Raw genomic sequence first — 144,179 nt, 5'->3', positions numbered from 1 at the left:
AAGTGAGGAAGACTAAGAATATGGGGAGTAATGGAAGAGCTTAGCTTCTTCAGGAAAATTGTATGGTCAGGGTCCGGGGACACATGACGTACCAGGATAGGAATGCCTGTGGTCAATACTGGTACGCCAGGAGCCACTCAGGGGGAGAAATTTCACTCCTTCAGGAATACATAAAGCTTAAAGGAAATTGCTTCAAGTTTCTACCAGAAGAGGGAAGTAAGGTCAGAAAAAGATGAGAATAAATCAAAATCCTCTATTATAGAAAGAGCTACACCCCCCTGTTTCAGGATTGCAGGAAAATGAGCAATGCTTTTGGGAGGCCAGACTGAAAAATACAAACCTCTTTAGCTATGACTTGATTACAGGCAATTCATGTCTTAAGACTCCCCTCTCACTGTAGTTCAAATTTGCGTCCTTTAAATGGTGGGCTGGAGATGCTGTATTACCATGTATTCAGAATGGAAATTACAAATGAAGTAGGGTTGGGGAATCAATCTTTTTTTTTTTTGAGCATCTACTCTGTGCCAAGCCCTGTGTGGGTGTTTCACATGCGACAACTGCTTTTGCCACTCATATAAGGATCTCCAGCATCCTTATGAGATTGATTATTCTGATCATCCTCATTTTACAAATGGGGAAACTGAGGCACAGAGTGGGAACATGACTTACCTAATGTCAGGGAGCTAATAATAAGTGGAAGAACTGAAATTTAAGCCAATCCACTATAACCATAAAAGCAGCTAACACTTCTCTTCTCGCAGGGATCTTTGTGCCACTTCTGAGCTGTGACCTTCCATTATTAACTCCAGCCTGTCTTCAGAGGGTTGTGAAGAGGAAATGAGATGGCACGTATAAGCGCTTAACACACTGACCTGCCCAATAAATGGTATTAATAGTTGTCATTATTACTAGGAGTAACCAGATCTGGCGTTCAGAAGGCCCTGATGACTCTAAGGGCGAGAGACGGGGGAACAGGGACAGATAACGAGGGACTGAGAAGTGACTAGAGATGAAAAAGAGGAGGCAGCAGGTGTAGATGACTCTACGGAAGGTTTGGTGTTTGAAGTTTGTTTCTGAGAAAGTTGATTTACCACTGCTGCTCTGGACTGGATTGTGTCCCCCTCCAAATTTATTTGTCGAAGCCCTAACCCTCAATGTGAGGATATTTGGAGATGTGGCCTCTGGGAGGTGATTAAGGCACGAGGGTGGAGCCCCCATGATGGGACAAGACCTCGCTCTCTGTTCATGACCAGAGGACACAGCAAGAAGACGGCTGCCTGCAAGGCAGGAATCTGCTGGCACCTTGGCCTTGGACTTCTCAGCTTCCAGATCTGTGACAAATAAACATCTGCTGTTTCACCTACTGAGGCTCTGGTATTTTGTGATAACAGCCCGAGGTGATTCAGACAAGGACTATAAGTAGAAGAGGAGAGGCCGTTGGTAGGAGGGAAAGGGGAGCTGGAGGAACAGCCCCAGGGCCTGGAGGGGAGACCTTCAGGAGCCCAGATGAGGGCAGCCCTGGAAAGGGGCAAGGATGTGTCTTCCCCTGAAATGGGAAAGAAGAGAGTGAGTGGAAGACATTGAAGGAAGAAAATTGAGGTACTAAAGTTTGACCTAATCCAACGACAGTGGAGAAAATGTCATGGCTGACAGTGAGGAGAGAAGGTAATTTCTGGGCATCAAGGAGTTGGGAAAAGGCTGTGTGACTTTGGTGCGGAACTAGAACCATGACAAGCACACAGCCCATGGTTCCCGGCACAGCTCTGATTTCAGAGTCTCCCCCATTCTCGTAGGTAAGTACGTTCATACGGAAATGCATACTTGTCAGAGCTTATGCCCAATTTGGGATTCAAAAAAATAGTTCTACCAACAAATGGTGAATAAAGGAAAGAATGAGCTGAGATTAGATGGAGCAAAGGTGCCCTGGATTCTACCAGTCGGCTGGGGGACTCTAACTCCACAGAACAATCCAGAGAACCAGAAGTAGAGAAGGCTTCCCAAGGGGGCCATGGTGGAAACCCAAATGGGAGAGTTCCAGGGCAAAACTGAGAAGGCAGGCATTGGGATAGAAGCACCTCTTTTCCTGTCCTGACCCAAAGCAAAGAGAGCTTAACTGATACCCAAGATTTCTCAAAACATATTCCCTGTGGTCAAATAAATTTAGGAAACACTGTGTATTATATTCCCCACAGTTATATTACAAGTCACCATATTAAAGGCTCTGAGAAGTCCTGCAGTAAAGAAACTTTGGGTCAAATAATGAAAATATGCATTTTAATGTAACTGCTCTCTGGGAAAACACTACAGGGACGTGGAAGGACTACTTTAATATCCTACTAAGGGGGTAGGTTATAGCTCAGTGGTAGAGTACATGCTTAGAATGCACGAGGTCCTGGGTTCAATTCCCAGTACCTCTGTTAAAAATAAATCATAAGTAAATAAATAAATAGGCCAAATTACTTCCCCCACCCAAAAAAGTCAAATAAAAATAATTTTAAAAAATAATTTACTAAGGATTTGGGGTAGCAATGAGTCAGTAAGTGCCCTGCTTAAGAAAAAACAGAGCTGGGCCAGTTAACTGTAGTTTTCTTTTACTGAATGCAATTTGCAGGTTGGGGGCCAAAACAAAAAAGCTGGATTTGAATGAAGAAAGGATAGAGAAGACTTCCACGTGGGTCAGGAAAAGGAGATCTTGGAAAAGAGGTAACTCTAGTGAGAATATTTAAGACAGCCTTTTATGGATATGGGGGACAAACCTTTATTTTTCCCAAGAAAACTTCAGCAAAGGCTGAAAAAAAAAATCACAAAATGGCTGCATGTAATAGAGATTCCTTGTGGAAAATGGTAAAGGAGCTGAATGCCACTGGGCATGGACTTGAGATGCGTCAGCACACGGAGATGGGGGGTGGATGTCCGTCCAACTGGGTTCTATCTGTTCAACACAGTATTTCTTTTCTTCCAACACCTATTAACATCTCAGAACTGGCACTCCGCAGATTCAAATTTGGGAACACTCTGGTCTTATTCATTCCCCTTTCACATCATCTGACTAAAGAACGGAGCTTGAGAAAGTTCTCAATTTGACTTCTGGCAGAAATAACCAAGGGTAATATTTAAAATGTCTAACGCATGAGTTCCGGTGAATGAGTGGATAACTGTCAACCCAGGGCATTCAAGCTGAATATCAGCCCTACAAAATCCCACTCTCTTCTCAGGCTACCTTTAATTCTTGTGCTGGAATTTAGACTCCTCTCTCTTTTCTTAAATTAATTAATTTTTAAATTGAAGTATATAGTCAATTACAATGTGTCAGTTTCTGGTGTATAGCATGATGTCACAGTCATGCATATATATACAAATATATTCATTTTCATATTCTTTTTCATTAAAAGTTATTACAATATATTGAATATAGTTCCCTGTGCTAGACAGAAATTTGTTTTTTTAATATATTTTTATATACAGTAGTTAATATTTGCAAATCTTGATCTCCCAAGTTTATCCCTTCCCACCCCCTTTCCCCCAGTAACTATAAGATTGTTTACTATGGGAGTCTGTTTCAATTTTGTAGATGAGTTCATTAGTTAGATTCATTGCTTAATAGAACTGGAGAGGCCTTGGACACCTTATTCTTCAACCACCTCCTTGGATGGAAGGGAAGAGAAATGGCTGGTTCGTGGCACAATTGGGGCTAAAACCCCAGCCCACTAATTATGGGGCACACCAGCAGTTACTCCATGAAATGCAGTGAATAACTCGCTGCTAGATAGCCAAGACAAAAATCACCAAATGCTATCATCTTCCTCCTCACACCCTCCCCACATATTATCTGTTTTGGGTCTACAGTTGTGCGGAAACCCTGTACTTATGAATAAGACCACAGCAGCTGGGCTTTGCCTGGATGTGGAAGAAGGAACTTTTTGGACCTGTATTAGGATAGGATAGGCTGCAGTAATAAATAGACCCATACAAGCTGGAGCTAAGCACAACAGAAGCTTATTTCCTGCTCACAAGATAGTCCAGAATGGTTCCCATTCTGGGGGGTTAGGGGATGGAGGTGGGAACTCTTCAGTTACTCAGGAACCCAGGCTGATGGAAGTTCTGCCACCTTCAGCATACAGCATCTGAGGCGGCTCAGGGCTCTCCATCTCAGTCAGCAGGACGGAGAAGGACACTTGGAAGCTTGTGAACTGGATTGGAAGCAGCACATATCACTTCTGTTCCACTCCCATTGGCTAGACTCCAGTTACATGGCCAGAGAAGACAGGAAATGACGTTCAGCTGTGAACCAAGGAAAGAGCAGAAAGACATTTTGGTGCGTAGATACTTTGACTTTCATTTTCCCATGAACTTATGAAGCATGAGCATTTATGACATCAGCCTCCCCATCTCTAACTGTGTGAATAAAATAAAAAGAAATGACAACTGGGTTCAATTGTGACTTTTTCGTGTTTTTCACTTTCTAATGTTTCTGGTAGCCTGGTTTGTGTTTAGGAACAAAATTGACAATTGTTGGTAGTCAATGTAGAGTTCTGCTCCAAATCCTTATGGGTGCTTGTAGCCCCCCTCCTTTCCCTCCTTTCTATGAATGAAAGAGAAGTGCTGGATACATGAAAGCCTATTAATCCAACAGACAGAAGATTTCGGTTCAAACTCTTCCACTCCCTAGCTGTCTGACCTAGGGCAAGTCAATTAACCTTTTAGAGCCCCAGTGTCCTTTGATTAAAAATTAAAAATGCACATAGCAGCTCCGGCAAGACATCGGGGCTCAGAAAGTATAAGAGTTTCCTCCATCATTTCCCATACACTCTCAGATCCTTCTTGGAGGATTCATTTCAGGAGTGCGTTGGCATTGTTCACGTAGGTTCTGTTTTGGGCTGGGGGTGGGGGTGGGGCCAGGAAGGAAGGCTTACCTAAACATGACATCGAAATGTCACACTTAAATAGGGACATTTTAGTGAGCCATCTATTTCTCCTTGAAAGCTAAGAGAAAGACCAATTTTTCCATAAACTTGGTGTTGTTGGTGGGTTTTGGTTTGGGTTTTTTTGCCATTTCCAAGCCAAGAATAAATTTACAGTCATTTCGTGTCTGAGTCAGTCCTTAAATAAAGGTACAATGCAGAATATAGACTTGGTGAACTGCATTATGCACAGAAAAAAATCAGTGAAACTTGTAATGCATCATGAACTTGGAGCATATTTTTATTTCCCAAGATACATCAAACTTCAGGATAAATTTTTCTTTTTTGCACTTACAGTATCAGTGATGATGATGATGATTTTTGCATTAAGGACATAGCATCAATTTAAAAGGAATACAAGTAAATACTTTAAATATTATTTCTACATCCTCAAACATCCTCGTGAGGATTGAGAGGAAAGAGTATGGTGAAGTTACTATACTACTATAGCTCTTTTCTCCCAAGAAATTCTAAGAACTGTACTAATAATTCCATTTTTCCTGGATGAATTGAAGCAATACACAAAATACCTCAGCTTAATAAATGGAAAAACTGAGGCCAGAAAAGGTACATTCACCGCTTGTCAAATATTATGTACAGAAAAGCCACAATGTAGACTCAGGTTTTCTGACTTCCATCCTGTAGTTTCTGATTCATTTATTCATTCACATACTCCTTCATTCACTTACTCTTTCATTCATTCAGCAGATACTAAGGACACAGCAGTAATAAGGGCTGTGAAGGACACCAAAGAGATGGGAGACAATTCTTGGAGTCAAAGATTACAGTCTAGTTGAAGAGACAAAACTAACACGACAAAAGAAAAAAGCAACAAAACAGAGTCCAAATGAGTAAGTGCCTGGTACTCTGGTCAGAGAAGGGCTTAAAGAGCTCAAAGAGCATCCACGAAACTGGCATTGCATGTTGTAAAGATGAACGATAAAACGCCTGCTAGTAAATTTTTAACTTTCTCTTTCTGAGAAAGACATTAAATAGCAAATAAAAAAACACCAGAAGTAGAGAGAGAGACTGCAGAAGAAAGGGAAAAGCTTTTTCTTTTTGTAACTTTAGCAGCATTTTCTCCTTCTTTTTGAACAAAAGGCCCCGCATTTTCATTTTTTGCTGGCCCCCACATATTACAGAGCAGACCCTATCCATCAGTTTGCCTCCCTCTTGTGAGATCTGGAAGCAAAATCACATGGACACCATCTTCTGTCATCCCCATCACTTTCGTCCACATAATTGCCTCTGGCTGAGACCAGCCGTGGCTCGTGGCTTCTGTCACTTTCATCACAAGGTAGAAACAATAGGAATCCTAGAGGAAGGTTTAAATCAGGTAGACTTCCTTACCTATTTCAAAGGTAATTCAGGGTTTTAAGTCTAATATTATTTTTTAATTAATTTTAATTTTTATTGAGGTCATGCTTTTGTATAATTTATTTCAAATAGCATGTGATTTTTAAAATTAATTTGCATATCATAAATTTCACCGTTTCAAAGAGTACCATTCCATAGTTTGTAGTATATTCACAAGGTTGTGCAACCACCACCACTAACTGATTCCAGAATATTTTCATCACCCCAAAAAGAAACCCTGTACCTCTTGGCAGGCACTCATTTCTCCCTTCCTAAAGCCCCTGGCAATCACGAATCTACTTTCTGCCTCTGTGGATTTGCCTGTTCCGGATAGTTCATATAAATGGAATCATACAATATGATCTTTGGGGCTTGACTTCTTTCACTGGGCGGAATGTGTTCAAGGCTTATCTTAGTGTCAGCAGGTATCAGTACCCCATTCCTTTTTGTGGATGAACGATATTCCATTACATGGTATGCCACATTTTGATTACCTATTTGATTATCACTGCGGTATAAAGTTTGAATGAAAAGAATAATCCCAGGCTCTTTTCTATCCTTCTCCACACTCTTACTCCCCAAAGGAACCACTTCGTACTCTTTAGTTATTTCTCCTGGTAGGTACCTCCCTGTTTCCATAAAGCATCTTTATACTGCTATTGATTTATAATTTTGTGATATTGATATAGTCCTACTTTGGAAGATGATCACATGTCACTTTGATACCTCCACACAGACCTAGTCCTTCTTTCTTTCGGGACAATTTTTAGTTAAATCAGTATTTAGTGGTCAGATTACTGTGACCATATAAAATACTGTTTTACCACTGCTGAGGCAAGAATTAGATCGTTATTACTTCCGCTTTTCTGAACCAGGAGAATCAGCTCTCTTCCTGATCTCCCCATGCTGGAGAACCATGGGCCCAGGCCCTGGACCACTTCTTTTCTTTGTTTATGCTCACTCCCTAGCCATCCCCATGGCTTTAAATATTATCCAAATGCTTCTAACTCCCAAATTTATTTTGCCAGTCTCATCTTCATTTGAATTCCAGACTTATGTGGTCCCCTGCTGACTTGACATTTCCACTCGGATGTCCCACAGGCACCATAGACCTAACTGGCTGAAAGCAGATCCCCTCCTCTGGAACCACAACCTTCCTCTCCTCGGGAAATGGCATGTCCGTTCTTCCAGTTGGTTAAGACCCAAAACTTGGAATTGTCCCTGTCTCTTTTTTTCCCCTTGCATACCCTATATCCAATCCACAGAAAATTCAGTCAACTCTACATCAAGATACATCAAAAATCCAACCCCTTCTCACCACTCCCTGCTCCTACCATCTCAAGTCCAGGACACTATCATCTACCACCCACACTATGACAATAACCTCCTGACTGGGCTCCCTACTGCCATCCTGGCCTCTCCATAGCTACTTGTCCACACACACAGCTGGAATCATCCTTTTAAAACATGAATCTTATCACATCATTTCCTTGTTCAAATCTTTCCACTGGTTTTCTTTCTTTCTTTCTTTTTTAATGGAGGTACCAGGGATGAACCCAGGACCCCACGCATGCTAAGTGTGCCCTCTACCACTGAGCTATTTCCCTCCCCCTTTGCCAATGGTTTTCTCTTACACAGATAAAAGGTGCTATAAGATCTGGCTTTGCTGTGTCTTTGACCGCATCTTTTCCCACTCTCCCTAAACTTACTTTGTTCCATCAGCATTGGCTTCCTTGCCACCACACATAGAACCCTTTAAGTTCATTCCAACCTCAGGGCCTTTGCACGTGCTGTTCCCGCTCCCAGAATGCTTTTCTCCCATATAGCAGCATGGTTGGCTCCCTTGCTTCTCTAATGTCTTACCTGCTCAAATGCCACTATATTAGGGTGCTATTCCTGATTAGCCTGTATAAATGAACACCCTACTATGCCTCTCTCTATAAGCCTTACCTTGCTTAATTTTTCTCACAGTATTATCCTCACCTGACACATTATATATTTGTCTGTTTATTGTCTGCTCTCTTCCCCTGGAGGGCAGGCATTGTCTGTTGTATGTCCTACCATATTTCCAGTGTCTCAGATGTGCCTGGAATAGAGTGGGTACTCAATATTTGATGACTGAATTAATTAATTTAAAAATGTCAATAAACACATGTATTCAATCAATCCACGGGTTGCATTCGGAAGCAGAATTTCATATTTTGCATTAAAAAGTCTATGTGGCTTCCCCTCATAAATGCCTCCCTAGTTAGTAGGATTCTCTGTTTAAGACTCATTCTCTTCCACTAGCCTGAAGCTCCTCAGATGAATTCACAGTGCCTGGCAGAGAGGAGACCCTCAAAAGTCTGTGGGACTGTAACATCTCAGGGATTTAAGGAACTAATGGGTATGACTGCTCATCAAGGTCACATGTACTCATCCCTCAGATTCATTTAAGGAGTGAATCCAATACGTCAGATTCTACAACCTCATTCATCCATTCATTCATATAACATTCAAGCATTCAATCTGATCTGTGTTGAACACCTTCTCTGTGAAAGTCTCTAGTTCCTAAATACTTTCTATTGTATCTAAATGACCTGCCCTCCCCTTTACTGGTCTAAAGTGTTATTTCTTGTTCTGACCTCAGTTTAGCTGGGGAACAGCTGGGTACCAGCATCTGTCTAATCACCCTTCATCCCTTGGTAACTATTAAGACATGCCAGGATGCTCTTTGCTGATGCCTCTCAAATTTAAAATGGGGACACTGGGTATTCAAAACAGAGGACCTTGACATTCGAATACCCGCCCCTCACTTTTCCTGCCTGGTTGTTGACTTTCAGGGTTGGGCATAGGCAGCTCATCCTTCCGTAGGGCTGGTATTTGGTTTGATGGATTGACTTCATAGACAATGGGCACATTTTCATAAGTCATCACACCAGGAGGAACCCACGTACTTGGAAGCAATGTGTGACAGCATGATGAAAAGTGAGGTCACATTTTACGTATGGAATTTGAATTCTGTTCAGCTGGTATGGAGCAATTCAAAACTGTGGGGAAAGAGATGAGGCCAAATTGAAAGCCCCCATCCCTCCATCCTCCTACCCGCGCCAAGAATTACAGGAGTGCTGTTTTGTAGTCAGGTCTTTAGAATTTCTCTACAAAGTCACTGGGCTGGCTGTATATCCTTCCAAACTCCTGGCTTTAGTTGGAATGAAAAAGTGTCCTTGGAGTGAGTTTCCTGAAACTCTGCTGTGTTATGTAAATAAACCTGTTTTATAATAAAGTCCACAGGAGACCTTTTACTGTATGTAGGGCCTTGTTTTAAGGTCAGAAGTCAAGAAAGAAGGGTATTGACAAATCAGTGTTATTGTTTTGCAACAATTATTCACTGTTTTTACTATCTTTTAAAAGGAGAACATTTGCAGGGTAAAGGTATGTTTTACTTTTAGAAACAAGAGGCAAAAATTCATTCTTTTTTTAAAAAAAAGGTGAACCTAATTCTTTCATTTCAAGAGGGGATTCCTTGGAGCAGCAAGCTCTCCTATTTTATTTTATTTTATTTGATGGGGGAGGTAATTCGGTTTATTTAGTTAGTTTTGAATGGAGGAACTGGGGATTGAACCTAGGACCTCCTGCAAGCTAAACACACACTCTACCACTGAGCTACACCCTCCCCCATTGTCTCCTATTGTATTTTAAATGGTTCAGTTTGCACATACAGCTATGCATATGCATACAATTTGATTCACAACCAGCTTTTTGTTTTCTGGGTTTTGCTGCCAGGTTCAGAGCTATTGTGTAAAAGACTATCCATTTGCACGTGGGACATTAGTAGGGGAAATGGGCTCATCTGCCCGGAAAGGTGAGCAAGGAGTTCAGGATATAAAACTAACTCCTGATTCCTATCAGGTGCATTTGCCTGTGAAGGGACCTATTGGGCTGTAAGGAGGTGGAGTTACAGCCCCAGGCCAGACTGTTGGGAGGTGTCCTTAGACCCGCAGGTGGGGTGGGGGTGGGGCTGGTTACTGGTGCTGCTCCTGGGTTAGACTCCTTTTGTTTTCCTCTGAAAGGTTGGCTCCAGCCTCCAGAAACCTGCTTGTGGCTGGTTCTCCTGCCAGGTGCTTCTGTCCTTGGGAAGGTATGTGAACACAGGAACAGCTCAGGACACATGGTTTATAATTTGATACAGCAATTCTCCGGATATGCACAGCCATTTTTCAAAATCATTCTTTCCCCTTGATCTCATCCCTAGAAGTTATTTTCTGTTGCTCTCTTTAGGACATTTTCAGAATCCTGTGTTCCTTAGCCTAACTTCCCAGCTTTTACCTGTAAGTCCCAGACAAGAGCTTTTCACCCACCTCCCGCCCTCAGTCTCCACGGGAGCCATGTTTCCTCTTAGCAAGGATGTAAGCAGATTTAGAAGTCTTCTGGATGGAGTTCCTCAAAGCACCTGTGCAGTCAAGTCGCCCATTGATACCCAGCTAACCAAACACTCTGTTTTGATAGGAGATAGATTATCAGAATAGGTAGAAAAGAAGCAAGTTTCAGCGAGTAAGTAATAGGCAGACAAATTGCAGATTTCTTTGTTAATTCTTCCGTCAACTCTCTGTATGACCTTGAGTTTCTAAGACTTACCATAAATACAGAGAACCTCAGATAACTTCCCAGGGCTATTTTGAGCAATGCACATTAATTGGTCAAGTAATGCAGTGATTACAAATGATTTTGTAAATGCAAAGCTTTATAAATACTAAGTAATTCTTCTGCATGACTTACTAATGTCTAGACTAAAAGCTACAGAAGGAAGTCCACATTGCTTGTACAGTAATGTATAAACACATATAATAAGATATATAATAATATTACATATAATAATAAGAGCTAACAAGTATGAAGCCTTTATGTCTCAGGAGCTGAGCTTAGATTACCTTGTTTAATTTCCCCAAAAAAACTTACTGGGCAATACTTTCATTTTCCTCATTTTAGAGATGAGGACACTGAGGCACAAAGAAGTTAAATAATTTCCCAAAGTCTTGAAGCCAAGAAGGGCCAGAACCTCGACAATTCATTTTCATAATGGCTCTTCCCTACCCTGCTGTAACACCCACTTATATCTGGAAGTCTCTGAACCACTGCAGAAAAGTTTAGTAATTCTGTTTCATTAAAACCTTCAGTCCATTAGATGAGATAATGAATCCTTGTTGAACAATCACTGGGGACAATCACACATATTAGATCATTTAATTCTCACATCAACCCTAAGAAGTTGGTACTGATTCCCGGCTTATACATTAAGCACAGAGATGTTAAGAAACTTGTCCATGGTCACAGTTAACAAGTGGCAGAGGCTGGCTTTGAACCTTCGGCGGTCTGGATCCAGAGTCTGTGCACTTTATCAATAAGTAACCCCACCAATGACTGCAAGTGTAGAGCAGCGTGTAGAACCCTGTTATTGACTCAAGGAGTAGACGTGACCACTAAACTAACTGTCTGATCTTGGGCCTCTGTTTCTTCATCTGTAAAATGGGCATCCTCCAAAGTATCTGCCAGCCCAGTAATTCTGTACTTTAACAAGTCTGCATTTTCTTAAATAGGAGTCTGGAGAACAAACACTCACTATAGCTTCAGGACAAGTGGGTCGCAAACATCGCAGTTTCAGAAATTTGAGAACAGGAGATCTACACAAGGCTGGTGCTTCATGCAGGAGCCCGAGGTGCTAGTGAGACTTTCAGGAGGTAAAACCCCTTGTCAGGAGAACAGTGTTGTGATCCAGGGGAAGTGAGAGCTGATGTGGGCTGTAGAGACATGGGACAGAGAGGCCGTGGAGGACTCATCCAGAGTAGAAGGTAGGAAAATGGTTTAAAAAAAACAACAAGTAAAAGTGGCACTGCATTTTGTGGCTATGGATGTGATATTGGGAAAGAAAGAGAAGCTGCAATTGTTTCATTCTTAAAATGCAAATCTTACAGGAAGGGCAGCACATAAAGAAGGAGCGTAAGGGCTTTGGAACAGGACACACGGGGGCTTGATGCCTCTTCTGCCACTTTGTAGCTTGTGATCCTGATTAAGGGCCTTCGTTTTTCTCCTTGATAGGACAGGAATCACACTAACACTGAGCGAAGACTCAATAAAGGCTCTTTTCTGTTCCAACCAGCCAGGACTGCCTCTATCCCCAGCCTACCCCAAACCCCAACCTAAGAAATCAAAACCCAATTAACTCTTAGCAGTTATGAAACGCTTTGATCTTAAAGGAGGAATGAAGATGTCATATTTGCCCCTGTTTTTCCTTTCAAGTTCCTCTAGACTTCTCAAAGAGCTTTGCTCTGATCTCAGAGACAAGGGATGGGAAGACTGGGAGAAGCAGCAATGAAGCAACCCGAAGTTAAAGGAGACCGGCTTGTCCCCAAAGGGTAAACACAGTAGGGTTCCACTAAAAGAAGTCATAATAGGAGTTTCCCCTTCCTCAGTCCTGCGTCCCCACCTCCACCCTGGGGAGGGCTGACGTGCAGACACCACCAGCGTCTGGCCAACAGCGACCAGCCCCACTGAAGAGAAGACTGTCAGAGGAGCGGCCTCCATCATCCCTCTTCTCATGTCCCCACAACGGAAGAAAGAGCAGGCTTAATGTCACTCCAGGGGAAGAGTGGGACGGGACGAGAGCAAAACATACATGCAAAAGGGCAAGTTGGTGACAGGGGGAAAAACCGAAATGTATTAGTTTCCTATCACTGCTGTAACAAGTCACCACAAATGGTGGTTTAAAACAACACAGATCAACCTCACTGTTATAGAGGTCAGAAATCCAAAATGGCTTGGAAGGCCAGCCTTCCTTCTAGAGACTCTAAGGGAGAACTCATTTCTTTGCCTTTTCCAGCTTCTAGAAGCTACCCAGATTTTTTGACTCCTGGTTTTAGATTCTCTGTTTCTATCATTACCTTTCCCTCTTAGACTCTGACCCTCCTGCCTGCCTCTCTTAAGGACCCTTGTGATGACGTTGGGCTCACATGGACAATCCTGGCTCTCACCTCGTCTCAAGAGCCTTAATTGGATCACATCTGCAGAGTCCCTCTTGTTGTGGAAGGTATCATAAGCACAGGATCCAGGGATGGGACAGCTTTGGAGCAGACCATCATTCAGCCTACCGTACTTTCTAAGCTTTGGTAACCAGAAATCTGATTTCTCTCCTCGTTAACTTTGTGATCACAAAACAACTCACTTCACTCTAAGCCTTGCTGTCTACGTCTATAAAAAGGAAGTAGTATTTTACTTGATTCCTTTTGGGCTTGTAGGTCATCTGCATAGGATGTCCACTACGGTGCCTTGCGTGGTGAAAGAACACAGTCAACTTCAGTTGCCCTCCCCCTTCTCTAGCACATGATGGGTAGGCATTATGGGATTTTGGAGTTAGGGGTTGGGAGGGAGCACAGGGACTCTTGGCAGGGAAAATTGACTTTGAGATTTGTAGTCATTATATGTGTGTTGCCCTGGGAAGGGGCATGATGTTGGCCAAGGTGGCTCTCTCCCACCAAGGCTGTCCCTGGAGAGCACTCAGCAGCAGCCAATGCTTCCAGCAGCTGGGGGAGTGCGTGTCCCTGCAGCAGGGACCTGGGAAGTCTACCATGGTTTCCACTACAGCAGCGAACCGTCTTGTCTTCTTGGCTAAAGACCAGAGAGGAAACAGATGGTAAGAGTCCTGACAGGCTGCATAGCTCGCGGGCTCAGAGGCTTACAGCTCATACTCCCAAGCAGGTAAGCCTGACTTCAAATCTCAGTTCTATTTCTTCCTGTTGTGTGATTTGGGGATGTCACCGAACTTCTCTGTGTCTCAGCTCCCTCACCTCTAGATTAGACGCTGATAGTTAATTTATCTCTTAGAATTGTTGTAAGTCTTAAATGTGGATTTCTCAGCACCGTGCCTGACATCTGGTCCCCTACATGTTAGATTTTGTGATCAATACTATTCTCACCACCCCTTTTCTACTTTATCCTTTCTACCTAAACCCAAATGTTTAACAGGTGAGCTGGAAAGGAGAGGGAAGAATCCTACAAGAATACCCATCGGGACTTAAGACACATATCAGTAAAGCAGGGAGCAGGTAGGGGGGTAGAGGGCAGGGATAAGGGCTTAGAGGGTGGGAGGAGGGATGTTAAGAGCCAGGCTGCGTAAGTAAGTGAGGTTCCATGCCACTCACTCACTAGCTGGGTGACCTTGGCGGGTCATTGTGGGAATTAAATGACATAAAACAAGTAAAGCTCTTAGGACACTACCTGACACTTGATAGGCACCATGTATGTTTGCCATAATCATTCTTAGGCTACAACCTGTCCACAAAGGCAACACTTAGGACAAAGCCCTTGATTTAGACCTTGCAAGTTTCCCAAGAATTTTAAAACACTTGGACATCCAGACTGAATTCCTGAGTTGGCCACAAACCCTCTGTTTCATCTGCTACTAGAATAACCCTCCACTAGCACTGATTCCCTGGATTAAGCGTTTAATCATTTACAACTGTAAGCAGGTTGTCAACACGGCTGATGCTAGTGTTTATCTGAGTTAGGATTGGATGGAGAAAAGGGATTTAGGGAAAATGATTCCAGAGATGAGCTAAAGGAATTGTGTTCTTTGAAAATCCTGGGCATCCCTTCAACACAAAATCAGGGGTAGTAAGATAGACTAAACTCTTCATGCATTTTATGACTTTTTCTTAATTCCTTTTTTACTTGGAATGTTAACAGTTGAGGATCTTCAAATACGGCAACCCTGGTATATCTGCCTCTTTCTCTTGCATAGATGTTCTCCAATTTTGCTTCTCCCTAGTCCAAACCCATGCTGGGAAGGGTCACAGAAGACATGAAATGATCAGAATCAAGCTGGAACTGCACTACTTGAATTGGGAGACGGAATAAAGGGGTTTAAGAGAACATCTCCTTCAGAGGGCCCAGACTCTAGGCTGAGAGCTCCTGCCCCATCTTCTACTCTCCTCTCCTTGCTCATCTCTTTGGAGCAAAAACATCAGATATTTACTTTGATTTTCCTCTTCAAACGTGCTTGATTTTCAAGCCACGCTTGTTGCAAACACTGCCGCACTGGGCCCAGGCTAACACTGCCGCACTGGGCCCAGGCTGGCTTCCCTGAGTTCTTACTACACAGGGGCAGAAGTAAACCACAGGAATCTCAAGTCACGGAGCTAGTCAGTGTGTTGGACTCAATCTCTCTCCGCAACTAACTCCTCATTAGTTTTATCTGGTTAAGAGTCACAGTAAAGTTTCTCCTGCAACTATGGTGTCAGATTTTTTTTTCTAAAGCAAGTAAGTAATAAAACAAACATGCAAAGTATTTTGATAAGAGGGGCAATTACGCTGTCTATCTTTCAGAATCCGAAGAAAGAACTCCTAGTGACCCAAGTTTTTGGCATTAAGAGAGATACTTAGCAGACAGGATCATGCCCCTGATTTTTATCTTTGTGGATTTAAACTCAATGAAAGTCAGTTCACAGAGTTATTATTACCAGGCTGGAAAGGACTGTCCATTTCCTGCACTGACTTTTCATCTCAGAAGCCACAGTTGACTTTAAATCTTGTGATTTTTTATTTCCCAAGAAAAGAATGAGAAGACTAGGCAAACAGAGAGAGTCATGGGACCTGGGGGGAAACCCCCTAATCAAAATGTGAAACTTTTGCCCTTCTTTCTGTCTCCAGTGCCACTCTCCTAGGGCAATCAACCACCAGCTCTACCTGATTCGATTGCTTACAGCCGCCTCCTAATTTACCTCCCTGTGTTAATGCTTGCCTGGCTCCTGTGTGTTTTTTCCACACACAATGGCCAGGGTGATTTTCAAAAAGTATAATCAAATTATATCACTCCCCTGACTAAAACTCTGTAGTCATTTCCTTTGCTTTTAGGGCAAACTCAAAGTTCTTACTGCGGATTCATGGCCTTGATTGTCCCTGCAGACTCAGCCCATGATTTTCTAGCCCCATGAGACATCAATTCCTTAAGTAAGATCTTTCAGGCCTCAGGACGTTTGCACATGCTGTTTCCACTGTTTAGAAATCTTTCCTCCATCCTATTCCCTTCTTTCAAGTGACTCCCTCTTCTTATTTGTTAGACCTCACCTTAAATGTCACTTCCTCAGGCAGAACTTTCCGGACCATCCTATTTAAACTAGGATTCTCATTTGGATCATTAGTCTCTATATTAGTCTTTACACAGTATTTATCATGATTTGTCATTATTATTATTTATTTATATTTTTTTCTGATTTATTTTCTGCTTCTTGCTCTTGAATGTAGATGGCTAAAATCATGTTTTTCTTGTTCACCATTGTATTCTGTCTAGCAAGGCACTTGGCACAAAGTAGTAACTCAACAAATATCTGTTATATCAAGAAACAACTTTATTCTGATAGGAGGTTGGAAACGTGGCTGCATTTTCCAAGAAGTAGCCTGCTTCTGAAGTTTTAATTTTATTAAACTCCATATGACATATTGAAATATCTGTTAAAATCATCTAGTTCTAAATTTCATTGAGATTGTTTTCATCCGCCAGTTCCTCATGTTTTCTTGTCTCATCCTTTGTGAATTTTATAGATATGAATACCTGCTAGAATGTAAGCATCACTTTGTTTAGTTCACTGCTGCATCTCCAATATCTAGAACAGTGCTTGGCACATAGTAGGCATTATTTATATACCTCTGTTACATAAAAGCTATTCAGGATGAAAGCTCTAAACTGATTTAGTGTTAAGACTATAAACCCGCAGAGCAATGGTTCTTACAACATAGAGTTTGCACGCTGGCAGTGTATCAGCTAGAAGTGTCCCACAGAAGTGTCTTGTTTAACCTGCATAGTATTTTAAATTGTTTTAAATCAGTTTAAACATTGAGACCTCATATAAAAATTGCAATGCCAACTTCTCTTAAAAAGCTAGATCTAGCCACACGGGGACCACTGTCCCATGATGCAGCAGGCTGAGGCTGGGTGGTACCTGACCCTTTTGGAGGCCCACGTCCTCTCCATTTGCTTTTTCTAACAGTTTGTGTTGACCCAAGGGTCCTGCCCCGTTGCAATTATCCTGAAAATAAGTGTGGGATTTTTAAACTCGGTAAATACAGAATTTCACTATAATAACCAGAAAACTAATCAGGAATGAAGAATCAACTCAGGAAATATCTGTGCAAGATTAAGATAGTGTTAGACCTGATTGGTGCTTCAGAGATTTGTTCAAAGCTCTCTGCTGGGAGGAAGGTATAGCTCAGTGGTAGAGCTAGTGTTTCGCATGCATGAGGTCCTGGGCTCAATCCCCAGTACCTCCATTAAATAAATAAATAAACAAATAAATCTAATTACCCCCACCAAAAAAACTAAAAAAAAAGAAAAAAAAACTATCTGCAAGTAGTGTAGTAGGCAGTGGGTGGAATAGAACAACTATTGCTATTCTTGAGGTTTTCCATTGTATTTATGTTTTTTTAAATTTCTCCTTTTTGTTTTCAATTATTTTTTTAAATGGGAGGTAATTTTAGGTTTATTTGTCAATTTTTTTAAGGAGAGTTATTGGGAATTGAACCCAGGACTTTGTGCATACTAGGTGTGTACTGTACCACTGAGCTATACCCACCCCCATCCCGCCTTGAGATTTTCTATGTTTTTAAATTCTGGGCATGGTATAAGAAGCTAAACTGATTTCTTCCTCTTAGGACCAGGCTAACTCAGCTTATAAAAATTACTCAAGGGCACCATGTTCCCAAAGAAAGGAGGAAACACGTATAGGCATTTTTTAAATCTGTTACTGGGCCATATGCCTTGACAGCTGGCAAACAGCCAGTGCCTGGACAAGACAAGTCAGAGTGCTTACTGTACTGACGGATGATGACTTAGCAGCAGCATCGTCATCATCACCACCACCACCACCACCAATGAAATTTGAGTTTTAATCTGGGCACTTGAAGACAAGTGAAGCCCCCACACCATGTAAGCAAATCATTTGAACTTCATATAAAAAGACTCGATCAGGAAATATTGTGGCCCTGTCTGCAATCAGGGTCAAAATAACAAGTGATTTATGAGACCTAGAAATGAGTTATTGGCCTAAGCAAATCTGGGCTGATTTCAAAATGAGAGTTAGGTTTATGATAAGAATTTTGCTTTTAGAATTTTTTTTTTACCTCTATTCCCTTATTATTTTGGTCACTGTGGGAAAAAATAGGACTGATGAGGGTAAAAACATCCAAGTACTTCAGAGTTTGATTTAGCCTAGCAATTAGGTACATTTTTTACAAGTGCTACTAATTGTCCCCTAAAATGAACTGGAATGCTATGAAAATGGATGTCACAGTCTAAAATTACTCATCTATTTTGAAATCTAATTCATAGCTTCTCCTTAAATGTTTACAGATTATAGTATAAAAAAGGACTATTAAAATTATAAAATGTGTAAGTATAATTTATGAGGAATTTATCATCCATGATTTAATTTAATTAAGTAGTTCATTGCAGCTGTTCAGTTGCATTCCCGAATAAAAATATCCCACACCCAGCAGTACTATTGAAAACCAAAAGTGTTACCACAACAGAGTTAGCTTTTCTTTCTTCTTTTTTTCCCCTAAAAATGTAAAAAAAAAACAAGAATCTAGGAAACTGGAAAAGAACACTTTTCTCAGTGTGGAAAAAACTTAACATGTAGTCTCTCCCTGGAAGAGCTGCTCAGCTCCATGGTCAAGGACCAGAGCCTGGAAATTGGCTTCATCTGGAATTCCTGGTCTGGCCCGTGTTGGCTCCCCAGCCTAGAGCTCTAGAATCACTGAGAATCACTGGTGGGGCTTGTTACAAATATACATGTACCTGGAGCCTCAGATTGCTTAGTTCGAGGTTGGGACCTGGAAATCTGTAATTTGCAAGGCTCCTCAGGTGTATCTGGTGATCTGCCATATTAAGGAAGCACTGGTCCAGGCAGTTTCAGAGACACTAGAGAGATTTGAAATGGATCTTTCCTCCCGTTTCCATCAAACTCAAGCGAGCCTGGAACCCATGTTGTGAAGCAGGCAAGAGCCCTCCAGGCTGGTTCAGTCCTTACATTCCAATGTGTCAGATCCAAGGTGGGTGAGATGGGGATTGGCAGTCAGAGAGCTTTAGTTCTAGTCATCTTTTTGTTTCCAACCAGCTGTGTACAATCAATCTCACCTGCAGCATAACTGTCTGTAAAATGAAGGAGTAGGGCTAAATGGTCTCAAGACAAGATTTGACGAGAATTGTAAACCATTGGCCTCGGGCCACATCCAGACTGCAGATTGATTTTTCTAGGACCTACATGATGTTTGAAAATGAATTTCAATTAGTTTCCCAATAGGGAGATTCCCCCCTCACCCCAGATCTAAATTTTCAACTTCTCTTGGAAAATTGGAAATTTTGGGCAACAACGCACTGTTCATTCTTACCCAACAACTGTCGCCTGGTAGAGTATGTCATTTTAAAAGAACCATGAGCTCTTGTATTCCAATGGTAACCACACTTCCCACCCACCAGCCTGTTCATACATTTATGATTCTGCTTGGTACCTGGGATGGTGGCCCTCCTGACTCTTGTCCCAAGGTCATTGACATGTCTTGTCTCTAGGCTGTTTCTAGAGGGCGGGCCCTGTGATCTTAGCTGTTGCTCATTCCTCCTTAATTTTTGAGTCAGGAAAGCAATTTCTACTATTCCTTTTTCAGGGCCTAGGGAGTCTTTAAGGAAGAAGCAAGAGTAGGAGCCTGAAGGAATGTGGTGTCCGCTTGTTCAGAAAGGATCCAAAGAGCTAAAATTTTTATGTTTACAAATCTCTCAGTACAATATACCCAAGTGGGCTTTGTTGAGGCCAAATGTTTGTATCACTGGTTATGTGCCATTCCACCACGAGTAAAGACATTGCTAAATTGCCAGGTTTTTGCAAATTATAATGAAAATTGTACGGCACTGAATCCAAAATCTGTGTGCCAATATAATAATTACTGCATGACTGGAATTACTGAAAGGAAGTAGCCTTTCTGGGAAAACAAAAGTGGGAAAATTTCTTTTCTGCTTTTTCAGAACCATCTACAGTTTAAAGGTGGGACAGATAGTTGGGGTTGAGGGATGTGGGAAATGCTATTGACCTGATATACACCTGACTGTAAATTAATCAGTCCTCACAGTTATCGGAGGGATTGACCTATTCAGGGTATATTTTTCACACTGCTTCTGCCTAAACACCTTCAAAATACTCCACACGTAAAGAGTGGCCAGTGTAGCTATGATTCTCAGCTTCCCAAGGCAAATTAGTGCCAAAGGCACACTCCCTAGGTTCACATCACTCAAATCAAGCATTTCTTTGTCCCCATTTATGGGCATGAGTCTATAAGACAGATAAAATCTGAGCCCAGAAGCTAGTGTGTGTTACAAGCATCTATGCAAGTGACAAAAATATCCATTGGCTGTTTTAAAGGAGTCTAGTGTTGAGAAACGAACAACATGCTAAGGAAACAGGAGGAAGGTACCATTTAGGATGGGCCTGGTAGAATGGGCTGTGTTGGGTGGTGAAATGATGGGGAGCATTTAGGCAAAGGGCCTGACAATAGCACTCGTGTTTTATGAACCCTGAAAGTTCCTGCTATGCCTGGAATGAAAGCTTCTAGGGTGATGAGAGAAATAAAAAGGAGAATTGGCAAGAAATAAAGCTAGAAAGCTAAATTACAGCCAAATCGAGAAGGTTTGGAATGCCATGTTAAGGCATTGGAGCATTATTTTTAGGTAATAGTGATAGTCACTGAAGGTTTTTGAGATGGACCTTGAAATTAGCATATTTTTATTTTAGCAAAATAACTCTCCCTGTAGTGTTCAGTATGGATCGGAGGGGTGGAGGGGTGGAGTGGCGGTGGGAGGGAGAGACAAAGTTATTTTGAGGTTTTTAACTTAGATTTGTTATCATTTTCTCCCTGAAATCTGAAAGGTCAAATATCTTAATTTTAATATATGAATTTATATCTTGTTTAATGATGTGGTTTAATGTTAATTTTAGGTTTGAGTAAGAGGCCACCCAGTAAATTGAATTATTTTGTTAAAGTAATACACTCTTTTGTATTGAAGCATAGTTGATTTACAATACTATATGAGTTTCAGGGGCACAGCATAGTGAGTCAATATTTTTACAGATTATATTCCATAAAAAGTATTATAAGATAATGGTTATAATTCCCCATGCTATACAATACATCCTTATTACTTATCTATTTTATACATAGTAGTTTGTATCTCTTAATCTCATACCCCTAATTTGGCCCTCCCCTCTTCCCTCTCCTCTTTGGTAACCCCTAGTTTGTTTTCCATGTCTGTGAGTCTGTTTCTGTTTTGCATATATATTCATTTGTATAATTTTTAAAAATTCTACATATAAGTGATACCATACAATACTTGTCTTTCTCTGCCTGACTTATTTCATTAAGCATAATAATCTCCAGATCCATCCACAGTGCTGTAAATGGCAGAATTTCCTTCTTTTTTATGGTTAATATTCTATTTTTTTATGGTATAATATGCACATACTACATCTTGTTTATCCACTCATCTGTTGATGGACACTTAGGTTACTTCCATATCTTGGCTACTATAAATAGTGCTCCAAAGAACACTAGGGTGCATGTATCTTTTGAAATTTGTGTTTTCACTTTTTTCTGGATATATACCCAGGAGTGAGATCGCTGGATCACACGGTAGTCCTATCTTTAGTTTTTTTGAGGAATCTCCATGCTGTTTCCCGTAGCGGCTACATCAATTTACATATTCTAATGTACTCTTCATTAAAAAGTAGTATAGCTAAAAAAACAACCACAGTTCAGTTATTTAAGGATTTCCTTCTCCTCTTTATGAATTTCCTATGGTCTTTTCCTCTTCCTCCTCATTTTCCTTTCACTGAGTCTAAGCAGTTTGCAGTGACTTTGGAGCAGTTGTATAAAGCCTGGGCACTGAAGCAGGGATGGTAATGTTTCAGACACAGTTTGGGGGACTGAATGACCCTCAAGATCCCTGTTCTCTTTTGCTACAGATAGCTGACAGTGTCATAAGACGTATGGGATGGAAACTATCAAGTCAAATGTGATAATAAGCCAATAAACCAAAAATCTGATCATGACAAGAAGCAGGAATGCAAAAGAAGAGTAACCCACTGAGAAGGGGGAAAAACAGAACACACATGCTAATATTTCTGGTATGTTTTACATTGGTCCATTAACTACGGAACCTGTTTCAGCCTCATGGAAAATGGATGATTTTCGGTAGAGTCTACCAATGACAGACTGGGGAATTTTGAAGGGAGCCCTGACATATAAAATACAATTACAACCACGTAAAATGTCTTATTGCTGAGTGTGTTACTATTGCACTGCACCGAGACATACTTAAAAGTTCAATTCTTGTGAAATACGGAAAATGACAGCTGATAAGGACTATAAAGTTGTTTCATGAATTTCACATGACTTGGGATACATTCTGCCCACTGAGATGCAAGGCTGAAGAAAAATCCCACAGAATGAGGGAAGGCTGAACTTAATATTTCATTATTTTGCTAATACTCTTATTATTTTGGAGAACTATTCACAAGCTGCTTTATAAGTATTTTCATTAACTAGAGCTATTGCTAATTATGAGTCAATATTATCTTCATAAAAATTATACAATTTCAGACCGTTTTAGTTGGAAAGATGGCAAAGAGCAGTGAGTATACTCACAGAGTTCACATTATGAGCAAAGAGGAGTCACCTGCCTCCAAGTTCCTAGAGGTACCAGTGATGAACACTAGGGCCCTATGACAGCAATTCTCTGTTATGTAATCAGAAAAATCCACAGCTGATACAAGACTATCTGTTCCTTTCCTACCAATCCACCAAGGTTAGGGCCTCCCGAGTCAGACAGTCTTGGACTGGAAAGCTGCTCTGTTGCTTACTAGCTGTGTGGTTTAGAGCAAGCCTCTAAACTTGCCATGCCTCAGTTTCCAAATCTGTAAAATGGAGACAATAATATCCCAGGGTGGTTTTGAGTGTTAATTGAGACAATTCATCTAAAGCAGGGTTTACCAACCTTGTCTTTTGGGGCTGGATAATTCTTTGTGGTGGGCGAGTAGTCCTGTGCACTGTACCATGTTTAGCCACATCCCTGGCCTCCATCCACTAAATGCCAGTACCCTCCCTGTGATCTCTTCTCCCCTGGACAAAACAATTAAAATATCTCCAGGCATTGCCAAATGTCCCCTGGTGGGCACAACCACTCCCCTCTCCTCAACCAATGACTTTAATAAGGTACTTGGCACATAGTAAATGCTCAAAATACATTAGCTATTATTATCATTTTGTATTGTCATCAAGGAATGGTAACTGTGCACACAAAATCTCTTTGTTTCTCTCCTTGGTCTTGGTGAGGATGCGCAGACAAATGGTCAAATGCACAGAGCAGGAAAGGATGAGCCACAATCTGTATCATCAGCTCCTGACAGTTTTATTCAACATAGTGATTTTCTTTTTTGCCCCTGCCTCTAAGGAAAAGAAGGTGACCCAACCCTTGGATGCCTCCTGAGACTTTTAGATTTTACCAGGCTGTGTAGATGCCCGAGTGAAAGGAACATTGTCACATTACCAAGCCGGCTGGATGAGAAAAGGGAAAAAGAGAACATGGTTAAATCACTCACGTGCTCTTCTACAAGTTGCGTTCTGGTGAGCTAAGCCATCTGGAATGTAATTTCCATGTATTTCTTCACCTCTCACCTTCCACCGTCGCTATTACTTAACCTACTGACCCAGACAGCTGCTGATTAACATTTAATACATGTTGAAATGTTAGTGGGCTTTGAACCAAACATGAAGAAGTTTCTGACTTGCTTTTAGCTCTTTGCCCTTGAACCATTTCATGAGTAATTCTTTACAGCTCTGCTCTTCCATTGCTCTAAACATGGCACATATTTTTTTTTAAGATAAAAATGAACAAATTATGAACAGAGTTGCCCTCCCCACCCCCATGCACGCCAGCTTTCATTCATTTACTGAATGTTGATGGAGAGTCAATGCTAAGGTCTCAATGAGCAGACATGGTGGTGGTTTCCCAGTTGCTGTGGTGGGAGAAGCCAGGGAGGCAGGACCTGGGAGACAGACAGGTAAATGGGTGATTATAATACAGAGTGAGAAGTGCTCTGACATGGACGGGGTGTCAGAAGTCACATCAACTGAAATGCATAGTGGGGCCCCTAACTCAGTCTTCGGGGGTTAGAAATGTGGCCTCCATGTAAAAACAAAAAGAAAATTATCCCCACTGCCCTCATAAATCAATAAAGTAGGAAAGTAAGTACATAGGTAAGTCATATTGATGATAAAAATACAAAACTCAAAACAAAATATCATATGATATCATTTATATGTGGAATCTAAAAGAAATATACAAATTCTATTTACAAACCCAAAACAGACTCATGGACATAGAAAATTAACCATGGTTACCAAGGGGAAGAGGGGGTATGGGAGGGATAAATTAGGAGTTTGGGATTAACAGATACACATTACTGTATATAAAATAGATAAACAACAAGGATCTACTGGATAGCACAGGGAAATATATTCAGTATCTTGTAATAACATATAATGAAAAGAATCTGAATATATATGTAAGTATATGTACAACTGAATTGCTTTACTGGACATCTGAAACTAACTTTCTAAATTAACTACACTTCAATAAAAAATAAAATAAAAAAAAATGCAAAACTCAGTCAAGGAGGAACCTGGAAGTTGGTGACATCTGAAGCGTGTAGCCCTGGGATGTGCAAAATGCAGATGTATTCGAGGATGGGAATGTTTAATTTGACATTAAGTATTTATGAATTCCCAAGTTTTTTCCGGGAAATAGTTGATGCAGCTAAATTTGGCAGAGGGCCACTTATTTTTTTATTTTTTAAATTGTAAAAGTAATACATGAACATACTCGAATAAAAGTCCAAACAGTACAGAAAGAAAAAGTGGAAGAAGTGAACTCTCCTTCTTCCGTCCCCCCCCCTTCCCCAACCCTGCTGTCCCTGCCTAAGATGAACAGTTTACAGTTTGGTATGTATCACTTCAGAAATGTAGTTCTACGTTAGGTGGAACCAGGTAAAATTGCCATTTTCGTTAGTCAGAAATGGTCAAATTATCAGTACCTTTGTATGAGTCCACGTAATATTTCACATGATTTGAGTCTTCTTCACATATTATTCTGGATGTCCCTTTTTCTTTAACAGCGTATCTTTACACTTCTATGTGAATAAGCAGAGCTCAACTTTATTTCTTCGGCATGTAATATCTCTAAAAGGACTGTTAAAAAAAAATAATAATCCTGAGATGATAAATTAAGACTCTAGAGAAGAGGAGAGGCTGATGATGGCAGAGTTGCTGGAAATATTACTCATAATTTGCTACTATTTGAAAAATAAACTGCTTGCCTGAGGTCAGCCTGACTGGAAGGCCCAGTTCTTTCCAAGGGGCCCAGTGTCCATGGTTAAGAAGCTTTTCAGTTTGCAAACAAAAGAACGCCCCATCCCCTCCACTGTGCTGGGCTGGCTCTCGCTGCCTCGTGTAATTTACCTTTCAGCCGCCCTGCGTTCTGTGACTGCACTGTGCCGGGCTCCAGGCTGTCTGGGAGAGAGGCCGGCTGGCTCCAAGGCCCAGAGGCCGGAGTCTACGACTCAGACTAAGTTTTTCTGTTAACAACAAATATTAACTTGGTTTCTGATGACTGCCAGAGTCTGAGGATAGTACCTGATCCTCCTAGATTGGTGTCTAGTATAATTTTTCTTAATTGCTATTTTTCATAATCATGCCCTCAGAGGGCAATCTGAGGGGAAACAGCCTTGGATTTATGGTCAGAAAACTTGCCTTTAAATGTCTGCTCTATGGTTTATTAAAACGGATAGTCTTTGGCTGAATCACTGCTCCTCACTGAACCACAATTGGTTTTAATAGCTATAAAATTAAGACAGTAAAAAATATCTGTCATTTATTGGGTGCTTGCTGTATGACAGGTACAGCTTGTAGCACTTTACATATATCAATGCATGTAAGTGTCACCACAGCCCTATGAGGTGGTTGTGGTATTATTTTTATTCCAATTTACAGATGAGAAAACTGAGCTGCAGAGGTTAAATAACTTGCCCAATGTTACATAGCCAGGGAGTGAGAGGAATGAAAGCCAGCGATGCAATGCTTTGAGGAAGTTTAAAGAATATGTAGATAAACAACAAGGTCCTACTGTGGAGCACAGGGAACTATATTCAATATCTTATAATGACCTATGCAGAAAAAGAATATATATATACATATATATTTACATGTAGAATTGAATCTCTATGCTGTGCACCAGAAATGAACACAACATTGCAAATCAACTATACTTCAATTTTAAAAAGATATAAAAAAATAAATAAAATGAGGGGTTTTAGCATCTCTTCTTGGCCACCAGGACAAAGAGTTGGTGAATTTTTTTTTTACTTCAACTTTTGCCCCCAAATCAGAGAATCATTAGCATTTCGATGCTGAATGGAAACTTGGAGACGGTAAAGGGCAAACCTCTCATGTGAAGGGAGAAAGACACTGGGCCCAGAGCATGGAGCAACTTGGGCAAAGTTCAAGCTTGCTGATGATCCTTGGGGCCATGGATCTTGCTGCTCACTGCCCTCAGCCATGCCCATGGTTTTTCCCATTTGGTTAAATACTGTAAACAAATTAAAAAAACAAAACATACTGTTCATGGTTAAAAGTTAAATATCTACAATAGTATAATGGACCTCAGGAGTCTCACTACCCAGCTTCAACAATCATCAGCCACTTGGCCAATCTGGCTTCATCTGTATTCCCACCCACTGCCGCCACCTCCTCCCCCAGTCCCCACTGGGTGATTCTGAAGGGAATCTCAAGCATCACACATTTCATCATAAATACTGTCCATATCTAAACTATATGGACTCTGTTTTTGATATGACCGCAATGCTATTACCACTCCTTAAAAATAACAGTATTGCTTAATGTCTTCAAACAGCCTGTCAGGGTTCAAGTTGCCCCATTTGCCACAGTTAATTTTATTTTTTCTTGGGGGGGGGCAGTAATTACATTTATGTATTTATTTATTTTTAATGGAGGTACTGGGGATTGAACCCAGCACCTCGAGCATGCTAAGCATGCCCTCTACCTCTGAGCTGTATCTCCCTCTGCCATTTACTGTTTTAAGAGTTAGTTGGCAGCAAGCAAGTTTTGAACTTTTAACCAAATGCAAGACACTGTGGAGGACACAGGGATGGTGGAAAAACAATCCCAACCTTTGGTTCTGAACAGTCAAGTATGAAGTTGAAAACCCTTCTACCAAAGTGGAACAAACATCCACCCTGGCTTACTGGCACCAGCTCGCTGGCTGCCTGGGTTCCAGCCAATCTCCACCACTTACCGCCCAGGTGATCTTAAGGAAGTCACTTGATCTTTCAATGCTCTTCTCTCGTTATCTGTAAAATGAGGCTAATGACAGACCGATTTCTAAGGGTTGTTTGGAATAGAAACGTGTTACTACAGGCAAACACTTAGATCAGCATATGAAACACCATAATTACTTAATAAACATTATTATTATTACATTCTGAAACAGCTATGATCCATTAATAAGTCTTAAAGGCACTTTATAGTAGAAAGGTGGGCGGCTCTGGTTATTACGACATAAATAATAATAATACATAATAATAATTGTTATGTATAGTGATAATGATGATGATGATGATGATGATGATTTTGGCCAGGATTTATTTTTTTTAAGGTACAAGTTAGTTAAAATTAATTGACTTATTGTCAATCACAATTAATGGGCAAGTGATTTTGCACTCGTATTCTTTCTCTCTCTCTCATTTTTACTTATATTCTCTCTCTGGGTTCACACCTCCCCCTAAGCTGAGGTCAGAATTCAATCCCTGCAGACGCATCTCCAAGGCATTTCTGTCTTAAAGGGCCCTGGGGATAGAAGAAATCTGATTCCTAATTGAAAAGAGGTAGCCACAGAGAGGTTGCTATAATCTTATTCTCAAGATAACCATTCATCCTAGATTGTTTGGTTTCTGGCTGTTGTCCCCTTTCACTCCCCAAAGTGTCTCAAGCCCCTTCCTTACCCCAGCCTCTCCCCATTTCCACAATCACGGTAACTACCAGAGGGCTACGGGCAAACCAAGACCAGAGCTACTTCCGACACTGGGAACGGTTTCTGCTACAGCACTGGTGTTACAAAAGCCTTGTTCATATTGCTATCCCTTCAAAAGTAAAAACAGTTTCTATCATTCAGGAATGTGGGATGGGTCCCTAATCTGAGATCATTTTATTGCAAATTTTAAGAACTGCAAGTGGATTAAACAATTCTATCCCCTCCCTCCCCAATCAGAAGACCTGATTTATATGTACTTTTTTCTGTGTGTTAAATACGCTTTTTCTCCTGGTATTTACTCAGTCATTGAATGCTTTTAATCATAAAACAAGTTTTTCTTTCTTCCTTCCTCCTGCAATGTGACTTTTTTATCAGATCCTAAGGAAAACGTCAAAAGGTAAAAAGGTCATGGCGTTCAGTATGAGATTAAGACAGATTTGGATTATACAAATTTATGACAACAATAATAATTTCAGCAAAAGAAGCTGGATTTCTTGGAGCCCCAATAAGCCCTGGCAAAATAAAAATTATGGTAAGAGGATGCATAATTTATCAGAAACTCCATTTTGCAGACACACAGTACCTACTGCGTGCACCGTGGCTTTGTTTTGGGCAAGCCCTTCAGTGAGACCCACAGTTGAATTACAGCACGGCTTCCTCAAAGATTGTGTTATTTAGTGGAAAGGCTATGACAAGGTTACAAATAATTCTAATATAAGGCAATGAAAGATAACATGACTTAAAAGATGTCTGAACCATGGGCTGTGGGGATTTATGGAACACAAATGTGACTCTGAAGTTTAGAAATATTCCTGATTCTGGGAAGTAACATGGATTTAGATAAGAGGCCCTATCAAGCTGTTATTTATTTATTCATATTTGTACAATGCTCCAGGCAGAGCAATGGCTGCTGATAAGTATGATAAAATAATCTTTCAGTGTCATATTTTAAGTACTAAAATGATATATATTTAAGTACTAAATATTAAGTACCAAAAGTATATAAATAAACAAAAAAGATTTTAAAATTCACACTGCCTCCCACAAATTTCCATGTTTTTCTCTGGATTTATCCCTTCCATTTTCTAATGTTCATTCCTCCATCTTGGCTTATTTATTTATTTATTTATTTATTTATTTATTTATTTATTTATTATTTTTAGGGGGAGGTAATTAGGTTTTTGTTTATTTATTTGACGAAGGTACTGGTGATTGAATCCAGGACCTCGTGCATCTAAGCATTCGCTCTACCACTGAGCTATATCCTCCCCACACTGCCTTGGCTTTAGATTCTGTTTTCCTCTCCCCTTTTCAACCATCCTCCCCCACCAGCTGGATTTTCAAAATCTCCCTCTCTGGTGTTTTCACCTCAGCCTATCAGCTGCTCAAGGCTTCCCAGTCTCCCTTTGATCTCTTGTTCCAATGCCCTCCTTCCTTATACCATTCAATCTCTTGAAAATTTATCAAACAATAAATCCCTGGATCTACCTCTGTACCTCTACTGTATTGTTCAACCCACTGCAGCATGAATTCTGGCATCACAAACTGTGTGTCTGTGTCTGTGTGTGTGAATATGTGTTTAGTCACCAATGACCTCTAGGTTAACTAGAGAAGCAAATTATCACGGGAACGAAGCACAGGGGCTATGAAGTCGGCCTGCCAAGGATCCACATCTTGGAGCAAATTTAGTGCAAGTTACTTAAGTCCCCTGAGCCTCAGTTTCCTCATCTGTAAAGCGGGGGAGACCAGGACTACCTACCCGGTAGAGTTATTGTGAGGATGAAATGAGCGAGTTGATATAAAGAATTTGGGGGGTGGGAAGGGATAAACTGGGAGTTTGAGATTTGCAGATACTGACTAATGTATATAAAATAGATAAACAAGTTTATACTGTATTGCACAGGGAAATATATTCAATATCTTGTAGTACTAGTTCATGGTGAAAAAGAATATGAAAATGAATATACGTATATTCATGTATGACTGAAGCATTGTGCTGTAGAACAGAAATTGACACAGCATTGTGAAATGACTATACCTCAATAAAAAAAAAAGAGGAAAAAAAAAAGAATTTGGAATTGGCTAGGCGTTGTCAGTTCTTATTACAGGATTACCAATGCCAACTGATGCTTTTCTGCCCTTATCTTATTTGACCTCCCTAAGAGATAAGTGACACCTGAACACTCCCTGAAATCTCCTTGTGCCACAGCCCTCTCTGTTTTTGCCTTTCTGACCCTTCCTTATCTGAATTCTGGCCTTTGTGGGATCCTCTTTTTCTGCTTGTCCTTTAAATGTGTTTCCCTTAGTGCTGACATCAGCCCCTGTTTTTCCTGTGGGGTACACTCCATCTGGGGTGACCTCACCCAAACCCTTGGCTGCAGCCACCTCTCTATGGCCCGGCCCCATGCTGAGCTTCAGGTCCGCAGATCTGGCTGGCGAGAACCCGCCAGGCTCAACTCCACATCCTTCTCTTTCCATTACAAACCTGCTTCCATGTCTTGCTGCAGGGAAGCAGGTGGCAGCTGACACCAGACATCTGTCCCTCCCTCCACTCACCTACCACAATACTGTCAGTGATCACCATCTACTGGGTCTGCTAAGCGTCTCTCTCCTTCACCCCCCTCGCCATTCTCATCTCTGGGAACCTAATCCAGTTCACCATTCTTTCCGTGGTTCCCCACATTTAGCTCCTTACTATTTACTTCCTGCCTCAAGTTTTGGCTTCTTTCCATTCATCCTTCACTGAGCTTCCCCACTGTCTTTCCAAAATGGAAATCTTATCTCATCTGCCCCCGGAGTAAAGTCCTTTAGTGACTCTTCATAGCTTCATCCCTCCTCGGAGGGTGAAGTTCATGTTTCTTGGCACAAATGGTTCTTGTTTATCTCTGTGGTCTCAACTCTCCCCCTGATCCCCGACCCCCAGCCCAGATCCCACTTCCGTTAGCTGTGCCACGTTACTTATGGTTCATGTGCCTCACGAGGTTTCACGCCTCTAGCCCTTTGCATGTGTGCTTCCTACCCCTCCAACATTCTCCCCTGTTCCACCTTCCTCTCCTCCTGATGCCTCAGAATCTAACTGCCATCTATTTCGGGGTGTCTCATGAGGCCACCATACAATATGATGTATATGTTCAAACATCACCCTGGGCTTAGCTCTGTTACAGCACGTGTAATGATTTAATCTTTAACCCCCTTACGTGCCTCTCTTCTTTCTCTGTACATGTCAGAGGACACTTCGAGGACAGCATCTGGGTCTTGTCTAACTGCATTTCCAGCACCTAACACAGCACATCTGGTACATGGAAGGTGTTCAATAAATACTGAATGAAAGCTTGAACTGAGAGCGTACCATTATCTTTTTTCATCCTCACAAACTGGTAGGGTTATTGTTAGCATGGAGCCTACCAATAAGGATCATATATTCATTTGTCCCACTTGATGGACAGAAGACTTTCGAATGGTTACTAGAAAAACAAGGACCATTAAGTAGACAACTTGACAAGGCTTGTTCCCTTGATGTAGTCATTCCACGTCTAGGAAGCTATTCTAAATAATCAGAGACAGGGAAGTTTTATCCACCAAGATCTTTACCACAAAGTAATTTATGATAGAAAAAAAAAGCTGGAAAAAATAGAGAAATGATTAAACATCCAGAATTATGGTACATACATATGACTGACTGAACATTATATTACCATTATATGTTATGTTTCCAAAGGATTTTTAATGATCTGGGACAATGCTTATGTTATAATTAATGAAAAAGCTAGACAGACAACTAGCAAATATCATAAAAATCTTAAATCATATAATGGAAAAAAATGCTTAGAATAAGCAGAGAAAAAAGATTTGAAAGAAATACACCAAAATGAACCCTTCAGTAATTAGATCTTGGAGATTTTTGTTTTGTTTTGTTCATTACAATTTTGGGTATTTTTCTAAATTTTTTACAATAAACATCTTTACTTTCACAATCAGAAATATAAAAATAATTCAAATTATAGATTTGGGCTGTGTGAGACTATAGTGAACATTTTTAACTCGCTTTGTGCAACATCATTCCTCCTTCTGGTGAGAGGACCTCACTTTTTCTTTGGGGACGCAACCCTCTCCATTTTTAAGCCTCGTGATGTTGATGAAGTGGGCCCTTAACTCTGGCCTCAGGGGTGGGCATGTGACCCAGGCCTGGCCAATCCTCCTGTTCCATCTGTCTGGCTTCAGTGACTGGTTCTGGATGGGCATGTGACTTCAGCCAAGTCTGTACATTTATTGGAGATGTTCCTGAAGGTGGAAAAGCTCTTCTCGCCTCAGTACTAATGAGCTGTAAGCCTAGAGCTGCACATGAGGTCAGAAAAGCAATACAGAAAAGTATTGCTGAAGGATGGAGATGGGTAAGAATGCATGTGTGCACGCGCACACACACACACATGCACACACACATACCTTCAAGTCCTGATGACTCTGAGCTCTTAGATCTAGGAAAGCCTGCAACATTATCATCCCTGGACTTTTCAGTTATATGAGTCAATACATTTTAGGTTTCTTTGTTTGCTTTTCAGTCTGAGCTGGGTTTCTACGAGTTGCAATCAAGAGTTCTCACTAATACAGTTAGGAAAACAATAAAGACATATAAAGTATAATTCACGAATCGGTCCAGGGCTATCACAAAAGAGTGCAGAACTGGTCCCATACATCTCACCTGACATATAAAACGTTTCCATTATGGTAAATGCTTCTATTGGACATGGTCTAAAATCTAGTTCATTTCCAGGGCAGCTCACTCATAGCACCTTTTATATGCCTCCTTTTAGTACATAGCTGGCAGGGGGTATTATTAAAAATAGCTAATAACCCTAAAGGCATAGGGACTGGAGGCTCTCTGCTGTGACCAGCATTAAACTTTTAATTACTAGATCTGGGAAGATTTGGGGTATCTCAAGGGAAAAGCTGGAGAGAGAGGACACTTAGGTGTTCAGGGAAGTAGCTTTTTTCCCAGTCAGTACAGAAAGATTTCAATATTCCACCAACAAATATGGCCAACTTGGTGTTACTGGCTGAACACGAGGCCTGGTAACTATTATAGTATCTTATTTGGGTATCTGTTATCCCTCCTGGACTGACTCCTCTAGGCAAAGGATCTGTCTTTTGATTTCTGTAGCTTATGCCTACTTCAGTGCTGATAGGTGTTTATGAATGGTGGGCATGAATGACAGTCCAGCATTGTATAGTGCCCTATCCTTTTTTTTTTTTTTCCTGGTAGACGTTTCCTGCTTAGAATTAAATTGCAATATGGCCTTTTTTTTTCACCCACTCTTCTGAAGACTTGTTATCCTCTCCAATATCAGCTGATTGAAGAAGAAAATTGTAAATTTTCTCTCTCAGGCATAATGTTGATATTTTAACACATAGTGATTTTTTCCCCCAGTACAGAATAACTTTGGAAATAAATCGAGATCTCAGAAACTTATGATTGCTTTGAGTGATAGCTTTTATCTCTGTCATTCTAAGAAAAAGAGGTGGTCTGATGGCCCAGAGCACAAACAGAGCCCTTTGAATTTCTGGTCTCCCACAGCTGTATGACTTGAACCATTTGCTAGGACATTGGGGTGTGGGTTCCCCCACTTGACCACAAAGATTGTGGCAGGGCCCCCAGCTGTCTATGAACAATAGTCCTCCCAGTGCCTAGCTCCTCCTCTTTGTTCACGGTGAACACTTAAATGCTTATTGAATGAATATAAAGAATACATTTAAAGAGACAATCATATACAGTGGTCGAGTAATGATCATTTTAAAGTGATTAGCTTTAAAAATCACTTTTCTTAAACCAATTTAGGTCCTATCAGCAACAAACAGGAGAGCTTTCAATATTAAATAAAGCAGGGGGAGAACTGGCTAATTATAAATTTTGGATGCTACCTTAGAGAAGAGTCCAGGTGTATCTAAATTATTCTGTAGCTCTTTCTGATGGGCACTTCCAATTTATTTTCCACTCTTCAGCTTTCTAGAGAGGTGTTTTACTGATTTATTAGAATGCAGAGAAAGCTCATTGCATCTTAAAATAATTGGGTCTCCCCTCTCTTAGCTGTGATCTTGGGTCACTTTTAGAAGCAAAATAATAAACATATCTACCTCACAAAGCTGTTATTGTGAACATGAAATAACATTCACCCTAAGGAGGAACTATAAAACCCTATACAGATACTGTTGTTTCCTTGGGTAAAGCACTTCCTATGCAGTGGAACTTGGCTTAAGAGGATCGTTTTACTATTGTTTTGCTCTTGGTGCAGGCTCGGGCAGCTAAGAGGAACACAAAAATCCCCACCCCTGTAACTGTCGTCTGATAGAGAGACAGAGAGGGAAAAAAAAAAAAAAAAGGCGCCAGGAGGGTTTAGCACAACGACGCGGGCACAAGTGGATTTAAAAACTCGGGTTCCCACAGCAAACTTCGCCAGGCACCACTCCCTACCCCAAAGCCGCAGTCTCCAGAAAGGTCTCAGCAGGGGCTTGTTGGGCAGAGGCCACGCCGACCAATAGTAAACAACTGTGTTCTTACAGATTAAGGAGCAGGTGAAGAAACAGCATTAAGAATTACCTACGCCCTGGCCCAGCCTTTTACTGCGGTGCCAGGCGCCACGCTTGGTCCTCCTCGAATAACAGGAATAGAGCAGAATGTTGAGGCCTAGGTTCCCCCAATACCTGTCCCCCGGAGTACCTCCACTATCTTCGGCCCCCAGCCTCCTCCCTCGGGGGCGTGTTCGAGGGGAGGAGGCGGACCTTTATTGTCTAGGGAGCACCTGCCAGGTGGCTGCCCGTGCCCTGATGTGCGCGTGGTGCCCAGCTTCACAAAGCGCGCGGGCAGCACCACCCTCGTCCCGGAACCGCCTCCGGCGGCCGGACCACATCACAGGGGAGGAGAGGTGGAGAGATGAAGGGGCTCTGAAGTCGGGAGCGGGCGGAGAGGGCCGGCGTGCCCTCCCCCCTCCCTGCAGGCTCAGTCCCCCGGGATCAGCACTTCGAAAGAGCAGGGGTCAGACGCCGCCGCCAGGGAGCGAGACCCAGGCGGGAAGGAGGGAGGGGAGGCGAGGAGGGGCGCGGAGAAGGGGCGTGGCCGGCGCGCCGGAGGAGGGCGCTGGGAGGAGGGGCTGCTGCTCCGCGCTCGCGGCTCTGGGGGCTTGGCTTTGCCGCGCTCGGTGCACTTGGGCGAGAGCAGGAACGTGGAACAGAGCTCCGGTCCCAGCGCAGCCACCGCGATGAGAGGCGCTCGCGGCGCCTGGGATTTCCTCTTCGTCCTGCTTCTCCTGCTCCGCGTCCACACAGGTGGGAGGACGCCGCGGGCAGCCGGGCCGCGCCCCCCCCTCGCCCCCCCGCCAGCGCAGCCTGTGCCTCCCGAGGGCTCGAACACGTTGGGATGTGTTGGGAGAGGTGGCTGCCGGTCCTCCGGTGCCCGTGCGTTTCAGCCTCCCGGAAGATTCGCGGCGGCCCTGGGACCCTCCTGCATCCTGCCCTGCTCACCTGCGCCAGGAGCCCCCCGCCGCTTGTGTTGGGGCTCTGAGCTGGGGGTCTTCGTGGAACGGGGGCGGTGAGGGGGCTTAGGCGTGAGCAAGGTGCGGGTTGAGGGCAGCGGGCTGCGTGCGAGTTTGGGGCTGCTTTTGTGCGCAGGGCGAGCCGGGGCAGAGGCAGGCGGCTCGGGGGTTCGCACCCAGCGCGTTATCTCCGCCCGGAGAGGCGCGGCCGCTGCTTCCTTTTGTTAAAAGTTGTGCGTGTGTGAGCGGGGCACGGGAGAACCGGCTAGCAGGTTCTCCTCCGCGCCGAGGGCGAAGTTGGAGGAGAACATTTGCTTTGCTGTGCGGCAGCTACCTTCTAAACCGCTGCGCTCTTTGTGCACCGGAGCCGGAGACCGTACCGGCTGCCTCGTCTGCTCGCGGCGCCACCCTGGACCCGAGTCGAAGGCTGCGGCGTCCCCGGATCGCTTTTTGCACGGGGAGCGCGCCGCGTGCGGCTCTGGGGCCGCCAACCTGGAGGTGCGGTTCCGGGGACAACTTGAGCAGGGCGTGTGGAAAGCAGCCGCTAGGTTGCAGACTTTTTGCTTTTGTAGATCCCGTGCCCGAGGCTCGCCCCTTTCTGCCGCGGTGCCGTTTCTTTTCTGCAGCGCGCCTCAGAGCGGCGGGTGGATACGTTTGCTGCCTGCTCCTGAGGGAGGCAGGGACTGTGCGCCGGGACAGTGGTCCCTGGCCCTGGCCACTGCCTATGTCCTGCTAGAGTGCCCGGCCAGGCTGGCGGGGCTCTGCAAACCCCTCGACTCAGTGTCTAAGACCTGTAATCGCAGGTCCATGTTTTTGAGGGGAGAATTTTAAGATTCGCAAGACCCCTTCCTATGTGATCTTTCTACTTAAGGGCTGCCTGTGGTAGGGGGTAGGAGATGGAGTGGAACTTTCTGCAAATCTTACTTGGATCTTAAAGCTGCTGTGAAAATCGCTTACTTCTGCGCGGGAACTTGGGTCTTCAGGTGGAGAATGAGGAGAATTTGCAGGCTCCTGGAAGCCCTCAGATTCCTGCCCCTTCTCTTTTTTTTCTGGGTGTCGCTGGTGCGCGAGCGAGCGCAGGTCGCCCGGATAACCCCTGAAGCCTTGCTCTTTCCCAGGTCTTTTTTTTTTTTTTTTTTTTTTTTAATTTTTAAGACTGATTTGTTAATGTAAGGATAGAAGGGGAATTAAAGGGCTCCAAAGGAAGCATCGTTGTTACTGGCTATATAGACTGCTGGTCAGTTTTCTTGTAAAGTCTTAAGATGCAGCCGCCCCTTCCCGGTCTTGTAAGGCATTGTAAGGGCTTTCCTGTAGGGGAAGAGAGTAGGAGGGATCATGAACTGAGTGTCCGGATTCCGGTGGCGGATTTGACCTCCTAAGCTTCAGACAAGCCGTTTGGTCATTACATCTTTGTGCCCTGACATTTTAATTTCAGTTAAGGTGTGTGCACCGGACCCGATGAGGGCACTGGAAAGACAGACCACACAGACGATTTCCTCTTTTTAAAATTAAATGAATCAATTGCTTCCTTATTCCTCATAATTAGCCTGCTCCATCCAACAGATTTTTGGCAAAGGGGATGTTAAGGTCTGGCTCCTGGGGGGCAGTATGGTGTAGTGACAAAGGCTTGTACTGCCTTCCTTGTTCTCCTTTTCTCAGCTTTTATTGACTGTGTGCCATTGTGCCAGTCCCTTAAATTTGGGGGAGTCCAGGGCCCTCGGCAGGACAGTGAGGCATCTGCACCATGAAGGATCCTCTGGGTCCCAGATTCTCCTCTTCCAGTGTTCTGAGTGGAGAATCTTCTCTTTTTCTGAACCCTTTCTTTGAATCCTTCCTGCCTCCTTGAAATTCCTCTGCCTCTCTTGCTCACAGGGACCCCTTGGTGGTATCCTGCTCTTCTACCCCTGTTTAAAGCAGGGAGGTGTGGTTTATGTTACCCTCTCCCCAGTCCACACATGGTCACCTGCAGTTTTACTTTGAGGGCTAGAAGGTGCCAACTCTGCAGGACCCTCCGTCCCTGCCCCCCCACCCCACCCGACCACAGTGTTTACAGCTCCTGTGCCCAGCACATCATACCCTCCCCCTGTTCCTGCAGGTGTGAGGCTAGAGTCATCCCCAGCAGCTGGACACAGGACATTCTGGATTATTGTCCTGCTGGAAATAACATGATGGTCTTAGAAAGGGATCCCAGAAAATTCGGTTATCCCCATTCTGGTCTTCCCCACTCACCTACACATTTTTTTCTTAGGACTTTATAAATCATGCACGCTGTGCTCTTGCAAACACATTTTCTGATGTGCCTTAAATTTCACGTTAGTGCCAGACCCTGCGCTGGGGCCTTTACCTGACATTTCCTGTCCTCTCAATCCCTGGTAGGTACCATCCCTATCATATCACTGGAGAAACTGGCTGAGGATAAGCCAGTTCCCAAAATAATCAGTGCTGGAGCCTGAGGTTGGCCCCATATGCCCAGCTATAGATCCATTCACATGATTATCAGAATCAGTTGTACAGTGAGATTTATTTGAAACTGTTAAATATTCTGTGCCAGGCATCGTTGGAAGTTCTGGGAATACAGGATGGTCAAGATCATCACCTTCCCAATTTTGGTGAAAAAGACCTAGAATTGCCTGGCATAGGATGTCTGGGTTAGAGCATTTTCAATTGGAGGGAAGTATTCACTGAAGGGGAAGTCATTAAATTATAGCTGCCTGGGGTGGGCTAGGTAGGATTTGACCCTGGGTGTGAGGGCTTTAGGTGTTAGCTGTCCATTGCAGTTAGAATCCCTCAGAAATGGAGATAAGCTGCCTCTAAAGTGTTGGTGCAAGTCAGTTGAAATTTTCCCATCCCCCACTCCAAAGAAAAGTGATCTGAGCATCCTATACTTGCGGCGTACTCGTGAGAAAGAAAACCCCCAGCGGTGGGGAATACCATTGGACGTTTACCCTGGATGAGCCGGATGAAATATAATGGCAGCTCACCACCCAGAGCCTTTCTTCTTCCAAACAGATTCTCATCAGAAACATGCCAAGTTATTTAGTGGGCTTCCCTTGGCGCATGTTTATGTACAGATGTTGTTGTGGTGATGGATTTTGCTGCTGTTGTTGACGGCCGCCAGAAGTGGCCCTTAGGATTTTGACTCATTTCCTCAAGTCTCCCCCAGCTGATTAAAGAAGGACACCAGGAAATGAGCGGCGATGTCCTGAGCGGAATTCTTGAAGCTGGACTGCAGTGCAGGGACCCCTCCAAGGCAGTGGTCAAGGATGGAGCAGCATTTTCTCCAGAATGAATTTAATTTCACAGCCCTCAGACAAGGGATGTGCTTAGTGTAGCTGCAACACGTGTGGTAGTAACCTTTTTAAAAAAGGGACTGTAAGACATTTGAAAAAATCATAGCATGCAAAATTTCACATGCAGTCTCTTTAACTAGATATTTTCATGGCTGCAAATCCAGGGTGAAGAAGGGCCTACAAGGGAGTTACCAGTGGTAAGAGTTTGAATCTAGGGTGTATCTAGTGTAAATCTTTGTTGAAAGTAGAGGGGACCTATGAGTAAGCATGGCCTAGCAGCTCTGGTTTCTGACATTTTATATGTGACAGCCCACCTTTTGACTTTAGGCACTTTTTTAAAAATTGAAATATAGTTGATTTACAATGCTGTGTTAGTTTCTGGTGTTCAACATATTCAGTTACACACATATATATTCTTTTTCATATTCCTTATCATTATAGGTTATTACAAGATGTTGAATATAATTCCCTATGCTAAATGATTGGACCTTGTTGTCTATCTATTTTGTAGTAGTTAGTATCTGCAAATCCCAATCTCATTTCTCCCTCTCCTTCCCCTCCCCTGTAACCATAAGTTTGTCCTCTGTGTCTGTGAGTTTGTTTCTGTTTTGTAAATAAATTCATTTGTGCCACATTTACATTCCACATATAAGTTATATATTTGTCTTTCTCTGTCTGACTTACTTCACTTAGTATGACAATCTCTAGGTCCTGACTTTGGACTCTTAGTTGCAAGCTGATAGCCCTTGCACTTGTTTTGTTTGGCCCACATTATGCTTTTTTAGAAAACGTTGGGGGCAATATTAAAAATCTGGAGAATTTGTATCAAGATCTAGATTTCTTTATTCTCTAGAAAACTCTGCCTCTTTAGATGGGACCTTTGCTGGTCTGGTTGCTGTAGGCAATACCGCTCTCTACTACACTTCCTTAGGTTTTTAGGCATTTAGCCTTGGGCCCCGGTGAGCACAGGTGGGATCACGCAGGTAACTAGTGGAAGGAGCACAGGCTTAAGGAATGGTGAGAGCCTTTTATCAGTGACAGCTTTGCAGCCTTGAAACAAGTTGCTTACTCTGGCTGAGCTTCACGTTTGCATCGTAGTTTTAGCTGTGTGACTTTGGGGAAATTACCTAACTTCTCTGTACCAGTAAATGTGTGACTACATATGTGTTTAGAATGATGCTACTTGGCACACTCATGGTCCAAACTCAATACATGTCAGCCATAATTATTATCTGTAAAATAGAAATTGTTATCCATAAAACGAGAATAATGCCTACTTTAATGTGATTGCTCTAAAGATTAGAAACCAATTCTTGTAAAGATACTTGGCACTGGGTTGGGGATGGGATAGGCACCTAACGAATGAGGAAACTCCATGGTTATGTGGAATTTGACTACTTTTCTTTATAATCCTTGCATGCAGATACCAATAGGTACTAACTTGAGAGCTTTTAAGAAGAAATAGGCTTTAACTTTTGTCTTGAGATTTATATAGCTTTCGACGTAACAGTTGGGAATCACTAGTCTTAGAGACTGAACAGATCTTGCAAAATTTTTTTTCCCCAGGGGAAAAACCCCCGGACGATTTCTCCAATGAAGACTTTCATACCTGCTTAATTTCCCCATTCATCTTACTTTCTAGCCCTCGTGCTTACATTTTGATTATAACACACTTTTGTTAGATGCCTTCTGCTGCATACCTTTCTGACAGGTTTCCAAGGCTTTTGCAAACTTGAAAGTTTAAGCTAAATTGTTATTCAGGGCATGTGGCACCAGAGTCAAGGGCTTGGGCTCTGAAATTGACAAGCAGGGTTTTAATCCAGTCTCTTGCCAGCTCTGCGATCTGAGATAAGACCCTTCACCTCTACTTAAACTTCATTTCTTCGCCTGTAAAATGGGGTTGAAGGCACGGGGCTACTGGAAGGACGAAGTTAGATTATGGGGGAAACACACTTGGCGCAGTGTCCCTTACGGGGAAAGCTCAGGGACTCCACCATCAGGCTGATTTTATGTTCCCTCTTCAGCATTGTCTCTTAGAAAAGAAATTTGGAAATGGTCTAAAAACAGACTATATAGAGGTTATTTTTTGTTTGTTTGTTTGTTTTGTTTGTTTGTTTTTTAGTATTAAGATGGAGTTTATACATTGAATGTCTAGTTTTTTAAAAGGTTCACAGTTAGTGTTAATGTAGACTTTTCTCCCTGGTTCTTTGTTTAACCTTATAGCCTGCTTTCCACCAAAGGGGATAAAGATTTCTGGATAAACATTTAGATGGGGAACTTTCTGTAAATGGCTAATTTCTCAAGGTGACAGGTGTAGGTCACAGAGGGTCCTTGAACCCTATTGCCTTGTAAAGTGGCATTGAAAGCACCTTGGGAGGGAGGAGCTTTTCTGACCTTCCCCAGGTGGGAGGGATCAAGCTGAGCTTGTCTGTTGCCCAGGGCTGGATACACAGTGGTGCTCAGTCAATACCCGTTTAACCTCTCTCCTATTTTCCAGCACTTGCATGGAGCTTTGAATGTAATAAATGCCCAGTCAACATCACAGATTCAGTTTAACAAAGGCTGATCAATCCCTATGCCTCAATCCTTGCAGGGACTCTAGGTATGGGCTCCGGGGGTTGGGGAGGAACGGAGTAAGACCAGAGCCACTAATTCAGAGTAGAATTTGGTGTCTTAAGAAGTGCCAGGCAAGATTTCAGAGGAGTTTACATCTTGGTGGGCAGGTGATAGAGACTGGGCGGAGATCAGTAAAAGTGTTCACGTGGGAGATAATATTTGACATTAATTTCTGCACCTTAAAAGAGGATCAGTTGCCTGTAGTTGAGGCTTAGATTGCAAAAAGCTCCTGAAACAAGGAGCAAAACATTCAGATCTTATTTGAGGATTGTCAAATCTTTCAATTGGTGTGATGGCTGAGGGCAGGGAATTGGAGGGGAAGAGGCTAGAAAGGCACTCTGGTTAGACTCAAGGAGCATTGGAGGGAGGATGTATTTAGCGTTGAGTTTGGTCCATATTCTGAAAAAGGCTTTGGAATCTAGGCTAAGGTGGCCTTGGCCCAGTAGAGGCCCTCCTGGCTTTGCTTACTAGTCCACGGCTGTTCGCTCCACCATTCTATCCAACCACACTGCCCAGCCCGCTCCAAACAATCGGAGTTTGCTGGGGGCAGCTGAAACTAAGGGAGGGGTGTGTGTTTAAATTTTGGCAAAATACACATAACATAAAATTTACTATCTTAACCATTTTTTTGGTGTACAGTCCAGTGGTATGACAATCACAATGTCGGGAGCCCATCTTCAGGACACTAAACTGAAACTCTGGACCCATGAAACACCCTGTCCCTCAGCCGTTTGCAACCAATATTCTACTTTCTATTTTTAAAAATATTTTATTTATTTATTTATTATTGTATTACCTTTTTTTTTTTTTTTGAGGGGGGAGAGAGGTAACTATGTTAAATTTTTTAGAGGAGATACTGGGGATTGAACCCAGGATCTTGCGCACGCTAAGCATGCGCTCTACCACTTGATCTATACCTTCCCCCCATTCTACTTTCTGTCTGTATAGGGACCTCATATAAGTGGAATCAATATTTGTCCTTGTGACTGGCTTACTTTATTTAGCATACTGTCCTCAAGGTTCATCTATGTTGTAGCATATGTCAGAGTTTCCTTCCTTTTTAATGTATATATTTACGTATGTATGTGTATGCATATGCCACATTTTGTTTTATCATCCATTAGTGTACTCTTGGGTAAATTCCCTCTTTTGGCTACTGTGAAGAATGCTGTTATGAACGTGGGTGTACAAATATCTGAGGGGGAGCCTCTTTTAGGTTGGTTAATCCAGTGGCTGAGAGCTATGTATTAGTGGGGAGCTGGGCAGAGGGACCATCAGTCACTCTTTAGATGATTAGATGGTCTCTGGATGAAGGGGCGAGCACGTGAGTCTTGAGGTGCATGCTCTGGGAAGAAGGGGGAACACTTAAGAGACACAAGGAAGATAAAGGCAGCAACCTTAATTCTCTTGGCAAATTTCCAGGCATCTTGGATGTGTCAGGCACCAATGAGATTGTGGGGAAGGGGAGCAGGAGCTATTGTGGGTGTGCTAACTGGGAGAACTGGTGGTGCTGTGGAATTAACAGAAATAGAGCCAAGAGGAGGAGCAGCCTGTTTGAAAGAGGGCATGTGATACTTGACTCCACTGTATTTGTTCATTGATCATTTACAGGCTGCATTTACTCGAAACTCAGTTTTGCAGACACGGTGGTAGATATAAATGAAATTCTTCTTAGGGTCAGGTCCCTGTAAGAAACAAAACTAAACCCCAAAAGTCACAGAACATGGCTTTATACTATTATGGTAGGATTCGGAGATTAGAAAGAATTGTATATTTTGTACCAGTCATATGATGAAAAGTAAATTTTCATGAAAAGAGAGAGCAGGAAGATAATCCCTGCATTTCTTCTCTGTATTAAACCATTTAAAAAGTATGTTTATTGGTTTTCTCAGAGAACAAAATGGATGTTTTGGGTGGAGAAGACCACGTAGAGTTGATTAAAGCTTTGGGAAATAGGCCTTTTGAAGGCAACTTCAAGAAATTGGATTTATTAAGCCTGGAGAAGATAAGGTGAAGGAAGGTTTAGTGAATGACAGCCTTCAAATATTTGTAGCCTGTGAATGAAGAAAGGGACAAGATGAGAATAGTTTAAACTGCCCCAGAAGGAAATTGGGATTTTTTTTTTTTTTAGGGAAAATTCTTTGATTGGAACTTTTAAAAAAGACTTTGTTGTGTTACCAGAGCTAGTTATAGGGTCTTTGCTGCAGGTATGAGAAGTGAAGCTATTGTTCTTTTGAAATGGTTGGGTCCTGCCCTGCTTGGTTGGTTCAATGACCCTTTTTAAGAGCCAGCCTGAAATCTTTTATAAATAAAATAACCAGCTGTTTTCCTCCCTTCACTGCCTTGGCTCCGGGGTAGAGTGTGTCTTATAAATTCTGGGTAGACTCTCACAGGATTCACTACTCTCTTCACAACTTTTGGCTACATGGAAAATAGCCAGTAAAGAACCCACACCTAGAAATGGGTTATTGATCTATTGGAGGTGGTGGTGGTGGGGGGATCTAACCACAGAATGAATTGTGCAGTGTGAGAGCTTAAACTGAGTGCCAAAATTCTAGGGAAATCCATAATCGACCATAATTACCCCTAACCTAAGAATGTGCTCTGTGATCGCCCGGCCGACTGGTAATTTTGAGATACAGCCAGCTGTGCCGCACGTAGGCTGAGAAATCTGTCAGGATGAAGGAAGTCCTTTTCCCTTGATTACTCAGGGATGGACTGATCACTCTGAGGTTCACCCGGCACCCTGACTTCCTTTCCCACCTGCCCCTTCCCTTTGGTCATTTCATGGTCATGGCTCAGTGGCACATACCAGACTAGCCCGTGGTCCAGCAGGGGAAGGTGGTAGTAATAAAATAGCAATTCAGCAGCTTCTAGTTGATTGCATCATTTCACCTGTCATGTCGACATGCGTGATGATTTCTACAATGTGATCGCTGCCTTTCAGGAGCCCAGGATCTATGGGAACATAAGTGTGGGGTAGATGCTAATATAGTAAATCTGTAACAAGGTTTGAATAACAGTCCTGGTCCAGAAGCTGGGAAACATATTCATTTCCCTACTTTTTGAGTATAATGGCTAATTCAGTCAGATCTGGGACCTGAGTTAAATCTTGATGAGTGGGGACTGGCATTGGTCAAGGTGTGGACAGCAGAAGCAGAGGGTTAGTTAGCTGAAAGACTTTCATAGAAAAAAATCTCTGGAAGCTAGCAGAAGGAAAAGGGTAGTTTTTAGGGTGCCTGGATTTTTATTCTTCAGAAGTAACAGTATTTCCTGCAGTGCCATATGTGATGAGATTTTTCTAAGTGTAATCTGGTCAAGTAGTTGCTTACTCAGAGAAATAATTCTTAAAAATGGAAGTGTATAGATCTCACTTTTGCATGGTATTACGTATATTGCATGCACAATGCAGATCCAGACTAGGTCCACAGGATATGTACTTTGAGTTGCTTTTAGGTCCCTCTCCCACCTTCCTGCCTCTTCACCCTCAGGCAAGATCACAGATTTTTTAGGTTCAACATCTGGTAGTGGCAGGAGATGATCATTGAATCTTTGCTTACTACCAGATTTTAAATATTTAGTAAAATGGTAAGCCAGGTATGTAGCAGTCTGCATAAATTCATTCTTTAAAAAAACAAAACAAAACCCAGCAGCAAGCCAAAACCCCAAGTCTTGATAAGAGTCCTGAGTGGCTTAGGGCATCTTGAGATTTTGCCCTGAGTTCCCCAAACCTGCCTTAGAAGGTAACCAGAAGATCAGTAGGGGCGCTGGTTACTGCCCTCCCCAAAGCAGTGAGCCTGCGGGAGGAGGTGGCTATTTGTGGGATGCAGAAGTGTATCACATGAGGGAAAGGTGTAAGTGATGGTATTTTCCAAGGAATGCCTCGTTCTTGACCTAATGGATAAAAATAATAATGAAAATGAGAAGAGGAGAAACCTTTTTCCCCCTTATATCTCTGAGTTGTTTACCCTGTTTCAGTTAGGTTTACCCCAGGTGACTTAGGTTTATTTCAACAGTATTATTGTTATGAAATTCTTTAAAATGGTCCCGGGCTGCCAGTAATTTAAATATAATGGCCTATGCAGATTTGTTAGCAGAGGAATTGCTTTGCAGGGTTAGAACAAAGGAGGGAACATCACAAAGAACTGTGGAAATTACTTGGTGTCTCTTTTTATTGGAGGGAAGTATTTATAGAAGGGACCTAATGTAGGTTTGACTTCTGGGGAAAACGTTTCCTGGTGATTTCGTGTGGCATTTGGATATCTGTTATTCTACTTGGCCTAGTGCAAGGCTGTGTTTTAAAAAACGGAAACTTACTCTATTTGGAAAGACTGGGTCCTTTCAAAGTGATACAGTTTTTTAGTTTGTAAAGTGTTGGAAATAAGTCTCTATCCTAATTTTCGCAATGTAGATTTCTTTTTTAACAGCTGATGGAAGATTTTCATTTCAAAAAATGGCCCAGTAAAACAGCACGAATTGGCCTTTAGGCTTTTTGTCATTGTTAAATTAACCCAGGATTCTTACTCCGAAAATAATGTCATTAGAACAGCCACTTGAAAACAGTTAATTGGGATATTTAAATGTTTTTCTACTTATTTGGTATAGTCAGTATATTTACTATAGGGAAATAGTAGACAAGTTTCGAGCTCAACCGAAATGCATCACTTTCATGAAAAAGAACCACCCTCCTTTGCCTTTCCTGCTTTTTAAAATAAACTAGCATATGTAGAAGGGTTTATGAATTTTTTAAGAGATCTGAATGTGTAGCCTAATTTCCATTCTAGCATTTTCAAGAGCTATTGTTTAAAAGGAACTATCACCTTAGTTTCAGAATGAGTGCCTTCTAGGGAGAGGCTGGCCAAGGGAGCAGAAGTCCAAAGAGTTCACCAGGTGAAGATGGTCCCAGACAGGTGCAGACGGCCTCTCTTTCCATACGGGAAACTTGGAACAGAAGCTCTGGGCATAAAACTGTAGCACTTAAGATTTACAGCTTCATTCTGTTAATCCCTTCAGTATCTTTTAAACAGACCCTACACGTACCAGGAATTTATAAATTTGTTCACAAATAATTATTGATGCAAGTGGGAGGGCGGTGTTATAGCTGTGAACACACCAAGCCAAAATCCTTGTCCTCTTGGGGCTTCTGTCTAGTGAATTCTTTTTCTTTCATGAGCCTAGGTCCACAAAGAGCCCAGAAGGGGGGAAAAAATCTTAGGTATCTCTTAGAAAGCAGCTTAATTTAGATTTATTTCAGTTGATTATTATGGTCAACTAAGGAAGAAAGCAAAGAAAGGCAAGGTTTCTCAGAGGGCCCGGTGGTGGCTGGTGCTGGGTTGACAAGGAAGGAGGGTGCAGAGGAGGCAAAGCAGAGAGAGATGGGGGGAGGGGGATGGGGACAGGGTAGGGGCTGACGCAGGAGGAGCTTTGAGAGATGTTTGTCACCTGAGTCCTGTCTGTCCCGGTGGTGCCCTTCGAAGGGCTGAGCACTGGGCAGTCTTCCAGCTTGTCACGGCTCCAGTCTTAACTTCAGCCTCTCCAGCAGGCATGAGGATGTACTGATGAAGGATGTACCAAAGGGGGTGGAAGAAGTGTCTGCAATGCCAGGGACACAGATAGGTGTCTTTACTTTTGAGACTTCATGGAGCCTTGAATGTGCCAAGTGCGTCGTCTGTCTGTAGGTTTGGAGCCATTTTTCTCAGAACGGACCAGAATGCTTTTTCACAGCTGAGAGAGATGCTCCAGGGGTCCACGCTGAGTGCCCTTCAAGGACTGAAAGTTCTGTACCTCCTTTTAAAATTCTTTCATCTTTTTCTTGTCAAAATCTGACCAGCTTCAGCTTTTAATAATACACATGTTTGACTGATAGCATGTTGAGTCCAACAAAGCACCATGAAGCCACTGTCAGGCAGGTGCTATTTCCTGTTGGTTTCCTATTGCGAGTAACATTTAAATTAGCTAGTAGCCTGTTCTTTCCCCTCCCTTTTCTCCCCGAGCTTGGGATTTGAAGTAATATCCTTTTACTCCTAGTTACTATGTATAAGGCAATCAACAAGCATATTCTACTTTACAGACGTTCCTCCCTCCTCTAATTGTTCTGATAGCTGTACCAAAATTGCTTTATCAGAAGATACAGCAATCACATGCTCTGCTTTGTTACCATTTAGTCTTAGTTCCATAGGGAAATAAGTGTTTAATGCTAGCCACTAGTCCTTATGTCCTGTCTTTCCTGACATTTTGTCTTTCTGAAGCTCATCTTCTAATAGACACCTCAGGAAGCACTCAAGGGAAGTATTTCCTGAATTATATGTTCACAGCAGCTTGTCTATAGCCTTTGCCTGTGTACTTAAAAGTCAGGTTGGCTGATACAAGTCCTTGGCCCATTTTTTCTTTGCTCAAGGATCTTTAATTTTTAACTGTGTTGTATTTTGCTATGAAGTGTTGTCAAAGTCTGCTGGCAATCTGCTTTTTTCCCCCTCATGTTTAACTTGGTATGTTTGCCTAGATATCCAAAGGGCTTTTTTACCTTCATTTTTTTAAAGTCCTGTAGTTCTATAGCATTGGCTGCTCTGGGCTGGTTTTTTTAGGGATATGATGTGCCACTCTAATAGGTACAGTGTCCCTGGGTATCTGCAAGTGATTGGGTCTAGGACCCCTACAGCTCCCCAAATCTTGGATGCTCAAATTCCTTACATAAAACAGCACAGTACAGCTGGCACTCTGTATTGTGGATGTAGAACCTGCAGACACAGAGGGCCGACTATAATTTCTTCTTGGCTTTTGGAACTCCCATTATGTGTATGTTAGATCTTCTTTGCCTACCTTCTGTTTCCATCACTTTCTCTCAGTCCTTTTCATATCTTCATCATTTGTTTGAATTTAAAATTTTTCTTCCTTTCCATCTTCTACCTCTTTTAAGGCATTATTCATTTTATTTGCTCCTGTGTTCTTTTTATTTACCCTTTATTTCTGATTTTTTTTTCCTTTTCTTAGTTCTTTATCTCCATTTTCAAATCTTCCTTTTCTCTATTTAGCTCATTTCTGAATTTTAAAAGTTCTGATTTAGGCCATTCTTTCTAGCTTCTTTTATACATTTCTTTTAGCTCATTTTTGAAATATTAGGTTATAGTTCTCATTTGTTTTGTGTTTTTCTGGCATAATTTTATTGTCTGTATTAGGGATATCATTCAGTTCCTTACTTTTTCTTTAAATAAAATATTTGGAATTCACTGCAATTCTTTTCTGTTGTTCACTCTGAGTCTTCCTATACTCTTAGTAGGGCCATTATAGCCTTTCTAGCTTCATGGCTCTGTAGAGAGTACCCACTTACATTGTCTCCACGAAGTGGTAAAAAAAAAAAAAATTGGACTCTTATTTTCTACATCTTAAGATCTTACTTTTTTTTGGGTCCCTGTTCCCACCCCTTACCCATCTGAACCTTTCCTTTCTTTTGCCCCATCTTCCTCGTCATAGATTCATCCTCAGCAATTTCTCCTCAGTATGGGGCTATGACCTAGTTTGTTAGTTCACAGGGATCAGACCTCCCCCACCCCCAAACATACCAGGACATCAGAAATACATGGGTACAAATCCCCTCTGCATTTCCTAGTAAAGTGGAACCTGCAGGGCCCTCTGCCAGCTTCTGTGGGTGTCCTCAGAGTGGCCCTTGAGATTTCCAGTGTGTACCTAAGAACAGTTCTTCAAGCTGTTAGGAGTTTGTCCCCACCTTCTCATACACAGGGCTCACGGGGAAACCTTAGCATGTGGGCTTGCTGTAGATGTCATCTGTGGGCTTTTGGTTCTGTTCTATTTGTCTGTTTTTATCATTGGGGTGGGTTGGGGAGATCTGATAATTATGTTGTCACCACCGTCTTGCCAGAATCTATATGCACTTTTTGACAAAATTTGTAGCTTTTGGGTCTACCAAATCAGGACCAAAGTAGCAAAGTCTTGAAACATTAAATCACTAGTAGCTGCCTTTAAAAAATAATTTTCTTCCAAAATAAGTTATTAAAAAGGTATTGTAGAGAGAAGTTAGTGGTTGTAACTATCTGAAAAATGGTCAATTTATGGCCCTAAGCCATATTCCAAGCTTATTGTTTATGACAACATGTAATGGTTGGAATCATCCAAGTACCAGGAAGCCCATATTCGAGCTGTTGTTTCTAAGGAAAATGTATAAAATGACAGACTTTGCCATTGTTTGTCTGGTGTGATATTCCTTGAGTTCTGAAGGAGATACTGCTATTTTATAGTTTTAAAAGTGTTAAACCACATTTACACTTTCAATACCATCTAATAAAGATAAAATCATTACTTAATTAGGTGCATTTTTCTCTTTCAGCTTTTTTCCCCCAGTGAAGAATTTGCATATCTCTAATTATAGTCATTTGAAAAAAAAATGCTGCCAGGACTTGACATAATATTAATTTAGATTTCCAAAAATACTAAATTTCCTTCCTCCAACTTGAGTTTCCTCCAATTGGCCATCGATTTAAATTATATACTAAAAGGTTGCAATTTTAGAATTGGCCCCTTTTCCCTCCTGCATTTAGGGATAGCCATTATTCCAAAGTCATGTAAAGAAGTAAAACTTTCTCAGTAGGCATATTGGAAACTTTTTTTTTTAATTCTGGCGAATAGAGCAAGGTCGTTTTCAGACATTTCCTCTTATTTTCTATGAAGAGATTGAGGAAGAAATCATTTCAGAAACGGGTTTGGTCATTAAGAATTCTTTGCAAGCGGGTAGCAAGCTTAATGTATTGTTCTAAGTGAACGTCACCCAAGAAAAATTAAGGGAAAAGTCAACACTCATTAAGCAAATTGACCAGCCAAGTGTTTTGATGAATGTCGCAACAAATTTGAATAAACTAATTTTGTCCATTAGTGTGCTTTTAGACCAATGTGATTGTTTTGGTCTAATTATTTTTTATTTTGTTTATTCAGATGTAGAATGGCTGCAAAATTAACTATTACAGCAATTATCTGATTAGCAATTTAGAAAATTGGTGACTGGTATCTGACGACTCACCAGGAAGCGCCTGGCATTGGAATTGGGTAGGACTGTGTGTCCTGCACACAGTCTAAGGAGAAGCCTGTGCTCTTTTCCCTGTTTCTCACCCACTGCAAAGGGGAACCCAGGGTTAGCCTGGGCTGCGGACCTGGGCTCTGGGCACTCGGGTACTGTGCACCAGATTGAGGTCTCATGTGCTGCAGAAGTTGTGTTTGCCACCCAGTGTCACTATTCCGGAGTCCTGTAGCTGTGACTGGTGAATTCTGCCACATTTCCCACTTCTAAAGCTGGGGGATTCGAGAAATCTGTGCCCGAGTGGCTGCCAAGGCTTGTCAGGGGGACCCAGTGCGAGGCCGATTTCTAGGTGTAAAAGCCAGGCAGATCTGCTCACTCAAGAAAATCTGTTTTTGCAGGTTTGCTTTGAGTTCCAAGATACAGATTCTGGTAAAAAAAAATTTTTTGCTGCATTAATGCCACGGGTTGCCCCTGGTAGCTGACTGTCTTGTGGGGGAGGGGATAACTGGTCCTCCAAGTGTGGTCCTGGACCTGCAGCTGCAGCATCGCCTGGGACTTGTCTGAAGGGCAGACTCTCCCTTCCCATCCCAGAACTGCTGAAATTGGAGCCTAGGAGCAGGGCCCTGCGGTCCCTTTTCCCAAGCCATCCGGGTGATTCTGGTACAGGCTCAAGTTTGAGAACGACTGGTCTAGGGTGTAAACATTACTGGGCTTGTTCACAGCATTGGGCTGTGGTCATTAAAAAGTTAAAGCTTGGGTGGCCTTTTGCATGTCAGATGAGGGTGCAATTCTCAGTTCTCTTTCTGTTGCATTAAAAAGATAGAGGCTTTGGTTGGTCCAGACTGGAAAACAGACAATCGCAGTGCGTGGGACAGTGCCTCGGTAGAGGCTGCAAGGGCCATTGGAAAACATGCACATGGCGAGGGGTGGAGGATGGGGTGGAGAGGGGACAGGAAGGCCCCTCCAGGTGGTATTTAAAAGGACAAATATGATCAGGTACCTCTCTGATTAAAACCTGGAGACTTCCCAGTGCTCTCGGAATAAAGTCTGTCCATGTAGAGCCCAGCTAAGGCCTCCAGGGGTCTCTTCTTGATCTCCATTTTGCACATGGTGCCTGCCACATCCTTTGCTTTCTGTGCTTTCCTCACTCTTTCAAGGTGTCCTTGCTCCTTCAAGCTGCAGGAGCCACTCTGCCTGCTGCCGGGCACACTGTATTTCTCCCTGGTCTCAGTGCGTTCAGATCCCAGCTCGCATGTTTCCTTTGTAGTCCTTTTTGACCCCCCAGCGAAGGTCAGGCCAGCTCTCCCTGTACAGTGTACTTCTGCACACTCTTCACATTGTAATTATATAATTGTATAATTATTGGTTTATTGCTCACCGGTGGAGCTAAATACACATTCGAGGAGGGGGAGAGACCCTGCTTTGTTCACTGCTGCCCCAGGGCCCAGCACCTGGCAAACATTCAAGAAAAAATTTTAGATAAATGAATGAATGGTGTGGGAGGAACCCCCCATCTTTGTTCCTAGGACACGTGGGCTGGATAATATATGCAGTTCCATGGAGGTGTCACCTGATGAGTTTTATTTTCAGGAGCGGTTGTCACCACCATCTAATCCTCCTGGAAAGGCGAGTCCCTTGCACCGCGGCAGCAGAATCTCATAATTTGGTTTTCGTTGGGGGTCTGACCTGTGGGACAGCCAAGAAAAATAATCTTGAGTATGATGCTTCCAGGGATTTGCGAAAGGAGAGAAATCCACTGACCTTGAAGATGTTCGTAATATACGGGCCAGAAACCAGCAGCCCGAGTGGTAGAGGTGGCACCTGGGAAGTTTCCAGGGAACTGACTGTTGTGGCTCGTCCCCTCAGGGCTTCTGGGAAGACGTGTCTGCTCTGTTCACAGTTAATGTTGGGGCACCCTCTTGCTCCCCACCCACTTTCAGATCTGTTTGATAGAACAGAGATGCACAAATTTTGGTCAGTTTGTCTTGGCCTGGATAAAGCTAGGGGTTTTCATTCCTATTCTGGAAGGTGACAGCATGGGAATTACCTCCCAGAGGTGGCAGCTTCAAAGTGGGGGCATTTGCCTCAAATCAGAAGCTAAATCAGCCTTGCTGATAATTAGTGGAAGCGTTGGCAAATAGCACACATGGGTGTAATTTATAAAAATACGTATATTGAGAACTAGGGCTCAAATTCTTTTTAAGGATGGAGGTTTTAGGATCTAGAGTGGCTTGTGGCAATCTTTCTTGATAGAGGAACTGATCTGCTGACTGTTTGCCAGATGGATTGTTGTGTTTGTTTTACATTTGGGGCTCCGCATACTCTCTTACACCTATTGTAAACTCCTGTTAGATTAAGTGAACGTAATCAATGCAGAAAGTTGTAGAACAAACGACATAAACACTATTTCTCTCTTGTGACCATTTATTGAGTGCAAGGTAGGTATGGGATTTAGAGATAATGTAAGGATCCTGATGTATCTCACCCCCAATTTATAGATGTCAAAACTGAGGCTTGGAGAGGTCAGGGGACTCAGCTTGGAATCTCCAAAACCCACACCTTTTTCTATATTCTTGTTTTTTCCCTTGCTCATCCAAGCTCAGAGAAGCACCATCATCTACAGTCTCTGAGCTGGTTTCTAAACTTTGAAAGATTGCTGAATAATGTTACAAAAGTTGCAAGATTAATACAAAGAACTCCAGGATACCCTTCACCTAGACTCTCTGATTATTAACATTTTGCCACATTTACTTTGTCCATGTATATACATACCATTCTGACCTATTTGAGAAGTTGCTAACATGCCCCCGAAAAGCCACGTGAGTCTCAGCCTTGGGTTTGAGGAGAATATTGAGGCCACCCAGACTGAGTTCCTCCTTCTGCCCCCCACCCATGTGGTCTCCCCCACTGCCCCGTGCCTCTAGGGTGGGGCCTGGCTTCAGGAGGGACACGTGCTCACTTCTGCCCTCAGCCCTAGTCCCATTCCTTGAAATTCAACTTGGACCTTAAAACCCACCCCCTGCCTTCCTGGAACTTGGCTCTGTCTAGCACCTGACAAACAGAACCTCTTCCATGGCAAGATAATATAGCCAATATAAAGAGTCTCCCTGTATGTTTCTACCTGTTCGGTGAAAAAAAAGGGGAGGTTGGGGATTTGCCCCAATTTGTTATCCAGGGCTGCAGCTAAACTGTTTGGCCCCTGCTAATTCAAGTCTCTCTGCAAGACAGTCGACAATGCTGGTAACCTTTTTCTCTGGCAACTAATTCAGATAAAATTCATTTTTTAAAAAATGAATGCTTTTATTTTTACTTCCTTTGTTTTAAACCAGCCCTGTGGCTATAAAACTTCATTTTGAAAGTGGAAATAGAGGGAAAAACATTCTGCCCACTCTGGGTATGGGATAGAGGGGAAGGTGTGATTTCCCTTTTCTGACAGGTCTATTAAAAAATTCATAGTGTATAATCACTAGACAATGTATTGGTTTGCCCATTATGGTGAAAATTAGCTTAAATATCTATTTAAGCCAAGTATTATTCCGAGCATTTTTCAGAGCTAGTAAATCAGAGAAGCCTTTCAAAAATGCAGATCACATTTGAAGGCAGTGTTTAAAAAGTGCCTCAGGAAAACAACCCAAAGGTCAGGATAAATGGATAAAAGAAAATGTGATATATACATACAGTGGAGTGTTATTTAGCCTTAAAAAGGAAATTCTGACACATGCTGCAACTTAGATGAACTTTGGAGACAGTATGCTGAGTTAAATAAATGAGACACAGAAGGACGCATGTTGTGTGGTTCCACTTATGTGAGGTCCCTGGAGTAGTCAGATTCATAGAGGCAGAAAGTGGAGCAGTTGCTATCAGGGGTGCAGGTGGAATGGGGAGTTATTCCTGAGTAGGTGCGGAGTTTCACTTTGGGATGATGAAATGTTCTGGAGATGGACAGTGGTGACTGTTGCACAACATTGTGAATACTTATTGCCACTTAATTGTGAAACTGAAAATGCCTGAAATGGTAGATTCTGTGTTATGCCTATTTTACCACCAAAAAAAATGTTTCTTAAATGCCCTAGTTGGCATATATTTATGTTCGTGACTGTCGATGTTGCCAGACAATCCTTTACCTTTTTGTTTTGTTTTGTTTTTATTTGGGGGACGGTAATTATGTTTGTTTATTTTAATAGAGATACTGGGGATTGAACCCAGGATCTCGTGCTTGCTAAGCATGTGCTCTACCACTGAGCTCTACCCTCCCCTCCTCACCCTTGCTTAATGGTACCACACCTGATGTCATTAGAATGAGATATATAGAATTAGTACTGGAGCTTAAGGGTGTCACATCATTTTATTTCTTGAAGGTTTCATTTGCCAGTAACACCACCTTATGTCCCCTCCTGAGCCTAGGAATTGGCATTTTGCAGAATTCTCAGTTTCCTGCTTGGAGGAAATGGCATGGTGATGAGTCCAGTTGGAGCGCTCGTTGCCCACACTCCACCACATATGTCCAGGACAATGCTAACCTGCAGGCAGTTTGCGCCCGACCAGCTCCTGCAGAATTTCTGTTGAGCCTTGCAGCCAGGAGGGCCTGCTTGGAGGTGAGACCCACCGAGGCTTCGAGCTCAGTAGGTCTGAGGTGAAGCTGGTCTTCGACGAGTGTGGCTGACCTTCTCCACGGTCTTCTTCCCCTGTTCCTTTTCACTTTATTCTTTAGTTGTTGTTTAAGTCAAGGAAGTTAATGTTGAAAGAAGTCAAGAGCTACCCCCTCCCCTACCCCCCAACCTCACCAACAGTGCAGATCTTGCCTGGGTGATAATTGGATTGAGACCCTCTGCTTGTTACCTGCTTCTTAGTAAGTGCTTTCCAGAACTCAAAACATGGAAATCAACATATTTACAACAGGAGTTGTGCTGGGCTTTGGGAAAAACCTACTGGAAATGAGGAAGTTCCTCTTTTCTGCTGCAGGGATGAATCCTAATACATTGTGCTGTCACATCCAGACCTTATCTGACTCCTCAAAGACCCACTTCATAATGGCCCTACATATCTTTGTCTGAGATCAAAAGGGGAAGTCCTGCTTCCTCAAACACTGGGTTGTATTTTTCTTAGGATGAGTGAGTAGGAAATGTATTAAGTAGCCCTAGGAAAGCCTTTGCTGCTTGGGGATGTATGCGTATCTAGAAGTTTTGCAGAATAATAAGCTGAAAAGGATCCTTCTTTCAGTGTTGAATAGGTGATACCTGCATCTTCACACTTGTTACTTACTCACTTTATAAGACGTAAGAGCCAGGGATCAGATTTTATGTTTAGGCCCTTAGTCTAATTCTGTTTTTAAATGGAAGTTTAAAAACAAAGTAAGTAACTACTGTATATAAAATAGATAAACAACAAGATCCTACTGTATAGCACAGGGAACTGTATTCAATATCTTGTAGTAACCTATAATGAAAAAGAATATGAAAAGGAATATATGTGTGTATATGTATGACTGAAACATGATGCTGTGCACCAGAAATCAACACAACAGTGTAAACTGACTATACAATTAAGAATATAAGAAATGAAGAAAAAGAATATAAGAAGTGAAAAATGAAAAAAAAGAAAAAAGTTATATCATAAGAGAATTAGTGCTATTCATTTTTGGCACAAAGAGTTGAGTACCTTTTATGTCCAGCCACTGGATCTTTATAAAGCGTTACTTATTTTGACCCTTTTATGGCCTAAGTACTTGATGACAGATTCTAGAACCTTAGAGCTTTTGATGGCTTCTTTTTACTTTTTCAGAAGAGGAAACAGGCCTAAAACCTAAGGGACTTGCTCAAAATGTAGAATCCAGAATTTCTCTGTGTCCCCACCATTACATTTTTTCCTTTACATCCTTCACCAACTGCTTCAGAGCAAAAATATGCAGTTACACACTTTATCTAAAATGTACAAATAGTAAATATCTTAACAGACACCAAACAATAATTTTGCTCATTACCTCCAACCTGAGAAAAGCTTTGACAGATGTCCTTGCAAAGGCGTTTATTGGAGACTTGGCTCCTTGCTGCTGAGTCCCCTTAGTAAGTTTCCTTAGAAGTCTGCAGAACATCTAACATCCCCTTGATCTTGGGTGTGCTTTTCAGAAAGCAAAAGCAGCCCGAGGGCACTTCTCTTGCCACCAGATGGCATGCTTGTGAGTGAACTGATGGAAAGAGGGGAGTTGAGGGTTCAAGTGCAGGGAAGCTCCCAGTTGGGCAGTTTTGAAGGAATCTGCGTGGGATGCTCTTGCTTTATAGTGGAGGACGAAGCCTGCATGATTTGTCCGAGGATCACAATAACCGTCAGGAAAGTGGAAAATGCAAATGCTACAGGAAAGCTATGATCAACACACGTGATTTATTAGTGCTGGGTTTGGCCATGTGGTTAAGGCAGAAAGTAGAGGGGCTGACCTGGCCCCTGGGAGGAAACCGCTTTCAGGAGCTGAGGCAGGAAGGGCCCAAACCACAGGTGAATCCACCCAGGCTGGAAGCCCACAGAAGAGTGAGCTGATGAGGAGGTGAGAATGGGATGGCGTGGCCTGACCCTGCCTCCCCAGTGAAGGGCCACACCAGTTTGTGCTGGTACATCTCTTTCTAGCACCAGGGAGCTTCAGATACTTGTGGGACTGTGGGACCCACATGTGGTATCACAGCTCCTTTGTGCCATGGTTATTTTCCTAAAAAGAGCAGGTCCAAAGAAAGAGGGGCTTAAAAATAGGGTTTTCACCCTGCCTTTGGTGCCTTCTACCCCAGATGGGCTCATGCACCTGATGGCCGCATTCATCAGCCCTTGAGGTCAGGCAGTGACAGCCTAGTGCCTCCAGCAGTGCTTAGTGGCCTTCCCTGCTAGTCACCCCTCTCTGTTCCTGCCTCCCACTCCTTCCTTCTTGTTCTCCCCGCCCGCCTGCTTCTGTGCATACTCACCCCCCAACTTTTCATGTGAGCCCTCTGGGAGCTTCCGTGTCTCTTCCACTTCACCCTTAGCCACTGCCTCCCCTGCTCACTGACTTCAAGAGTCCTCCCTTCTCCTCCTTTCCCTCTCCTCCCTACCCTTCTCCCCCTCGTCTTCCTCCCCTTGACTGGTCCTCAGGTCGCTGTCCCCCAACAGCACATGAAGTCAAAGCTCCTGTCCTCCCACATCCCACAACTGTGGTACTGCCAGAGATTCTGGTGGGACTAGTGAAGGGTCGGGCTGGGATGTCAGGGTTTCCAGCGTGCAGCCAGGGTGGCGAATGAGGGATGTAAGTTCCACGAGTCTCCATCCCTCTTCGCTGCCGTCAGTGACCAATCCTGTGTGCTGAAGTCTTTGGGACTGGTTCTCTGCCCTTTTCTGCTCCCTTGCCTGCTGCCATGTCCTCTGAGATCCTAGCATCCACCTAGAAGTCCCTCTGCACCATCTAATCTGGAATTTGCTGATTCTCCCTTAGCAGTCGAGTCATGGCCATCTCTGCCCTACTCCAGCCACCTTGGGCCTTGTCATTTCCTCCTCAGCCCCTGTATTCTTTGTAGTCTGCACTCCCTCCCTGGATGATTTCATGGACACCCCTGGCTACCACCCCGACAAACACCCCTTGTGTGCTGGTGAGTATGTCTGTGGCCCCGATCCACCTCCCTACCTCGATTTGCAAGAACTTTCAGCTGCCAGCTGCTGGTTCAAATGCCCCTAAATCAGTTTTCCCCCTTCCAGTCTGTTGGCACCCCATCTTCCCATCACCTCAGCCAAAAATAGTGGTGTTTTCTCTCTTTTTTCTTGCTTCCTCACTGCCCAGATCCAACCCATTCCAAGGCCCTGTCCTCAGCTAGTAAACACCCATCCCTTCTGTCCATCCCCACACCTCTGTCTTATGCTCTTATCAGCTCTGGTCTGAATTTAGTTGTCTCCTACCTGTCCTGGTCACTAGTCCTTCACTGCTCCTGTTGGGGTTCCCCCCCCACCCCAGGAAACATACACCCATAACTCCCCATCAGGGCAGCCTCACCTCTTCACCCTGACAAAGGAAGCCCTACTGGGTCTCTAGCCTCACACCTCGATGCCGTGATGATTCTGATGGTACCACCTCTAAGGACGCGCCTTGCTATTTGTGTGACATTTGCTCTTGTGGTCCCCCACCTGCTAGATCTTCTCTGCCTGCAGCCTGGCCAGGTCACACACATCTTTTAATTTGAGCTCTGGGAATCCTTTCTGACCCCTACTCTTGCCCACCTGCTCTGTTGTCCTATTTGCCTGTGCCTACTTCATTGTACGGTAATTATCTGTGTGAGTCCATCTTCCCCACTGGGCTGCTCTGGATTCCTGGTCCCCAGCCCCACCCAGGCCAAATGGTAGGAGCCCAATTACCATTTCATCAATGAAGACATGTTTCAGAAGTGCTTGCTTTGTTACTGAGCCGTCTCTCTTTGCCACTAATGACTAACACGCCCGCTTTTCTTCCTCTGTCCTTCAGTCCCTTCTGTCAATTAGTTCATAATCTTTAGACCAATGTTGAAATATACTTAAGGAGCTGCTGTAAAAAAAAAACAAAAAAAAAGCTGTGCTACAGGAAGTCTTTGTTATTTTGTGATTTTAAACTGACTTTCAAATGGCTGATCATTTTACGATGGTCTCTGGCTATTGCTTGAAACCATCTATTGTCTTGAATATTGAAACAGATTGTGTCTAATCACTAAATATCCTGGACCTAATGTAGTACAAAGACCTGGCATGCAGAGAGAAAATTTCGTTTATTTTTAAAAGCTAAGTACAAATTTGCATTGTGTCAAGGACTTACCTTTTCAGGCCTTGAACATAGGAGTATTGTGATGAGAGACTTAAAGGGTAGTGAGGAGATTGTCCCAATTACTTGTTATTTACCTCCTGTCAAACCCAAATGGATTTTAACAATGAGTTCTACCCATTTGAGTACTTTAAATCTATATATTACAAGATTAAAGATACAGCTGAGCTTTTCTTTTACCCAGAAAATCCTTCGGAAATAGATTTGTGAATTGAAATTCATGTGACCCATTTAAGACTGTTCTCAAACTTGTCCGTGGAGGTGCTTTTAAAAGTTGAAGGCAGTAGGGATTTGGATGGTGGTGTTTGGGAGTATGTAGTTGTGAGGCAGTTTAACTTCTTTGAAAACTCGTGGTTTTTTTTTCCCCTGAAAAATTTTCTTTCTTTCTATTTTATGATACGTAATATACTATAAAAGAATGTTTACACTTGTTTGCCACTGAGTGAAATTGACCTTCAAGGAGACAGTTAGCAAACATCCTAGATCAGAAAAGCACCGCTCTGTAGGATGATGTCCCAAATTGTCTTCCCCTGTCCTGCACCCCTGCATCTCCCGTATGTCGTCATTCCTTCTCCCAGCACATCGTGTATTCTTGGTGCCCTGCGATCCTTTAAGGCTAGAGATGGGTCCAGGCCTTGCTTTGGAGTCTGAGAGCTCACAGTTTGCTTGTGGGTGGGATGGGGTCCTCATAGGATGCACTTTTGCTCAAATACACTTACAAACAGAGACACATGCAAACACACACAGTCTTGACTCACCTCTTACGGCCCCTCCCCCTGGAGCTTTTCATCATCCTTTTGGGCAGAATAATAGCTGCCTCTTTTGAGTCTTGGGACATGCTTGTCCCCTTTCAGTACTTTTATTTCATGTACATTGGATTCGTCTCCTACACAGGGCTGAGTTCCCCGTCAGCACCTAGCTCACTACCATAGTCATAATTATGCAGCAGACGCATGTTGAAATAGAAGACTTCTTAATGGTTCTGCTGGCGTGTCCTCACTGCAGTGGAATGGGGGCCATGCTGGGACCCTCTGTGGCACGGCTTCCTTCGCAGTGGATTCACTCTCTCCCTGCTACTGGGCAAGAGCATTTTTTAGGACTCGTGTGGTTTTCACTGAGCTCATACCCCTCTCCCCCGGCTTTATTCTATTTCCAGTATCATCTACTTGTTTTTAAAGCCTCATGGGTGTTGGGGCCAATTACTAGGATCCTTCCGTTTTGATTTTTATCTAGTTTATTCCTATGGGAATGTAGAAGTATGTCAGAAACAGTAGGATGTACAAACCATTAGCTTTTTTATTACAAATTGCGGTGGAAGAGTATGTGAACCAAAGAGTAGTTGAACAACAATGGAGCTTTGAGTTTTGCCTTAGTCACAGCTCCACTTCCCCAAAACCAGAGTAAGTCTCTCTGCGTGGGTTTTCTTCCCCACCATTTTGCCTGGTTCCTTATATCTGTTTCCAAAGAGGAGAAGGTTTTGAAATGACTCCTTACTTCTAACCCCAGCTATAAATCCAGTCTTTGCACCTTTAGACATTTGAGAAAGATGTAACAAGTTGAGGAGGACAGTTGAGACTCAAGATTGAAGTAACAGTTGACATGGTCCAACCATTACCAAAGGTGATTGGGGCACACTCCATGCTCAAGAAAGTCACCCCCATTTACACAGATCATTAAGAACCTTCTACTGTAGAAGCCCAGTCTAGACTCAGATCACAAAAAATACAGGTCTACCTTGAATGGTTTACTTTTGCTTAGAAGAAGAAAGGTGGATAGCTTTTTTTTTTTCTTTTGGATGGAGAAGCAGAATCTTTTTTCTTTGAGTTTGGGTTGACTGATGGGAGTTCTCAGGGAGTCTGAGCTGCTGCCCTCACCATAAACCACACCCACAACGCAAGGTCTGCAATTTTTAATTTCAGTTTCCTTAAACGTAGTGCTTCTGAGACAGTCGGATGCAGAATCCCCCTGTGTAAATGAATTGGAGGCCCTCCCCCAATCTTCCAGTGTTTAACCCACATTTAATTGGAAGTACCTATAGTCTTTTTTTTGGTTGAGCCACTAAGCTACACTTATGAAGTGGGTTGCTTGGTTATCGGAGAATTAACAGCTCTCCCCCAACACATACACACACTCACATTTAATCAATTTTCATAACTTGTACTTAATTTATCTATAATACAATATCAAGTTCAACTTCCATAAACAGGTTTGAGAATAAAACCAAAGGACTCAGATAGTGTGAGAAGAAAAGCAAAGATGTGTGGGAGAAGAACTAGTAGCCTTGAGCATCGGGGTCTCTTGGCCAATAGTCAGTGTGGTTAAAACTTCTAGGTTATTCAGCCCAGAGGATTAAAAGAGCTTCTGTTATGAACGCCTACTTTGTATACTGTAATAGAGAGCTGGGAAGAAAGATGCTGTTGATGCCTGCAAACACCACTATGTGGAACAAATAAAAATAATAACTGCTAATTTTTAAATGATGTAATTTAAGATAAACGTGAGGGGCTAACAGAAAGAGCTGAGGTGGCTGAAAACACCTGGGCCTTGAAGAATTGTTGATTTTTTTTTTAATTTTAGTTTTTTTTTAATTGTGGTAAAATATACACAGTTTAAAATGTACCATTTTTAAGTGTCTAATTCAGTGCCATTAAGTACATTCACAATGTTGTGTAATCATCACCATATCCATTTCTAGGACTTTTTTTTTTTTTAAATCATCCCAAGCAGAAACCCTGTACCCATTAGACAGTAACTCTCCATTTCCTCCTCTCCTTAGCCGTTGGTAACCTCTGCCTCTATCCTACTTTCTGTCTCCATGGATTTGCCTCTTCTTGGTACTTCATATATGTGGAACCATACAGTATTTATCCTTTTGTGTCTGGCTTATTTCACTTAGCTTAATGTTTTCAAAGTTCATCCATTTTATTGTAGCCTATGTCAGAATTTCATTCCTTTTTATGACTGAATAATATTCTGTTGTATGTTTATTCCACATTTTGTTTATCCATTTATCTGTTGATGCACAGTTGGGTTATTTCCACCTTTTGCACCTTTTGGCTATTGCGAATAATGCAGCTATGAATGTTGGTGTACAAGTATCTGTTTCAACTGAGTATGGTTGAGTTTTATACCAGTTAAAGAGGTTACAGAGCATATGTTGGTATTTATCTTGAGCTCTTGTTAAAATCTTGCATTGTCAACTGTTCATAAGTTCCCCTTTACTCTCTTGTTTATGCTCCTTGAGAGCAAGGACTGTCTCCTGGGTTCAGCACTTAGCAAGATACATGGGAAATATTTGCTGAATAGGTCCTTGAGTTCCTAGCCCAGAGCAAGCCATCATTCACTATCACTTGGTCCCCAGAATGATGGGTTTTGCCTTTTATCATTTTGGTGGTGATGGGGTGCTCATTAATTAACATGTGTTCAGGGGACAGAAAATAACTTAGTATTTTTATTAGCCAAACATAATTAAGGGAAGTACATTTTCTAATGCAGAGGGTCCTGATATAGATAAAACCCAATTCAGCAAACATTTGTTGAGAACTTGCTATGTACCAGACGTATTTCAAAATGTGTGATCCCAGAGCAATTTCAAATCTCAGTTGGAATAACTTATTGGTCTTGATTTTTAACTATAATAAAGGTATATATACACATACACACATACACATAATACATCTTTTAACATGAATCTCTAGACTTCTTTTTATTGTGAGAACATTATAACAACATTCAAGAGAGTTTGGAAAAAAAGAATCATATCTACAGTCCCACTCTTGATATAAGCTCTATTTCATTTTGTAGTGTGAGTTTGAGGGTTGAACTTGTACATAGTTTATTTTGAAAATAGAACCCTGAACGCTTCTGGTGGCGATTATTTTAAAAAATGTATTATTTTTTAAAACTCTAGGAGTAAAGCTTAACTAGTGATCTCCAATTTGGAGGTGCCTTGTTTGGCGGTATCCATAGTAGTTTTAATGGATGAATTAAACCTTCCTTATTTTAGTGGAGCCACAGAGTGGACATTTGTCCTCTTTGGGGGATAGGTCAATGGACTATTGGCATCTCTTTCAGGGCTTGGGTGTTTAGGAAGCTGTCCTTCCTTCAATCTTTTATATGTTCAGGGATTGAAGGGAGTCTTTTGATGACTATGTGAGTACAATGATCCTTACTCTGAGGGTCCTAAGACCTTGCAGTAAGCAGGGGGGTAGGGTCTAGATGTAGACCAGCATGGTGCATCAGTAGAAGCCAAATGGGTGATGGGGCTGAGCATGTTGGAGGGATTTAGTGGGGACAGGTAATCATGACCTAGGGTGGTTAGGCAACGACATCCATGAGGACTGGGCTTTCCACGTGGCGACAAGATGTATTGGTGAAGTAGCTGTGTCCTGGGGACACGGGCAGAGAGATGGGCATAGTAAGGAGTGAAGAATATTTGCAGAATCCTTGACCTAAGGTTCTGTCTGATTGGAGAGGCTGGTTGGATCCAGAGGAGACAGCTGGAAAGTAATCCTGTGAATGTGCTTGGTAATGTACATGATGTCAGTCGGGTTTTTGAGGCTGGGAGTGAGATTGTTGAAAAGATGGTACTTTTGAATGATGGATCTGAGGCTTATTAGGGAGGATCACTTGGGAGGGGCGTGTGCAGAGACTGGAGGCACGGAGATCTTTTAGAGAGGATGTTCTCTCTGTGACATTGTTATATGGCTAGTCTAGGGTGGGGCGGCAGGAGTGGAAAGTCACACGAGGATGTGTGGCGAAGGCTCTGAGGAAAGATTGCTATGATTTGCTGCCAAGGAGGGAGAAGTCAGGCAGAAATCTGTTTGGGAAATGATGGAACCATTTGCATCCATAGGAAGTGAGTAACTCAGGACTGATTGGAGGGAAGATAAGAGATTCTGTTTTTAGAGTAATTGTGTCTTGTACTTACTGTGTTTACTGTGTGCTTGAGCACAGTTCTGAGTACTTGACATAACTGCCTTATGAAATAGGTGCTGTTACTGTCCCTACTTTACAGATGAGGAAACCGAGGCTGAGTTGGTTAGTAACTTGCCTAAGGGCTACACACTTAGTTAAGTGGCAGAGCTGGGATGCAGATCCAGACAGTCCTATCTCAAGAGCCACATTCTTATCTAAGATGCTTTACTGCTTAACTGTAATAGCTAGCTTTTATTATAAACTGCCCAGTCCTGTGTTAAGCTTCTTTCACGTATTTATCGCATTTGATTCCCATAAGAACTCTGTGAAATGAGTCATGGGGATCTATCATCATTTTCCAAATGTGGAAACTTGGGCACAGAGAGGTCAAGTGGCCTGCCTTAGGTCACACAGCTAGGCCTTGCCTACATTGGGGTGGCAGGTCTCTAGAAGTTAGTAATATTTATTCAACCAGATTGTAATTTATTTAACCAGATTGTAGTAGCTACATTGCCCTTAAGATCCACTCTTGAGAAGATTGAATTGATTGAAATATATTGCAATATAAATTCTTTGAGAATTTTTGGATAGAATTAACTATTAGCATCGCTCGTATTGACATGGAACAACTCCTTTTTTTTTTAAAGCGGATAAGTTATTGAAATAATAGCATCTCCATTTACCACTGTGCCCAGTTTCATTACTTAATACTTTGTATGCCTTTAAGAATGATCCCAGCCATGTTGTTTCCATATTCTGGCTCCTCCTTTTAGAAGCTGGGCCTAGCGGGCACAGTCTCATATGTAGCACTTCTCATGTTGTTGGTGCTTAGTAACATTTGACTATTATAACTGACCTCATTGTTAATCGTCTGTAAATCAGGGCTGCTGAGCATCTTCTGATCTGGGGGTGGACTTGGCGTGACATCACGGAGCTACAATTGATACCATGGCTGAAAGGTGCCCAAATGAAATGTTTGTCTGGACAACAAACTGGACTTGAGACTGATCACTTATACACACCTTCAGGGGCAGGAACCCTTCTCGGAGCCCCTTTGGTCTGTACCTCTCCACGGATTCTGTTTAACCTACCTTTAGATGTCAACAGGCCTCCTATTTTTTTTTTTTTTTGACTTTTAACCTTGTTTGACTACAGATCTATTTCTGTGCTTTCTCCTGCTGCAGCTCTCCAAGGAGAGGTCTACACTCGCAGCCTTTAACCTTGACGCCAACAGAAATTCCCACTCAACTGAAACTGGATTTCCTGTGGTGTCTCTCTAACCAAACCTGGGGACTTGTGTTCCTGCCCTTTGATCTTGCTCAGCATCTGCCCAGGGACCCATCCGCCTTGTCTTTGAAACCTTCTGCTGTGTTGCCTTCCTTACCTCTTAGCCTCTCCCCTTCCTTTCCGGTGGTTTCATTTTTAAAAAATCTCTCTTGACTCTTTGCTACACCTTCTCAGCTGGAAGAGCTCTCCAAGATCGATACTCATTGTGTTCCTCTTTTTTCCACAAACGCTTTCCTTTGATTATTTGATACTATCTTTTAACTTCACAGGTTAAAAGTTTCTCCTCTTCCACCACCTGAATTTCAAGTTGTCAGGTGAGAACCTGACAGGTAGCGCCTGGGAGCAGGTCTCTTGCCTCTCCCGTCCCAGTCCTGTTCTGACCATGCCTCTGTCTCCCCATCCCCGCCTTCCTGAACTTGAGAGGCTCCTGGTATGGCTTCTCCTGCTGCCTCTGCCTCCCACCACCCCTTCCTCCACCTGGCTTGGATGGCTTTTACTCCTCCTTCAGAACCCACGTCACTTCATATCTCCCACTTTGTATGTGTGGAGGGGGCACAAGTCTCAGGTACATGAACCTTTCCCCTTATGATCCTGCAGAAGTGATTGAAAGCCCCCTCAGGAAGCTCTGTTATCCTGGTGCCCCAGCCCCCCTCACCCAGGTCATATGTGAGTCAACCTTGTGTGTTTTTCGTGGCCCTGTAACCTATCACCATGAAAGTGCCCTCTCTCTGACAGTACGTCATGTCTTCCTCTGTAGTCTCAAATCCCTACTGTGGATTCTGTGGCTTCTGCTTACGTGGGGACCAGAGCTTTTCACTGATTGCCTTGAATCTAGCTGACCTCTGGTATCTCATTGTGCACGAGTGTGTTTATGGTCTATACCTATGTACGCGTCTGTCTTCTCTTTTGCCTTGTCTGATATTGTGAAGGTCCAGCCCACCTCTTACGTCTTCTTTAGCCTAAAGCTAAATCTTGTATCTATGTCTCCAAATTCTGACGTTGAACACTGTGTACTTACTCTAAGTGCTTTGGTGTGTAAGGACTGTGTGTCCCACTTACTTGGATTCTTCCCTAGCACCTACCACAATGCTTTTGCAGATCACAAGTGATGGATGAACAGATACTTGCCTTCGTGCAACAGATGCATGCGTGTATGCATGAATGAATGAACGAGCTGCAGTGAATTTTTCTAAGGCTCAGGTTTCATATTCAGAGTCTCAGGTTTGCATCTTTAAATTAGTTTCTTATGTAGGAAACCACTCTAGACACTAGGATGATTAGGCTGCAACCCAGTGTATGCTAGGGAATGTGGCCTGATCACTAAAATAAGATTTTCATTTTGTTGTTTGAAACTCATAGATCTCCTTTTGTTGAACATCACCATATAAGGAGGATTGCATAGACATAACTGAATTCACAGAGCTTTAAGAAAAAGCCAAGCTATGTCACGGTCATGTATATTTTGCCAAAAGAGTGACGGGCCAGTCATCTTTTATAAGAGTGTGAGATTTTGTTTTTGTTATTTCTAAGCTGGGTGTCGGCATGTCAGTATCATCGCCATGGCCCATGTTCAGAGTGGAAACTTGACCCCAATGTGTGTTTAACCCAGAGAAGGCCGTGGCATCAGCACATCTTGGCCTGCATACCAAATGTGACCCTCAGGATTAATTGAGGGTTGCAGAAAATAACTTAATTTTCTAGATGAACATAAGAAACTTTAAACAGAACTCTTGTCACCATAAATAGCTGGGCAGCTTTGTCCTATTTTTATTGTCGAGGACACAGAAGATGGAAATCAATATTGGAAGAAAGGCTTTATTCCGCCAGAGAAAAAGATCATGTTCAACACGATTTTCGTTTTTCTTGGCAGGCTTGTCTCAACCATCTGTGAGTCCTGGGGAACTGTCTCCACCATCCATCCATCCAGCAAAATCAGAGTTAATCGTCAGTGTTGGCGACGAGATTAGGCTGTTATGCACAGACCCAGGATTTGTCAAATGGACTTTTGAGACCCTGGGTCAGCTGAGTGAGAATAGACATGCGGAATGGATCATGGAGAAAGCAGAGGCCACAAATACGGGCAATTACACGTGCACCAACAAAGGCGGCTTAAGCACTTCCACCTATGTGTTTGTGAGAGGTAAATGCTTGGCTTTCTGTGATGATCTGCTTGGAGAACTTTCTGTCCTGTCCCTAATTATGGGTGACATATGAACATATGGCTGAATCATAGATAAAATGTTACTGGCGGGGCCTAGAGGGCGTCAAGCAAAATCTTTGTTAGTTTCCCCGATCTTTTGATACATAGCGACTTTGGGTACGACTCCAGCCGAAGGTCTGCAAGGCTGTGCGACTCTTCCTAATGAGATTACAGTATGGTTAGCCCATTTGTCCTGGTGCTGTGAGTAAACCCTGAGAATAAATTAGGCCCTCTGGGAAAGCGGCATTTTAATGCCTTCAGATTCCAGATACTCCCACTTAGTAAAAACACTTCAGGGAACTCAAGGCCTCTGAAGGCCTAAACAGACCAACACTTCAAAAGAATTGACCCACTTTTAGGGAGTAAATTCCAGAAAAAATAACTCAGTCAGCTAAGTACCCCATGTCCTTCCTGGGTTCTTAATAGAAGGCAGTTCATTCATTTAAAACATTGTGACCTCTTAGAAACAAAAGGAAAATTTGATCGTTGGATTTCTGTACCTCATTTCCTGTGAAGAATTCAGTGATTCATCGGTGTTTGTGCTGTTAATATCCTTGCCAGGAGGAGGTTTCCTGGCGAGTCAGGGGAGGGGTGGGGGAGGAGTATCTTTTTGTTGATGTAAAAAGTGAAGTACTCAGGGCTGAAGAGACATCCCCAGGTTATAGGAGGAGAAAACGTTTCAGTTCCAGCCCTGGACTTGTACCTGGACTGGGGTCATCATTGCAGCCTCATCCATGGCATTGCAGAAGAAGACCAAATGCATTTATCCTAGATTGTTGGTCAGAGCGCCCTCAAGAGTCACAGTTCCTCACTGCAGCATTTGGACATGATCACCTGCTCTGTCTTCCTTATGTAATTGTTGTTAGGGAGACAGAATTGTGCAAATTCTGGCTCCATCAAGGTTAATCAAGGGTGAATAAAATTGATTGTCATATTTGCTATAAAGAAGGTTGAAATGGACTCGGCCTCTCTTTAGTTTATTGATTACTCTTCCCTGGGTGGGTCGCTGAAAAGAAATACAGGTTAATGAGCCACAACTAGCCTCTGGGTCTGGGTCCCTGATTGTCAAGCCAACTATGTTTGTTCTTTGACATTCAAGAAAGGTACTCTGTAATTTCCAGGTGGTAATGAAGTATCCTGCTTATTATTAATAGGATGGGCAGACATCTGGAAAAATGGGGAAACGATCGCATTAGCCAAGTCAGGATCACCAGAGCTCACAGATTTTCTTTATAGGGAAAGTCACCGTCAGTAACTCAGAACTCTACTTAATTATTACTGGATTACGATGTTTGGAGCATTCAGTAATTTATCTTACAGCAATGAAGGAAATCAGGGCTTTGTTGTCGGACCCAGACTCAACTGACTGAGAAAGAGTAGATGGAAAACTAACTAATTGTAGCCTCGAACCATAGCTCAACCATTATGAGATAATTTATTTGCAGAATAAATTAGTGAGGCTGGGAGGTGCATAATTCATTTTGGAGAACTCTTTCAAAATTGGTCAGAATTAAATGAGAAGTATATTTTGATTATGACATTGATTTCTCTGGAACACCCAATTTCCATGGGTGTTGAAATGGACAATTAAAAAACATTTTATGTGTAATCTGTTGGCCCAATGATGTATCTGTATTATCTTTACACAGTAGAGGTGGCAGCATATTTTACCTATGGAATGAGGTTTGTATTTGCTTATGTGAGGTCCCAGTTGGCTTGAAACTCATAAGGTCCCCTTGTGTTACTGAATGCAAGTTTATGTGCCTGATGCACCATGAGGCCAAACAAACGGAGGCATCAGAGTTTGGAGCAGAGAAAGGTTTATTGTAGGGCCAAGCAAGGAGGATGGGGTGGCCCATGCCCAAGAAAACTCTGCCCAAGAAAACCCCAGACTCCCTGAAGGGTTTCAGCAAAGCATATGTAAAGGCCAGGTGAGGGAGGAGGGTCGCAGGTATGTGATCAGCTCGTGCACGATTCTCTGATGTGTTGATGTTGAGGTAACAGGGCGGTCAACACCATCAACCCCTGGTTGCTAGAAGTCTGGGGGCCACGTGCTCATGATCATCAAGTAGTTCGTTTCTTCCCTTTGATGGTGGTTTTTAACATCTGAAAAACTCAGGAAATATGTGGGAAATACTATTATATGAGTACTTCAGAGAGGAGCCACAGCAGAGGATATGGGGGAGGGACCTGCCCCGGGAAGGCCCCATAGGGTTCTGCTCACTTACACTTGTGCATAGGAATTTATTTGATTTCCAGAAGTTCTATTTAAACATCTTTCAAGGACTATGAATAGAGTGAGGCCCACACGTTATGTGTACTGGTTGGCCTCTCGATAGTTTTCTAGAATCTTCTCAGAAGCTGAATGATCCTGGGGACTGGGAACTCTGGAAAGCAGCCCACGCGGAGGGGTCAGAGGAGAACACCTCTCCCCAGCTGTGAGGTGTCACCAGGCTGGCCTGTTCTTCCTTGCCCACGTTCCTTGGAGTGTTACCTGTCTTAGAAAAAAAGGAACTATGATGATAAAATATTCTCGGAGTTTTAAGAGCTCAAATTGTGGTATCAATCAGACCCGGTTTTGGGGGAGGATATAGCGCAGTGGTAGAGTGCGTGCTTAGCATGTGCAAGGTCCTGGGGTCAATCCCCAGTACTTCCACTAAAAAATAAAAGTAAAAACATTAATCAGACCCGGTTTTGAGTTCCAGCCAGACATTTCTGGGCCATCTCACGTGAGGAGAGTTGCTGTTTTTGAGACCTTAGTTTCTTCACCTATAAAATGATGATGATGATAGTGTCCACCACACAGGGGTGTTTTGAGAATTAAATGAGGTCAAGTGTGTCACGGTCCAAGTTTAGTGCCTGACACCTGGCAAACGTTTCCTTAATGTTAGCTCTTACTTGTGAATATGAGTAGGGTAAATTCTACTTTTGCTTGCAAGGAATAAAGCCGGCAGCCACTGGGGTCACTAGGGATTGTTGTTAGGAGGGGCACTGCTTTAGATCTGTGTGTTTTCGGTGTCTGTGACCAGCCATTTCAACCACTCATTGTTGGTTATGCTGTAGATCCCGAGAAGCTTTTCCTCGTCTTCCTGCCCTTGTACGGGAAAGAGGACAGCGACACGCTGGTCCGCTGTCCTCTGACGGACCCGGAGGTGACCCATTACTCCCTGACCGGGTGCGAGGGGAAACCTCTTCCCAAGGACCTGACGTTTGTCGCTGACCCCAAGGCTGGCATCACCATCAGAAACGTGAAGCGCGAGTATCACCGGCTTTGTCTGCACTGCTCCGCGAACCAAGGGGGCAAGTCCGTGCTGTCGCAGAAATTCACCCTCAAAGTCCGGGCAGGTACGGGCCCGTGCCTCCTTTCCTCCGGGAGTCGGAGCATCCTTTGATCTAAAAGAAGTCTTCTTTCTTGTCAGTGGTCCATCTTAGTATGTTGATCACGCAGCTGCTCTGAGTAGTTCCCCTAGCTTCAAAATAACGCCAGCTGCTTATGAATTCTTTATTTCACAGTCTCAGTCCCACGTGACTGGTCCATGACCACCTTCGGCTGCGTGTGTCTACCATGGATGAGTATTTAGACTGTCCTGCGGTCAGTCGTCAAACCTACTGACATCAGGACATCCCGAAGTTTTATAATTGCTTCCAGGAGAAACTCTTTGGAAAGCCTTAGTTACACTGTTTAAAAAGATGAGCGTACAGATTTTCACTCCTTGATTTACTATTGATCTATGAATTGACTGCCTCTTCAGCTATTTAATTTTAATGCCTTGTCAAACTATTCATAATCTAAGGAGGAAAGTACCAGCTGACGATGGACATTGTTACTAATGCAGCATTATGTAGAATATTTTGGTAGCTGGAAGATACCTAGATTTTTTTGTATTTCAGAGATCATCTAATTCAATACCAGTCGGCATTTAGTGATTGAGTGATTAAGGATTTTGAAAAAGGATGCTCACTGGAATTAAGGAAAGTTTGATGATTTAAAACCTGTGATTTTAAGAAACGAGTAAGATACTATTTTTTTACAGTGCCTGGGGAAAATGCCTGTTTGGCTAAAAGAATATAATTAGTTGTAGGTCACATCCTCAGGAAACCATCAAGGTCATGTGAGGTGAAGATGAAGGCTGCCTCACTATGCCAGGGCTTCTGTCTGTTTCAAAACAGCATTGTTCAGGGGCGTTGTAATCTCAGAGCAACATTGCTATCTTTGTCACTCGATGGGAGTGAGTTTACTTGAGGGATGCATAATTTAATTGCTGATTCCTTCAGATATTCATGTAATACAGATCGGTTAGTACCCTACCTTATGTCTTATTTAAAAGACCACTAAGTGAGCTGTGGACAGCTGAGGAAAAATGGTAAGTTAAAATGTCATGCTAGGGGAGAGGGGAGAGCTCAGGGGTAGAGTGCGTGCTTAGCATGTTCGAGGTGCTGGGTTCAATCCCTAGTACCTCCACTAAATAAATAAACAAACCTAATTAATTATCCCAAGCCGCCAATGTAATAAAGTAAAAAAAAAATTTTTAGATGTCATGCTATCGTACAACCAGTTATTTGAGGGCTGTGTTTTGTGTGTTTTCTTTTAGCCATCAGAACTGTACCACTTGTGTCTGTGTCCAAAGCAAGCTTTCTTCTCAGGGAAGGGGAGGAATTCACAGTGACGTGCTTGATAAAAGATGTGTCTAGTTCTGTGGACTCCATGTGGATAAGGGAAAACAGCCAGGTGAGTGAATGGCTTCTTCCATTTTTCTCAACATACCATTCTCTGTAGGTGGGAGCTTTGAAGGTTTCTGTTTAAAAGAGACTATTAATTGTCTGGGGATGGCTCAGCTGGTGTGTCTGTCAGAGGTGGAACCGTCTGGGAGTGTGTTGAGATGCGTTATTTCCCCCTTTTCTAGCACCATATGTAGATGTGTACATCCATTACTAGTAACAAAGAAATGTCATTTTGTAAATTTCTTTTGAGAAAATGAGAAACTTCAGACTCATTATTACTTTATGCTGTTTCTCTGAATGATTTTTTTTAAAGTAATGGTTAACTGTATAAATATCTTGATTTTTAAAGCTATTCAGGCTAGATTATTTAAAATATTGGGAACAGTTGCCGATTTTTTTCCTTCCATCTATAAAAACAAATGGTCTCAGATATTAACCAGGATGCTCTTCCCTCCCCCACAAAGTGGCCTATCCACTTCAGAGATGGATTTCTTTTTGTATGGATCTGATTTCCTCCTTTGCGCCTGGTTACCTGAGATCAGGTTGCTAATGGTTTTCTATTTGTTTTAGTTGCTATTAATAAAATGGTAATCTTTAACCTGAAACATTTGGACATGTTTTGGTTATCATTCTTTTGACAAATGCATATTGAATGTCTGCTATATGTCAGATACCATGTTAGGCATATCTTAAATAAATTTTAGCCAGTTACATTTGAAGTTTCTCCTCTCCCCTGAATACTCATATTAGTAACAAGCCTTTAAAATGTCCAATTTCCCTAATATTTTGCTTTGAGATTCTTATTGACAGAGTTTTCAATAAATTTTTGTTTGAATAATCTTGGCCATCTCATTAATTTGTTCTCATGGTAGTTTTTCTTTTGTACACATATGTGTTACGTTGGAAATATACTATCTTTTTCTTCTCCTCTTCATCTTCTTCCTCTTCATGCTCCGTATTCAACATTGGCATTTTCATGCCTGTTTAGAGAATCCTTGGCTAAACAAGTAACCATGGTGATTAGCATAAAGCAAAGCATTACGATGGAATTGGTGCAGACCTGTGATGGATGATAACCTTGCTCAGTGAAGCCTGCCATTGGCTAGGAGAATGGAACCAGTGGCTCAGAGAAACAAGTTCTAGTTTTGCATCATATAACTTAATAAAAACCATAGCTTATATATGGAATTTTGACTATCCTGATAGAACACAATCCCATGTTAATTGCCTTTCTATGATCCTTGATTTCAGATGAGAGAACAATTTAAACTGTGTGTGTGTATCTGAGTCTCCGTGTAACTTGAAAATCAGCCTTTTTGAGCCAAGGAATTAAATTGCCCCAGGCAGTTTTGTTCTGAATCATTTTCCCAGGAGCCCTGCGTGCCATTCCCAATTAATCCACTGGCGCTGGTAGATAAGGCTTTAGTGTTGGGAGCTCTGGGGAAATCCCAGCGTGCACCTCCAAGGGTTAAGGAAAACCAAATCACGGGCAAACAATATGTAACGTGTGACTTGCAGATGGGGCTCATGGCTGCATGCCAGGGTTCATCCATAAATCTTTTATTGGTATCCTTTGGCTTAATTTGGAATACGTAGCACTGTGATAGCACTATGAAATTATTTTAAAAATCCGTAGCATTTGATTTGGATCATTTAGAATAAGTTTAACTCACAGTGAAGTTTAGGGTAAAATGACTATTGTAGAATTTTTGCAATTGTTTGTTTTAAAACATTAAAGAGAGTCTTGGAGTTTATTCAATACTGTGAATCTTGGTTAGCTTTTCTAATACTTCTAAGAAAACCCTCATGTTTTTACTTGCTTTTAATTATGATCTTTGACAGGATCTTAAATTATGGCCTTTGGGTTTAGGTGTTGATATTGTATCAATTATGACCAAACTATTCCTCTGGGCACCGAAGTGTTCATTGTCCTCTTTAACTCCTTAAACAGGGCCTCCTGGGCTCGTGCAGGGACTACAAGGAAGAGACTGTGAATCTAGAACACAGTATGTGGCCTGTCCATTGTCACTGCCTTTGCAGAGGAGAAGTCTGTGACGTGGTGGACTGGAAGAAGCCAGAGAAAAATGTCTCTTTGCCCTTCTCTTCTTCCTAACAATTGCTCTTAGGCAGCAAAATGTCAGATTTCTGCCAATTATTAGGAGACTTTCTTAGAAGGGAATGTCTTTAAGTCGACATAGTGCTCCAAACTCCAAAGGCCTTTAACGACCTTTGTTCTCTCATTCCCTTTTGGAAACAGAAGCTGAGACAAGTGGCATCTTTGACTTGGCCAAGATCTCACAGTCAGTTAACAAAGCAGGTTTCTCTTCTTTTTATTTCAAAACATTCAACTTTGGCATTTTATGTGTGCTTATTTTAGTGTAAAAACTTTTCCAAAAATATAATAACATGAGAAAAACAGAATAGATAAAAATCCCACCATTGTACATAGCAGCAACTGTGCAATAGAAATATAATGTGAGCCTCCTATGTAATTTAAAGTTTTCTAGTAGATACATGAGAGAGTAGCAAAAAAGTAAAATTGATTTTAATGTCTTTTATGAAATCCAGTATATCCAAAATATTTTATCTTGTAACTAACATAAAATTATTAATGGGATATTTATACTTTTTTTTCCATGTGAAGTGTTCAAAATCTGGAACATATTGTATATTTACAACACAACTCAATTTGTACTTACTGCAAATTACTTTCAAGTTCTCAGTAGTCATGTGTTTCGTCTTGTAAGTGCTGGATTGCCCATTTTTTTTTCATATTTCTTTTCTCTCTGTCCTCATGCATTTGTATTATCACCTGGTTGTAGTTTTAAGGTATACTCATTTTGTGCTTTTTGCATAAAATAAGCATTTTTCTTATTTTCATAGATTCATAGTATTGATACCTGGTATATATTTAGGTGATCTCCAATTTTTCACTGCAGTAAATATCTTGGAGCTTTTGTTTTCTGTTGAGTTATTTCCTTGAGATAAATGTGCTAGAGTTGATCCGGGGTATGAACATGCCTCCAAGTTGCTTTCTAGAAGGATTGCTCTGATTTACAGTACTGTCAGAACGGTCTGATGCTAATAGCTTCACCAAAGCCTGGCCAGTGAATCACCCTTGATCTTGGTCCATGTCAGTATCAACTCCTGTTTACTTTCTTTTTTCAGTTGCTTTTTTTTTTTTTTCAATTGTAGTAGGAATTTATTCATGTTACAGAAAATTTGGAAGATGCAGAACACTCTCTGCTACTCCCTTCAATCTCTTCACAGGGTGGTTATAGTTTATACTATGGTTTTTCCCCATGATGTTTTCCATACAAGGAATCTCTCCATGCTTTATCTACAGATAAATATTACCAGGGGGATGGTGAGATCACAAGAGTAAATTTACAACCATTTTTCTTATGCTTAAAATTTTAAGCTTATGCTTAAAATTGGGCTTTGGTCTCATGTCTCACATACTTTGAAACTTCCTTTAATAGTTGCCAGAGTCCTGCTGGGTAAGAACTATAGGGTGAATTCTCAAGTTAGACTTAAACATTGTAATTCTATTTTCATTCATGAAAATAATATAAATGCTAATAAAATAGCACGATTGTTATTAGTGATATGTTTTCTTTCAAGCACTGGGATATAGCATAGAAAAATATATATATAATAGGAAGTATTAATGTGCTGTACGAAGATAAGGATATATTTAGTATGCTGATTTGTAAAATATCAGTATTCTGTAATATTTCCTATGTAGGAACTTCTAAAGTTTGTTACCGTTAAAAAATATTTAGCACTGCAGAGAATTTGGAATTATGTATGCTATGGTTATGAAGAAATGAATTTTCATGTTTTTTTCCAATCATTAATAATGACTATCTTTCAATATAATCCTGTAATATGAAGTGTTCCAAAGACAGACTTGTCATGATGTTTTATTATTCTTTCTTAAGTGGTGTATAATGAATGCTAATATGGAAAAGTTAATTGCTGCTATTTTTAATTTATCTGGGAAAGATCCTGAATATAAATTTTATGGTAATCTTTGATTTTTTTTTTTCCTTCCCTTCTGAAACCCACAGACTAAAGCACAGGTGAAGCGGAATAGCTGGCATCAGGGTGACTTCAATTTTCTACGTCAGGAAAGACTGACTGTCAGCTCAGCGAGAGTTAACGATTCTGGAGTGTTCATGTGTTATGCCAATAATACTTTTGGATCAGCTAATGTCACAACAACCTTAGAAGTAGTAGGTAAATATCTCTGGGAATGTATAAATTACTGGCAGTAGTGAATGAAGAAATTACTAGATAGTTTCCTTTCTCTGTTAATGGAATGTTGAACAGATTCTTAGATATTTTATTATCACTGAATGAATAAATGAATGAATGAACACATGAAAGAAAATGATTGTTGTAGCCTCTTCCGGCGAGAGCACAAAGGCAGATTCTGCCAGTTTCACGGAGGGAAGTGGAAAGCTGTAACTGAAGTTGTTTGAACGTGTCATTTGCTGCTTCCCCGATTCCCCCCCAACAATTGAAATGTAGGTTGAGCTTTCCCCAAAATTTTAGTCCTTGCTGAATGGCTTGAGTTTGGAAATGGATGCAGATGCTCCCTTTGGAGGAGTGCATATGCTTAGAGCTGAAAGTATTTCCCCGAGTCATTTCATGAGGCTCCTCAGCCTTTTGGTTTATCATTTTACCGCTCGTGGGTGCTAGTGCCTTTGTAGTAGAAAGGGCTGAATTGGGCTTTTCCTCCTCAGAACACCCCTGACCTCACCCTGTCCTCCAACCTTATGGGCTTGTAGCATAAATCTTCAGGAAGGCAGCCCACTGAGCACAGGTCATTGGTTCTACAGAGCATAAATGGAAACCTGGTAACCTGTGCCCTAACTCCGTCCATCATCTCTGGCATACACGCTGGGTTTAGTCTTCCCTGCTCCAGAAATCTCTACCTAATCTCTACTAAATATCTACCTAATGAGAGCAGACTATAGTGAAGTACATGATGTTTTTGATTTACTGAAAATAACAATAATTTAAAAATTACTTCATTTATCCTCTTGTCTTTTGAATATTGTTGGCATTTAATCTATTTTCTTGTCTTTTTAATGCAACCAAATTCTCAGCTCTTGACTTTTAAGTACTTGTTAGGGTGGTGAAATTCTTCATCATGAGCAATGATAAAATGAAATGATATTTGTGTTCAGTTCTCTCCTTTCCCCCGTATTTCTTCAATAATTTATGCAGCAATGTTAGAGGTCTGTGATTTCTCCCACAGTAATCGCCTATGATTTTGGCATTTCTGCCCATGTTTTAATGGAAAGTATCTCACCAGACTGAATGTGGAAGAGACACTTCACTTGCAATTATAAAGCCAGCCCAGAGAAAGAGTATTGCTCTGTCCCTAAGCATGGTTGTGAACCATTTATTAATTTGAATAAAAGGCTATGCTTTTAAAATATTAAACTTCATAAGTGCTAATTTGCTAAGTTGATTAGGGAGCATGTTGATATATCAGCTTCAGCTCCAGAAAGCAATTAGTAAGGATGTTTTGAGCATATTGTTGTATGTAATCAGATTTTTAAAATCCATTCATCAATTTCCAACAATATAACTGTATAACTGGAAAGACTTGGGACTGTGAAACCTGAATCTGGTTTTATGCTGTTTCGGGAGCGCGTTGGAGTGGAACAAGGACAGGAAGAGACAAAGAGAAAACTAATTTCTTTAGGGGCTGGAAATAGGATTTGGACATGAGATGGAGTGGTGCAGAGCACGGGGCTTCGGGATGGCCCCGACCTGGTTTTGAGCTGGGGCTCTGCCACTTAGCTTTTTTTTTTTTTAAATTTTTTATTGAAGTGTAGTCAATTTACAATGTTGTGGTAGTTTCCGGTATACAGTGTGGTGATTCAGTTTTATATCTATATACACACACACACATATAGATACTTTTTCACTATAGGTTATTATAAGGTATTGAATCTAGTTCCCTGTACTATATATAGCAGGGCCTTGTTGTTTATGTATTTTGTATATCGTAGTTTGCATGCTGTTTAACTTTTGAATGCATCTCACTTTAATTTTCTCTTCTGAGAAGCACAGCCTCTAACTCCCAAAGCTGCAGAAAGGAGAAAGGCAATGGCTTTTATAGATGTGCCTGGCATAGTGTTAGCACTTGATTAAATGTTAATGTATCACCAATTTCTTAATGCACACTTACTTGAAGAAATCATTTTTTATGTTATAACAACTCGGGTGGGGCTCTTTGATTCTAGTAATTCTTATACTTCATGAATTTGAGACTGTGTTCTATTATAGGACATAAAACTATGTTGAGCAAACTAGACTACAGATAAACTCTGGAGGAACTTAAGTATTTTTTACATATACGTGATTGTGAGAGAACTGAGTGCAAATGTTGTTGCCTGTAATATTTGAATATTTTGCATTCTGTAGTATCTTTGACTTTATGACCTTGAGTACCTGAACATTTAATGTAGCATTCAGACAAAATATTTATTTCCTCGAAATTAACCTAAATTAGCTTAAAGAATGGCGGAGGAGGGGGTACCATTTATGATTCAGATATTAGAAAAGGGGGTGATTTCCATCCTTGATTTCATTTGGATGATGTTTTATTTTCACCTGAAAAATATTTCTTCCATCGATACAAAGGGCAGTTGGACTCCATTTTTTATTCTGAATCTGTAGGAAACTAAAGGACAGTAAATAGTCTAATGAGAACCTCATGTGGGATATAATTATATTTAGCCAAGTAGTGCCAAAGATAAGGGCAATTTAAAATTTTATAATTAACTTTCAAATTTTGAAGAATAAATAGAAGAATAAGATTAAAACTCTTCCATAATTCTGCTGACTTGATATAACCATTTTTAGGTTTTGGCATATTGTTTATATTTTTACATGCAACAGGGGTTTAATTATACATATAATTTCATTTTCTCTCTCTTTCTCACTTAAAGTGTATGGAGACTCCAGGTGTGCTGCAGGGAGAAGAGGCCAGCCTTGGGTAGCCAGCTATATGGCTTTCCAGGACTTGATTTTTTTCATCTATAAATTATGGGTCACAAGCGGTTTCTTTCCGTATTGTTGTAACAGTGAATATTTGCTATAATTATTAAATAAAATATATGTTAAAGTACTCAGGGCAGTTCTTGGCACATAGCAGGCATTCCATAAATGGAGACTATAAATATAATATTGACAATTATTTTATTATAGTCTTTTCCAAGCTTTTATTTTATTTTTATTATTATTATTATTATTATTATTATTATTATTATTATTATTATTATTATTATTATTATTATTATTATTATTATTATATAACGTTTCTCAGGGCTGCTTTATTTATTTAACCAGTTCCCTATTTTCTCATTTTAAAAATGGTTATAACTAGTGCAAATAGTGGTTCTTTCTGCATGTAGCTATCTCACTAAGAGTTCTCCAAATTAAATTGAAAAATAGATCATTTTTAAAAATTCTTTATTGCTAAATGCTTTCTAAAAGAGTTGTGCCAATTTGCAGAGTGTGACCGGTGTGCTTCTTTTACTACACTTGCAAAATTATTCAGTTTATTTCAAATTAGTTTTGCTATTTTCCCATAGAATGGATATACATTATTTTTTAACAGCTTTATTGAAGTTTTGCTGTTTTTAATATGTGAAAGGGATGCTTTATTTAAGTTACTAGTTTATTTTTCCTTCTATATTTTCATGTCCTCTTTTTTCTATTACCTTAATTCGTTTTACCATATAGACATCTTAAAATGTCCATGTATTCAGGTTTATCTTTTATATGATTTCTTTTTTTTTTCTGCTGTTGCTTCTTAAAGGCCTAGAAAACTATCCCCTTTGTAGAAGTTTGATAGAAGTCAGTTCAGTCGTTTAGGTAAAAGAATGGTTTGATTGTTAAAATGCTGTCCTTGGTTCATCTGTGGTATATGATGCAATAAGAAGACCTAAGTTTGTTTTTTTTCAAATACTAAATGACATTCTTTCAACATGTTTATGGAACATTGGGGCAGTCTTCTGGATTTATGACATCTCCTTATCACATGTACAACTACACTGGGTCTGAGTATGGGCTAGAAACTATTTAGTTCAGATACTGTTTAACCTAATAAACATCATGACTGGTAGTTCCAGAAGACTTATAAGATGATGAGAGATCTTTAACAGAGTTGCTTAAGAGACAGAGATGGGAGAATAAACATCTCCAGTTTGCGTCCTTTCTCACTTTATGACCACGAGACTCCAAGAGCAAAACAAAATGTAAAATGGCTACTTAAAATTCTTATTTGTCATTGCCAATGAATACTGGACATCAGTGAGTTACGTTTATAATCCAAAGATGAAGTTGTGTTGTGTGCCGGGATTTTGTGGGTAACAGTTTCTTTGTATTTCATTCTGCTGTGACTAGATAAAGGATTCATTAATATCTTCCCTACGATGAACACAACCGTATTTGTCAACGATGGAGAGAATGTGGATCTGGTTGTTGAGTACGAGGCATATCCCAAGCCTGAACACCGACAGTGGGTGTATATGAACAGAACCTTCACGGATAAGTGGGAAGATTATCCCAAGTCTGAGAACGAAAGTAACATCAGGTGAGAAGAGGGCTTAGCGCTGGGGCTTACACGCTTCCGCCCGCCCCCCTGACTCTCCGGATCCTGTTTCTGTGACCCATCAGTGTGTGAGAGGACAGCTGGGACAGAAGGAAGTATGCGGCTACTTTCTGAGCCTTCTTCATTTCATTCTCTTGTGTGTTTGGAGCGCACAGAGAAGCCCATGCCTCAGTGTTCTCATTTGTAAACTGGAGGATAAAGTTCTCTCCTAGAATGTTTAAAGCAGTGACTGGCATAGACGGGGGGACACGTTAAATAATTCTCTTCAGAGAAAGAGGAATGTTCGTGCCTTTAATCATTTTTTTTAAACTGTAGGGAAACTAAGCCTCATTAAGTACCTTTGGGCCGGGCAGTGAACCCAAGTTGCTCTTACATCAAACCTCTCATTTGATCCCCAGAACATGTATAATGGAAACAGCAGTAGTGACACCTCATGGAAGCTGTCTGTGCCTTTTCCTGTTCTAAGTCCCTTCCATGTATTAACTCAACAATTTTAGTCTCCACAAACCCTATGAGGAGGCACTCTGACTTTCCTCATTTCTCAGAAGAGGAATCGGAGACTCAGATGAGTAATTTGTCCAAGAGCCAAAGGCTAGTGAGCGGTGTGTGCCTAGGTAGAGCTGGCATTTTCTTCTAGTCAGGAGCTCTTGGCTGTTGTCAGAATGTGGGTGACAGAGGATGCTGTCCTGGGCCAAGGTCTAAGGGCTGGTGGAAGAGAATGGATTGGGAGGTGTCCAGACTTCCTTCTTAAAGGACTTGGTGATTGAAGGGGTGGGGGAGAGGCAGGAGGAGTGGAAGATGCTCTCAGGAGTCTGGTTATGGCAGGCACACTGGATGGTGAGAGGCGATACTAGCTGAGTGGGGAGGGGCCAAGACAATGGACTCAGCTTGGGGTTTGTTGAATCTGGGGTTGACTGTGGGATCCTGAGTAGAGATATTCATGTAGGACAGACCCTAAGTCAGGTTCCCTAGAAGCAGAGCCTGAGAGACAGGGTCCCAGGCAAGGGCTTCATTAAAGGAGCGAGAGACCTGGCAGGGAGTGGAGGAGCTGGCTGGGGAGGGGAAAAGAGGAAAGAAAGGATGTGGGTGAACGTGGTCTGGTCCCAGGGGCACCCTGCACTGAGGGGCATGAAAATAGCTCTGTAGAGCAAGGACACATAGGTCAGACAGGGCTGGACTAGAGGGCAGGTTGTGAAAGTTGTGAGTGGACAGCCAGTAGTTCAAGGGAGCGTGGATTGCCCAGGGAGCGTGTGCAGTGTGAGAGGGGAGGCCGGACAAGCCACCGTGTGAGTCAAGTCTGTTGTGTGGGCCGAGAGCTGGCCAGGGTGCTCCCTCCACACTGGAGCCCACGTCGGTAACTCCCCCGATGGTTGGACTGTGTGCTCAGTCTACGCTGCTGTCTCTGGTGGCCCTGGTGTCAAACAGAAGCTTGAATAGCAAATGTTGCAAAGGATACTTGGAAGAAGTACCGGGGTAGGAGGAAAACCAGGAGATGGTGGTGTTGCAAGAAGGAAGGTGAGGGCAGTGGTATTGACCTTGCTGTGTGGCCCTGAAGTGTCTGTGTGGAGACACCTACATGTAGACGATGGGCAGTCTGGGGTTTTGCCAGGCGAGTGCCAGTAAAGCAGGGCAGGCGAGTTCAGGACACTGGTGAGAGGGAGGTTGAACAGAGGACCAGGGCGGGGAAGGATGCGGCCGTGGGGACAGCACAGGAAGAGGGAGAGGCTGCCGTGTCCGTGAGGTTGCCTTTATGCTGAGAAACCTTGCTTCACTCTATTCTCACACGCTAGGCGCTGGTCGCCAGTGAAATATGTGTGTATGTGTGTGTGTTTGCATTTTTTAACGTGGTTCTTGCAATTACTGAGTTAAGTGGGGCATATTTTTCCAAAACGGGCATGTGTTTCCAGGTAGAAACTGACAAAGACACACCCTCCAAGGCAGGCCGTCCCCAGGTGACTGATGAGGTGTCCTTTCTTTGCAGATACGTAAGTGAACTTCATCTCACCAGATTAAAAGGGACCGAAGGAGGCACCTACACGTTTCTCGTGTCCAATTCTGATGTCAGTTCTTCCATGACGTTTAGTGTTTACGTGAACAGTGAGTAGACCAAATGCCCTCTTATCTTTTTATTTTTTTATTCTTTTAAGTTGTGGCTCGTGTTTGTAACAGCTGCCGCACCGGGTTCATTGTGTACTGGGTAAATAATGTTTCATGATAATTTTGACCTTAACAAAGACCTCGTGGTTTGGTGGTTGGAAGAATGTGTACGGAAACCAGTTCCTTGTCCTACATTTCGCTGACCACATGACCTGGTAGCTGACTCTCAGATTCTGGGTGCTGCCTTTGAAGTCAACAGAGGAGCCATAGAAGTGAAAAATAATAGTTCGAGGGAGAGTGTATTGCTATTGATTGTTGAAATGGGGAGCCAGAGGTTGAATAGGAGCTGGATTATAGTATTAGGTGGGAAAGAGATGCTTTCAAGCCCTGACATGATTTCTTTGTTATGTTGCTTTCTCTTTCGGGGTTGGGGTATTATTTGAGTTTAGATTGTTCTCCCACTGACATGAATGTAGTATTGGTCTGGGTGGGTCGCCACTGCGTCCCATGCAGGGATGTGGGGGAAGGGAGCAGGTGGTTTAGGGTGGGAGGATGGCGGTGGACGTGAGAACCTGAACACCTTAGCCCTGCGTGGCCAGCACCCCACAGTGTCTTGGGGCAGTGTCTCTGCACAGAGGCTGAGGCCCAGGGAGAGTGTTCACCAGCTGGGGCTTTTGCCAGGGGTAGGGTCTGCTCCTGGCTCTACTCCGGGGCTGTCTGCATTTCCCAGGAAGGGCAGCAGGTTCCTGGCACACACACCACACCAGGGAAAGGACCAGAGACGGGAGGCTTCCAAAGACAAAGAATCCCCAGGGACTGGCCCAGAAAATGACCACTGAAATTAGCCATCCTGGGCATGGGGGGAGCAGGTGAGGTGATGACCTGGACCACTCCCTAGAGAGCAGCTTTGCATGTGTTGGGCAGCAGGATGGGACAGGTCCCTGTCCTCGAGGAGCTGATTATTTGCCATATGGAGTGGTTTTCCATCACCACCTCACTGATGCTGTGCTCACCAGCACGGTGAGGGGGGTGCATGACCCCTTTACAAATGAAGACAAGAAACAGCTAGCGAGTGGCATTCAAGACAGGTTTTTGATTGCTAATCTGGAGTCTTTTGTCTATTTCAACATTTCCCAAATTGTGTTTCCTGAACAAGGTGTTAACATGTAGTTAAATAAGTGTCGCATCGGCATAAACACTTTTCTGACCTGCGGGCCTGCCCCGCATCCTTAATACGCTAACGTGTATTACACCTTCCCAGGGGGAGGCGTGGGATTGAGCATACATCTCCGATGTGTATGACCACAGAGCTCAAGGGAAACATGTTAATTAACATCTCAGTTCTTTGGAAAGTTTTGATTACATGGTATCTCACTGGCCCGCAATTCAAGTATCTCTAGATTAATTCAGATGTTAATCAGAGGAGCTTAGTGTATCACACATGGGCAAAATTACCTGCTTCTGAAAAATCTTAATGTTCAAGTAATTGAAGAGATGATTGCAGGTAAATCAATATTCTTGCAAGCATCATCTGCATCCTGTCCATACAAAACTTTATTTTGGGTGTTCTAGCGCAGTGCTTCATCCCTGGTAAAGGACCCTTTGTTTTCCTAGTTTCCAGTTCATTCTGGATCAGTACTTACACAGTGAGAACCAGTCACTAGAAAAGTGAGATGGAAAAGAACAAAGATACATAAAAATCTAAGAATGGATTTTTTTTATTATTAGATTCAGCAGATATAATAATTAAATTAAACTGTTCCTTCTAAATGCTTATCTCAGCTTCTGTACTTACCTCCTGTGGACCACTACCAACAGATCATGGACAAGGCCTGGCTTTGAGAAGCTTAGTAGTTGGGAATTTTATACGGTTGGGTTGCTTGCATTTTTCCCCTGGCTTCAAAGGATGCATTAAGGTCTGTCTCTTTTCCCCTTTTTCATGCTCCCATTTGCCAGCATATGGTCTGCCAGTTGGTCATGAGTCATCAACCTTAGAAGGACATCTCTGAAGTCACCCTTACTTTCCTCTGGGTGACGGAAGTGCTACCATTTTACTTACCAGCCTAATTTACCACTGGACGGGATCCGTTTTAATCACCTCTGCTGGTGAACACATGCTTGTTTGAAACTAGACAGGAACTATGGTCTTAACCTTCCCAAATGATCCTTTCTTGGATTCCTTGTTAGTGCAGGAGGCCTCTGCTCCTGGGGTCTGGGTGCGTAGAGCACCCAGCATGTACTGAGCTCCTGCTTTGTGGCACTGAGCACGCAGGTGAAGGTGTGTCGTTTCTGCCCTCTTGGGTGAATCTCTTCAGGTAGTCTCTTCATCGGTGTCAGTTTATTCCAAACACTAAGCTGATAAAAGCTGTTTATTTCACTTACCTAACCCCTTGGATTTCTTGATCTCCAGAGGCTTTGACAGAGGTAGCATTTTTGTATGAAACTTTGATCTGTTTCCTATGAAATATGTCCCAGCTGATCTTCACAGATATAGTTAGCTAGTTTCTTTGTTGATTTTTATTTCTGGGGCTTGGAAATTCTAATTAATGCTCTCATGATGCCAAGTTTTGTTTTGTTTTGTTTTGTTTAATGTTATATGTTAAAATCAGAAGCTCAAAATAGTTTAAAACTTGGAACAATTGTGTCCATTTGACATACCGTGGTTTTAGCTGAGCCAAGTACACATGTAGATCTACTGCATGGTTTAGTCTGTAAATAAACTGAGCCCCAGGAATTTTTGCACTCTGCAAAAATTAGAATGAATAAAAATCAGAATAATAATTGCAAACTATTTGTGTAGGAAATTCAGGCTACTTTTACTCAGTGACAGGGACCCATAATTGCTTAATAGATTCAACTGTGAGAAATGCTCAGGAAAATCCTTGATTTTAAATAGTTAAATGTTGGTGGCTGAAAAATCCATTTGTTTTGAAAATTCCGCATGTAGATCTGAAGATATTGTGTGTGTTTGTGTTTTAGTCACTTATGTGGGAGACTTTGAGAGAAAAATATGTACTTGTTAAGCTTGAAAATGTTTTAATATGTTTTTAACATCTCTAACAAGCCATAATTTACATGGGTCTGTTAAGTTGACTCAGTGACATTAAACGTGGTTTATAATGGCCAAAAAATGAAACAAAAAAATCAGTGATTCTTTACATTGAAGTTGCATTACTATATTTACTCTTGAATTGCTTATTGGAGACATATATGGAAATCAGATTCTTAGTTCTAAAAAGAAGTTTGATGTCTTCAATGAAAATGACTGTTTCCCATTCAGATCAAAATTGGGAGGAAAATAGAGGTCTAAGAACTATAAAGCTACCCAAATGTGTTTTCCTTTTTTTTTTCTTTTCCAAATGTGTTTTCTTAATAGGCTTTAACTACTCTTTCCAAACTTACTGCAGATGTTGGAAAAAAGTGGCATCATCAAGATCCTGTAGGTAGCCTGTGACGCTTGATTAGAAACCTCTGGTCTCTTCGGTTACAACAAATGTCACATAATAAAAAGGCCAAACATGTATTTTAACCCTAATTATCCACTTGTCTCCTCTTTATCCGTCTTTCTCATACACACCCCCCACATTTTCCTTATCCATTCATCCATTGAAGGAAATTTAGTTTATTTCCATACCTAGGCTATTGTGAATATTACTGCAGTGAACATGGTAGTTCTGTTTTTCATTCCTTGAGGAAACTTCATACTGTTTCCATAATGGCTATACCAGTTCACCTTCCCACAAACAGTGTACAAGAGTTCCCTTTCCTCCACATCCTCACCAACACCTGTTTTCTCCTGTCTTTTTGATAATAGCTATGCTGACAGGTGTGAGACGATATCTCACTGTGGTTTTGATTTGCCAGTAAACTAAAATGACACTTCAAAATGCTATCTGGTTGCATTTCCAGATCAGTATTATGAATTTAAGATTTGTGGCAAATGATATCTAGGGGCCATACGTAGATCCCTCTCCCATCTTGAAGATCTCTCCTTTAATGACAGACCTACCGGCTGAGTGAGAGGCCAGTGTACTCAGGTGGTGGTACAGGAAGGCAGGTAGGACAGGTAAGGTCTAGGGAACGAAGGGGCTCACCTTTCATCTTCTGGCTTACGAGGAACACAGGTAATGTTAGGCTCGATTGGATATCCTAATGACTGCTGAACTCTACCAGACTGACTCTCAAAATCACCCAGTTTCCCTCTGTTTATGGCAGAGTGTTAACAGGGGGTTGGACCAATTTAAGGAGAAGCTAAATAATGTATTATTTCTAAACCACTGCATCATATAATTGACATCCTGTCTGGTGTGAGCAATTATGTATAGATCCTACGGTATACCCAAATCAGTCAAGGTAGTAAATCACCCAGGATGAGGCCTCGTGATGGGAATACTTCCCTTTGACTGCATTTGCAGAATCTGGGCTGCCTTTTATGTAATTTTGGTCATAGTTAAATACAGTTACAAATGGCTGAACTGTCCTTCCAGGGAGAAGCCACCTTAAGTGCCACACCCTGCAAATAAAGCACAGAGCAGCCCACCATTTGCTGAAGGTGTGGGTAGACCTGTGAGGACAGCCGTGCAGACAGATGGCTTCAGACGGCCTCCCAGCCATCCATCTGGGTCACCCGCTTGGCTGGAAGTCTCAGGGCCTTTATCTAGGCTGAAATAATACCCACGGTGGGCTTGCCTGCAAGGACTGCTCAGTTTGGGGGTTTGGGACACCTTTCGAGATCCTCATGAGTCAAAGTTACTAGGACTTTGCCTTTTTGGAAGGTGGAAATGTTTTCCTACCTCATAACCTGTTAGCCTTTCTATTTCCATTTTTTAAAGATGATATAGGACCTTCCAAACGTTTGGGTGTCCAAACCATACATGGGTTAGAGGCTAAAATTTTTAGACTTACTAGTAACACACTAACCAAGTTTTGCTTGAGAAGCTTTGCTTTTTAGTGTTTTTCTGTGTTTTTTTTCCTCTCTTTTTCCTATTAGATGGGTTCTATTAGACCTACTCCTGGGTTAAATTATTGGAATGCTGAAACATTAAATGAAGCTAGTGCTAAATAGAACTCCGTCTTTTTTTTAGAAAACTTGTTTTTGGTTTTTTTGTTTGTTTGTTTTGGATTTTTTTTGTTAGTGGAAGTACTGGGGAATGAACCCAGGGCCTCATGCATGCTAAGCAGCGCTCTACCACTGAGCTATACCCTCCCCCAAGAACTCCTTTCTGATTTATTTACTTGCTTTTGAGAGTTTGCTGTAAGGTTTGTGCAAACATTTGTATGCGTGTGTTTTTAGATGAAAGTAATTTTTTCTTCTTATAAAAAAGTTATGTGAAGAATAGAATAGCTAGAAAATATAAATAAGCAAAAATAAGAATCAAACAAGTTTTAATTGTGCCTTTTAAAGTTTATTTGCATTTTATGGATTACGAGTGCTAAGATGTCTCTTCATGTGTATTTTTACAGGCCATTTTTTTAAACTGTTTTTTTTGGGGGAGGGACACAAATGAGCTTCTTTTGCTCACCTTGTTTTGGTGTGGAACAGTGAATGCATTGTAAGCAACTTTCCATGCCATAAAATTTCTTCTACGATATCACTTTGGCATCTCACTGCGTGGATGTTTTGTAATTTCTTGAACCCATATCTGATGCCATTTGAGACATTGTGGTATACGAGGTGGGGCTCTGAAATGATGTGACTGAGTTTTTAAAGAAACCATCAAACGATTACTTAAAGTTTACAATTATCTTGTTTAATCTGAAGTGAGTGACCTCGCCTGAGTGCCTGGAAGTCAATGAGGTTATCATCTGTCATTATCTTTCCTGCTCCTGTGTCTTGAACATATGTCATGGGAGATGTGCTGTGCTGGCTCTCAGGACAGTTCCAAATGAAGGAATAATTTTCAGATCTTAGTATGGGTAGCTAATCTATGTAAAAATAGTTGCTTGTCTTTCTACATTAATCTTTTCATAGATAATTTGAGATACTTGACAGTGTCTGAACTCTGGTTTTATTTTCTCTTCCTGAACTTGAGATGAGTTTTTGTTCTCAAATTGCTTGGGAGTTATGAGTGTTGTTTTTTGATGTGACACTTTAATATCTCCTCCTTATGCAGAGGATCTTTCTGGATGCAAGAATTGCTATAGACATTTAAATTGAAAGAAAAAAGGGATATCATGGCAACCTACTTCCAGAGTAGGATTTGATTCTCTTATATTCTGAAAAGATTTTAGGAAATGTGTTGGCATCATTTTTTCTTCATGTCTCATAAGAGGTCTGGTGGGGTCTGTTGCTAATTGGGGGATCTATTTAAATGCTGACCATTTGGAGGGCAGGGTAACCTGTCTGGATCCTTAGGCCCTTTGTTGGTGTGGTCTGGCCATTATTTCATGTCTGTGGTGGAAAAGCAGGAGGAAAAAACCTAGGTATATAACCATGTAAATCTTTGGCGAGTCTTGACCCTGGACCTGGGACATACTTTTCTAAAAATAGCATGAGTAGTAACTTTCACATTAGTGGAACTTCTACTCTGTGGAAATCTCCTTTCCAATTGAGCCACATGTGTTTTTACATCAAATTAGCCCCCTTCGTTTGCAAATGTATACAGTGTCACCTATAATTTAGTGGAAATTTAAATTCATCCAAGAGTAGGTACATAATTTTTCCATGGACATTGTGTCAGTAACTCTTCTCTATTTCTGAATTATGAGGCAAAATGAATTCACTACTTTGACAGAGTAGAAAAATATACCATTTTATCACATGCCTGATCCCTTGGCAGCAAGCAGAGTTGCATTGTGATGTGTGTGCGTATTCCCCCTTCCCTGTCTGGATCGCCCGACAAGGGTACTCGTATAAATTGAGCACCGTGATTCTGGCTGAGGAAGCCTTTCTCCAGGTACTTTCGTCATTTTAAAAAAACTGACTTTCAGGATTAGAAGATCTTTTTGATGGTTGTTTAGAACAGAGATTGGCAAACCATAACCCTTTGGCCAGATTTGACAGGTATCCTATTTTTGAATGGTCCATAAACTAAGAATTAATTCCTTTTTCCTTTTCCCTTTCTTTTCCTTTCTTTCAGAGGTGGGAGAAAATGGTTGAAAAAAATCAGATTTTGTGAGAAGTGAATATAAAAGCCAAGTTTCAGTGTCCATAAATAAAGTTTTATTGGAACACAGCTACGCACATTTGCTCACACATCTATGGCTATGTTTGTGGTGTAATGGCAGGATCGAGTATTTATAAGAGAGACTCTTATTTACTGTCTCATTCTTTACATTGCAAGTTTGCTTACCCCTCATTTAGAACATCACTTCATTTTTACAATGATAGACACTCTGCTAAACATAGGCAGATGCAGGAGACTGTAGTTGAAGTTTTGTTGTGTTTGTTAACCAAATTTCTATGAAAGTGCCCATATGCCAGTTTCTGGGTATCTTTAAGAATGTATAAACCAAAATGCATTTCCTGTAATATCTATTCTGGGGATTTTTGAAAAGTACGATATTCCTTTTATAAGTAAAAGTTAACTTGAGTTTTTTTTTTTTACTTCTGTTTTAGTTGATTTTAATTCCTTTATTATAATGATACTATGGCAGGAATGTGGATTTGACTCAGACCCAAAAAAGGATAGTGACGAATTGCTACTAAGTATTGCTGTATTGCCATTGAATCTCATCAGATCTACAATCATAAAAACACATTTATCCTTATGATCCCCCTTCATTTAGTCTTCTGTTATATGCAGACTTACGTCTGTGTTCTTTGCTGATTATATAGTGTGGTCAAATGTGCATTTGTAGCAGGAGTTGGTAGAGGTGGTTAGGGTGAGTAAACAATTGTACACAGAGCTTCCCCCGTTACTTGGGTACCTCCTCCCACCACGCACTCCCAGCTCCTATTATCTGTACTGTGTTCTTTAAAATCTGATTTTTTCTTGCCTTCCTTATGGACCTGATGGTGGTGAAATAATTTTTTTTTTAAGATCACATATCTGTGGGGGTAAATCAGCAAATGGTTGGGATTTTTAATTGCATGAGCAATAAATTCTCAGAAGGGTTATAATTATAAGTACTCTGAAATCTGCCACAGGCTGATCCGTGTTGTTGGAGACACCAGAATGACTCAGGTCCACGGCACGTTGAAAGGAGACAAGGCTGTTTTTTATCTCCACAGGAAATACATAACTTATATACTTCTTAGGCTTATCTAAACCTCCAACTTGGGAGGAATTAGGGAATGTGTCATTTGGTGTACTGCTGATTGCAGAATATCTAAGAAAACACAGCTCAGATTTAACCTGGAGAATTGCAGGGAGTTAGGAATCTTTAAAAGCAAAATGTATATTTAATGACTTAGACGGTGCATTGAGGCACTTAGAAAATGCAGATGAGCCCAGATTTTCATTTTTAGGAATCAGAATTAAACCTAGCTCATTCTTTATGCATTAAACATTTTCCTAGTGCAACTTGCCACGTACAGCCCAAACTGTACTCGTGTAATTTATCCTTTTCAGAATGAGGTCCTTGTCACTAGTGTTAGGGACAGGGCTGGAATTAGGATGAGGCAAGAGAGTTGCCTAGGGTGTAAAATTCAAGGAGGGGCTCAATCACAGTGCTAGCCTATATTTGCAATACCTAGAAGGTGGGTGGGTGCCTTCTTCAATTCCTCACCCTAGATGCTTTTCTTTGCCTCACCTTAGTGAGGTAAGGCTCTGATAGGGTCCCTTGAAGATTCTCTAAAAAAGCCCATTGCTGGCTAAGATCCTCAGCTTACTAAATCTCCAGGGGCTGTGGGGGGGAGGTGGCAGGAATGTGCATTTTAACCTCTTCTCTTAGTGCTTCAAATGCTCATCGAAGTTTGAGGGACCTTCTGCCAGCCTAAGATTCACCAGGACAAGAGCTACTCCTCAGGTAACGGTTGCGATAGTGGCTTAAAAATCTGCCTAATTAGCCAGCAGGCAGAAACAAGTAGGCCAGCCGGACCCCACCCCTTGCCAGCCCTGGCCGTTGTATAACTGCCACCAGGTGTCACGCTGGAAGGCTTGGCTCTGAGAGCAGTTGTACCCAAAGCTAAATGTAATTGATTATGTAATTTTTAGCTGTTCCAATTTTTTTTAAGTTGAAAAATGTTTTATAGGGTCATTATTAGCTATGTGTTCATTGTAAGAAAAAAATGAGAAAATAAGTCAAAAGAATGAAATAGAATCTATCCTCAACCCGTTACTACCAGAGATGACCACTGTGAACATCTTAAGGCATCCTTTCAGCCCTTTTTTTCCTACTGGGTTAAAACTGAATTCCACTGAAAATCCATTATGTAGCATTAGGAAGAATGAGGGACAGAAGAAAGGTTAGTATAAGGACATGGGTATCAGGAAGTTAATTCCCCCTTGAGTCCTACCCAGTTATCTTTACTCTCCATTCATAGACCCTCCCCTCATCATTAATCTCAGTATGGAAGAAAATTCACACAGCCAGGGATATGTGTGGATTTCTCATCTCATGCCCACCACTGCAAAAATAATGTAAATTGTGCCCCTACACGGGAAAGTCACCATTAGGCTTTTCTTCCAGGTCCCTTCTTGTGACTCTAACAGAATTATTTTGGGATCTGAGGGCCTTGTTCCTTTGGGGGAGACTTAATCACCGAACAGCTCTTATCGTGTGCCTGCCATCGGTCAGACTCTGCTAGGAGTCAGAGGTGCAGTCAGTAAGGCGCTGTTCTTGCCCTTGAGAATGTACGGTCTAATGGTAGAGGCAGACCACGATGTGGCAGAAGAGCATCAGGTATCCACAAGTGCTTCCAGAACAGGGAGGCGAGACCAACCCACGTGGCTTTGGAGAGTGAGGATGGCTTGGAGAAGGAGATGACACTTGACTTGAGTCCAGAGACACCCGCCGTATGGCGCCTGCAGTCTTCAGCATATAGCATTCTCCCAAAGTTCCACTGTTTTCTGTGTTATGTCCTACTTTTCAGCCCAATCACACAGTTGCCTACGATAATTAAATGAAACTTGCCAGATGGATGCTTTCGCAAGACGATGGCTTGTCTTCTTGCTCTATTTGTGAAAGCTGGCATTGGATCCAGACTCTCAAGGATGCCCCTACCTTGAGATTGCTTTTGGAGTGTTGCTCTTTTGTGGGTCTTAGCCAAATGGCCTGCCCGTCAGCAGGGCCAGGTTGAATGACAGGTGGGTGTGCCACGCATGTGGACACTGATCTCTGCCAAGCCATTTTGCCACCAGGAGGTGAGGTGCTGAGAGGTTGTTCCACAAAGATGTCATTTACCAATGTTACCTTCCTTTGAGGAGATAAACTTCCGATCTGTCAGTCTTTTCCTTTGACCATGTATATTTTTCCTATCAGTTGCAAGATAATTGATGTCAAATTCCCAACGCATCAGGTTAAAACACATGCACATTCTCATGCTATCTTAATCAATTTTCAGATCACTGAGGAGAATATTTAGTGACAAGTACAGTTAACTTAATTGGTAGCAGACTTGATTAACGGAGGAGGGTAGGTACTCTGAATAAAAAAGCGTAACTGGACCATTAATAAACTAGTCATTAATAAATTCGTAATCAGTACATTTATTGTTTCATTTCTGTGCATCATTCTTGGTTCTTTGTGTGCTCCATCTCATTTAATTGTCACAACATCCCTATGAAATGGGTACTATTATTCCCATTGGACATACGAGGAGACTTGGTGAAGGGCAGAGCAGCTCTGGGTGTCGGGGCTGGTGTGCAGGTCTGCCTGCCACACGCACGGCCGCCCGTCGCTCTGTACTCAGACTTGGTGGCAGCAGATGCTGCACCATGGATACAGGGTGAGCACATCACTGTTCCTGTCACCAGATGCTTTCAGCGTAGCCGGCTCATTCTCAAAGGGTTAGAATCCTTCAGATATGTGACCAGTAGAACAACTGAACGTAAGTTCATCTTCCGTTCACTTTAGAAATAACCTCAAGAATTTTCAGGGCTTTACGGCACCCTTGATTGAATATCAGTTGATTATTATAGTTACACAGAAATGTCAAATTAGAGCATTCCTGCTGATACAGTTTACTTTTTCAGTGATTGTACTCAGGTTTAGATAGATGTATGAATAAAACTCTTGGGCTGGTTAAATTTTCTGTTCATATTTTGCATTTGAAATAAAAATTTGGAGTTAAAAGCCCGTATTCTTTCACTCTTATGTTTTGGCTTCTCTGTAAAAGGGCAATTCAGATCTTTATCCGCACCACCCCCTCCAGACGCCTGCCTCTCAAACAAGGAAATTACTCGAGGGCGAGCTGGGGGGCTTCTCTTTTCCTGTAACTCCTCCTAGTTTGATCTATTCCACTTCCTGCAATAACTTGAAATTCCTGTGGCAGTTCAGTCATTTGAAATCCTGATGGCTGGCATCCTTTAAACTGGATTTCCACCTTTAAAACAGTTGGGAATCCTGGAGTCCTAAATAAAATCCATCTTTCAGAGTCCCCCTCCCTGGAACAGAAACCTGTCAGGTGGTCCTGCGACCCCAGCCAGGCAGATCTCGGAGAGCCTCGCAGTTACAGGATGGACAATGTGCTGGGTGGAGCGGGGGCTGGGCAGCGCTGCAGAGGTGGGGGGGTCTTTCTTGGTCAGACCCTCACATCCACCTCCCTGCCTTCCACTCATTGGTTCAGATTTCCCCCTTTGAACAACATGTTCCCTCAGGGTCTTCTTTAGCCTCGAGAAAGTTTTTAAGGAATCGGAAAGAGTGGAGTGAGTCTTGGTGAGGTTTTCCAGCAGTCTGACATCTGGCCATTTCTCTTTTCCTGCAGCAAAACCAGAAATCCTGACTCATGACAGGCTTGCAAATGGCATGCTACAATGTGTGGCAGCAGGATTTCCAGAACCCACCATTGATTGGTATTTTTGTCCAGGAACCGAGCAGAGGTGAGGTGATTATTTTGGGTACCTCTTAGCATGCATAAAGAAATGACTGCCATTCCGTTTTTTTTTTTTAAAAAAAAGCTTTGTTTTGATTAATTTTTTTCTATTCATGTGGCTTTTTTAAAGGGCCTAATTGCTATATTTTTCTTGGTAGACATTAATTTTGTTTGCTGAAAAATGATTACTGAATGACTTCTCTATTTTGGTGGTTATCTTTTGGATTTATCATGTAATTTCCAGCCTGCAGGTAGATAAAGCAATTTTCCAGGACAGAGTAATTAGATTTCCAATCTATCCACGGAAAGTAACGTGTGTGGGAAATGTGGCTGTAGTTATCATGAAAAAAAGTGCCTCAAAAGTTAATTGCCAAGTTACCAAAAAGTAATGATCGTACAATTACCACATACACACGGCCCTGGGAAGCTGTGTTTTAAAAAGGTTTTCTCCTTGATTAGGTGCTCAGCTCCTGAGCAGAGCACATCTGGCCTTGTACCTGCTCTCCCTCACCATCCACACTTAAGCCTTAAATTGTCCTTTCACATTACCTGAAGATGAAAACGGGGTCAGCATTGCTGTTTTTATCCATCAAATGCTATTCTACGCTCAGGCTTTAAAGCCCAGTGTAACATCACAATTGAACAGTCAGGATGATGATAGAAATTTCACTTTTCACAGAATAGACCCTTTTTTTTAATCAACAACAAGTTGGAAGAGGTTAATAAGATTGTTGTTTTCGTCTGAGTTTGAGTGGAGTATTTTCTTTGGGGAGCAATAGAGGGGTTTGAGACCCCTGGAAAGTCTGCCCACAGGGGAATCAACCCCAGTAGTTACAGACATCCACTGAGCAAATATTCATGGAGTGCCAACTGTATGCCCGACGTGGGTCTAGTGAGCACAGCACATCTGAGTCCATTTGTGAGTTTATATTCTAGTGCATTGAGGTGGGCAGCAGGCGAGTTAGATAACTACCACATGCAAGTGTTAAGTGTTAAGGGAAAAAGTAAAGCAAGGCAAGGGAATAGAAAATTGCTATGCATATGGGGGGGTAATTTAAAATAGGGTCATGTGAGTCTAGCTTCTGATGGTTTTCCATCTGGGCTACAAGCCAGCAGCACAACCTCTGTCTCCCTGCACAGAGCCTGGAGCCGCAGGGTCCTTGCTTCTGGGGCTTGGGGGTTGTCCTGTTTTCGTCCTTATAGACTTAATTTTTTTTCTTTTTCTTTTATTTTTTATCTATAGGAGATGATAGATGTCCACTAAATGTATTATATTAATGCTTTCATGACATATGTAAGTCAAACCATTATGCTGTGTACCTTAAACGTCTTACAGTGCCGTATGGCAGTTCTATCTCAATAAAACTAGAATGAAAGTAAATTTTAATTTTTTTTTAAAAGTGAAAGGAAATGAGGATAATTGGGAATGAATATCTCTTAGTGAATCCACAGGGACTCTGTTTATGATGTTGGTTTTCCTTTAAAGTATTATTTTAACTACTTTTCAGAAGCCACTGCTTTCATCATTTGATTTAAATTTTTTTTTTAGAATTTCTTTTTTTCACTTTCCTCCTCCACGCTCCTCCTTTTTAACCTTTCAGACATCCTTCCACAATTTTTTACTTTATTTATAAAGGTCCTTTGTTTATAAAGGATCTGAGCCCACCCTCTTATTTCATTCCTTTCAATAGCCCTCCAAGGTGGATATTGCCATCCCTGTTTCACGGCTGTGGGAACTGAGTCTTGGAGAGTTTTAGCACTAGTCAGAAGTCAACAGAATAGGTGTTTGAGTCAGGATTTCAAAGGCACATCTCACACCAAAACCGCTTCTCCTCTTTCTCGTCTTCCAAGTGCTTCTCTGCCCACCGTGCCACAGACGTGCCCATTCATCATCACACACTGTCCGTTGTAAAAGGAAATGTCAGGTCACGAACCTCCGACTTGGTTTTAGAAGTATGCCAAATCCAATGTGTTTGATTGATTACTTTTCCTAGAGTAAGTCTGGGCTGCTCTTTTTTCCCCCTAGATGTTCCGTTCCCATCGGGCCAGTGGATGTGCAGATACAAAACTCCTCTGTATCCCCGTTTGGGAAACTGGTGATTCACAGCTCCATCGATTACAGTGCGTTCAAGCACAATGGCACAGTGGAATGTAGGGCTCACAACGATGTGGGCAAGAGTTCTGCCTTTTTTAACTTTGCATTTAAAGGTAACAGCAAAGGTATATTTCTTTTTAATCCAATTTAAGGGGATGTTTAGGCTCTGCCTGCCATGTCAATCATGATTTTAAGTCCATTCCATCATGGGCCATGTCATTTCTGGTAATACCAACATTGCACATTTGACTGTCACCAAACTCACCAAGTTTCATTCTGTACTAGTTACTAAAATGTCTGTGGTAATTTTAACCATGTACTCTCTGTACTTTGTGTATTCATGTATGTATGTATGCATGCACGTGTGTGTGTGTGTGTGTGTGTATATATAAAATTGGGTATTTCCAGCTGTTTCTATTAGGAAGGGGTAGAGAAAGAAGATGGGGGAAATAGACTTACCTTATACCAAACAGAAACAGAAATAGGGCAATTGAAATTTTTAAATTCATTTAAACATTATTTAAATTGTTATTTAAAATCAGTTATTTTAACACATTGTCAGACTGTTTCAGAAAGTTAACACTACCTTCTAGGAAATAATCTCCGTGAGCTAATTCATTAATGTCTGTAAAATTTGATTCATGAGTGACCAGCTCTCCTAACATAAGTTAAATGGTCCTTGTGACGAATTGATGAATTGGTGTGAAGTCAGGAGACAAAGAAACTGGGCACGAACATCCACAAGACTGGTTTTTTGTTTTCTTGAGTTGGCAAAGGCGAGTGCCAACAGTGGGGTATGTTCAGTTTTTTTGAGTAATGAGGGGAAGAATCTCACATTGTTCTTCATCATAGGTTTTTTTTCAGACAGGGCAGTGAAAAGAACACTTTCCAAATGTTTTTCTCGGTTGTGAAAGAAATTCATGCTCAATGTAGAAAATCTGAAAAATAGAGGAAAGCATAAAGAAGAAACTGTAAACCATCCATAGAGGAGACGTGTTAAAGTTCAGGGCAGGCATTTCAAGTACAAAGTTTGTCCAGGTGTCGCTTTTCATTGACAAATGGCATAACGTTATTCTTGCACTGTGGAAATCTCAGCTTCTTTTCCACACTTGTCTGGTTTAAAGCTGTTATTTTAAAAGATTCCTTTGAATAACAAGAGTAAGATGATAAGGCAAGGAGCTCAGATACACCTGGTTCGATGGCTGCCCTGAGGGGCTGACAGGTGGGAGGTGGTGAAGATCTGACCCTGCTCACAGGTTGTGATTCCGGGCTCCTCTTTCATTTTAGAACAAATCCAAGCCCATACCCTGTTCACGCCTTTGCTGATTGGTTTTGTGATCGCAGCTGGTATAATGTGTATCATCGTGATGATTCTTACATACAAATATTTACAGGTAACAGTTTATTTGTTCTCTGCCCTGAACGCGGTAATGACTGAACCATGAACTATTAAAAGATGATGTCTCTTTCCCTTTCTCCCTCCACCAGAAACCCATGTATGAAGTACAGTGGAAGGTTGTTGAGGAGATAAATGGAAACAATTATGTTTACATAGACCCAACGCAACTTCCTTATGATCACAAATGGGAGTTTCCCAGAAACAGGCTGAGTTTTGGTCAGTATGAAACAGGGACTTTCCATGTAACCTTTTTGTGTACACATAACAATGGCTTTAGGGAAACCTAATAACTTCCTTTGTTTTATTCCACCTGAAACAGTAAGTGTCTTTTGTGCAATTTCACCACCTTTGATAGGTTTGGCATCAAGCATACTTTAGAGGAAGTGTATCTAGACAAATGTGTCCCTAATTCCTTGATTGGTTTTGAAATGACACAAATGATCCTTCAGTCCCACCACAACCACTACCACTGACTGCCTCGTCTTCCTTTCTATAGGGAAAACCTTGGGTGCTGGCGCCTTCGGGAAGGTCGTTGAGGCCACCGCATACGGCTTAATTAAGTCGGATGCGGCCATGACCGTTGCTGTGAAGATGCTAAAACGTAAGTTCCTGCAGGCCTCTGTGCGTGCTCCACACCTGTGTGCCAGGTTTGGTTTTGGCTAAAATAAGATGTTTCTAATTTTAGCAAGCGCCCATTTGACGGAACGAGAAGCCCTAATGTCTGAACTCAAAGTCTTAAGCTACCTTGGTAATCATATGAATATCGTGAATCTTCTCGGCGCGTGCACCATTGGAGGTAAGACCATGGCCAACTAGCTCTTGTGATCGGTCAAATAATCAAAAGAGGGGATATTTTGATGGTTTTGACAATGCTTGATTATAAACTTCTCGCGAGATTTTTACCCAGGTGGTCAGCATCTTGCTAGATTCCTACCCTGTGGGCTGTGGTTCTTAAGAATGTAAATTTTGGCTTTATCATCCTGAGATGGGATAGCCTAGGACATATCCTCATCACTGTCACGTATGTCCCATTGACATTGGCCTCTTGACTATCTCAAGAATGTCTCATCTCACCCAGAAGGCTTTTCTTTTATCTTACAAGCTTTTATGTTTTGTCGGACCATATTTAGTCACAAAAGGGTTAATGTTCATTTGCATACCATAATTAAAAATAGGCCTCTAAGCCCACCAGCTCTCAAAAAGACACCAAATGAGCCAACACTTCACTTCTATAAAAAACAAATGTCCAATTCGGAAGCTTTCATTAGCCAAGCCTCCCATCAAGGCTTCTATGATGTTTCCAGAAAGCATTTTGGTTGAAAAGAACAAAGATGGGTAAGATGAGCCATTCCTCAAGATCTGGAAAGATCCATGGTGAAGTTGACAGCTTTATATGTCTTAAAACAGCCCCCATAAATGTTGCTTCACCACATCATGAATTGTTCATGAGAGATTTCTGCCTGAGTTAATTAGTTGCCTGTTAACTTCTGAGCTGCAGTTTTCAGGCATTCCTGGCACCAAAGAAAAAAATTTGACTGATGGGGTCCTGCACACAGGTGATGCCCATTATTCCAGGGTGTCCCCCACCTTCCAGTCTCAGCTGGCTGTTCTGGTGGCTGGTTTTCCTATTATGCCGCAGTTTGTGCTTGCGCTGAGCATCATTTCCATAATAACGTTACCAAGAAGGCGTGAAGCCCCCACTGTAAACACAAGTGAATCACAGAATTCATGTAGGAAGCTTGATAATAATAAAATGGTGAAAGCCATAACTCCTGTCTGAAACCAGCAGTCATGCCTGGCCCCTAATCACTCAGAAATTCAGGTAAAAAGATTGTTTAGTTTTACTCCACAGAACGCTGCTTTTTGCTAAGCAGTCTTAATAGATAGGGTTGTACTGGTCCTGAGTAGGCTGAGCATTGAACCTGAATGTGAGTGGCCGTGATCACCCTTGGGTCTTTTTATGGGAGGCTCCATGGTCTGTTTATCTCACCTCTTTCTAACCTTTTCTTTAAATGCTCATAGGGCCCACCCTGGTCATTACAGAATATTGTTGCTATGGTGATCTTCTGAATTTTTTGAGAAGAAAACGAGATTCATTTATTTGCTCAAAGCAGGAAGATCACACAGAAGCGGCGCTTTATAAGAACCTTCTGCATTCAAAGGAGTCTTCCTGGTAAGGCTGATTTACATAAATAGCTGTTGACAGGCAGTTCATGGGGTCATAAGGGTTTGCAATCAAGGATGATTCTTTAAAAAAGTGAGCTGAGGTACTTTGAGGTGCAAAATCAGAATTATTAAATCATTTGAATGTGATTAACGGTTCAGAAAGTTCAAATTGAGTTTTTAAAGATTCAAATAGCGTTGAACTTGAATTTTTGTTGATTTTTTAAAAATGCGTCTTTAGTGCTTTTCTTAGCTTTAGTTCTGTTCAGCTGAATGCATTCTGTGCCTGTTTCTATTATCGTGTTCTATTCTCCCATGTCATTCTCTTTTCACTGTTGAGCTGGGTACTGTATGCATCTTTACGGGGAGACATTGTTTATGGGGAAAATGGGAAGGCCTGCCAGGTTGTCACAGTAAATTCCTGTAAAACCTGTAACAGAATGGCAGAGAACTCCAACAGCTCTCTGCATGTAGGTTTCTGGCCATCTATCTCTGAATCATTTCTGTATACCTTGTCTTTTTTCCTTAACTCATCATGCTATAAACAGGCACAGCTACTCTAGCACATTTTAAAAAATTCGGCACCTTATTTTCATCTCTTTCATCACTGGTACCATTCTGAATTTGAAGGATGTGTCAAGGGCTTCAAGTTTCTTTAAGGAGAGTTGGTGTGGTTTACAGCCAGAATAGAATCCTCTGCCGTGTCTCGCCTCTTCTTTCCAAGTGTTGTTAAGACTTCCCGGATTCACCCAGCCCAGCAGGAATCATACTCATCATGCCCAGTCCCTTCTACTTTATATTTCTGCAGTTGTTTCTTTCCTTTTTATTCACTACATCCCCTACATTTTGAGAAGTCAAGACTGTGTCTCCCAAGCTTAACTCTGGGCCTTCAAGGAGACCTCGGTAAATATTATTATTCACAGGCAGTTATGTCTCTTAAAGTGCTTTTCTATACCTCTGGCTGAAGTTTTAAACCCCAGGTGAGGCTTTTTAATTTCTTTTTTAATCCTGTAAACTTTGAGTAGCGTCAAGTGGCAGTAAAGTACAGTACCAACTACCTCTTGTTGGTTCCTCTAGAGCATATGCCCCTTTATGTGAAAAAAAAAAAAAATGAGCCACTTTGCCTGATTTATAAAACCTTGGCCCCATATATATATTTTTTAACTTCCTGAAATAATGGCCTAAATTGTTCAATCCTATGTAGTGTTCTTTGTGCTTTGGGATCCCATATGGGGTTGGAACCACCAGCACACTCTGAAGGAGATTGTTGTCATGGTGTTTCTATGCTAATCAGAAGCAGGAAGTACTAGAAATCTTGAAGACTCTCCAGCCAAATGTTGCAGACTCAAGAGGTCCAGATGGTTCAGAAAATCGTCCAAATTATTGGTGTTTATCTGAACCAAACCTGGTTTTTTTAAACCTCCTTCCATCAGTTGCTGTATGTTAACGATCTCTGTCTCTCCCTCCCCCCACCCCCCCATAACACATCTCAGAAGCTCTGGTTCTTTGTCTCTTGTCTCTTTCATCTTGCCTCTCTCGAGGCTAATTTAGAGAGTTTGAAGTAATATGGGATAATGGTTTGGTTCTCTGTTTCCCATTTATCCCTGGTGCCAAGAGATGGGAAATTTATAACCTGAGTCCTGTCTATGACTGAACACAAAAAAGACCATCTAATTCCTGGGGATTGGATTCTAATGTTGAGTTTTAAAAACTCTTATCTCCCTGAACAAGATTTTCTTCATTCAAACTTGGCAATGCTTTCTTCAGATAAAGTCAGCCAATTTTGTAAAAAAGGGAGTGGGGAGATAGAGCTGCCCCATGGGTGCTCCCCCACTTCCCATTTTACTTAATCTTGATTTGATGGATGTTTCATCTCTCGCAGCAGTGATAGTACTAATGAGTACATGGATATGAAGCCCGGAGTTTCTTACGTTGTACCAACCAAGGCAGACAAGAGGAGGCCTGCCAGGATAGGTGGGTACTTCCCAAGCAATAAAAGCAACTTCATTGGCAGGGTTTCTCGTACCACTGTGGAATAAACACAACAGCATTCCTGGTAGTGGGGCTCTCCTTTACAGTAGGATGCAGGGGCAGTGCCGGTGGTCAGTGGCGGTGAGGGGTTGCAAGTTGGTATTGGGGGTCAGAGCTTGTGTTGTTGTGTCTGACTGCATCCATGATAACATACATATCAAAATATATCAAATACATATTTGGCATATGAAAAATAAGATACTTTTGTATTCATCCACCCTTCTTCTTCCCTAAAGATTTTTTAATTTAGCCCATGACTGGGGATATTAGCTTTGTGATTCAGCACCTACCTGTCCTAAACACTAGGGAGGTGATTTTACCTGCAAATTCCCATCAGTTCGCTTATTACCAGCCCTCGGTGGTGGTGGTGGTGGTGGTGGTGGTGGTGTCACTGTCTTTGACTTTCCTTGTCTTTAAGGTTTTAACTGCTAAGATAATCCTCCTCCCCCTAACAGGCTCATACATAGAAAGAGATGTGACTCCTGCCATCATGGAAGACGACGAGCTGGCCCTCGACCTGGAAGACTTGCTGAGCTTTTCTTACCAGGTGGCAAAGGGCATGGCGTTCCTCGCTTCGAAGAATGTAAGTAGGGGTGGTTCTGCCCGCCCCCACCGCCCCCAAGGAGCATTTTAGAGCTATAGTGAGAATGTGGAGTGTCATATGAAGTGTGGTTAACCAGAAACAGAGGAAATAGAGTTTATTCATGTTCCAACTGCTGTCTCTTTGGAATTCCTATTCTCGTGTATAAGCTTTAAAGTGCAAGCCTGTCTCAATGAGCTTTCTATGAATCTATTTTTTATATGCAATGAATTCATTTAAAACTTGGGTCTTAGGATATAGGAGCCACTCTTAGAAAATAGGGAGAGAATTATTTTATCAGCCAAAGGAGAGGGTCCTTCATGTAGCTGCAATGCTTGATGAAGCATATACTTGGGTTTTATTGAAGTGAGACCTCAACTATTGCATGGTTCATGAAGTACTGGGGTGAGGCGTGGAGTAAGGGATCAAGAGAGAGTAATAAACACTTGATGAGACGATGGGGATGGGAAGAGACTGTAGAACCAAAACAAGGAACATGGTCTCTGGTCAGTGAGAGGAATTCCTTAGGAACTGGGACTTGCAGAATAGAATGAGGTTAGAGATCTTACCCTTAAATGTCACTGGTGACATTTCCAAGCAATTACCAAACTAAAAGAGGATGTGGATGGCTGAAATAAAGAGCCTCTTTCCTGTGTCCTTGGGGGTATCCAATGGAAAGTTGCAGGCATTTTAGAAACTCTTTAAAAGAACATTCAAAGAGAACCATGCAAAATGAGTTTTCAGTTTTAAAAAATGATCCAACTATTTATAATGTATTTTCCTATGAATGAAAGCAGTTCGCAGAAGAAAAAAAGCATTTATTCGAGTTGGTTTTGCAAGTGATTATAGTAATTAAGGTCCTAACGACGTGAAACACAAATGTGAACATCATTCAAAGCGTAATTTGGATATTTATTTTTGGTGCGCCGAATAGTTTAAAATGTAAAACTAAAGTATTGGCACTGTATAACATAAGCAGCGTTCTAGCATTAAACATAGTTTTCACTCTTTGAAAGTTTAAAATAAGTTTAAATGGTTTTTCTCTTTTGTCTCCCACTCTCCTAATAGTGTATTCACAGAGACTTGGCAGCCAGAAATATCCTCCTTACTCATGGTCGGATCACAAAGATTTGTGATTTTGGTCTAGCCCGAGACATCAAGAATGATTCTAATTATGTGGTCAAAGGAAACGTGAGTACCCACTCTGCCTTGACAGTCCAGTCCAGTGAAGGCTTTTAGTTTCAAGTTTTCTTAAGTATTTTTTATGATTTTTATAATGCAAGTCCTACCTTTGAGATAGCACGCATTTTTAGCAGTCGGATGAAGAGTACTTCAGCAAAATTCTGATAGCGGAATTCCTAATTCTAATTGTGTAATTATGGGGCATGTGAAGGGAACAGAAATAGCCTTAATTTTCATTAGAGCCTGAGAATAGCAATGAACTCGATTTTGTTCAAGTGAAACAAATGTGGACCTGAAGGTCACAGCAGGAGAATTTTATTTTGAGATTGACATGCTAGGTGAAAAAGACTAAAATCTAAGGTAATGCTCAGAATTAGGTGTATAGAATGTTGGATCTTATAAACAAGAGAGCTTATTAAGTATGTTCATAAGTAATAATTGGCCTATGGGAACATAGTGATTTTACTTCAAAGTGCTTTATTTCATTGCCAATTTTCATGTTCTCATCAGAACAGCCCCTTGGCTTTAGGATGCAGTATCTTCACCTTTTAAGAGCTGGAGAAACTAAAAGCACAGTGTATTTTAGCAATGTTTGTCTGAGATGACACAGGTCAGTAGAGGCTGCAACCAGAGCCTATGATTTCTAGAACAATATCCTGTTAGTATGGAAGCCAGTAGTCCTGAACACATATTCTTCTCCATCTATTTTCCCAGACCCACATCTTACTGTCCAGAGTTATTCCTGGAGGTAGCTGTCTGTGTGCCTTGTGTTAATGTAGTGTTTTCTCTTCCATCACTATGGCATCTCTGTGGGTGGGCTGTCCTAGACTTGGTTTTGTGGCAATGGTGCTGCATTTACTTCTAGCATGCATTTCTAACAACTCTCTGAAGGCTAGGAGTGTTAAGATCACCAAGTCCTTTCCATCTTGGTGCACAATTAGAAGTAAGGATGAACGATGGTTCCTTACCCAGGCCTTTGAATAAAAGGTGGTTTGTTCTGGACCCAGTCTTCCTGAGTTCAAATCTGGTTCTATTATTTAGTGGCTGCGTAATATTTGAAAAGAATTACCCCAACACCTCTGAACTTTGGTTTTTCTCCTTTTGGTCATAATCCTGTCCCCTGCCTCATAAAGTTGTTGTGAGGATTAAATGAGTTAATATGCGTAAAGTGCTTAGAACAGTACCTGGCACGTTGTAGCTAATACTTATGTGGCACTTAATATTCTGGCTCTTCTTGATAAAGGTCTTATTTGGAAAGCGAGTAATCATGGCAGTGGATATGCTGCAGCTTCCTTTTTTTTTTAACTTATCTAAAGTTCTTTTTCTTTTTTCTTTTTTTTTTTTGGTGGTGGGCGAGGTAATTAGATCTATTTATTTATTACTGGAGGCACTGGGAGTTGAACCCAGGACCTCCTTCATGCTAAGCACGTGCTCTACCACTGATCTATACCCTTCCCCCTGCTGCAGCTTCTTAATAGCTCATTATTGGCTAGGGACCTTAGTTGGAATGAACAGGGTTAGGTTAGGTCCCACCAGGCTTCAGACTGTGGACTCCAGCTAAGCCTGTGGAACTAGCCAATCACAGGTATCACTCCCCACCAAGCTACTGGGTACGGGAGAAGTTCAAAGCAAGGAAACTCACACTGCATGTTACTGTGCCCAATTTTATGTCACAGTCATTTGAGACCTTCTCATTATGTCGGTTCCTCTGAAAGTTCTTCCATTTCACACAGGTTCTTAGTCATTTTTGTGCTGTGGCTCCTTTCATAGTCTGGTGACCCTGTGCGTCCCTTGCTAGAATGCTGTTTTAAATGCGTAAAATAAAGTACATAGGATTACGGAAACAGCAATTAGATTGAAATGCAGTTATCAAACTATTAAAAAGTACCTCTGTGCTATTCATTACACGTGCTTCTTTGTTACACAGAATAACATGTTCTAGCTGTGGGTCCAACAACTCCTATAATTTCAAAGTGATGCATGGAAAACTGTAATATGTTGAAGATATCCATGTTACTATTGGTGACAAAGGTCGCAGGCTGAGACCACGGTGCTTTATTATGTTCATCTGTCATTTAAGGAAATGTTCAACTTCATTCAGAAGTTAGTAAAAACAAGAATGTAACGTTTCCCCTTCCAAGTTCACAGGCCCCTGAATTCAAGACACCTTTAGATCTCAGGTTAAGGGCCCCTATAATAGCTTTAGCACAAAATCTGGGGGGGGAATACGGGAAAGCTTTTTTTTTCCCTGCTGACTAAAATAACTTTAAGACTAGGAAAAAAATTGTCTTCCTGGTTTTCAATCCTAAATGGATTAAGAGAAGGATGGATTTAGCTTTTAATGGTAAATTAAGATCCGGGAATCCAGAAATGTCTCTAAGAGGAATTGTCATGGAAAGTTTGGCTCGATTTTAGCAGGATGAGTTCAGGATGTGAAGATCAGCTGCTGAATTTAAACCTCGAATCTGCCACTCACCACTTTGGAATCGTAATCAGCATAAGCCACTACTCTGTACTGAGTATAATGCAGGGCAGTTTTTCAGATCCGAGTGAGTCAGCAGTACTGGGATAAACACTGGAACCACATTATCTCATTTAACCCACAAGACAAGTCGTGGAATTTGAAGTAGTGTTTTTCTTTACAGAAGAATATTTCGAGGCTTACTTATAGACACATAAGTGACTTTCCCATTAATAAGGGATATTAATAAGGGATAATTTTGGTTGCATATTACAGGAAACCCCAAAGAAAAGAGGTACGGGAGTCACCGACCAGGGCTGAAATAGAGGTTTCATCAAGTACTCAGGGAACAGATCCCTTTACCTCTCTGTTTTTTACTATCCCTGGTGAATCCCTCATCTTCATGGTCCAAGATGGCTAGGAGATAGCCAGCCAGCCATTCCAGAAGGCAGGATGGAGGAAGAGTCAAGAGGGGAAGGCCACAGAGCACATGCCAGCTTCATTTTAAGGAGGTTTTCTAAAGCTACCATACCACACTTATACCTCAGTGGCCAAAACGGAGCCACAGGGCTGCACCCAGCTGCAAAGGAGGTGGGCAAGGGAGTCCCTACTGTGGGGTCTGCTGCCCAGAACTGAAATGCTTTTGAAATCTCCTAGGTGTGGAAATATATTTTCGAACCTGAAAATGCAGCTATCCAAATTTCAATGGAAGTATAATTCATGTAAAATATATTTTAGTTAGTATTTTGTAAAACGCACTTTGTGTGTCAACCTTGGTTTCTCAGATCTGTTATTACAGTGTTTACAAGGGAGGGGAGGCCTTCCCTCACCTCCCTTTTGACAGAGATGAGAAGTCCTTTTTTAAGGAAAAAAAAATTGAGAAATTGTATTGATTTAGAAAAGGGGACAGGAACCATGGGAAGTCATGTTTCTATTAAGGGGAAAAGGGGAAACATACTCAGGGTAAGTAAACAAACCTCTGTGTTACTTGAGGCCAGTGGCAGAGCCCGGATTAGAACCCACGTATCTGTCTCTGACATCTGTGCTCCTCATCACCACACTGTACAGACTCCACCTTGGACATGGGGATAGAATCCAGTTGACCCTGGAATAAACGCAGGGGTTGATCTGGGTATAATTCTTAGCCAGCCCTCCATACCCGTGGTTTCTCCGCATCTGTGGATTCAACCGACCACAGGCCGTATAGTACGGTAGTTTTGACTATTGAAAAATACCCATGTGTAAGTGGACCCACACAGTTCAAACCCTCGTTGTTCAAGTTGTACTCGTGATCCACCTATTTCAGAGGTAGGTGGGGTCGTCTGAGGTCTTATGGGTCGAAGGCCTTTGTGAGATGGCCATCAGGTTCTCCCGGCCACCTCTCAGCAGGAGCAACACCTACAGGAATACTTACTATTTCTGTTTTGTTTTGTTTTGTTTTTGAGCTTCTTAATGAGCGTTGCTGAATCTGCTGTGCTTCCGTTTCAGGCTCGGCTACCTGTGAAGTGGATGGCACCTGAGAGCATTTTCAACTGTGTGTACACGTTTGAAAGTGATGTCTGGTCCTACGGGATTTTTCTCTGGGAGCTGTTCTCTTTAGGTAAAATGAGCCTTGCCAAAGGCACCTTGATGAGACCCAGGGCATCTTCTTTGTTATCAGTGTCCTGCTTGCTTATTATTACCCTGATTTGCAAACCATTTGTGCCTCAGGAAGCAGCCCCTACCCTGGAATGCCAGTCGATTCTAAATTCTACAAGATGATCAAGGAAGGTTTCCGAATGCTCAGCCCCGAGCACGCACCTGCCGAAATGTAAGGGCCCTTCAGACAATGTTTCCCCCTTTTATTTTCCTTTTTAAAGACAGAAACCCAGATGTTGAGGGTTTTCACTAGCATGGTTTGAAATGTCACTTTGTTCCTTTTTATGACACCCTGGTCGGTTGTCATTTCTGTCGCTTATTTTAGTCATTCTTGTCACCTAATGTACAGAAAGTTCTGGCAGCATGGCATGCACCCAGGGTTTTATTGTATATGCTTGTCAGTCAGTATGTCCAGTTGCGTGGCCCTGGGATAATTTTTGGGATTGCTGCACGGCACACCCCTGAGGACGGGTCAAGGGCACTGAGGAGTGGTAAATGGCCCTCATTTTTCAGGTACGACATAATGAAGACTTGCTGGGACGCCGATCCCCTGAAAAGGCCAACATTCAAGCAGATCGTGCAGCTGATTGAGAAGCAGATTTCAGAGAGCACCAACCACGTAAGTAAGCTTTAGCCAGATTCCGAACTTCCCTTCTCTGGGTGCCAGGCGCGGCCTCCTCCTCAGGCTCTGGGATGAGGACCAAGCTCCCCTCCCTCCTCTCCTTGACTTAGGCTGTAAATTGGGCTCTGGGTAGGAGAGTAAAGCAATGGAAACGAGTTATTTTTTTGCCCGATCTCCGCATGCTGGGCCAAAGAATGTGAAATGAGGAGGGGAAAGAGTAGAGGGTTTGGCGCTTAGAAGTGTGGAAATAGAAGCTTCCAGAAGGATTTGCCACATTTCCTCCCGCACCCCAAATGCTGGTCATGGGGTCAGCATGTTCTCTGCTCTCTCATACGGCAGGCCATTCAGGGTTGGGGGTGATGTGAACGAGAATAAAAGCATAGACAAGACAGCTTGTTACTGCAGAAAAATAAGCCTTCTGCTCAAGAACATGAGAGAGTGGTCCTGCCCGTAGCCCTATAGAGTGAGTGGCTATTTGAAGTTGGGAGATCCTGCCTGGTAATTTGGGGAGGGGAGGAAATTCAAAGCGCACATCCATTATTTCTTCTGCTTTTAAGGAAGAATGAGTGATCTTACCTGGACTCAGGTTTTTTTAAGCTGCTTTTTTTTCCTGGTTTGTGTGTACTTGGAGCTATCTTTTCTGAGAGTTTACCACCAATACTTTTGGGTTGAGGCTTGCTTTTCTGGGCGTCAAAGCACATTTCAAATTAAACAGCATTTCCCACCCAAGTGCCTGGTTCTCACTGGAAGACCCCTGCAAGGATCACCAGTTTCTTAACGAATGATGTCAGCTGTTGGATTGTAGTTGGCTGTAGTGGTTTTTCAACCTTTTTTTTGTTTTAAGTTAGATAGTTCTCCTTCCCAGATATGTCCCAGCAGAAGAGCGCATTTTGGACCATCACTTCTTATGTCATCAGACCTTGGGGAGAATGAGGGATGAAACAAAACTGGTCTTGGGTCAATCTGGTTTGGTTCTTGGCTGTTGGGTCTCATTAACCTCCTGGCTCTAAGAGTCTTTGCAAGTTAACGAGCCCCTTCGTTGCTGTGTTCATTGTGGTGACTGATGTATTGACTGTGGACTTGTTTTCCTCAGATTTATTCCAATTTAGCGAACGGCAGCCCCCACCGGGAGAACCCAGTGCTGGACCATTCCGTGCGGATCAATTCCGTCGGCAGCAGCGCATCTTCCACACAGCCTCTGCTTGTCCACGAAGACGTCTGAGGCCGAATGAGCATCTGGGGGGCTCCCCAGCAAGAACAACCCCCTGTTCTTTTGGTTTTCATGATGGTTATTTTGTTTTCCTTTGACTCGCCTCCTTCTCCAGGGTAGTGGACATCCCGCTGTAATCCTTTCTTTACAAGCACACTTGAGTGGCCGATGTTTGTCCCCACCTACTGTCAAGCTGCATCTATTCCCAATAGCAAGCTAGCCCACCCCCGTTAACCAAAAAAAACCAGACTTGGAGAAGGGGAGGGTGGACCGTGCTGGACACACCCGGAGTCCTTTCCAAGGCTTTTCTCCGATTTCTGTTTGAAAAGTGTAGTTGGCAGTTTATTTGAATACATGGCAGTCGTCACCTTCGGTCCTGATAATCATCCACAATGAGGTGATGCAGCAGCAGGATTAGAAGCTGAAACCCTAACCCCGTGATGTGGAAAATAGAATGTTATTCAAATAAAGGGCAGAAGCCTATGAATATCAGGGCTCAAGAAATCTAGTAGTTCATGCTGGGAATGAGACGCCGTGGAAAAGTGCTCTCCAAGCATGAATACAGCCTGCCGGGCATGAGCCTTTGTCCTCCCGACCTGGTTTCTAAATAGACTTTGCTGTTAGGGAGCTGAACTGGAGAGACGGCCTCCTCCCCAGCCCCCATTTTGTATATACTCATCTGTCAGTCATACGTGTTCACATACTGGAGGGAGGAACCCCCAAGGTGTAGTTTCTGGCTCAAGTTTGCTGCGTGTAGGCATAGATAGAGCCAGACAAGTTTGAAATCAACAGTTAGTGCTTTGCTTTTTTTTTTTTAAAGGAAAAAACATAATTGCCAAGCACAATCTTAACAAAAATCTCCTTTTGTCACCGATGAACTTGCTCGATACAGATAGTCCAGAACAAACTGACCCGCTTCAGAATGGCATTGTGTTCAATAGATTTGATGCCATTTGAAAAAAAAAAAAAGTGACTGATTTACTGCATGGCTCCAGCAGGAGTGACAAAACACTGCTGTCTTAGTTTGGATTCTTCTGTAGCAGGAAATAAAATTTAGATTCCACCTCCATTGCAGGCATGTCCTGGATGCCGGGCCAGTATCTATATAAGTGTGTATGTGCACGCGCGTGTGTATGCTTGTAGACAAATACTTTGGGAGTATGCTTGCCTTGAGCCCAAGAGGGCCCTTCAGTACCCAGGAAGCAGCCTGGCTTTCATCCGCAGCGCAGCTCCTGTTTCTCTTCACCTGGCTGTCTAGAGAAGCTTACCAGCAGTTACACAGAGGCGAATAGGAAGCGGAGTGCGTAAGTACCTATTTATTTGCAACCCACCTGCACTTAAGGCACTCTGTTATTTATACTCAACATACTGTACCTGTTCCATAGACATTATTAATGCTACTCTTCCCACCGAAACATATTTAAATTTTACCCTTTAGGCTGTAGCCTGGATACTATTCCTAGAGTTTACCTTTTTTTTTTTTTTTTCCTCGCCCGGTTATAAGAGGTCCATGGGTACATGGCAAGGTTTGTGTGTTGTCTTGCGAGATTCAGGTAGGCTACCCCCCCAGTTTTCCCCTCCTAGTTCCCTGAGACTACATTTAGAGAACTGTAGCCATTTATCTGGAAGTAACCATTTGCACTGGAGTTCTATGCTCTCGCACCTTTCCAAAGGTAACAGGTTTTGTTGTCATGTAAGAGCTTGTCGCTGTTTGCCATACTTTGTCTGAAAGTTTCCTTTGCATTTCTATTGACTTTGATTCTAGTAAGGAAAGTGGTTGTTCATTGTAGACGTCTAGGTACTTCAGGGGCACTTCACTGAGTTTTGTCTTGGATATTCTCGAAAGTTTATATTTTTATAATTTTTTTTTTACATCAGATGTTTCTTTGCAGTGGCTTAATGTTTGAAATTATTTTGTGGCTTTGTTTTGTAAATATTGAAATGTAGCAATAATGTCTTTTGAATATTCCCAAGCCCATGAGTCCTTGAAAATATTTTTTATATATACAGTAACGTGTAAATACGTAAGCGGTGCAAGTTTAAAGAGTGTTGATGTTTCCATGTTTTTTTTCCTGATATGTTGTCCAATTGTTGACAGTTCTGAAGATTCTAATAAAAGTGTAAATATATAAATCAAGTGGAATTATTTTGATTCTTTCAAGCATAGTGAAATTAAACTTTAAAGTGTCACCAGTGCATTCACCCTGATATTAGAATGTTTTGTACCTAGTGTGCATAAGATACACACAAGGCTGTCAGATCACTAGGATTTATATACTTGAAGATTCAGCAGACATTTATTAAGAATTTGTATGCGCTGTATTTTCTCATTTTATTTTTACAACCCAAGGTCTCCATTTAAATTGAAAAATAAATAGAGAAAGCATTTTGAGGATACTGCACCTTGCTACAATGATTATTAGGTTGATTCATGTGGAATGACCGTTGTGATGGGCGAAATAATGGTCAAATAGCAGCAATTTCATGTAATTCAGTCTAATATAACTGGCATGCTTCCTCCTAAAAGAGATTGTCTAAAAATTAAACATGAACAGTAAGGCAATTCACAAGGGTGACATGAGGAATCTCAAGAAAGTAGTTTGTATTCTTGTTGGCTTGGATTTTGAAGATAGGTTGTTCCCTCCCAAGATGTTCACTCCACCCTTCGATCTTCATTCTCACTCACTTCTGGGACAAGATAAAGTTCCGTCACTGCCTTGGAGGGACGTGACTCGTGCCTTTTAGCTCAGTACTGTCTTGTGGCTGAAGCATCCTTTGTCATCAGGAGGGACTGTCCAGACCAGTGGAACCTGCATGGAGCCTAAGAGTTACTCCAGCTTAAAACAAAGAATCACCCTGAACCATGAAATCCTATTAAAAATGAGTTCAGCACACAAAACACCATCCGATTTTATTTTCTTTATTGACATGGCATCTACATGTGCAGAAATAACTCTTGAAAGGAGAGGGAAGAGGGGTGAGGGCTGACCTGTAATAAAGAAGAATCCTTTTAAAATCAGGAGGGAACTGTGTGGCCAAGGACGCATCAATAATCAATAAAAAGCAGACCCACACTTCAGTCAAGCGTTTTCCATTATTTTATTACAGATGGGAATGAATGCTAATTGACCACCACACAAAGAAGTCCTTTCTTGATGAATGTATTCCAGTATCATTTTGACTTCTTCGTGTGTGGGAAATCTCAAGTTAGAAGCCGTCCATGGCCCCTATATTATTAGTCTAGCTATTCCCCTCACTGGCCCAGCTTTTAATCAGCAAGTAGGTGCTTGGTGTCCAGGCTCCGACTGGGTTCAGAGGTGCCAACCTTGTCTCTACCCCTTACTGCTCTGTGACGTTGGGCAGATTAGCTCTTGAAATCTCATTTTCCATAACAGTGGTATCTGCCTCGATGTACTAATCTGAAGCTGTCAGACCACCTGGTCCATATACCTACTACTTAAATAATGATCAAAAATGGTAACTTTGGTCACGGCTGTTAGGCTTACTGGGAAGAAAGAAGATACTCCTGTACCAGCAGAACCCAGCTGTTACCCCGTATAGAACTCAACTGGCAGGAATGTGTTTCTAGTTGTCCTCTTTCTCTTAAATGCAAACAATATTGTACTGGTTTGCTGTGAAACTTTGCTATAGAGATTTCTGTGTTTTATTAAAATTCCAACTTTTTAGCCATGAATTCAAGGATTTTTTTTTTTTAATGGAGGTACTGGGGATTGAACCCAGGACCTCACACATGCTAAGCACATGCTCTACCACTGAGCGATTCCCACTCCACCCAAGGCTATTCTTGCTACAGATTTCCTTCCATGATTCTGTCACATCATAAACATGCCCCACTTTTCTTATTCTTCCATCCATTCTGACGTCGTATTGTCGCTTCTTTCCAAGCCAGCCCCCACCTTCAAGACCAGGGAAATAATTTCAGTTGGAAGATGCCTCTTGAGTTCCCATGACATTTGGTACCTGTGCCTCCTATTGGTCTTATAATCTATTCTGCCTTGTACTGTAATTACTTCAATTCTTGTCTTAGCTCCTCCCTACCCCCACCCCCATATTCAATCTTCAATTAACATAAAATACCTATATGGGCTAGGTTCACTGGTTACCACTCACTTGTTAAAATATTTAATTGTCTAGACATTCAGAAGTTAACTTGCTCAAGAAGTTGCAAGAGGTTAAGACTTGCCCAAGTTCACTTAGCCATGTTCGTGGAGTCGAGATTTGAATTTTGATCTGAGTTTCTGCACCTCAGTGGTGGCAAGTGCCTGGTCTTCCCACGCTCCATCTCCCCTCCATGTCTGTGCAGACATCGCTCATCTACCACAGCAGTCTACCATGGAGACAAGGTGCCTTAGAAATCTAAGGCACAGCCTTTTCCAGGAAGCCCATACAAGTCAGTTGGAGTTAGCCTAAGGAGAGACTTACCTGTAACCCTTAGATGATCACCATGTTTCAGGTTTCTTGAGGCACAGGTGTTCTCTCTAAGATGCGCCTGAGGTTTCTAGCATAGTGTTTCATGAGTGATTAATTAATATTTTTTGAATGAATAATTAAACATTCCATCAGCATGAGCAAGGGAGAGCCATCTGGGAGGAAATGGGTCCAGGAAAGACAGGAAACATACAATGTTACCGAGAATGGGACCTTGGAAGTCAGCCTCATGTCACACTAGGGGGTGAGGCTTTGTGGGGAACAGAGAAGGGGAACTAGGAAAGTGCCTTTGGGCAGCCTTACCGAGGCCTGCACAGCTGCTTTGTGGGAACCAGGAGACAAGAAGTAAAGAGGGCTTGGGTGGCTGCGGAGGGTGGGGAGAAAGGGAAAGTGGCAGAAGTTCTCTTCCTTATTCAGAAATGAGGAGAGCCGAGGAAGCTACCAAGATGGCCCTGGGCTGGAGGTACAGAAACAAGACAGGAGACCTGCACCCCAGGCTTAGCCTTGGGACGGTCCTGCAGAGCCAGCATGTCCAAGGAGAAACATCTCCCGGTAGGGGTCTTGGGACCACCTTGGCTATCAGGAAGTACCAGCTGGACAGGCTTCGAGTGAATATTTGTGAAGGAAAGTGTATGAGTCTGCTGGAGCTGCTGTAACACAGTACCACAAACTGGGGGGCTGAAACAACTGTTACCTATTGCCTCACAACTCTGGAGGCTGTAAGTCCAAGATCAAGGCATTGGCAGAAGTCCTTCTGAGGGCTGTCAGAGAGCATCGGTCCCTCGCCTCTCTCTTAACTTCTAGGGGTTTGCTGGTGATCCTCGGCATCCCCTGGCTTGTAGATCTCGGCCCTCCTCCCATGGTGTTCTCCCTCTGTGTGTCTGTGTCCAAATTCCTTTTTATAAGGACGGATTAAGGGCCCACTCCACTCCAGTGTGACCTCATCTTAACTAATTACATCTGCAATGGACTCATTTCCAAACAAGGTCAATTCTGAGGTACCGGATGTTACCGTTACGACTTCAGCATATGAACTTGGTAGGACACAACTCAATCCATGACAGAAGAGTCTCAGGTGAACTGTTCCTCATTAGAGTCCTGAAATTGGCCCTCTAAAAACTAAAAGTGATCTCCAAAGTGCTTACTTCAGAGCACTCTTTTCAATTATTGTATTAGTTAGAACAGTGTCTAGAACACTGCCTGGTCTGTAGCCAACACTCAGTACTTGCTGAATGATGCTTTCTGCTCCTCCTTGGATCTTGCCTCCTGGCCTGCCCTCCCTGGTCCTCCTCTTGTTTTTCTCTATCACCCTTCCAAAGGTCACAATTGCACAGGGTCTGGTCCTTAATGTCTTCTTCCTGTCTGACATGCTCCCACCAAACACTGGTCTATCTCATCTCATCCCCAGGATGTGGCTGTCACCTACAAGCAGATTTCCAACTCTGTCTCTGACATTTCTAGCCTTGGCTAGACTAGGGTTGCCAGATAAAACATCCAGTTAAATGTCCCATGCAACACTGGGGACATAGATACTAAAAATGTATTTATTGTTTATCTGAAATTCAGACTTAACTGGTGTCCTATATTTTAATAACCCTTGTGTAGATTTGGGGAATATTCAAGGTCCAGTATGTGGATGAAATGTAGTTTCACTGTTTGTAAAAAACAGAGCAGGAACTTTATTTTAGTGAAGGTCTGTAGGTGGCAAATCTTCTTAGTTTTTGCTGTCTAAATTACCTCAAAAATATTTTCATTGGATATAAAACTCAAGGATAGCAATTATATTTTTCAGCATGCTTATTTCCACTCTCTTCTGGTCTCCATTGTTGCTATTGGGAAGTCAGATCAATCTATTCTTTTGAAGATAGTTATCTGTCTTTTTTTTTTTTTCTTTATTCTTCTAACATTCTCTTTGTCTTTGGTTTCATTGTGATATGTCTAAGCTTGAATTTCTTTCTATTTATCTGATTGGGGATTCTCTGGACTCTTTGAATCTATGGATTGGTGTTTTTCATCGATACCGGGAAATTCTCAGCCCTTTTTAAATTGCCTCTGCCCATCCTGTTTCTCTTCTCCGTCTGGGATTCCAATTCATTGCATCTCAGAACCTCTCACTCTGTCCTCCATGTCTCTTAATCTGGCTTTCATATGTTCCTTCTTTTTGTCTTTCTGGGCTGCCTGCAAGGTAGTTTCTATTCTTCCTGTTATCTGAATCCCCCTTCAGCTCCTGCCCACAGAGAATATTTTTAGCACCTTTATTGAGGTATAATTAACATACCATAACACTCACTCATTGTAAGTGTATAATTCAGTGATTTTATTAAAATTTTAGAGTTATGCAACCATCCCCACGGTTTTAGAACATGATCCCCCAAATTTCTCTCATGTTTGTTTGCAGCTGATGAGTATTCAAATTATTTGAACGAATTAAATTTCAGTGATTCTTGCTTTGTAAGATGACACTGCATATTTGATTCTCTTACAACATGTACTCACTCTTTCAGTCATTTAGGTCTCTGGGAACTTTCTAGATGTTTAGTGATACCTGATATGTTGCCTTGTTTGGATAATTCTCTGTGATGATAATGGCAATGGTGAGGAAGATGGTGATGATAGATACCATTTGTTGAATGCCTGGACCTATATTAGATGTCGTATGTCCGTTAGCATAACTGACACCATCTTTGGCCCGCACAGGTCCTCTTGTTCTTCCACTGACCCTACCCAGGACTGTATTGTGCAGTAAATCACTTCTCTGTCGTTAAGGGCTTTGTTGCTAATAGGTATTGTTTAATAATCATTACGGCCTCTGTGCTCCTGTAGTCTCCAGACAATGGTGAAGACCTTTGTTGACATATTCCCAGTGCCCATGAGACTAGTTACTGATTCATAAATCTTGACTTAGGAATGCACTCCCTGTTTCCAAGCATGTACCCCCATGCCCGACGTGATCTATAAAATTGTTCCATTGGCCTCTCAGCAGTGTGGAGTGTAGGTGTAAATACTTTCAGATGGTTGTCCGCCCCATCCACCCTGTGAGTAGGTTGCCCTATAAGAAAGTGATCCATTGATAAAATAGAGCTGCCTGCCTCACTTTTCCATCTCAAGACACCTTCTCAGTTTGATGGGCATTTTTCTTCATCCTCCAATAGATGTGTTACACACATTACCTTATTTAAAGCCTCAAAATAACACTAGGAGGTAAGTACGATTTATCTCCATTTAAAGGTGAGAAAACTGCCTCTGAGCGGCTCACCCCCTTCCCTGAAACCTCACAGCTATGAGCAGTGGACTTGGGAGGCAAGCTCTTGGTTTTTTGACCTCCAAGTTTTAAACAGCAATGTCGCCCTCAGCCAGCTGGTATGGGCAAGCTCCTTATTGTCCTTCTTGGGCTTTGGATGTTGTTTTAGCCATTTCCTTTCACCTTCAAAAACACAAGAGAAGGGGAAGAAAGCAAATCAACCATTTTGTTACCTATTACCAGCTGCTCTAAACGTTAGTGAGAATGGTGGTCGAGGCTCCAGAATAATCTGTTCATTTCCTAGCTTCGTGATCTGCCTCCTCCCTTATGTACCCTGTGAACTTCCTCTTATCCTTAAAGAACATTTCCCCCTTTATATTTCTCAGAACAATTTTATTCATTCGAGCCTGGTAAGGAAAACAAAACATTGTGTTGGTAGAGGGGCTGGGGTCTGAAGTGCAGAGAGGAGCGTTAGAGAGGGAGGCCCAATCACGAATTTCAGATCAGTGAGCATGAGGGTGGAAATACCACATTTCCTTTGCTTCAACAGTTGTTATTGTTGCTTATAAATGAACAAGCTGTCACCCATATGCCTCCTTCACTGTCGATTCCACTTTCGTTGGTTAAGTGCAGCTTTTATGATGTGAGTTCTATGAGGGGTTTAACCTCACACGGCCTCTGTCCTCAGGGTAAATGCTCCTAATTGAAATGAATGTTCTCAAGGGGCTCACCTTGGTGTCTTCGTCCATGGTTGGCTCTGAAAGTGTGTGTGCTTTTCAAGCAGGACCCTGGTGGATTTTATGAGACTGACCTTTTTCTTTGTGGTCTGTGGCTTAGCAGCTGCTCTTGTTCTGTAGCTAGTGAAAAGTGAGGCCATGCAAGAACTCTGGCCATGGCTGTCTGTCTCAGGATGTAAACAGACATTCTAGGGCAGCTGAAAACATTTGTGTCCACACGACAGGCCACCTGACCCGAGTGCAGAACCTCCCTTACACAGCATCATTTGCTTCTAATCAGGGTATGTTTTACTCTTGGGGAGTATGTGGTATAGAAAGCTTGTACGGGTGAACTGACTTTCTTCACTGCTTGCATCCAAATATTCCAGTTGACATTATAATCTGATGTGAAAATGGTTTTGGTTTGGTGAGCTAATCAATCAGCAACCACTAGGAGCAGCTTTGTTGAGAGGGATACAGAGACCTCAAACAGGTTCAGCAAAAAAGAGTGCTGTGGTCGATTAGTTATGTCTGCCTGGACATGTCCCCCCTTTTCCACAGCTACCCCAGGACTCTCTAGTCCATCACAGACCACAGTTGGGAAACCACTGAAAGTTCCCTGCAGTTTAGCAGCTTGAAATCCCATCCTACCTTGGTGTGGTTGACTGTGACTCTTGCTGGAAGGTTTCTGGTCCTGGGGCACTTGGGGAGCATTTCCCAGCCTCCTAAAGAGAGACTCCTCTTTGAATTCATCAGGAAGATACTGGAGGAAGTCCATCTTCCTTGTCTGTAAGTTTTCCAGACTTCTCTGGCACCAAGGCTGTTATTTTTAAATTTCTTTCTAATTTGTATGTAATATACTATAGTTTTGAAATGATTTGTTCAATTCTTACTCCCCCTTAGGTAATGAATGTTAACTTTGATATAGTTCCTTCTATATCTTTCTATGATATATATATACACACTTATATATACGTATACATATATATATACATATATATATATATATATATACACACACACTCACACAATTCTTGTTCTTTAAAGAAATGGAATCAATCTATATTCTAAAATTTACAGTTTTTAAGTTTTTTATTTTTTATCCCAAGCTCCTAATTTATCCTTCCCCTGCCTTTCCCTTTAAGTAACTGCAAGTTTGTTTTCTATGTCTGTGAGTCTATTTCTGTTTTATAAATAAGTTTCTTTGTATCTTTTTTTAGATTCCACATTTAAGTGATATCATATGATATTTGTCTTTCTCTGTCTGACTTGCTTCACTTAGTATGATAATCTGTAGGTCCATCCACGTTGCTGCTAATGGCATTATTCCATCCCTTTTTATGGCCGAGTAGTATTCCATTGTACATATACACCGCATCTTCTTTATCCAGTCATCTTTCGATGGACATTTAGGTTGTTTCCATGTCTTGGCTATTGTAAATAGTGCTGCTATGAACATTGGGGTGCAGGTATCTTTTTGAATTAAGATTCCCTCTGGATATACACCCAGGAGTGGGATTCCTGGATCATATGGTAACTCTATTTTTAGTTTTTTAAAGAACCTCCATACTGTCCTCCATAGAGGCTGCACCAATTTACATTCCCATCAACAGTATAAGAGGGTTCTTTTTCTCCACATTCTCACCAACATTTAATTTTTGTAGATTTTCTGATGATGGCCATTCTGACCAGTATGAGGTGATACCTCATTGTATACAACTTACATTTTTAACTTCCACTGTATCATGATTATTACTCCAGATCACTACATGTAAATTAAACTTATAATTTCCCATAGCATGGACATACCAAAAGCCTGATGTTTCCAGATAAGAAATGTACTGCTGTTGGAAATCTGAGACCTTATATTTTTTTAGTCCACTTCTAACAAATGTAAGGTTGGCATACATTTGTTTGGGTTAAAAACAAAGTAGGGGGAAGTATGTAATAATAGACTTTAGTCAGTTTATTAAATAAAGATGACCCCCATGAGGAAGCCAAGAGCAGTGCCAGGCAAAGGGCACGTGCTCATTAAAGGTTAATTAAATCTGAAAGTATAATATCCTTTAGTAAGTAAAAAAAGGGCTGAGAGAGTAGAAGGAATATTAGTGTGCCTGGACTGATTTTTATTCAATGTATTTTAAAAGTAAGATTATTAGCTTTTCTTAGCTGTCTAAAGGAAATTGGAAGAAAAGGAGTTATTTTCCAATCACATACATGCATCTACAGTTGCCTATGATTAAAATAAAGCCAAACCACACTAGGGTTACATTAGATATTCCCTGCTCAGATAACAATGGGTTATCACTTTCTCTTTGAACTGTTCTCCAATGATGGCAACTCCCCTACGCCCAAGAATGTCAATCCTCAGCCCTGTTTGGGCTGATGAGTAAAGATCAGCCTGCTCTTAAACGACAACGAAAATAGCTGCACTCCAGGTACTTGTCAGGCCATATAACCTCCACCTCCCTGACATTCAGAAGCCGTCAAAAAGCCTAGTTGATGGAAACAATGCTTATGCACAATTATCTAAAGAATAATTGGTTCATGTCTCCTCCCCTGTGAAATTCAAGTCCTATCCTTGAACATAAGACAGCCGCGTGCCCAGACGACGCTATACTGCACCATAACCCCAGAAACGCTTTTGCTGAATTGTATTTTGGGGTATTCCATCAGCTTCCATTTCAGAATAAAGAAATTGTGAAAAGAACATTATCATGATTAATGTTTGGTGTTTGGAGGCGAGAAGACCTGAATGTTAATTCCAGCTTTGCCATTTGTTAGCTTGAAGACTTTAGGTGCGTCATGTAATTTCTCAGAGCCTCAGTTGCCTCATTTGTTAAATAGAAAGAAGAAGAGCTCCCAGCTCACAGGCTAAATTAAATGTGATAATCCCTGGTAAGTGCTGGCAGTACGGTGCTCCGTGTATGTTCTTCCTGAAGCAGCCTTGGCTGAGGGTCTTGACATCTGAGGGTTCGACTTTCCATTTCCTACGCCTGTGACTCTCAGAGAGTCCCCTCAAATATGTCCCCGGCCTCCCTGGCAGGTCCCCACTCGCCTCGTCCCCCATTCTGGGCAAACTGAGCATGATGCCTTCTATGAACCTGGGCTTTAAAAAGACGAAGGTTACTAAAGGGAGGGGACGTTGTCTTCTGGCAACTTCTGCCGGTCGTACAAATTAAGCTTTCAACAAATTATACTGCCACATCTGAAAAAGAGTTTTTCAGCCTGGCCAGTGTTTCATGAAAGTGCACAGAATACAACTCAGGGCTTTGCTATTTGTCTAATCTGGCCATGGGCTGGTCCCAACAAGTAGAAGCGTTTCAGCTGTGGGCTCCAGAGAGCACCCTGAAAAGCACACGCTACGCAGTACAGAGCACCGTCCTCATCACTGTTTTCAGGGGACTTGGATTTATTATAAAAGACGCAGACAGACATGATGGAGGAAACTTCTTCAGATCTGTCGAATCCCACTCAAACGCTGCTCAGTGCCGAAGTGACTTCATATGGGTCCTTAAAGCTCTGTCGGGTTGGACTCACCATCTTTGAAATGAGATGGTCATGATATAACAGTGGTTTTCAAAATACTCAGTAAACACAAGGTTGGGAATGGGTGGGGGTTTGTGTCTCTACCCTTGGTTTAACCAGAACTACCTCACGTTTATCTGGTTTATGTATCGGGTTAGAAGAAAGAGGTCTGCTACTCAAAGGCAGGAAAAGGTGGTAAAAACCACTAGACTGGTTGATCTCTTAAGTCCGCAATTCTGTGAATGCAGCAGCATCTGCTGAGAAGAGGTGATGACCTTTCTCTTGCATGTTGTCCCCCACCCCAGGCCTTCTCTGAGACGTGAGCAAATGATAAATGCAGCCCTGGCTGTGACTCTGAACCCAGACACGAACGGTCAGGCCTGAACCCTTCTGGGATGCACACAGCCCCTTGGGAAACGTGCATTATGTCGTAACGCCTCCTCCCCTGGCTTCAGTGATCCCTCTCCCTTGCTTTATTCCCAACCCCACCCCCCATCAACTCCTAGTCTTGCTTTGGGTTCCACAGGTTTGCAGTAGATGAATCAAGACTGGGGTGGCCAGTTGTACCCCTTCTCTCTGGGCTGCCTTAGCTGCTGCTTGGGCATTTTCCCTACTAGCTAAGTGAAGCCTACCATTCTAGAGTCTGAGGCACTACCTTCAAAGTTACAGCAGATAATGTTAATCAATCCTTTAATGCTAATTATCCAACATTTTCCAAGGACCTGCTCTGTATGAGGCACAGGACTGGGTGCCAGATTTACAGTGATCAACAAGACAGAGATGGTGCCTTCCAGAAACGTCCAGGTTCCTGGGGGAGGCTGGGCATATGTGCACCACTTAATACAATGGGATTGGGGTACACACAGTGACTCAGGAGCACAGAGAAAGGAAGAGTCCTCTTTGCCTGGGGAATTGGAAGAGATATTACGGTGCTTGGAATAGACAACAAATATTTATTGAATGTTTATTTAACTCTGAAGCTAGACTGCTTGGAATTGAATTCCAGCTCCATCACTTTATCAGATGTGTGACTTTTGACAAGTTATGTAACTTCTCTGTGTCTCAGTTTTCCCAACTAAAAAAAAAAAATGTGCTGACCTCACCTCACAGGGTTGCTGTGAGGATTAAGAGTTAACACAGGTAAGGTCCTTAAAACCGTGTTTGGTGCTCAGTCAGTGGGTCAGTGCACTCCGTGGTCCTGCTATGACCACGGGTATTGAACAGGAGTCGGCAGTGTAAAGGACTGGAAGATAGTGTAAGGAATCCAGATGAAAAACAAGCGTTCCTTTCAGATACTCACTGAGGAAACTTGCTCTTATCAGAACTTAAAAAAACAAAAAAACAAAAACAAAAACTGGTCCAGGATCCACAGTTCCCTGAATTTGCTGCCCTTTCCCCACCCTCACTGTCCTCTCCACCCCTCCCTCTCCTCTCCTTTCCTTTCCTCTTTCTCCTCCAGTCCTTCTCCTTTTTCCATACTCCATCCTCTTTTCCTTCCCTCTATCTTCTCGTCCTCTCTGATCCCTCCTCTCCTTCCCTCCAACTCCCTTCAGCCCTGTGAGATCTGCTCTTTCCATCCTCCCTTTCCCCCCTCCTCCTTTCCCTGTATCCCTGGTCCTGCTCCCCCTGTGCATCCCAACCAAGCTGGCCGTATGAACGTTTCTCCAAAGCCTGAAAAACCAGACCCTCCTCTGCTCTAGCAAGCATCATAGTAATAGGATGAAGACAGACCACAGCAAAGAAAAAAAATTTCTTTTTATATTGTTGCTTCTCAGTGAAAAGTACTGCTGCATGCCCTTTGTTGCCAACACAGCCAGGGCTCCCTTGATGACATTTGTAGCTTGGGGGCAATTGCGGTTTTTGGCCTGCTAACTTCTCACTGTCAAACACTCTAGCAGCTTTCAGGGTTTAAATGGCAGCCATCGACACAAACAGAACCACCCCTGCTGACACCCTGAGGGGGACAAAGCCTGGATCCTCAGAAAGACAAAATTCATGAGTGTATTGCACTCAGAAATGAATGCTGAGGCCTGAAGACTGAGGGCTGGAGCCAGGGCAGAAGGCGTCCGAGAAGTCTGGCCTGGGCCCCTCCCTCAAGGGGCCTCCATTTTCTCTATCCTGCAAACGATTCCTGCACATTGATTGTATGCCTGGCATCATCCAGGGCCCTGGGGAGGCAGCGCTGACACAACAGAGGGGTCCCTGCTCCCCGGGGTATCTTCTAAGAAGAATAAGATATTTTTAGATAGTTACAAGTGCAGGAAACAAAAAATAAATTAGTAAAAAGAAAAAGCTTTAAATCGCACAGTCAGGACAGTCCTTCCTAAAAGAAGCCTCGTAACAAGACAGACCCTCCACATACACTCGGGAAAGGGCGAGCGCCAAAGACTCGAGGCGGGAAGGGTTTGGAGAAAAAGCCCCTGGGGCAGGAGTGTGGGGATTGAGTGGGAAGGTGGTACATGATGAAACTGGAGAAGGAGGCAGTGGCCACACTCGTAAGGCCTTATAAGCCACGTTTGCAAGTCCCTTTGTAAGCAGCAGTAACAGAGGCGGATTGGATGATTCTATCAGAAAAGGAATTTATTGAAAGGAGCTTAGGTGGTCCACAGGATTGCCAGGGACAGATGTGGGAAAGTGACAAGAGCAAGGGGCAGCAGCTGGACGCTGCCCTTGCCAGTGCTTGTGCCACCATCCGTGTCACTGGACACTTCCATTGGACGGGAGCCAATGCCGCTTCAGCTGCCATCCAGACAGAGCCCTGCAGGCACCGAAGCTTGATTCAAATGGTGGGTATATGGGGATATTAGGGTTCTCCAGAGAAACAGAACCAATAGGATGTGGGATGTATGTGTCTGACTGTCTGTCTGTCTATCTATCTATCATGTATCTAACTATCCATCTGTTCTGTTCTATTATAAAGAATTGGGTCACATACATAGAGGTTGAGAAGTTCCAAGAGCTGCAGTTGATAAGCTGGAGAACCAGGAGGGCTGATGGTATTGTAAGTTTCAGTCCAAGTCTGAAGGCAAGAGAAAACCAATGTCTTCTCCAAGACATTGCTCCAGCTCAAAGACAGGCAGAGAAAGGGAATAATTCTCCCTTTCAAATAATTCTCCCTTGCTCAGCCTATTTTTCTAATATAGCTTTCAGGGATGGGATGAGGCCCACCTCCACTGGTGAGCGCAATCCGCTTTACTCAGTCTACAGATTCAAATGTTAATCTCATCCAGAAACGCCCTCACAGACACACCCAGAATAGTGTTTAGCCAAATAGCTGGGCATCCTATGGCCCAGTCAATTGACACATAAAGGCCACCATCACAGTGGGCAAGTACAGCCAATTGGCTAAGTGGTCAAATGCTCACTTTGGGACAAAAAAGCCTGAAAGTGATGACCTGATGCATTCTTGAGTGAAGCAGAGTCTAGCACTCATCAAAATTCAAAAGTCAAGGAATTTCCCTAAGATAGAAAGTGGGCTAGGATTCTGGATAACCAAAGAAATAACAAATGTCTCTCTCTTTCATGGCAAGAGTTAGCTTTTAATTGAAGTACAGTGGGAAAACTTTAAACAGGAAGTAATATGATCTGATTTACATTTTTAAAAGGTCACCCTGGCTGCCAGATGGTGCTGGGTGGTTAGGGGGTAAGAGAGAAAACAGGAGGCTACTGTAGGAGCAAAGTTGACTAGAGCAGTATGGTTGCAGGGGAGGCGGTAAGTGATGGCTAGATTCAGGATTTAGTTTGGAGGTGAAATGAACAGGACTTCCTGATGGATTAGATGGAAGGAATTCAAGAATGGAGGTAATCAGTGTTGACTCTAGTTTTTCAATTAAAAAAATTGGTGGATGGTGATACAAGTTATCGGGATGGGGAATCGGGGGGGAAAAGACAGAGGGAAAAAAATGAAGAATTCATCCTGGACCTGTTATTTTTGACGTGGAAGAGATATCTATTGTCATCCAAGTGACAATGTAAAGTAGACATTTGGAGATTGCAAGACTGACTCAGGAAAGAGGTCAAAACTGGAGGTAGAAATTGGCAGGATGGGCTTTGGAGCCGGATAGCTGTGCTTGGACTTTGGATTCTGCTAATTACTAGTTGTGTGAACCTGAAAAAATTGCATAACGTCCTTCAGCTCCAGAATCCTCAGTTATAAAACAGGGCTGTATTCACTTCCTTGGGCTGCAGAAGCCAAGTACCACCAGCTGGCTGGCTTAAAATCACAGAAATTATTCTCTCAAAATCATGGAGGTTAGAAGTTAAAACTCAAGGTGTAGGTAAGGTCAGGCTCCCTCTGAAGTCTCTAGGGAAGAAATCACCCTTGCCTCTTTCTGGCTTCAACATAATCTAATACAGTAATTGTTTCATTTAAGGCTCACTTTGGAACAAAAAAGCCTGAAAGTGAGTATCTGATGCATTCTTGAGTGGGAAGTAGAATCTACGACTCATCAAAATTCGACTCTTTTGTGTCCTATTTAAGAAATATTTTCTTCTTCCCAGGCCTTGACAATATTTTCATATTTTATCTTCAGAAACTTTAGGATTTGGCTTTTTGCCTTGACTAGAATCCACTTGGAATCGATTACTGTATGTGGTGTGAGGTAAGAGTCAAGTAGCATTTTTTTTCCATATGGCTATTCAGTTGACTTGGCTCCATTTACTGAAAAGAGCATGCTATCCCCTCTGCTTTGCTTTGCCGCTTTTATTGTCAATAAAGCATCCATACAATTGTAGATATAGAGGGAGGGTATAGCTCAGTGGTAGAGCGTGTGCTTAGCCTGCACCATGTCCTGGGTTCAATCCCTAGTACCTCCATTAAAAATAAATAAATCTAATTACCCGTCCCCTCCCCCAAATTGTGGATATATTTCTGTGCTCTCAATTATATTCCTTTGGTTGATTTGTATATTCTTGTGCAAACATCACACAGTCTTTATTACCCAAGCTTATAATAAGTCTAGATGTCTGGTCATCTAAATTCTCTAAGTCTGATTGTCTTTACAATTTTTCAAGGGGCTCTTCTTGACCTTTTGTATTTTCATATGAAATTTAGAATTAGCTTGCCAATTTTTAACAAAATGACCTTCGGGGATTTAGATTGACATTGCATTAAATCTATAGATCAAATTGAAGAGACTGACATTTTTACAATATTGATCTTCTGGTTCATGAAAATTGGCATATTCTTCAATTTTTTTAGGATTTTTTTAATTTCACTCAGGAACATTTTACAATTTTCATTACGTGGATCTTGAATGGCTTTTATTATAGTTAGTCCTAGATATTTCATTGTTTCGATGCTATTGTAAATGATATTTGAAAAAAAATTTATTTTTTATTGTGACTGGTATATAAAAATACAATTAATCATTTATATTGATCTTATATTTAGCCACCTGACAACATGTACCTTATTATTTATAATAATTTATATGTAGATTTCTTGGGTGTGGATACAAATCACATCATCTGTAAATACTGACAGTTTTATTCCTTGACTTCAAGTCCTTTTACCTTTTATTCCTTTTTATTATATTATTGCATATATTATATTATATTGGCTAGGACCTCCAATATGATATTGAATAGAAGTAAGAAAACAGGCATTCTTATCTTGCTCCTGATGTCAAAGTAGTTTCTGTAGTATTTTTGTAGATACCTTTCACCAAATTAAGGAATTATACTTCTATTTGTAGTTTGCAAGAATTTTTATTATGCATGAACTTAAATTTTGTGAAATGCCTTTTTTGCTTCTATTCAGATAACTTATATTATTTCTTCCTTTGTTCTATTAACGTGGTAAATCGTATCTATTGATTTAAATCAACTTTGCATTCTTGGAATGAACTCAGCTTGGTCCTGGTGTATTTTCTTGTTTATATTCAACTTGCTTAAACATCTTCTTGGAATTTTGCACCTATGTTTGTGAAACACTCTGGCCTACATTGTAATGTGCTTGGTAGGATTTACTTTCAAAGTTTTGTTGGTCTAATAAAACAAATTGGGAAATGTTTCCTTTTTTTCTATTCACAGGAAGTGTTTGTTTAAGATTGATATTGCTTCTTCCTTAAGTATCTTAAACATTTGGAGGAACTCACTGATGAAGCCATCTGGAAGGTTTTTGCTGCAGAGTCAATGGCTTTAACAGAAACAGGATTGTTTAGATTTTCTGTTTATTCCAGGATCAGTTTTGGTAGGTTTTGTTTTCTAGTTATTTGTCTAATTGATCTAAATTTTAAAATTTATTTTAAAAATTGATCATAATGTCTTTTTATTATATTTTCAATATCTGCAGGATGGAAGTGGCGATCACTTTTTCATTCTTGACATTGGGTATTGTCTCTTCTTTTGTTAATCAGCTATCAAGAAGTTTGTAAAATTTTTTAGTCTTTTCAAAGATTCGATTTTAATCCTTTGTATTATATATTGTTTTTCTTTCATTAATTTCTATTCTTATCTTTGTTATTATCTTTCTTCTACTTTCTTGAGTTTTAACTTGTTCTTCTTTTTCTAATCAAGTCACTTGCTCAGTTTCCAAATATTTTGGTCTATTTTTCTTATTGATCTCTAGCTTAACGCTACAGTGCTCAGAGAACATACTCTATATGATTTCAAGCCTTTGAAATTTTTGAAATTTACTTTGTAGCTCAGCATTTGGACAGATTAAACAAATATTGCACGTGCACTTAGAAAGTACAAGTATTCTACAGTTGTTGGGGATAGCATGCATACATATATATATGTTTGTGCATATATACAGATGGCCAACTTATATTTGTTATCCATCTATATTTTTAGCTATTTACACTTAAAAATTAGATCAATTGTATCAGTAGTATTGTTCAAATCTTTTATATCTGTATTAATATTTCTATCTGCTTTTTTATCAATAAGTAAGGAGATATGTTAAAATCTCCCACTGTGTTTGTACATTTTTCTTTGTCCTCCTTTAGTTGCATCAGATTTTACTTTATAAATTTTGAAGGTTTGCTTTTTCTTTTGCAGGCAGTTAGAGTAGGCTTGGATAACCTTAATCCAATGAGCTTGATTTGAAGCTGGGTCTTTGTGAGAATTAGTCTATTTCCCATTTATCCTTTGCAGTTAATATTGTGAAATATCTTTGAATCACTCATACATTAATCCATTTAACAACTATCTCTTGCATGTCTACTATATGTTAAGCATTATAGTAAGTGCTGAATCTTCAGTATTCTTCTAGGAGTTATAAACAGAATGCAACTTTTTTAAAAAACTATTTTTTACTGAAGTATAGTTGATTTACAGTGTTGTGTTAATTCAGGTTAATAGCAAAGTGATTCAGTTTTTTACATATATATATGTATATCTACATCTTTTTCATATTCTTTCCCTTATGGTTTATTACAAAATATTAAATATAGTTCCCGGTGCTATACAGTAGGTTCTTGTTGTTTATCTTTTTTGCTAATCCCAAATTCCTAATTTATCCCCCTTCCCCTTCCCCTTAGGTAACCATAGTTTGCTTTCTATGTCTGTGAATCTATTTCTGGTTTGTAAATGAGTTCATCTGTATCACTTTTTTTTAGATTCCACATATAAGTGATATCATGTGGCATTTGTCTTTCTGTCTGATTTACTTCACTTAATATGATCATCTCTAGGCCCATCCGTGTCAGAATACAACTGTTTTTGAGAAGGAATCTCCAGCACCAAGGTAGGTATTTCTTATTTGTTCTCCTTATTTCTCAGAGTTTTCCATCCTACATTCTACTGCCAGATGAATTCCTATGAAGCATCTCTTTCTTCTCATCATTTACACCCACAAAAACTTGCCTTTGTTTCCTAGTGCTTGAAGAATATATGTGTGTGTGTGTGTGTGTGTGTGTGTGTGTGTGTGTGTCCGTCCAGCTGGGAGGATCCACTGAGACACTACCTTGTATCTCCTCCAGAGTCTTAACAGAAAGTCTAGCCATGTGTTTGATCTGAACTTACCCTGAGGCCATTTTTAACTGATAGTGCCTTGGATTTGATCTTTGCTTGAGAACATTTCTTAATTTCTCAGAACTTTTTTTGAACTGGAGAAACTGTTGGGGGGGGTCTCTATATTTCCTCTAAACTCTGCATGAAAATCGCACTGTTCTTTCTTTCGTTCACCTCTCTCTTCTTATGTTATCATAGGCAGCAAACGAAACAAGGTGACATGACATTCCGCCTAGAAACTTCCTTGGCCAACTACTGATTGAATACATAACCTCTCTGTCTTCCTTATGACAGTGGGTGACAACTTTGCCAAACTTTCTGCAACTACACAGCACAGGTTATCTTTTCTCTAGGCTCCAATAAAAAACAAATTCTTAGTGTCCATCCATCCTTTACTAAAAGTAGTCTTAAGGCCCTTCTAGTACCTTCCTGCCATTTGTTTTCAAAGCCACGTATTTTAGGCTTTTATTGTGCAGCGTCCCATCCCTGTGGCAATTCCTATTTCTGTTTTCCAAATCACTACACAAACGGGCAGATAAAAGCAACAACGATTTTTTAATTTCTCATGACTATAGAGGCTGACTTGGCAGTTTTTTGGCTTCACATATAGGGTCAGCCATGCCTATAGTCACGGGGGGTTGATGGACTGAAATCTCCAGACTTGGTTCTCTCACATTTTTGCTAACTTGGTAAGGACGGCAGAAGACGGCTCTGCTGAGATGCTGGGATCACTGGGCCATTTTCTCTCTCTCTCCATGTAGTCTCAGCACCACTCCCTTTGCACATGGTCTTTCCAGCAGGGTAGCTGGACTTGTTAAAACTGGCTCAATTGCAGATGGCACTTTTATTTCTCATGGCCCACAGATGCCCTATGAAGGCTTTATTAGGTCCCAGGTCTCTTGATCATTAATGGAAAAAGTAATAAGAGAGGAAAGTGCAGTCAGCTTTTCTAACCTCTGGATGGAGATTAATTCTGCAGTCACTAGAGGATTACTTGGGACATTCCTGGCCCCTCTTAGTTGGGACATTTTCTTAAAGTATTTCTCCTTCCTAAAAGTGAGGGAAGAAAGGACTAGAAGGGAGGGGAAATGGGAATTTATTGAAATGGATTTGCTTGCAACTCTAACAAAAAGTTTGGTAAAGTAGCGTGGCTATTAACTAAATAATGTTTTGGTATTTCCTCTGGATTTAAAAATACCCTGCACTTATATAGGTTTTATTTTTCAGGCTAGCAAAGCACTTTATCTTTAGCCTTTTAACATCCCCCAAAAGATAAAGAAGATGTTTTCATTTTAATTTTATACATCTGATAGAAGATAAAGATGAACTCAATAACTTCTCCCAAATTATCCAGATAATAAAACCATCCATCTATTTATTCATCAATTAATTTTTAAAATATTATTCATTCTTTCAACATGTATTTATTGATTACCACTATGTATCAGTGACCATTTTCAACTTATATTTCTTGATTACCCAGGTCATGGGTATTCAGTAGTAAGATACCATACATGAGCAGAGATTAATCAAATAATCATGCATATTCAAATTTGATTATGACATGTAACACATAAATGGAAATATGATGCGTACTTTAGGGATACATAATCTATCTCAGGGGGTCAGAAACAGCTTTCCCGAGACGTGGCATTCTGCTCGATGGTAAACTAGATGGAAAACTAGCAGAACACCCAGGGAGAAGATAGACCATGTACGTATGAAGCTCCAAGGCAGTAAACAGCTCTATACCTTTGAGATATGGTGTGAAAGTCTGTGTGGCTGGAGGTTTCACAAACAGGCGAGGGAGTCGTGGATGTGGCTGGTGGGGCAGAAGGAGACCACATCCTGGCGGCCTTTATAGGTTACCCACACGACCTATATGTCCTTAGGTAAGTCTCTTAACCTTCTTAAGTCTCAGTTTTCTTAAAATGGGGATAATTTTCAATATGCTAAAGCTTTAACCTTGACCTCTCCTCTGGGCTCTAGGTCATTCAATGCAATTTGACATATTCATTGAGAAGCCTAACAGGCAATACAACTCATTTTCAAAACAGAATGGTTGATTCCGGCAGCTCTATCCCCGGAAACTTCCTCCTCATCTATCTTCCCCTATTTCAGTGACCTCCTTCATCATCCACCCGATAGCTCAGATCAAGATCTCAGGAGTTAGCCTCCATTTGTCACTTTCCCTCATTTTCCATATAAATGTTGGCTCTGATACCAAAATAGATTCCAGATCCAACCACCTCTCACCATCTTCCCTGTTGTCACTGTAATCTAAGCCTATACTTCTTTCTTGTCTGAACCATTGCAATATAACCTCCTAGCTGTCTCCCTGTCTGCTCTAGCTCTTCTGCAATCCATTATCCACTCAGCAGCCAGAATGTTCTTTTTAAATGTGTATTTTCATATCATCCATCTACTTGAACATTCTGTAAGTTCGCACAGCATTAAAAATGAAATACACACTCCTAACCATGACATGTCCCCAAATGAGCCAGCCCCTGCCTGCCTCTCCAGCACCATCTAGTACTGCTTTGCTCACCATGCTCCAGGCACGTTGACCTGTTTGCTTCTCACACATGGCTGATCTTTATGCTACTGGACCCTTCTCAGCAATTAACCTTCAGCTAAAAAATCACCTTCTCAGAGAGGTCTTCTATTCAATCTAATTCAGGCCTTCTCCAGCCTCCTACTGGAAAGTTACTGTCCCATTACCTCTCTTCAGCTTCTTAGTAGCAACCTCCATTCTCTGAAATTATCTTATCCATTTACTCATTTCTTGCCGACTTCCGAATAGAAGCTCCATGGGAGAAGAACCTTGTCCATCTCACCCTCCTCACCTAGCAGAGTGTCTTAGTACAGAGTAGGATCATGATACACAGTACAGTGGAGCAATCTCTTTGCTGACTGAGTGAATGACTATGTGGATGAAACCATCTCACAGGGGTCTCACTCAGCCCAAGAACCAGGATCATTTTGCCTGAACTGCATGGTCTGGTTTCACGGCTGAGACACACGGCTGCTCAGTTCTCAGATTAAAACCAGCATTTTATTAGCATAGTTCAATTTCAGTTTTCAAGGCCCAAATCCATTGCCTTTAGTATAGTTCAGGAGCTGTTCTCAACATCATAGTCCATTTCAGAAAACTCATCAGAGTTCAGATATTCCACCTTGATGTGCGAGTTCCCATAAAAATGGGTAGCTTATACCCATGATCAGCTTTTTATGTATATTTGAGTTTACTGTATAGCACAGGGAAATATAAACAAGATCTTGTGGTAGCTCATAGCGAAAAAAAAATGTGACTGAATATATATATGTTCATATATAACTGAAAAATTGTGCTCTACACTAGAATTTGACACAACATTGTAAAATGACTGTTACTCAATTAAAGTTAAAAAAAAAAAGGCCTCAGGAAGACCATCTCCCATGGAAGGGCATAAACTCTCACATGATGGCTTAAAATGTCTATGGATTGCCCAGTGGATGATTTGTAATTACAGATTATAGATTTAGTGAATAGGTCTTTCTGGGCTCTTTGAAACTTGTTTTATTGGGTTAATGGATAATATGTCTTTTACATAGACACACCGTAACTGCTCCTTTGGAACAATGAAAGTTTGCTGAATGGATGCCTGGCTCTGCCGTTTCATTGAAACAGCTTCAGCTCCTATTATAGCTGGTCAGAGTAGCAGGGAAAGGCCAGCCTGGTACTTAAGGAGGAAGCTGTTTTGCATTAAGGTAGGTCTTAGTGGCTTTAGCCTGGGTAAAGGGAGGGAGAGAGACAATCCATCCTGCATTCCTGGAGGCTGTCCCAGGCCCCACCACCAGCCTGGGGCACTGTATAAACTATGGCTGCTTTCTTGGCAGGTGTGCACCGCCTCCCTGAGCTGGACCAAACTCACAGCATCCTTCTGCAGGCAGGGTGCACCATTTTGCAGGTTTCAGTTCCAAGTATGTGTTCCCAAGCTGGTGCCATGTCAGCATCACCTTTTCTTTTTTTCTTTATGACTCCTACTTTGAGAAGTACTTTTAAATACTCATCCCAAAGTTATCCTCATTGTTCAGGCTCACAAGAAACATCTGGATAAGAGCCTGGTCTCTGGAGTCAGACAACTCTGGGTTCTGTTTTTGGTGTTTGCTAGCTGTGTGACCTTGGAAAAGTTACTTAAGCTCTCTGTAAACTAAGAAGAAGAATATTAGTAGTCCCCAAATTTTAATGGACCCTTGCTTAGTGTCGGGCAACACACTATTTGCATGTATTTTTCTCTCTTAATACATACGAGACACATTGATTTATTTTAAAATTATCACCTTCATTTTAAAGATGATGGAAATGGCTTGGATGTTAAATGGCTTGCACAAAGCCCCAAACCTTATAAGTGAAAGATGCAGTTTGAACCAATGTCTGGGTCGTGTGCTTAAACCGTGATGCCCCACTGCCTCCTGACAGCAGCCATCTCGTGGGATTGTTTTGCAAATTTGATAATGTTCATAAAGCACTTAGCACAGAGCTAAATCAATGCTCAATAAATACAGGCTATTATCCTTTGTGTTCCTTTTCTTCTCATTTCCTGGAGAAGTCTTCCTTGACTCTTCCCTGACCAGCTCAGTGAGCTCCTTTGGGCTCCAGTCATTTTGTACCTATTTTCATCTATCACATTTGAACTATCACTATTTGTTTACCTGCCTGTCTGCCCTGCTGGACTGTGGTCTCTTCAAGACAGGCAGTTGGCCTTATTCAGGACCAAGCACAGTGTAGGGGCTCAGGGAAAATATTTTAAATAAACTGCAGTGAGAAGATGGACTGTGTCCTTCATGGACAACAGCTATGTGTGATGACCCAGAGCCCTGGGAGACAGCCCAGCCAGCTGGGGACCTGCCAGCGGGGTAGCATGGCTGGGAATAGAAGTGGACAGAGGTGGGTGGTGACACAGGGGAAGAATTACAAGTGATGATACTGGGCAATGTTCCGTCATGGACTGTATCTCAAGAGCAGTGGGGGACAGCGGATGTGCTTTAAGCAGGAGAACTGTAGGACTGAATTTGGTTCAGAAGGGTCACTCTGAGTGAAGCGTGGAGAATGCACTCAGGGTGGTGTGGAGCAGGGGTCAGACTAGAGGCAGGGAGTCCACTTAGAGATCTGTTGCAGAGGCCCAGGCAAGAGACGATGGGGACCTGGGTCAGGAGTGGTCCTGGGGTGGAGTTTCAGGGTGGTGGCAAAGAAAGAGTGGATTCCCAGGGTCCAGCAGGACCTGGGGCTCTTCAGAAGTTTGAAAAACATCCTTTTCCCCTTTCAATAACAGGTGAGAACCTTAAATAGCTATAGTTTGGGGATACCATTTGTTGTGTGTGATCTGTAATATAAACAGATTGTTTTCTCATCTGTTTCCAAGGCCAAACCATGGGAAATAGAAAGCTATGGACTAGCCTGCTCTGAGGCAATCTGTCCATCTCAAAATACTGAAGAGAATTAGAGAACTTCTTGTAGGTTCCAGGGACACTGATACCCAGCTTACCAGTCTGCCGAGTGCTGTGAAGAAGGAAATCAAAGGAAAACAAATATCCTATGCCTTGGTCTCCACCAGTGACCTCCACCTGGTCTGATCTCTCCTAGAAGATAATCTCCAGTCATTCTGACCTTTTCCCTAACATAGTTTCTGATACTCTTGCTTTTTCAAATCTAGGTCAACAAGAAGACAAGAAGGATGGAGACTTTCATCAAACCCCTGGGGAAAGTTTTAGGCTGCATCAGACACAGCCCCTCCTTCCCAATATCCACAGGCAGTTCAGAGAGTGACGTCTCTCTTGAGTACAGCTGAGAACCGTTATGTGTTAGGTGCCTGCCGAGCTTTTCTCCGTTTTCTATCCCTTAAAATAATTGCAAGCCACTCCGACCCTCCAAGGGCATGTGCTCTGTCAATGCTCACACCCCTGTGGCTTTCCCTTTGGCTTTGTGGTTTGGAGGAGTAGTCAGTTAGGAAAGAGGACAAAAGGCCAGACAGGAGGTGGATGAGTTTATGAAGCCTAAGTCAGCAACATGAGCACATAGCTCAGTCGAGGGACTGGTTTACTCCCCCGGGGACAAGCTGGGTCAATTTCATTCCTTGCTGAGCCTCTGAGTGCCCTGGAGCCCAGTTACAAGCCTTGTGAAAATTGCCCACGTGTTGTCCAAGGAATGCTCCTTCTGCAAGTTTAGCTTAATAGACTGGAGAGAATGCCCTTTGCTTCAAAGAGATGATGCTGCATCTAAAGTTTGAAATTTTATAATACAGGGTTTAATGGTCTATGAAGCATTTTGTATATGTTATCATATGTCTTCTCCCTATAGATCCTGTGACATGCTTATTATGGGGTCCATTTAGCAGATGAAAAGACTGAGACTTAGAGAATATATTTCCAAAGGTCACACAGCAATTAGGCAGTTGAAAAAGAATTAAATTTAGAGTCTCTCAACTTATCAAATATTTCATCGGTGCCTAAAAGGGTCAGACAATGTCTCAGGCACTGGGAATACAATGGTGATCAAAGGGTTAAGGATTTTTCCCTTTCGGTGATTCCAGTCCAGTTGAGGAGGCATTCATTAGACAAAGAAGTATCATAGAAAATGATAAATATGAATAAGAGATATGAAGGAAAAACACAGGGTATTAGGAGAAAATGTAGCAAGGACATATTTAGATGTGGTATGTGTTTGTGTGTATGATGGTGGTGGGGACGTGTGTTATCTCTGAAGACCAACTATAACATGTGAGACCTGAGAAATACAGAGAAGGAATTGGGAGAAGAGTACGGGGAAGGGGTATCAGCAGGAAGTGACAGCAAGTGCAAAGGCCCTTAGGCAGGACAAACTTGGTGTCTCTGAAGATCTGAAAAAGGCTGAGTCAGTCGGGCTGGAATGGAGTGAGCCAGGAAGAGAGGGATATAAAATGAGATCGGATTATTGGTAGGCTTGGCTGGATCATGTAGAGCACTTAGCCATGGGTTTTATACTAAATGTGATGAGAAAACACAGGAATTTCAAGCAACGACGTTGGGTTGGTTTTGCATATTAAGGTGATCGTTCTAAATGCTCAGTTGATATTAGACTGCAGGGGACATCTTCCCTTTTTCCTCCTGCGTCTCTTGTACCCTATTCTACTCTGCACTCCCAGTCACTGACAGCCCCCACCCCAAAAAACGCTTTTCCATCTCATTTAGCTTTTCGCCTCTCCCTCAGCATTGGCTTCTCTCTCTGCCTTCTTTCCCATAACCTCCAACCTGTGGTCTTCTTTTTTCTTTGTCCATTATCCAGTTCTGTATTATGGATGTCAGGGGATTCAACTGACAGAGGCAGGGAGGCCAATTAGGAGGAGGATATTGCAACAGTCCAGGGGAAAGATGGTGGCCTGATATCTTCAAATCCTGGAATTGCTGGCTCCAGTGTGTATTGTAGTTGTAATTCTAGAGAACTGGCTGACAGTTGAGAAGGGGTATCCTTTGCTATATTTTAAAATCACCCTTGAGTTTTCTCTACTTACTAGGTGTCAGGGGACAGTGGAACCCTTGACACATTCAAGAATCAACAAAGCTTGCAGCCACACAGTTCCAGGATTAAGACCATCTCTTCAAGATCTAAGAGGCTGCATAAAATGCCATGCACATGACATTTGTAAAGGAAACTGAACTTTTACTAACTGGTCCTCACTCAATAAAGGACACTCTATCACTTTTACTAGCTTTATGAGAGTGAACAAATTACTTAACCTCTCTGTGAAAGGATAAAAGTGGTATTTTTCTCAAAGAATCATATTAGAATGACACTAGATTTAGAATTAGATCACATGAAGATTAAATGAGATAATACATGTAAAACACTTAACATGATGCCTAACAGAATAAGCATTCTGTTTTCAATAAATGGTAGCTATCATAATTATTAATAATGATACTTTTACAGTGTAAATGGAATAAAATTAGGTACCAACATCACTTCCATGGAATAATTAATTTCTGTCCCTAGGCAAGATATTGATACTTGTAGCTTAACTTATGAAACATTACATTTCCCATCACCCCAAATTATTTAAAAATGCTTTGAAATTCCTGAACGAAAGAAATTACAAAAATATGAAATATTATTATTCTAAAGAGACAGTTGATCCTACAGAGCGAGACTTCCCCTAATGACTATAAGCCATCTTTAGAGTAGCCTGTTTTATTAGCAAACTGAACAGCTGGCAGTATTGAACACAATTAGAGATTCTGCTTTCAAAACCAAACATTAATTGGATTTCAGAATGCCATTGGAACTACAGAAGAGACAGTACTTCTAACTCTAAAACCTACTTACTTTCAGCACAGCACAGGAGTTTTACATCTTTGATAGTCTCCCAGTGGCTTCAGGTAAGCCTGGGACTAAAGCATTAGCTTCTCAGTGGAGGAAGAATGTATCACATATCAAACGCACAGCGCTGCCATTTAGCTCTTTCCAATTCTGCTGAAATGACTGCCCTTTGAAAAATTCATCTGATGAGAGAGTACTGGAGGGGAAATTCCTGGGAATGTCATTCTCTCTAAACCTCAGTGGTCTGAGCTTAATCCAAAGACAACTCAGAAGTTCCTATATTTACCTGAACTCTGGTACGTAAACTGTATGCTTCCTTGACCCACATGGAACAGTTTCTAGGAAAGAGACTTCTATTCAAAGATTTATAGATCAGTCAAAAGTAATCAAGAAGGAACTCAGCCTTTAAGTTGCATCGCTTTATAAAAAGGTTATGAGGATCCAACTTACAACTGAACAACACCTCTCATCTCCCATTTTATTCTCCCCCAAGTCTCTAGCATCCCATACTGCTCTCCACTCCCAGTCACTAACAGCACTTCTCCATCTCATTTAGTTTTTGTCTCTCCCTCAGTATTTAGATCAACTTGGTTTCTCTCTCTGCCTTCTTTCCCATAACCCCCAACCTGTGGTCTATTTTCTTTGCCCATTATCCAGTTCGTACTATGGATGTCAAAGGATTCAACTGACAGAGGCTAAGTATCCACAGGGGACAAAAATGTTCCATCCTAATAAGGGCTTGATATTCGGTCCTGTGAGCTGCTGAATATTTCACTGGAATATATAGTACATTGTGGGCATGGGGCTTGGATCATTAAGTTCCTTGTGGATTGTTCCAGTCTGGACACAGTCCCCTTGTCCTGTATGGCAAGAATTGGAATGGGACATGGAAGGAAGAGGGGGAGGGAGCTGTGAGTGAAGTTGGCTGTGCCAATCCTAGTTGAAGTTTAGAAATATGGAAGATAGTATCAGCCATCAGCGGAGGTGCTGAGCAAGGAGAAAAATGGAGAGGAGAGAAAGGAGTAGAGGAGAAACGGGATGCTGAACAATGAAGAGGGTCCAAGTGGGTGGGGCAAGAAGGGGAGAAGAGAAGAAATAAGGTGCAGAGAGAGGTAAGGGACCCTTCCAGAAATTCCACAATCAGCAACTCATTTGCTTCTGACAGGAGTCACTTGACTCGTGGTCCAGAGAACTGCAGCGTAGGTGATATGCCAGGAGACTTGGGACTGTGATCAAAGATTTTTCTTGGCTGTTGAATAGTTGAATTAGCCTCCTAAGAATATGGTCCCAGATAATGAACAGGTATGACACACTTCTCTGTTACCCACACCCATGTGATTATGCTTTAGAAACTTGCCAGGGTCTCTGCCCGAGCTCCTGAGACATCCCAGAATACCTGCTTCTGTGGCTGAGTTAATAGAGATTAAGGTGAGGTTTACTTAGACATTGCCTCTCATTCAAAGTAGGTCAAGACTCCATGACTAACATTCTTGAATGGACTGCCTGCCTTTTTTTTTTTCCAAGTTTGGAAGAAACCTTGGAGATCTTCCCAAAAAACTTCCTCCCTTTTACAAATGAGAAAATGAGGGGCAGAGCAACAAGTTAAAAAAATTTACTTCTGAGGTTGCATCCACAGCTTTACATCTCTGAAAGAGGGAGAAGTGAACTCTGTGGTACCTCAAGGTATATTAACAGGACAGGACTACCGATGGATAGCAGAGGGCAGAACACTTCCCTTTCCATTAGCCTTTTCAATCCTCAGAACAATACAGAGACAAGGACAAATGGGGCAGACCCATTTCACAGATGAGGAAACTGAGTTCAGACTGTTATAAATGCACAGATAATAGGGAGAGAGACTTCCTGCTTCAGACACTATATTGCAGATGAAATGCTTATGCCATCCCAACAGTCTGCTTCCTTCTTAACTTGTGTGAATGGTTTTCTTTACCCGGGTTCCAATCTCTGTGGTGCTGCTAAAGTTGAACGGTTCAAAGTGGAGCCATTTTGATTTATCAATGCTTAATTTTAATATTGACAATAAAGAGGCCTTCATAGTGTCCACCATCGATAGAATCACTCAAATGCACATTGCTCAGTAGAGGGACCATTCAAGAGTCAGGGACAGGGTGAGGGTAGGATGCAGAAAAGGAAAAGAACCTTTCTTCCCACGGGGTCTTTCTTCCTGCTTCACAGCTTTGGTTGCTGCTTCCCCCAGGGTGGTCCTTTGGCACCCACTTTAGTGAGGGCATCAGGAGGAAGATGGTGCGGTGTGTTGGTACCACACATTGTCATGCTGGTGGCCAATGGGTAGCCAAATAGGGTAGAGCAAATATCATCCTTCTTCCACTTAAGCTCCCACCAAAGACCCCTTTTTAGCAAGCACTGCCTAAATACCCCGAGCACCATGCTGAGCTCCAGGAAACCTGAAGAGGAGTCTGGTCTGTATCTCCTCTGATAACATTTTCCGCACATGCGATAGGGTAAAAGCCTTCATGATATATAAATGTTCCCAGTATTTCTGTTAGCACCATCCTCTACCGATTAAGAGGATGCTGTCTTTGGTGGCTCAGTTTTTCCCCTCTCTGGCTGACCCCCTCAGGGGACCAGCTAGGGCTCTTACTTTACCATAGATTGTTCCAAAGCTCCCCAGACTACCCACAGCGGTGTTTAAATATTGTCTTTTCCTGACACCTCAATTGTCCTGCTTCTCTCAAACTCCCTACTTTCTGCTCCAAGTTATCATCCTTTTTTTTTTTTTCTTTTTTAAGTCATTAGGTCAAAATTCCCTTTCTTTCCTGGGCATGTGCAAAGGAGGAAAACTCGATGACTTTTTCTGCCGCCCCCAGCTAAGTGTAGTTTCAAGACGGCTCAGCGTTGGTAGTGGAAAAAGCCTTGGAGAAGGATCCTCATCCAATAAACCTGGGCTGTTGTTTTTGGATCACACCCTGTGAATTGATTTATTGTCTGAAGTGATGAAAAAGGGTGTTTGGAGACTTGGAGGAGAGTTTCGTTCCACAGTGATGCCCCCGCAGTCAGGCAACAGTCTTCTGAGCAATTCGGAGCTAGGAAATGTGGGGTTATTTTGGTAGCTGTCAGCAGGAATTGGCTAGAGTCTGTATGTTAAATAAATACAAACTGCCTATTTAATTATTTAACAACGAGAACAAACATCCCACTGTTGGCGAGTGAGAAACAGCCAACACTCCAACTATGTAAAATCCCATCTCGTTAGTTCCCATGATGTGATGTGACCCCGCTTGCACCCACAGGCTTGGCTTCAACCCTCCAGGGCATCTTATCGCTGTTTTATTGGAGTTTGTTGGAACTGGAGTACGTCTCCTTAAGCAAGGAAAGGCTGGGGAACGGAGAGTAAGTTAACCTCCAAACGGGTTCCAAGGCAACCGCTGTGTTGAAACTTCACTTGGGTTCCACGGGCTGTTTTTGTTTTTGTTTTTTCTGCCTCTGCCAAATTGTTGACATCCTTGCCTCCTGGAAACTGCTGAATTTGAGCAACCAGGGGCAAGAAGTCGCTCCTTAATTTAGGAATGACTACAGCAAGAATTCAAACTCTTTTATTTTTGAGAACATAGCTGGGATACTATGCAGATTTTACTAGTTGCTTTAAAAGACCCTCAAGATTAATTATATAACCATCTAGAAGCAGACTGCACTAACTAGAATTTGTGTGACCTAAAGCATTGAACGCTAGGAGACTGTTTGGTTCTTACCTATACCAACAACCCTTTTTGTTTGGGATGTGTGTGTGTGTGCGCACACGTAAATAAAAATAAAATTTGTTTCTGTGATATAATAAAATTTTTGTCATGTTGTATATACATTTTTAAATTTTGGAACCTAGACAACAACTGATAAGCATTTAATATGAAAAAAATGGCAATTTATAGTCAAGAAGAAGAGACTAGCCCACATGAATCTGTACAAGTGAACTGGGAGGTAGAGGAGAAGGGAGACAAGTCAAGAAATGAAGGGAAGGAGAGAAGAGAGAACAGAAAACATCAAAACTAGGGGAGTCCTGAGAGCCAGAGCTAAGCCTCGTGCTTCTCGCTACTATCTTCCTGCAACTTTAAAGGGCAGAAAACAAGTCGGAGGGGTCGTCTGCGTGCAGGTGTCCGTTTCTACAGCACATTCCATTCTTGGTGTCTAGCAAATTGATTGGGCTTTAACCTTGTTTTCCATGCAGTCCTACTTTTTGATTTGGGCTGAAAATTATGACTGAGCTTTGTGAAGCTGCAAAGTTGTGGGGAGCCTCCACCTCAGCCCCCACGTGGTGAACCCCAGCCCTGGTGGTTTTCACTTCCGCATCCTCAGCAGACGCAGCCTAGACTGTAGTTAGCACCTGCTCGTACCGTCGTCTCAGCTCAAAGCCCCTTCCTCAGGCTGGGCCGGACCCCCTTTCTTACACATCCTCATGACCCCTGTGCTTTTCATTTGTAGCATGTACTCCAGACTCGAATTATATATTTAGTTTGCAACTATTCATTTAATGTTTTCTTCCCAGTTAGACTGCAAGCTTCATGAGAGCTGCGGCCACACCTGTACCCCTTACCCTTGTTGAGACAGCAGCTACTCAGTGCCTAGTACCTAGTAATTACTCAATCAATATTTTAATGAATGACAACACTACTACATGGAGACATATATAGACATATATGCATATATTACTATAACATAGAATGCATAAATATAGTTGACCTGTGAACAATACGGAGGTTGGGGTGCCAGCCCCTGCATAGCTGAACATCTGCAAATAGCTTTCGATGCCCCCAAAACTCAACCACTAACAGCCTACTGTTGACTGGAAGCCTTACCAATAACATAAACAGTCAATTAACACATATTTTGTCTGTTATATGTAGTGTATGCTGTATTCTTAAATAAAGTAAGCTAGAGGAAAGCAAATGTTATTATGGAAACCGTAAGGAAGAGAAAATGCATTTACACTGCCGGACTGTCTTTATCAATACTGTTTACAAGACGAATCGACTGTCAGTACCGACATCAATGCAGTCTTATATGATGCAAAACA

The 144,179-nt window shown here is 41.9% G+C and overlaps 1 protein-coding gene and 2 non-coding genes across 10 annotated transcripts; all 3 read left to right on the top strand.

Annotated features, from left to right (window-relative positions):
• The first annotated feature begins 2,340 nt into the window (after positions 1-2,340).
• Positions 2,341-2,417, top strand: TRNAS-AGA (transfer RNA serine (anticodon AGA)). Its single transcript has one exon. It is a non-coding gene; the product is annotated as a tRNA-Ser (tRNA).
• Positions 2,418-17,542: 15,125 nt separating this feature from the next.
• Positions 17,543-17,615, top strand: TRNAA-CGC (transfer RNA alanine (anticodon CGC)). The gene has a single exon. It is a non-coding gene; the product is annotated as a tRNA-Ala (tRNA).
• A 17,991-nt stretch (positions 17,616-35,606) lies between these two features.
• KIT (KIT proto-oncogene, receptor tyrosine kinase) lies at positions 35,607-113,038 on the top strand. Of its 8 annotated transcripts, none has more exons than XM_074347748.1 (21): positions 35,607-35,808; positions 67,814-68,083; positions 71,207-71,488; positions 72,736-72,872; positions 76,939-77,107; positions 81,299-81,488; positions 83,488-83,603; positions 95,413-95,527; positions 97,547-97,740; positions 98,903-99,009; positions 99,104-99,230; positions 99,511-99,615; positions 99,700-99,810; positions 101,037-101,187; positions 103,063-103,151; positions 103,664-103,791; positions 104,857-104,979; positions 108,920-109,031; positions 109,142-109,241; positions 109,583-109,688; positions 110,785-113,038. In XM_074347748.1, the coding sequence occupies exons 1-21, from the start codon at positions 35,742-35,744 to the stop codon at positions 110,911-110,913; spliced, it is 2,928 nt and encodes a 975-aa protein (XP_074203849.1). In that variant the 5' UTR covers positions 35,607-35,741; the 3' UTR covers positions 110,914-113,038. The 8 variants fall into 8 exon arrangements, with proteins under 8 accessions (XP_074203849.1, XP_074203864.1, XP_074203832.1 ...); XM_074347763.1 differs by having other exon boundaries at positions 35,608-35,808; positions 97,547-97,728; XM_074347731.1 differs by having other exon boundaries at positions 35,609-35,808; positions 103,060-103,151.
• The last annotated feature ends 31,141 nt before the right edge of the window (positions 113,039-144,179 follow it).

This window comes from Camelus bactrianus, chromosome 2, assembly GCF_048773025.1.
Source record: "Camelus bactrianus isolate YW-2024 breed Bactrian camel chromosome 2, ASM4877302v1, whole genome shotgun sequence".
Lineage (NCBI taxonomy): Eukaryota > Metazoa > Chordata > Mammalia > Artiodactyla > Camelidae > Camelus > Camelus bactrianus.
Note: the sequence above shows the minus strand (reverse complement) of the source record. Positions and strands in the feature narration are given on the sequence as shown.

What these genes read in the sequence shown, in the direction of transcription:
- KIT (XM_074347711.1), top strand. Translation starts at nt 67,732, where the DNA reads ATGGAAATCAATATTGGAAGAAAGGCTTTATTCCGCCAGAGAAAAAGA. An exon ending in CATTCAAAGGAGTCTTCCTG is followed by an intron (nt 101,188 to 103,059) that starts GTAAGGCTGATT and finishes CATCTCTCGCAG; the next exon opens with CAGTGATAGTACTAATGAGT. An exon ending in GAGGAGGCCTGCCAGGATAG is followed by an intron (nt 103,152 to 103,663) that starts GTGGGTACTTCC and finishes TCCCCCTAACAG; the next exon opens with GCTCATACATAGAAAGAGAT.